Source organism: Ctenopharyngodon idella, chromosome 3 (assembly GCF_019924925.1).
Source record: "Ctenopharyngodon idella isolate HZGC_01 chromosome 3, HZGC01, whole genome shotgun sequence".
Lineage (NCBI taxonomy): Eukaryota > Metazoa > Chordata > Actinopteri > Cypriniformes > Xenocyprididae > Ctenopharyngodon > Ctenopharyngodon idella.
Window position 1 is genome coordinate 15,572,796 of NC_067222.1, and position 144,179 is coordinate 15,716,974.

General features: G+C 37.5%; 3 protein-coding genes, 1 non-coding gene and 1 pseudogene across 24 annotated transcripts in view; 3 read left to right on the plus strand and 2 right to left on the minus strand.

The window, feature by feature from the left end:
• Nucleotides 1-620: 620 nt before the first annotated feature.
• Nucleotides 621-87,479, minus strand: LOC127508103 (uncharacterized). Of its 21 annotated transcripts, XM_051885727.1 has the most exons (21): nucleotides 87,239-87,465; nucleotides 77,775-78,119; nucleotides 77,349-77,705; nucleotides 74,538-74,639; nucleotides 73,149-73,490; nucleotides 71,880-72,212; nucleotides 70,019-70,378; nucleotides 67,312-67,398; nucleotides 67,126-67,218; nucleotides 66,858-66,932; nucleotides 66,291-66,341; nucleotides 19,667-19,729; nucleotides 12,429-12,563; nucleotides 11,138-11,221; nucleotides 10,763-10,861; nucleotides 10,542-10,622; nucleotides 9,682-9,777; nucleotides 5,723-5,821; nucleotides 5,067-5,095; nucleotides 4,554-4,610; nucleotides 621-2,390 (listed from the first exon to the last, which is right to left on the minus strand). In XM_051885727.1, exons 1-21 carry the CDS (start codon nucleotides 87,303-87,305, stop codon nucleotides 2,331-2,333), a joined length of 3,015 nt encoding a protein of 1,004 aa, XP_051741687.1. In that variant the 5' UTR covers nucleotides 87,306-87,465; the 3' UTR covers nucleotides 621-2,330. The 21 variants fall into 21 exon arrangements, 17 of the variants coding, with proteins under 17 accessions (XP_051741687.1, XP_051741695.1, XP_051741696.1 ...); XM_051885735.1 differs by lacking the exons at nucleotides 5,723-5,821; nucleotides 9,682-9,777; nucleotides 10,542-10,622; ... (2 more) ...; nucleotides 12,429-12,563; nucleotides 19,667-19,729 and adding exons at nucleotides 55,147-55,245; nucleotides 58,771-58,866; nucleotides 59,554-59,634; ... (1 more) ...; nucleotides 61,167-61,250; nucleotides 61,842-61,976 and having other exon boundaries at nucleotides 66,228-66,341; nucleotides 87,239-87,471; XM_051885736.1 differs by lacking the exons at nucleotides 5,067-5,095; nucleotides 5,723-5,821; nucleotides 9,682-9,777; ... (3 more) ...; nucleotides 12,429-12,563; nucleotides 19,667-19,729 and adding exons at nucleotides 50,341-50,369; nucleotides 55,147-55,245; nucleotides 58,771-58,866; ... (2 more) ...; nucleotides 61,167-61,250; nucleotides 61,842-61,976 and having other exon boundaries at nucleotides 66,228-66,341; nucleotides 87,239-87,471.
• A 15,825-nt stretch (nucleotides 87,480-103,304) lies between these two features.
• On the minus strand, nucleotides 103,305-105,270 carry LOC127510238 (gastrula zinc finger protein XlCGF49.1-like). The gene is made up of 2 exons (XM_051889813.1): nucleotides 105,229-105,270; nucleotides 103,305-104,021 (listed from the first exon to the last, which is right to left on the minus strand). Exons 1-2 carry the CDS (start codon nucleotides 105,268-105,270, stop codon nucleotides 103,305-103,307), a joined length of 759 nt encoding a protein of 252 aa, XP_051745773.1.
• Nucleotides 105,271-123,783: 18,513 nt separating this feature from the next.
• Nucleotides 123,784-123,902, plus strand: LOC127510272 (5S ribosomal RNA). Its single transcript, XR_007929526.1, has one exon. It is a non-coding gene; the product is annotated as a 5S ribosomal RNA (ribosomal RNA).
• A 97-nt stretch (nucleotides 123,903-123,999) lies between these two features.
• Nucleotides 124,000-124,115, plus strand: LOC127510279 (uncharacterized; annotated as a pseudogene).
• Nucleotides 124,116-133,406: 9,291 nt separating this feature from the next.
• LOC127508110 (sucrase-isomaltase, intestinal-like) overlaps nucleotides 133,407-144,179 on the plus strand; it is a 15,490-nt gene continuing 4,717 nt past the window's right edge. The window contains exons 1-18 of the mRNA XM_051885760.1: nucleotides 133,407-133,604; nucleotides 134,233-134,332; nucleotides 134,499-134,599; nucleotides 134,721-134,924; nucleotides 135,168-135,322; nucleotides 137,133-137,301; nucleotides 137,813-137,909; nucleotides 138,192-138,304; nucleotides 138,468-138,593; nucleotides 138,939-139,070; nucleotides 139,225-139,344; nucleotides 139,487-139,549; nucleotides 140,414-140,530; nucleotides 140,888-140,978; nucleotides 142,158-142,296; nucleotides 142,393-142,526; nucleotides 143,166-143,200; nucleotides 143,335-143,451. Coding sequence (XP_051741720.1) covers nucleotides 134,233-134,332; nucleotides 134,499-134,599; nucleotides 134,721-134,924; nucleotides 135,168-135,322; nucleotides 137,133-137,301; nucleotides 137,813-137,909; nucleotides 138,192-138,304; nucleotides 138,468-138,593; nucleotides 138,939-139,070; nucleotides 139,225-139,344; nucleotides 139,487-139,549; nucleotides 140,414-140,530; nucleotides 140,888-140,978; nucleotides 142,158-142,296; nucleotides 142,393-142,526; nucleotides 143,166-143,200; nucleotides 143,335-143,451 — 2,013 coding nt within the window. The 5' untranslated portion in view covers nucleotides 133,407-133,604. The remainder of the gene's footprint in view (nucleotides 133,605-134,232; nucleotides 134,333-134,498; nucleotides 134,600-134,720; nucleotides 134,925-135,167; nucleotides 135,323-137,132; nucleotides 137,302-137,812; nucleotides 137,910-138,191; nucleotides 138,305-138,467; nucleotides 138,594-138,938; nucleotides 139,071-139,224; nucleotides 139,345-139,486; nucleotides 139,550-140,413; nucleotides 140,531-140,887; nucleotides 140,979-142,157; nucleotides 142,297-142,392; nucleotides 142,527-143,165; nucleotides 143,201-143,334; nucleotides 143,452-144,179) is intronic.

Here is a 144,179-nt window from a genome sequence, read left to right on the forward strand (position 1 = left end):
TGAAATGGCAGAAGCACTAACCTGTTCATCATCTACAGACTTGGGGGATTCATAACTTGCTTCTGGATTATCATGTCTCTTTAGCAGCCTGTCTACTGCAATCTGCAATGGACTTGTGGGATCATGGACCTGGTACTGGTCAAAGTTTAGTCTGGATTACAGAGGCCTCACATGGTGATTTGGTATGGGGCAGAGGGACGGGACTCTGAGATGAGGCTGTTTCAACCATTTCTATCGTATGTCTCATATCTCTAATGGTTTGATGCAGTTGCTGATTCTCTTCTCTGAGGTGCTGAATTACTGCGTGAGCATCTTTGCCTGCATATGGTTCTCCAGTAATTTCCTTCTCCTGCTCCAACTCCTGCCATCAGGTGAGGGGTGTCCCCTCTGTATTCTACCTCGTAATCCACCAAGTGACGTGTGGACCTTGGTACCCGTCTGCTGCGGAAATCAGGATCAGACTCTGTCATTTCACTGCCTCTGGACATCTTATTCCATGGCAATCACACACAATCTGGCTCGAAGGACCATGTTGAATAGTTTTTAAAGAACTGCACTGGAATTGTTGTTTTGGTTTGTGATCACCAGGGGGTGTCGGTAAGAATGCACAAAGCCAGTGGTCAGTACTCAACTGATGCTCCATTTATTATGCACGCTCTCACATACATATGGCACGTGTGTGGTGTCTAAACAAATAATGAAATATACATAATAAATAACAACTGAAATAAATACACTATACATAAGATCAACAGCAGTAAATATTTAAATAAGACGATTAGACAGAGCGCCATTATCTGACGGCGCATTACTGTGCATAAGCAGAAACGACAGTCAAAAACATGCCAAAAAATACTGACTGAAAGGGTTATACACAAGCAAAAACCCTATATGCTGGTTAACAAATATAATCTAAATAATCATAATGCAATACACAAACTTGCAGTATTAAATGTGCAAACTATAGATGGAGGGTTTCACTCTGGACTCGCTTCAACAGCTTAAAACTCAAATTCTCACACTAAAGACAAGAAACAAGATGTTAGAATCATAGAAGCATGATATAAACAACACACTTACTTCTTTCGAACGCACACCCAATGAAAGCAGCTTTATAGAGAGCAGCTGACAGAGCTGTGAGAACTAAAATGTCGTCCTTCGAATGGGTGGGCCAAACTAAACTGTCAATCACATATCAACATCAAATCAGAAAATGGTATGGAAAATACTGGGCCTTTTCAACAATTAAATTACAAATAAGTTTTTAGTGTACTCTTAAATGTGGTTTAATGCAGCCTGCTAATAAAGATTTTCATGCTCTTTTTTCCACTCAAGCACATTCCACAAACAATGCAGTCCTACTGTATGTTTACTAGCGATATAAAATATAAAATATAGAACATTTATTCACAAGACAAGCGTGCTAATCCACAAGAAACTGATTATTGTAAACTGTACTTGACTGTCATAAAACTTTGAATGGCGGGCACTGACGTTACACGATAGGCAGAGAGGTGTCGCACGTGATCCAAGTTAGCTGTTACACTTTCTCCAATGCTAAGAGATACAGACCTTCTCATTTCCCTATAAGACAATCTCTGCCATAAATGCAAACAATAGGTGGACATTTAGCCAAACCTCTCATTTTTTATTCCACATAAAGAATCCAATGTTTTGATCGCCATTTAGAAATTCCAGTACAATTTAGAGTTATAAATGTATTTATTTCTTGATCTGCTTTCCAGACTCAGTATTATGGAGGAGAATGGCTGATCATGAGCTTGTAAGACTCTGTGTTTGGGCTCATTCTGGGCTGGAAACTTTATGAGGAAAGATTTACAGAGGAAGTACAAGAGGAAGAGGAAGGAAGGTAACAAAAACTCATAGGAGTTTTGATATTACATGAAGGATCTGATCTTCCATCTGAAGGTTTGAATATTCAGTCTCAGTGTTTCTGAAGGGTGTAAGAGACCCAGAACTGAACATTTACTGACATCATGATCCTGAACTGAGACTCAAACCTCAATCGATTCTTACAATAAAAATTATAACACTGATTTTTCTCTCTGTTGATCTTGAGTCTCAGTTTCAATATACTGTTGAAGTTGGTTTACAGTTAGAATTAGTTATAAAAGCAAATCACTGTTAAATGAATACAAAGAACAAGTGTGATGACAGTTAAACATCCTGTCTCAATAACAAATGAAGAACGAGACTGAACTCTTAAATCACTGTTTCAGGAGTGTATTTCTCTGATTGTTGATCATGTTTGTGAAACCACTGAATTCAGCCGAGTCTCTTGGTTTTGTTCATTCGGTAGAGGATTCATCTCATGTGATTCTGCTGAGGTCTGATCCAGCGGCTGGAGTTTCATCAGAAGCTGCTGCATTCTGGGTTCAGAATAAGACATGTTTTAACACGTGTTTTCAACAGTTTCACAGCAGTGATTCTCAGTCCTGCTCCTGGAGTCTCCTCATATTAACAGTTTTACCACATAGAAGCATTTTCTGTTTAAGTTGAAGGAAATGTTGTTTCAAAATCACATGACCTGCTGCTGATAACTTTATTATAACTCTAGTATATAACATAGTACTTGTGGGACTGTGAGCAGATGATCAGGATGTGGTGTTACAGATATTTCAGGTATTAGAGTCAATAAGCTGCAGGAGGGGACATGTTCAGTTCACTTAGTTTTGTCGTGGCTACAAGATCATTTTTTCAAGGTAACAACATCCTCATGTCGTGGCCTTCGAGATCCTATGTTGAGAGAACGATATATTACCGTTTTAAAACGCGATGTTGCCAATAGATGGCATTCAAATGAAGTTTGTTATCATCAATACATGATAAAGGAATATATAAGATAGATTAAGATAAATTAGAGTTACAATTAAGAGATTAAGGTAAAGAGAAACTGGAAATTAAGGGGAAAATAAAGCAAATCCATTACAATGAATAAAAAAATGTAACCAATAGGCCTAATAATAATAATAATAATAATAATAATAATAATAAAATATAACAATCAGTGAATGGATTTAAAAGACTGTTGGATGGTATAGATAAAAATGTACATGGCATATTCTTTTAAGATTGACTGTAGGGAAGGAGAAATGAAGCCTCTTGAATCTTTGAAGCTTTTCTCTGATTGTTTCAGGAAAAGATTCGAAGCATCAGGAGCAGGGCCGCTGCTGACACTGTCAAAATACATAATGTAATACATAACGTAAACAATCAACTTACGTACATTATGTATTATATCAAATGCCTGCAGAGGGCGCTAGTGGCTAGGTGATTGTTGTTACATTTCTTGCTATTGTTGTTACAGCTTTTTTAGCACATTAAAATTAGCACATTAAAATATTGGAATTATAGCGATGAAAAAATTGCATTAGTATCAAATCAGGCAGATGCGTTGGTGGTGGTCAAATCCTTCACATCGTTAAACACGTTTAATTAATCTCACCCATTATCTACAATAGTCAAAAATATAAAGTTCCACGTGTTTGTGAACATACCTAAAAATGACGCACGTGATTAATCTTGTTTTCTTTTCTTTTTCGCTTCTCAGCGCCAGAGCTGTTGTCAGTGTGAGGTGGGGGCGGGGCGAAGCAGGAATGGCGTGTTGCGTGTGCTTAAGTTACTGCATTCTTTTTAATATCTGTTTAGTTTACATTTATTTTTAAGTTAATATTACTAAAAAAAATAGTAATATTACTATATTACCTACAGAATATTAGTTTATTTATATATTTAGACTTTTTTTGAGCAAAGGTGGTGCCCCCCCCGGGAGTTGGTGCCCTATGCAAACTGCGTACTCTGCGTATAAGAAGCGGCGGTACTGATCAGGAGTGTCAAACAGTCCAAATGTTCAGTTTTCTGATAATACAATTCACATATTAAAGTGTGTCAATAAATTAAATTAGTATTTATAATAATACTAATTAAGTAGTAAATAGTGCTCTAATTATTTTATGGTTTTTACACTGTTTATATGGCAGAATATATGATCATGTGATATAGGCTTACATATAAAAAAATAAATAAATAAATAAGTAAATGGACCTGAACTTCCATAAACCCGTAGAGAACTGATCTGGGTTCAAACATTATGACACAAAAGTGAAGCATTCATGTGACTGGAAAGAAAGTGAGGCTTTGTTTTTCGTTGATCACGTGTTTCTCTGAAAACGATATGCGCTCCGGCACCGAGCTTCAAGAGAAACTGCGCTGAGTACTCGATACATGCTTTAAAGCTTCAGTGTCAAATGTAAGATCACTAATTTATTGATGGACTTCATTTGAATGCTGCTATAGACACCATCGCACGCAATATGTTAATATAATCATTTCTTAATTCTGCGCTAAATATTATAATAGGCCTATGAAAGTGGTGTCCAAAATCGGTCCTGGAGGGACTGACTCTGTCCTGCAGAGTTTAGCTCCAACTAGGTTTGTGTCAAATGAAGGAAAGTGCTGATGTTCTCCAGGAGCAGGATTGAGAAACACGACATCTCTGGAGAAGTGAAATCAACCATAATTCTGACACTAACCTGAGATTCCTGATTCTGTGATCCAGCGGCTGCAGTTCGACGAGACTTTATTGCCTTCTGTGTTCACGACAAGACAGATCATTTACACACAGATCTTCACTAAATGTGTTTCTGACACTTATTTAAAGGTGCAGTCAGTAATTCTGTCCATGTTTAAAGGGAAGAATAGCATATTTGACAAATCCAGTTTAAATGATGTAGAGTCAGGAAGAAACTGTTTTATTCCACATAAGGTGTTTTCTCTCTTTGCTCATGGTGGCCATACTGAGATCACATGACCAGCTGAATACTGCTCACTTTATCTCAGAAATGCCTCAACAGAGCTGTACTAAACAAGTACTTTTTATTTATATAAATACATATTTTTACAGTGATGCTGTGTCACACTGATGTGTGTCTGTATGAAGACTTCAGTCAGAGAAACATGAACATAAATCACTGAGTGCACCTTAACATCAAGTGATACTGCAGGTGAATTAATAAAATGTAATATACATTAAATATGACACTAACCTGACATGACTCCAGACATGGTTTGATCCCTGTGAGTTCAGAGACAGAGGAGGAAAAGAGATTTACGGGATTATTCAGATTCAGAACACATCAGACTGGATAATAGATGAGTCCTGGTTTAAACAAAGAAAAATAAACCTTCAATAATAAACGGAGCAATTCCAATAGGGTCCTCACACCATTGGTGCTCGGGCCCTAAATATTAAGTCTAGATACATCTGAATGAATTTAATTGTGTATAGTGAGTGTTGAAGATCGAGGGCTTCAGTTTAAGTCAGTTTAGAATGAGTCAATATGAGTCACAATAATTATAAAAACAGCAGAAATATCTTTATGAAATGATGCCCTCAAAGACCACAATAAATAGCAGTGAAACGCTGGCTTTGAATGAGTAATATAATGAGTGTTTTTCTGCTGTGAACTGTGAGCAGCTGTCAGTGAATCAGACTGAAGATCACACTTAATAAACACACATGTAAGATTCAATCATCACAACACAAAACTGATCATTTGTTCCCTGAATGACTACATATGTGATTGGTCACATATGTAGTCATATTTTTAAATGAAAATCCCTTAAACAAATATGAGAGGCATCAAAACAGCTGAAGTGAATGTAATTAATTTAATTGTCTTTAAGTGCAGGTTATACTCACAGGGTTCAAATACCAGTAAAACCATCAGAAATAAAGTGAAGATGAATTCAGAGGAAAAGACGACGATCCTCAGATCTCCAACTGCACCTTCACCATTAACTGAGGATGAAAATAAACAACAGGATTTTATTTACAGCATGAACAGCTGATTATAAGGCTTATTATTGCTCCAAATTATTATATGTGTACGAGCGTAAGGGGAGCTCAAAGGGTTTGGTTAGACACTAGTAGAAATGGTGGTGGGAGTTTCCGGTTAGAAAAACTGGAGCGAGAGAGCGGGTACAATTTGAAGGATTTTATTTGAATTATTAGGCTGTCAGACTCAATGAGGTCATCCCATCCCATATGATTTTTCCACAGATCCTGAATGAGTATCTTGGCTTGGGTGGTGAATGGAATTAGGAACCCGAGAGGGTCATACTGTGATGCCAATACCTTGTAGATATTTCTCAAGGTTGGTTTGAGACATTCCACCTGGCGAGGCTTGTATCCTAAGGAATCACTGAGACAGTTCCATCGTAATCTAAGTGTGCCCTCTAAAAGATCTGGACTCTTTTGGGATAACCATAGCTCACTGCTTTGTGACCTTGCTTCTGAGGGAAGGTGCTCAATGACTTCTGGTCGAACCCTCCAGTAAGCAGCAATTGCCATAGACCATCTACATAAGCTCTGGCCTTTTCTGTTGATTGTGTACTTTGAAGACAATTGTCTACGTAGAATGAGTGGGTCACTGATTCGACTAGAATGGGATCGATTTCACTGTGCAGTCCTTGTTGTGCTATATATGCACTGCAACAAGTAGCCCTTGACAACGTCGTGCCGAAAGGTAGCACTTGCCACTCATAGATCTTTGGCTGCTCAGTCCTTTGCATGTTTCTCCAGAGGAAGCGCAAGATTGTCTTGTCATCTAGCACTTGGCGAACTTGGTGAAACATACCTTTCACATCTCCGCTCACAGCCACAGTGTGCTGTCTGAACCGAAGCAGAACTCCAAGAAAAGATGGACCAAGTATCGGACCAGGAATAAGGTGTTACTTAATGACTGACCCTGATATTGGAAAGAACAGTTAAACAAAATACTGTTTTTGCCATTGTGTTTCACCATATGGTGTGGAGTGTACCAAGATTCAGTGGACTTCTCAGCTTCCTGAGGGGAGATTTCTGCCACGTATCCAGCCTGTTCTAGTTTATCCATCTCGGTGCAGAATTCTTCAGAGAGGTTTGGGTCTTTGGCAAGTCTCTGTTCAGTGCTGTGGAGGGATGCCAGTACTGCTTCCTTTTGGCTTTAAGGGTGTCAGCGTTCGGTACTCTGAGCAAAGGAGTGGCATATCATAGAATGCCATCTACCTCTACCCTAGTAGTGTGGGATTGGAGTAGTGTGAGAGTGTGCTGGTCCTGTTTGGAACAAGTGGCTGTTGGTTCGTTAATGTAAGGTATCAATCTGCCAAAGACGCTCAATGTTCTTGAGAAGCTCAGCATTCTGAGTATCTATAGAGATGTTCAGACATTGTTGGTCACAAGGAGCAGGCTATACCCAACAGGGCCTTGGACAGTCCAGCCGAGTCTGGTGTGAACAGCTATGGGTGCATTAAGAGGTCCCATTCATATGGGCTGGACTGGCAAGAGTAGGTGAGCCATGTCCGACCCAATGAGTATCAAGGGTTGTTCTCGCTCAATCTGTGGCAATGGTAAGGACCGGATATGGGCATATCTGCGTTGGAGAGCAGCTACTGGATAAGAGTGTTCAGACAGTCTCAGATTCTCTGCAGTGAAGGCATGATTAATCTGGAACTTCTTAGTTTGTCTGTTTAAAGGTGACATAGAGAGGGAAACAGATGGTCCATTTAAGTGAAGTACATCCTGATGTATTGTACATAGGGTGAGTGTTTCAGGCACTGTGGTAAGGTTTAACTGTCCCACAGCCTGTGGCAGTGTGATGCTATGCTCAGAGCCATCGTCTAACACTACATACGTCTCTGTGATGGAGTAGGACCTTGACTATCCTTAGCATCACCTTTGGAGATCGCTTGGGACGATCTAAGTACACCTGGGAAGGGGGAATATTGACCAGAAGATCACTCTTTTGCGTTTGCAAGGCTGCTTCATAGAGAATGGTAAGGTGCAGCTCTTTGCAAGTCTTGCATCCTCACTTCAGATTGCAGCGGTCTGTAGCATGTGCCCTTCCACATTTCCAACACCGCTTTCCTTCCGTTATCCACTTCATTATTTGCTCTGTGGTTAGTAACTTCAATTCAGAGCAAGAGTTCAGCAAATGGTCCTTATTATTGCAATGGTTGAAACTCTAGTGTTCTGAGCATCCCTGCCAATGAATGGATGGATAGAGCAAAGTTATCAAAAGCTTCAGCATCTCCGAACTTTACAGCAGAAGCATTCAGTCACTACATCAGAATGGCAGACATTGGGAGTAAAGTTCTGGGCACTGGAGGAAGCTTTAGCTGCTAAGGCTGTGGTCGGTAACACGTGGTGCTGGAGGAGGCAATACTGATGCCTCTGAGGTAAGAAAGACAGGGTGTGGCGTAGAATGTCCCTACATTTTCTGGGCAGATGATATGAAAATATCACTAATAGCAGCTCTCTGTTGAGGTGGGCTTACTTCCGGTATTGCTTCAGGTAAATCACTGGCGATGCTAGACTGTGATCCAGATCTGCTAACATTGTGGGTGTCCTGTTTAAAGAGCGAGATGACTAACTTCGCAACCTCAAGCTCATTTTGTGCTTTCTTGAGATGCCGCCGTGTCGCAATTTGTTTAGCCAAAGCTTCTCTGGGTTTGAGAGCCTCTCTAGCTTGGTCATCAAGTCTCCAACATTCCTTATCTGCTGTAGCATCCTCTTCAATCTGATGTTGCAGTTCCTGTAGTTCAAAAGCCTTTAGTCTTTCCTCCAGCACTGCAGCTTGGACGTCAGAGAGGGCGTGTCTAGAACATCGGTTCGATGCACTGTGGCGTGATCTGTATGTAGCGTCAGAGGCAGTACCAGAAGAAACTGACTTAGAGAAATGTCTAGAATATCTCTGGGAGGAGGCGTCAGCTGCGGGGGGTGCTGAGTGCAAGTGCGCAGGAAGTTGGACTTCATAATCCTCAAGATGGGCTGGAAGATGTCACTCTCTTTGTGAGTGGATCCGAACGCGGGATCTGCTGTACTGGCAGGATCAGGGTCCATCTCTACAGAAGTACCATCCGGCTCGAAGGACCATGTGCGAGTGTAAGGGGTGCTCAAAGGGTTCGGTTAGGCACTAGTAGAAATGGTGGTGGGAGATTCTGATTAGAGAAACAGGAGCGAGAGAGCGGGTCCAATTTAAAGGATTTTATTTGAATTATAGCTGCATGTATGAAGAATTACAGGCATTCACCAATAGGGGTATGTGTGGTCTATAATGAACAGAGAAAACGAAATACAAAAGTTTGCTGATATAAACAGTATCACAAAAGGCATTAAGAAAATTAACAATATACACAGCAGTAGTAACAGTAAATAAAATTATACATATTATTCAAATTATTACTTGAACTAGTACAGTTCACAATTGACAATAACAAAATGTACAAAATATTTAAGTTGAACAGCTTAGAATGTAAAACAATAACTTACTTCTTGATTATTCACTCACAGGACCAACAAACATGCAGTAGTCCAATATCTGGCACAAAGAACAAGTCAGTTTTCCTATATACTGCCTCCTAATACTGATACAGACGTGTCTTGACTTGTCCAGACAATTACAAAAATGTATATACATAAAGAGGGGCATCATTGGGCTTTCATGCAATATGTGAATGGAAATAAGAGTAATAACTTTAAGATGAAGCTGATTTCTGCCTCACAGTGAGATTTTACCACATAGTTCAGATTAACATTCTGTATTAGTTTATAATATGTATTTACTGTAAAGTTCATGGTTTATATACAGATATATTACTGATGTTGAAATGTTCGCTCACCTGCTTTCAGTATCAGTTCAGTCATCAGAGCAACAGAGTTCAGTAAAACAACACCGACTGATCCAAACACATACACAGGAACAAGACGGAGAAAATCTGGAAGATCAAATAATACAATATCATCACCATTAGATCAAATATACAGTTAATATCATCACCATTAGATCAGATGAAACCACATTAACAACCACTACAGAAAAAAAAAAAAAAAAAATCTCCACATCTTTCTAAACCTGATTCTTAATCTGTTTGGAGTTTGAAACTAATAATAAATAATAAATTATACAAAAATATTCTGTAGAATAATAATGTTTTTCATCATTCATTCACAGTGAAATATTACAAAAAATACGTCTGCAGCGTTTCAGGATTTATGGATTTAACTTAAACTTACAGTAAAACCTGTATTTCATTAACTGGTATAATGTTAATATACCAGAACTAAAATACCATAAAACACAGGAGGTGACGAGAAAGTTCAAAGTTCATCACAAGCAGCTTCTCCACAACTGATGAAGTAAATATTAATATAGAAGTTGCAGAGCTGTCATTAACACAAACACTGAACACCATCATGATGACACACAATGAAATAATGCAGTTAACATGAACAGCACAAAATGTAACACGAAGCCCTAAAGTACATAACCGATAAGAAAAAAAGAAACAAGAAAAAAGAAAGTTTTTCACTGTATATAGTAAAGGAACTTACTGTTAACAGGTTTTAACTGTATAATTTCACAGTCTTTATGATAATTTTACAGTGTAGAGACTCAATCTCTCTTCAGAAGAGAAGAACAGAAGTGAAGAGAATAAATTAGAGCTGATAGCAGAAGATGATCAGATGATTAATACTGTACCATATTTAAATGACCATGCAAAGTCTATCACTGCCCAGAGTAACTGAAGAAATGCAATCATACAGGCCCATCCCACACGATCTGAACATGAACAAACACATCATCATCATGGTAACAGTTTCTGTAAAGTGTTCATTAACTAACAGACAGACATTTAACTTTAGTACAATTTAGCTTAAGATATACTAGAAAGATGCTTCAGATATATAATTTTATATTACCCTTTTCATTTTCCAGAGCGATGATGTAGAAATAGACCAGTACAGCATTGACCAATAACATGAGAGATAAATACACTGATCTCCTGACCGAAAGTGAACCTGAAAAACAGCTTTAATAATATTAGTTTAAAAAGAAGAGCATATCTGTGTTTGACACTGACTGAATAAAATCAAGACCATAAATATAAAACATCTCACAAATGTTCAAAAACATCTGAACACAGATTATTATGAAATCACTGGAAGTATTTCTAGTCACTCAAAATCTGTAAAGATCAAACATTCATAACGACACGAGCAAAATATTGATCTCATTATGTCATGAGTTATGTGTGTTTATATCAGGGATCAGATCATAATTCATCAATCACTTACAGCCCATTTTCTGACCACATGATTTGTCCCAATCGCATCTTGTCACGGTGAGAAACAATGGTAAAACTGCAATAATGATGAATCCTGAAAACAGAAGAGTGATTATATTAATAATGTGATTCACAGAAGAGTGATTATAATAATAATGAGATTCACACAAGAGTGATTATATTAATACTGAGATTCAAAGAAGAGTGATTATGATAATGATGAGATTCACAAAAGAGCGATTAATACTGAGATTCACAGAAGAGCGATTATATTAATACTGAGATTCACGGACAGACACATTCACAGATGAATCACTCTCATTTTACTAATGAAAGACATCAGTTTATTATATCCATCACTTATCATATTTACAGTATGTCAGATTCACTTCTGCTTGTAAGATGAAAATGGTTTTATTTTCAGCATTTTAAAACATGAGGATTAATAAAGAGAATGAGGAGCACAGCTGAATAATATAGGCTATATATGGGCAACATCACATGTGCAGCAGATGTTAGCACAGATGTGATTTAATCACAGCCCTGATGATATAGAGCTCCTGATCACGTGATGTCGCATTAAACAACAGTTCCACGGAACAACAAATAGGGAAAAACACAGAAATCGAGGTTAACCATCACACATACCCTGAACTCTCGGGTTGATTAACCCAAACCTCTCTTACTCGAGGTATGCTGTTTCTATAAACGCATCTGGGAGTAATGTAAAACAGATGCTAGTAGCTTTAAAAAAGACACCAAGTGTGAACAAAGATTTGTTTTGTTTTTTCCTTATGTTGTTTTGCACTTTTTTTTAATTGTTTTAATCTTGTTTTAACTACATTTAACTATATTTATCTGTCATTTAGTGTTTTGCAGTATGTGTAGTTTAGAAATTTACTACATATTCATAAACTAAATTAATGTCAAGTTCAAAGAGTGAGTTTTAACATTAATAGATAACATAGACATCAGTGTGAATGTAGCACATTAATTAATTGTGGTAATCAAATGAACTTGTTGAAATATATGCTACACATTTCAAAGATACTGTAATATTTAAATGGTGTGTTATAAAACCCCTTCTCTTTTTCTTCTTCCACCCTCATATAAACTGTAATTATTAATCAATATTTTTCAATATGCGTGTATGAATGAAGCAGTAACATCTCAGACGCATCTGGAACACAACTGGAAAGTTTCCACAGATTTTTCTCGATCTGATTTTAATACAGTTGAATAATGTTTTCTTGCACTATTACTCATAAATGAATGTAAATAGTTCATAAATGTAAACTCACCTCCTCTAGCAGATCCAAAGGCATAAAACAGGAGGATGAATTGTAGTGAAGGCAGAACATCAAAGCTTACATTACCCAGAACCCAGAATATATTAATGATCTGTTGACTTAAATTCCCAATTGATTTAGCCAATGCTGTATAAGGAAAAAATAAAATAAAATAAATAAATCCATCCAAATGTTTGATCTGATTTTGAATTAATACCATGATAAACAAAAAAGTACACAGAAAAATCCCAAGGGTTAAATCAACTCTGTTCAGAGAACATATGGTCCCTCTCTAAATATTGTTAAAGTAACACTGAAGCAGAGTTAAAGTTAATGAGATAATTAAGCAATTAATTAAGTGATGATTGAGCATTAATGATCAACACCTGCTGTTAACAAGCAGAATCACTGAAGAAAAGAGAAACACAACAACTACAACTGACTTCAGCCACAGTTTTAGATGAAATCAACTGATAAAAGACATTAAATCTCTCAAGATCTGATTAAAAGGTCCGATTCACTTATTACTAACCAGATTATCAGAGTATTTCTGTCACACATCTAAAGAAGTTCTTATTGAGAATTAACAGCGGTTTAGATGTTGATGTTTTGTTGGTCAAAAAATTATGCCACCATCGTGGTGGTCAGGGTTTGTTGTAGTTGGGCTCTTGACCCTTTTACGTCTTTAAAATAATTTGCGTTTGAGCAATTTCAATGGTGTTTCACAGCAAACACTTGTACATTGTTGAATTAAAAGACTGAAGGAGCAGATCAGTTTGAATTTTCTGCTTGAAATGCATTTCAAATGCACAAAGAGGTATTTTTCTCTTGGGTTTCTTGACTGAGATTCAGCATTACAAAATTGCAAAAAACAAAAAAACAAATCCATTAAACAAATGGCACCGTAATGCTTCAATGCAGAAAATGAACAACTATTACCACTCAGGCTTAGACATGAAAACATAGCATACAATCCTCAACAGTGGTGACAATAATTATTCATACTGCAGTGCATGACGGAAGTTTTGTCCTATGGCATGCATTGCAGCATAAAGCGTTTTTTAATCACCATTTTTGAGATTCATATGCTGATTCTTGATGTCTGTGTGTGTCAAAGTGATGTAGTAGTTCAAATTTTTTATGCACTACATGGTTTTAAAATTATTCAATATATCTCATGCTGTAGTTTCACAGGGTTGGTAATGCAAAACCAAAATCCAGTTGCTTTGGATGCAATCAGGCAATCTCACAATGACAATATCGTCATATAAAAGCAGCTAATATCTGCTCACTGTAGAGCACTGACCTCACTGCTTTACAACTACATATGCATTGATGCAGAGAAAAATCTAAAATAGAAAGTCAGGCGTCAAGAGCCCAACCTAAGCAAACGCTGATCTCCATGATGGTGGCGTCATTTTTCTTTTCTTTTCTTTTCTTTTCTTTTTCTTTACCAATAAAACAACATCTAAACCTCAGTAAGTACTTCTGTAGATGTGTGAAAATAAAGTCAATCTGGTTAGTTATATGTGAAGCTGGTAATGTTGTTTGTGGAGTTGTTTAATCAGATCTTCAGAGATTAAACTTTTTTTTATATTCAGTTGATTTCATCTAAGGCTGTGGCTGAAGTCAGTTGTAGTTGTTGTGTTTCCCTTTTTTCAGTGATTCTGCTTGTTAACAGCAGGTGTTCATCACTATTGCTCAATCATCACTTAATTAATTGGTTAATTATCTCATTAACTTCAACTCTGCTTCAGTGTTATTTTAACACTATTTAGAGAGGGACCAAATGTACTCTGAGCAGAGTTGATTTAACTCTGGGGACTTTGCTGTGTACAGAAGTAAACTAACTTCACTAATTAATGTTTTAATTTGGACAGACGATGTTCACACAATCATTCACTGTTTTCCCCTTGAAAACTATATAAACTTATAAATATCATATTATACTCTCAAAATCTTGAACACAAGGAAAAAAAATAACTTTTTACGGTCCTCAAAACTACTTAATATTACACACATTAAAGTCATTATGTAGACATTATGACAAAATACTGAAACTCAGTTTATCTACATTATGAAAGTAACATGTAAATACACACAAGTGAATGTAATTCAGTATGAATATAAATGTAATAAACACTGTGTCATTGTTGATCAGATTAAATGAACATGATGGTGTGTTGATTCAATCATTATTTAATGTATTATTTAACTAGTAATAAATATCACAATAATAAATCTCTGTAATTATATACTGTAATAAATAAAACACTGTAATCACAACTTAATATTTAGTGTTTTGATGAGATAACTCAAATATCCGAGTTAAGCCCCCATACTTTTGTCTCGACTGTCTATTTCCTGTACACACATTAGAAAATCTGAGCACTTTGATGTGCTTTGTGTATATATTTAATTATTTATTTCATTACTCCAGTCACTGAGCGGCTTTGTCCCGGAGAGCGTGTTGTTTTTAAAGAAACACGTGATCAATGAAAAACGAAAGCCTCACTTTCTTTCCAGTCACGTGAATGCTTCACTTTGCGTGTTGGAATATTTGAACCCAGACCACTACTTGACGAGACGAGTTTATGGAAGTCCATTTACTAACATTTTTATATACTTCCTGCTTCGCTACTGTTCAGACGCTCGTGCTTACAGTTCCTTGCTTTGCTCTATTGCTTTTATATTTTATCTCCTAATTTTAACTACAGCAAATCAGCACAGTGCTCAAACGATAAATCTTGGCACCAACAATCTTTTTAACTGGAAGATTGCTACAAAAAAGGGGGAATTTTTATCCGACCAGCCTCCCACTGACAGCAGCCATCAGCTTACATTCCGGAGAAGGGAAAACACAGCTGCCTACATTCAAAAGGATTAGAAAGAATATGCCTCTTCTGGTTGAAGAATCTACCTGCTGCACAAACTGCCACAGACTTCTACAAAGGATTGCAGTTCTTGAAACAAAGTTACTTACGGGACTACCAAACCAGACGGAACACACAACAGAGCTTCGTCATGGACGTCCTCAGCACACAGCCGGTGAGTCCCATGAATCTAATGCTCCTAAACAGGCCATACTGAGTGACGTAACTGATCAGCATACTAATCCATGGCACAAACAGGGAGCGAGACCCAAAGGCACTCGAGACATCAGATTGTCACGAGTATCACATATTGCTGCAGTAGCATCCTCTACCCCAAATACTGGTTCCCTACCACCGCCAATACATCTGGAGAACAGATTTGAAGTGTTTATGAATGTGGGTGAGGAATCTCAAGACGTGATGAATGTGGGTGAGGAATCCCCAAACATGATCGGACACAGATCAAATCAGACAGCAGCTAACACCAATGCTAACTGCCGCTCAAGGTCGAGCAGACAGCGGCACTCAGCTCATAGTGCAGCTGAGCCCAGGACTCTGATAGTGGGTGACTCCATAATCAGAAACATTAGCAGCAGGGATACAACTACATGCAACAGTTTCTGATGTAAACAGGGAACTTAAGAACATTCTGATGAAATATAAGACTGCAAATCGTCTAATCATTCATGTGGGGAAGAATGATATTCGGAAAGAGCAGTCAGAACTCCTTAAAAGGGATGTCAATAAACTTTCTGAAACGCTTAGAAAACTAAAAGTTCAGTCGATCATCAGTGGACCACTCCCAGCAAGAAGAACAAATAGATTTTCACGGTTGCTTGGGCTTAACACATGGCTGCAACAAACCTGCAACATAAAGGGACTGAATTTCATTGACAACTTTAGTCAACAAACAACATTGACAACAAACTGGGCTCAAGAGTGCTAAAGGACAATATCTACTTCTCCCTCCATCATCCTTCAGCAGTGTGCACAAACACACCTGGACAGAGTACAACTGACCACAGGACTTCATTTCAGCAGCTGAATGGACATGCGGTTGACACATCCCACAAGGACAATACACCACGTGAGAACACCACGCAGCCACAACAACCACTGCTCACAGACACAATCCCGACTGAGCCGTGCCCGCAGAGCTCACCGATAGACTGTGACGTGTTAGAACTGCTCCAAGATTCAGCACCCAAGGACGACTTTCGGGAAAACAGCCAGGGAAGCCAGGACATATTATATTACAGGGCAGAACATATTACAGCCTCTGGTAACACCAGAGCAACAGCCCCTCTCACCGGACACGTTATCCCTCTCTCCAGCATCCCCTCTTCTGTGTTTCTCAGAGAAAATGGAAGAACTGGTGTATGCTGGAACCAAACTCTCCCACTCTTTTGCTGCGAGCCCCCAAATATCAATAAAAAAGCGGCGTGCCCCGCAACCACCAAAGTCTCTGGGCCCAGCTCGCCCTCCCCTTCCTCCTGTGAGAGCTCTTCGGCCTCTGCCTCAACACCAGGGCCCACACCATCCTCCATCTGTTCTTGATGAACCAAAAACAACTCATAACAACTCTGATATGTGTCGGGTCCCCGCTATGATAACAGTGACTGATAACCCAGTGTGCGTTTTGCTTTCTCTATTTCTGTTTTATTACGTGATAGAAAGCCAAAGGCCTTCTCAAGCCGTTTGGCAAACCCATTTAATCAGCTGCCTATTACGCGTCAAACTAAGATTACTGTAGAGACAGAAAGTAAGACTGTTAAGTTAGAACTTTTAAACATCCACTCACTTAAAAATAAATCACTTCTAGTCAATGACTTAATGACCACAAACAACCTAGATTTTATGCTTCTAAACGAAACATGGCTAGAAGACAGCTGCAGTGCAACAGTCCTCAATGAAACAACCCCTCCTAACTTTACTTTTATGAGTGTCTGCAGAGCTGTTAGGAGAGCTGGAGGTGTAGCTGCTCTATTTAAAGATGTCTATCAATGAAAGCAAGTGTCATTTGGTGATTACTTGTCTTTCAAATATTTGGGTATTGTGTTAAAAGGTGCTCCTCACATTCTACTTATAGTTATTTACAGGTCTCCAAAATACTCCCCAGCCTTTGTTGAGCACTTTACTGAACTGTTATCAGCAATTTCCTCAGAGTTTGACTGTTTTGCTATTACTGGGGACTTTAACATCCACATAGATAATGCAGAATTCAATATGGCAAAAGAAATCATAACTGTTTTGAATACTTTTGATCTGACTCAGCATGTACATGGACCCACACACAATCGTGGACACACTCTAGATTTAATTATCAGTAAGGGTCTAAACATTTCATTCATTGTCATTAACCCTCTGGAGTCTGAGGCTGATTTGGGGCCCTGGAGAAGTTTTGACATGCCCTGACATTTGTGCTTTTTTTTTTTCAGTTGTTCATAAACATATTAAAAAGACACAAGCTCTACTTGTGTAAGCTCTTTCAGGGACTTACTCTTTTAAAAGTGCTGAAGCACACAGGGGAACAGCCATGGCAACACAGACAGGGATTGTGTACAGCCTGCCATGTGCACTCCTCTCTTTGAAGGTGCACACTCTTACCGGCCGTCAAAACGGCTTTTTAACGCTCAAAGCGCACCGTACCGGCCGTGAAAACAGCCCTTTTCAAGCTGAAAAAACAGCTTTTTGCTCAAAAGGCAAAAACAAACACAAACACAAAAGAGAGAAAAAGAGAGGACTCGACCCCGCTGCTGTGCTGTACACCCGCACTGAAGAGCTGACTCGTCACAGACGCTTGCAGAGAAACAGAGACATACACCGCTCAAAGCGAAAAGCTAAAGATGCAACGCACCTGCTGCTCATTATATACCTGCGCTGCGAGGAGAGCAACTGCTGCATATGATTGCATGCCAATGTGCATTGGCTCGTTTTAGTTACACTGGAAGCAGATTGGCCTCTCTAGCAAGATTCCTATTCATCGGTCTGTCCGACGTATTTCGAACGTGACCGACTGAATGGGAACAGATGTTTACATACTGTATATTCAAAAAGACAAAATAATAACTGAATGAACACAGAAGACCCAGTTCAAGAGTTCACATACTCCTGATGTGTTGATCTGGATGATCAAAACCTGCAAACATTCACTGATGCTCAACAACACAACACATCAAGAGTCAGGGGTGTACACTTTTGAACAGGAGGATTGATGGAGATTGTCATGATTTGTTTACACATATTTTTTTCCTTTACTACTGCCCTTCAGTAAGATATTTACAAGCTTCCCAGATGACAAAATAAGATCAATTTACCCCAATCATCCTGTGCAAAAGTTTACACCCCTGGACTCTTAATGACCCTTCTGGAGCATCAGTGAATGTTTGAACCTTTTTTAAAAGTTGTGTTTGAGTCACTCAGTTGTTCTCAGTGTGAAAAGATGGATCTGAACATACATACAGTCACTGCTGGAAAGGGTTCAAATATGCTGAAGAACAGAGCTCAGTTTAACTGATCAGAACAAACAAGAGACTCATGAACAACCATCACAAAACAAACTAACAGTGGTGGATCATCCAGGTAACCACACACATCCAGAATCAAGGTTATGTAAACTTCTGCTTCATTTGTGTAAATGCAGCTGAAATTTTGTCTTATGGATTATATATAAACCCTGTTATGTGAAATATCTTATTCAGGACAGTACTAAATAAAAAAATAACATGCAATTTATTATCCCTCGTACATAAAATGATAATATTTTTCAGATTTTGCAAGGCGCATGTAAACTTATAACCACAACTATATATGCAGATTATACTTGGAAAACAACAAAAACTGAAACATGCTGATAAATGCTGTGAGAGAGAGCTAAAGACACACCAGAAACTAACACAACACAGCTCTATAACTAATTTAATATTTATATATTTTTTTAAATATGGTGTGTTATCATGAATAATTGAGTGTCCTGCACAAGGAGAATCTTGTTTTTAAATCACTCGATGTCCTGAGACTGAATAAACTAAAGACTTGATAAACTAATAACTTTACCTGCTGATTCACTGCTATTATTTCAATTCACATCCTTTAAAGGGCCGTGACATTCGCTGTCACTTTGATTTATTCTATTTTCTTTTTTTTCTTCCATTTTTTCATCACTTTTATTTTTTTCTCTTTATCATGTAAAATATTCGGATTTTGTATATTATATATAAATCTGCTATATAAACACCTTGTCTAATGGAAATGCTTCAATTAACTGATAATCAGGTCTGATATTATGGTTTGTATATTTTGTAACTCAAACAGCATTAATGTGGTAAAACATGATTTCTGCTCATGTCACTGACTCTTGATGAAGGAAATACTTACAGTAAATAATAAATAAGAGGTTAGACAGAAGCACCATCACAAAGAGGACTATAATCACGACACCTTCAAATCCAGCGTAATTCAGACTTTTGTCCCAGGCAGATTTAAACAGAACTGGAATAAAGGAAGAGAAAAAAACAACAATTACTAAAATAGAAGAACAAAATATAAACACAGATCACAGGAATTACAAAAACTCTTCTCACTAAACAGATGCTTTTATACAAACATTACGACACATTCTTTAACTGTCAGTCTCTCTTCTGATACTGACCCTTGACCTTTGTGCTGATTACATGACCTCTGACCTCCTGCTTTAGTTCAGTCACTAACATGATGTCTACTGTAACAATTAATGCAATATTTCCATAATTAATAATTCATTGGTGCAGATCATAAATGTGTCGAGTCACACAGAGATTCAGTGAACATGTAGAATATGATACACTGACAGAAATACAACAGTAACACAAGACACTTCCTAGTTATTCCTCCAGTTTCACAGACAAGGCTTGAGCTAGTCTTAGACTAAAGTGCATGTTTGAGCTGTCTCAAAGTAACTTGTACTGTCATATCTTAAAATATGTCAGAGCCATTGTTTTGTCTCAAGATGCACAACAGTAATGTTTTTATAGGGTATGTTTATAAAAAGTTACTTAAATGTGCTAATTAAACTAAGGCCTAATCCTGGTTTAGGCTAAACCCTGTTTATGAAACCAGGCCATTAATGATTTCCTGCAGGATATTGGGAATATCACATAATTTAAATGTAATTATTGTTCAATTGTTAATGTGCCTTTTAATGTGTTTATGATAATGACTGTTGATTTACATCTGGATTTATTTACCTGAATAAAAAACAGCTGAGAAAACAACATATTCTGTTCTAAAACTGAACATATTAATCCATGTTTTAATATTGCCTGTAAAACAGAAAAGATGAAATAATTACATCCACAATATCATTTACAACACCAACACAATGAAACACAAATGCCAAAAAAACACTGAATAAATGTTGTTCTAAAATTCATTGGTTTATTGTCAGAATATGCACATTATAATTCATATACTAAATATATATAAATAATACCTGTGAACTCATCAGTATATGGAGCGGCCCAGAGCAACATGAGAGGCCTCAGAAAATAAAGAGCACAACAAGAGACCGACTCAAACAGAGATCCTGAAACAACACCAGATATTACTGTACATATAAACAGATATTTGAATGATAAATCATAATGCATTGATAAACCATCAGTACTGAAACACTGACCTTCAGAAACACCCCAGAGGACAAAAGACAGAAACATCAGAATATTTGGACAGAAGACGAGAAACATCTGAAGACGAAACACTGTGTCTGGAGAATAAAGACAAAATAACACATGTTCAGTCAAACGAATAAGTGATGTTTAAATTAAATATTTAATAATTATTTAAACTATCATTATCAGCCATTTAATTTTATTTAAAACACACATTTCTGTTCTTCCTGACTATTACACTTATATCTTAATGAATCAAACTCAAACTATGTTGGAAACACAAATGTAATATTATAAATAACCAAACTACTGATTAAGGATTGAAGAGTAGGTCTTTTTCTTGTCTTTTCACTTACCTAGTAGTTTCAGTACCACATTTATCTCGTTTGAAAATTGCCTGTGATTCTGAGATAATCCACTGTGAACTGTACATGTGTATTCTCCATCTTCAGCTCTCAGATTGTCCAGATGGAGAGAGAAGTTTCCATCTTTAATGTGCTCAGTAAAGAAATGAGCTCTATCTTGATAATCTTTTTTTTTTTTTTTTTTTTTTAATTAAACAGCCCTAAAAAATTGCATTAAAAGCTCAAACATTTATTAAGAGTTAAGCACAGAACCCAGCAAACATGCAATGTCAGGGAAACATTCGAATCATGTCTTTATAATGTCCGTAATTTCAGACCCACTTTTGTACGTCTGCTGGATGTGCAATACAGGTTCAATATGTGAACGTCTGAATAGGACCCCTTTTGAAAATCTATGGATGTACAAAACAGGTTCAATCTGAACGTTTGACTAGGACCCTTTATGAATGTCTGTGGACGTGCAAAACTGGTTCAATATCTGAACGTCTGAATATGGACCCTTGTGGACGTAGATATGCAGTTCAATATTTGAACGTCAGACTAGGAGTTTTCTTGGATGTCTACAAGACGTCTAATCAATTTAAACGTGCGCTCGCACGAGGGGCGTTATTGCGTTATGATGCAGGGACGTAAACGTGATGGCGCAAGCAATCGCAAAGATATTAATTATGTACATTACCAAAGACTGAAGATACCACCACAACGTTAGATCCTCTATGTAATGTATTTAATTCTGCTGTATGTTGAGGACATTTGAAAATACCTACAAAGGATAGGACCCTATATAGGAACAGCCTTTGATGCAGCCATTTCAAATTCAACGCAATTCAAATCTCTATTCATCTGCCAGACGTGGATTTTATAAGCTTTATCTGGTGTTCCTGGCGCTCATGCGATGTAAAAGGCAGCCTAAAAAATATAATTCACAAAATACTAAATTTCACTCTTTTCTGAACATAATGTTCACCACTGGGGCCAAAATGAGCATTGTAAAAGTTATATTTTTATTTATAACCATTTATATTTAAATTGTGTTTCAGGGCAGTTTGTGAAGGAATGACAGATGTTGTGATAACCTGGACAAAAGTCAGTTCCATTTCCACCTGCAGGCTCTCTATTAACACTAACCCAACTTAATCAAAATTGTCTGTCGTTACTCTGTATTTTAAGTTGTTTCTTTTATATTCATGATTTTCACTGTTTACTTCTCAATTACAAATGGAAATTACAGTGAAATAAACATGTTTTTATTTAATGCATCCTGAGAGCGTTTATTTTGTCCAGAAAGAGTATAAATGATGTCTAAATGAGACCTTATAAGACGTTGAAAATACGTCCACAATGACCACAATTAAACTAGTTTTAAACCTTATACAGAGATTCCATGAACGTCTATATTGGACGTTCAGATGTCAGAAGAAAAAGACATGATAAAAACTTTAATTCTGGCTCCTCAGTGGACGTCTTTTGAACATTCACTATTTATGTCACTTGGACGTCAATAGTGAACACTAAAAAGATGTCTAAAAAAGACGTCACAAAAACTTTCATTCTGGCTCCTCAGTGGACGTCTTTTGAATGTTCGACAAAGACGTTAAATTGACGTCTTTTGGATGTGTCTTTGCTTAGTGGGAAGGTTCAAGGTCCCCCATTACATGTTATTACAGCAAAGAGAACTGATGTTCCTCCAAACTTACTAACTGATGATCTGAAGGTGGAATGGAGAAAAAAAAGACTTAAAGGATCTGGTTCATCTGTATGAAGATGGTGAGAGTCGAGCAGAGAAACAGCAGCAGGATTATCAAGACAGAGCTCATTTCTTTACTGATCACATTAAACATGGAAACTTCTCCCTCCGTCTGGACAATCTGAGAGCTGAAGATAAAGGAGAATACACATGTACAGTTCACAGCAAGAGGGATTGTGTGTTTTCAGCCAAAACACAATTGGCTCTGAGTAAGTAAACATAAAAACAAATAAAACTCGAGTCTCAATATTTAATCAACAGTACAGTATGTACAGTACAGGTTTTCGAATGGTTTGATTATTTAGTGTTTTAGTGATACATCAATATTACATGTTTGAGTCAGGAGAACTCAAGATAATGAAGACATGTTACAGTGCTGTCAATTTATCACGTTATTCACAACTGATTACCGTAATGTTCAAAGTGTGTGTGTGTGTGAACATTTGCAATTATTTCAAACAAGATAATTACATAGTATCTGATTATATTTGTAATCCTGAATATGTAGTTATAAATCTTAAGAAATGTATTAATATATCTATATAATCAGAGCTATAACTATATAATCAGGATTAAAAATATTGAGATGTCATATATATGTCATCAAGATGTGTCTCTCTGTTCACAAACATGAGTGTCAGTTACTGTAAGAACATTTGGTCAAGAAAAATAAGTCTGCATGATATCTACAGCAGTACAGTAAATGTGATTACTGTATGTAATAGTGCAACACCATTCTTACAGTATAATTTACAGTATTTGACAGTATCAACTCTACTGTCAAAACTGCATGGCCAAAGCTTCATGAAGCACATATTTTGATAAAATATACTTTATACCCTGAAAAAATATTTTGTCAGGTGATCTAAAAATCTGCTTTATGCGGTTAAATCTAAATTAATTAATTTCATCAAATCAAATATAATATTTTGTGTGATTACTTAATATGATTGAATCAGCCTGACTACATTAGATTGATTATTTTTTATGGGTTAAATAAAGTATAGATTCTTCAGGTAAAAATTTGCACATTATCATTTTTTGCAGGATATGGAAATGACAGTTTTTTTTTCTAATGTGATACTGAAGAAGTTTTCCATTTAGCTCCAAAGCAGACAGTCAAAGCGGCGAAATTGCGGACTCGTAGGAAAACGCGAGTGTTTAGGGTGCTGTTGTGGAAATTCCCAATACTAATCTGACCTAACCACTGACAATTCGAACAACCTCCAGTCGTCAAAATAATATACAATACTACAGTACCAATATAGTACTACAGTACCTTCGAGGTAATTCCCGTCCCGAATACTATCACTACCTCAATCACACATGAGCACACAGGTCTTTAGCATCTGTACACTCTCACCGTCCTTCTCAGGTGTACGCTGGTCCGACACAGGATCATTAATACTAACTCAGAGTATTACAGCCTCACCCCGAGGGCGACTCTATAGTCTTCCAACACTATCACTGTCTCTGCTGTGGTCTTTTGAGCATAGAATCTTTAGTAGGGTACAACGGGGCTAAAGGCACACCTTAAGAAAAACTGTGCTTTTCACTACTCTCAAAGTATATGATTGCAGGAAAAATATATATGTTTGTATTGGACATTGATGGAGCAACAGATTTTGAGTGAAAAAAAAAAAATCAAAAGTGGTTAATTTTCATTTAAAAATCTTATAAATGTATGAGGTGGTGAGGAGGGCCTTTTACCCCACACATGGGGTAAAAGGCCCCCCAGCATGGGTTAAAAGGCACACAGTATTCATACAAATACTTTAGCTAATATAATATGTATTTAATAATGTCTAGGTTAATACTTGTTTTATAAGAATAACTTTAGCAAAGTTTGTACTATTTTCTGTTTATTTTGCTAAATAAAAGAATTAATTTTTGTTCAGTAAATATACTATCATTAAAATAGGCCTATGTGATATATATTTTATATATAAAATATTAAATACAGTATTTTTATAAAATAAATACAGAAATACAGAAACAAAATTATTTAAAAAAATAAAGATTCTGAAAGCACTGAAGGAGATCCCATAATATTTAATATAGATTTATAGTAGTAACAATAAATGATATTTTATTATGATATGATTAATATATTTTTAAAATATGATTATTTCATTATAAATATGGGTATTATCTCTAAGATGGATACCCAATTTGATATGATATTTGATATGATATGTGAATCTAACCATGTCATGTCAAGAAATGGAAAAGTCAGTCAGCTATTCATTATCATGTTAATTATTTTGCCTTTTGCCCCAACAGCAGGGTTTTTTACCCCAGATACCATACTTTTACATATTCTTCAGTTATTGAAAAACTGTTGCTTGAATTACTTTGAACAAAACTGAAAATTATTAAGAAGACCTTTGTCTGAAAATACAAACATTAATTTAATGGATTCCTATTTGCTACTTAAATCAACAACATTTTAAAAAACATAAAATATTAGATCAAACTACCTCAGAATCAACTTTGCGTTGCTGCCCGTGATCGCGTCAAGGATCAGACAAATTTGCACGTGCATTTTGAAAAACGGATATTTAGGAAAGTGCTGCGGCAAGTTTTTGGTTTAGAGGAAAATAAAATCAAAGGCGCCTTTAGCCCCGTTGTACCCTACTTCTATTCCTCAGCTGCGCAGCATATACCTGACATGACTTCCAAGTTGCTCTTTTAACCTGAGGATCCTTAGTCTGCATTTTCTGTACATTTCATGTTGACATAAAATATTTCTATCACAGTGCCATTTGGGACAGGGCCTAAGAGCAATTTGAAACATATCTTGAATTGTTTGCTGTAGAATTATGCTTAAAATTATAATAAATAAATAAATAAATAAATAAATAAAAAAAAAGAAAAATAATTGTATTTTGCATATTAAACCAAATTAATTAATAACAAGTTGTGGATGATGGACTAGCTGTTATGCAAGTGAGCTTTGTGCTAAAGTTGTTTTCTTTTTTTCTTTTGTATTAATAGTTATTCTACATTAAAGCATGTTTCTACTCCTTTATAGAGTTCTATATGGATGGTGATTTCATTCCTCTGGGATCTTCAGTGGTTTTGCCCTGTCAGGTTGATAAAAGCTTGTTACAGGAGAGTCTGAAGGTGGAATGGAGAAGAATAGACTCAGACACTTTAGTTCATCTGTATGAAGATGGTGAGAGTCGAGAAGAGGAACAGCACAAGGATTATCACAAAAGAGCTCAGTTCTCAAATAAGAAGATTAAAGATGGAAACTTCTCCCTCCGTCTGAAAAAACTGAGAGTTGGAGATGAAGGGGTTTACAGATGTAAAGTTTACAGTGACCAGGATTGTGTGTCTACAACTGATGCAGAGTTGAAACTGAGTAAGAGTAAAAAAAAAAAAAAAAAAAAAAACTGCTTCTGTTGTAGCCCTGATCAATATATGATTTTAATTAAGCAGTACAGCTACAATAAAAATTGTATTTCCAGATTTTTAATTACATTAGTTTGATGCATTTAAGTGATAAATATAATTGTCTGGGCTGGTCATATAATTTTATAATTTATAATTTTATGTCTTCCAACATATTACGCATCTTATGATGTAGCCTATCTTACTCATGCTGTTCACTTTTCATAATCAGCATAGATTAAATAAGAAAATATTTTTTTTGACTAATATTTAAACATAAATATGAAACTATGCTACATTTTCTTTAACCCTCTGGCCGACGAACGCGCCGGCGCCTTCATTTTTTCCTCATGACAGCGGAAACAACTTCAAATATTCTGTCATCATAAAAACTAAGGGTCTACTTTTATTTGTGTACAAAACCTTGTGTTTTTGTAAAATAAAGAAAATAAACAGGGTGCGTTTTCAGCTGTCTCTGTGAGAATCTGGTATTGTGATGTCTGGCATCAACAAAGGTTACAACATAGTACAGTACATATGCCTACATAGAAATCCCCCAGAGCGGGATTTGAGGGATTGTCGTTTTACCTGTGAGCAGTACATGGCTGGAGCGTTCACTTGGTCCGTGAGCAATATTGCTACAAATTTATTTAACAATAGCAAAAGTAAATTTCTTCCTAAATAATTTTTCATCTATGTTTTTTTGTGTTTATTTAAAATTAGACAAATATGTAAGCTCTAGCGCAAGTTCTGCCAGGAAGACTCAATGTTACGTCACCTATTAGTTTAGATTTAACCAATCATTATCTTACACTTGGAGTATAACAGATTGCTGACACATGTTTGAGTCTGCAGATGCTGACGCCAACCTTCACCTCCATCCTCCCCACCACCACCAGGATGGTCTCTGTCCATACCTCCTCAGGGGTTCGGCTACACCCCTGCCTTCATCTTCAGGCAGGAAATGCAGAGTCTGCAACGCTTTAGGATGTGAGCTACGGACGGGGCCTACGCCAAATAACTTCTTACAATACTTTGTTTGCTGATTGTCATATCATTGTCACGTTATCTTACCTCCCGAGTCTTTCTGGTAGAACTGATATTATTTTAATCTCAAATCTGTTATTTAGCAGTTTAGGTAGTTCTTTAATGCTTCACTAACTAGCAGAAGACACTAACCAGGTTTAAAGTCCAGTTGCACAGATAGGGTTCGTTGTGTTCATCAGTGATGCGTTTTGTCTTTTCACTTCTCCATTTGCTTGCGCCCACTTTGTAGTCATTTTGATATGGTGGATACCGTTCTCCTGACAAAACGTCTGAAACTGACTGGACTTGAATAGCGGTCCACAATCTGACCTGATTTTTAAGGGAAGCCTGTGCCAGCTGAAAATGTCTTTCAAACTGTCAATCACTTTTTCAGCCGTTGTGGACTTGAGGATTGCATATTCATATTACCTGCTGTAATAGTCAACAACAACCAGAATCGAATGTCTGTCAGGCAAAGGGCCCAGCAAGTCTGTGGCTATGTTTTGCCATGGCCCTTCAGGCATCACTGTGGGTGACAGTGGTTCTGGAACATCTGGTTTTGCTACCAGCTGACACCCGTGACATGTCCTCACAAATCTTTCTGCGGCCCTGTCCATTCCGGGCCACCAAACCTTTGTTCTGAGGCGTTGTTTTGTTCCTACAACACCAAGATGACCCTCCTGAGCCAACTGTAGTGACTGTGGCTAAGAAAGTCTTGTTCCTGTATTATTCGGCCAATGACACATAGCTCACCTGCAATATGTCTGTATGCAGGGCAGTCATTAAAACAACCTGTTTGAATGGCCGTTCTCAGTCTCTGTAATTCCACATCATTTGCTGATATCTGCTCGACTTCCTTGGTGACCGCACATATTCCTATAAACCGCACATATTCCTCTGCTTTATGTGTGTACATCTCACCTTTGGCTGATGGGCCCAGCAGGCATGACAGAGGATCTGCAATGTTGTGCATTCCAGGTATAAATCGTAGGGCTGTAATCTCAAGACCTACCTTTTGATTTGTGTGCATGGTTTTAAATTGAGGGCTATAGATTGCCTCCAATGTTTTCTGGTCTGTGACCAGGTCAAACTTCTGACCATAAATGTAAGAAGGGTTCACATGACCACACTAGAGCAAGCGCTTCTCGGTCTGTTTGCAAATACCTTTGTTCACACTCTGTCAAGCTCCTGCTCACATAACAGACAGGAACTGTTCCTCCTCGTTGGCCCTGCACTAGTACTGCTCCAATTCCCTTTGGTCCAGTGACTAAAAGTGGCTAAACTTTTCAATTAACTGAAAAAAAAAAAATTTGACTGAGTGACGGGCGTCTAACTTACTTTCAGATTTAACTAATGAGTGAGTCCTTGTTTCAGCATCCTCGTTGCCAATGTCATAACCTTTCTAGTTATTTCGGATTGAACCAGGCAGACACCAGATTAAACGTGCCATCCATCTTTACTCTTCAATTCTTATGTGATGACGTCACATCAATAATACACAACAGATATCTAGTTTAACTGCTATTAAAGTGCTTTGAATAAACTCTGAATATTTTTAAAAGATACTATGTCATCAACCTAACAAACTGAATCCAGTGATTTTCTTCAAAAATGCTTGATGGCGATTTTCTCAGACAGGCTGAAGAAAAAAAAAAAAAACACACCATACTGCACGCAGAATTAGATAACATTTTCTCAGGTCTTTTTAATCTGATTGGCTAACTTTGCACAACTTTCAGAAGTAAGAAAACACAGGATAAGACAATGAGTGTTCTGTGTGAGGATCAGACATGACAGGGCAAACCACTGAACCTCCAAGATTAACTTTAAGTTTGCAAGAATTTTGCACAATCAAACCTGAGAAGGAAAAGAGATTTAATTTCAAACGTGAGGTAAATGCTGAAGCCAAATAACCCCACTATCAGCCTCTGTCAGGTTGTTTTAATCACACTAAATACAGGTGCAAATATTTTGTGATCAGATTATTGGGACATTGTCAGAAACACATGACCATAATCATTTGTAAACACTAGCGGTTTGTTCATGAACCTAGAGTCAGTGAAGAATCAGAAAAAAATGACGCTGATTAATGCCTCAAATGAATTAAACTCGTCATCTATCACACTAACAAACCTTTGACTTCTTGATTTTTTCTAGTCAAGAGGTTTCAGCAGCAGCTGTTTGATTTACACACTCAAAAAACACTAATTATGATGAAGACGGTTAATTATTATTATTATTAGGTTCAGATGTATTTTGCACTGAATCACTGTAAATCAGAATATGTTCCTGATATAGTTGTACCTTTAGTAGGTGATCTGCAGTAGATCAGACAGCAGAGCAGAAGAGCAGATCCAGACGCAGAAACACAGAGAATCATCATTATTATGTGTAGAGCAGAGAAACCTGAGAAACACACACAGTTATTGGACAATGTTATTATTGTGCAAAGTTCCTTATATTGCACAAATTTGTCCCTAAGATATGATAAAGCGGGACACACACAAGCATGATGTCAATTTAACACATTTTTGCATGCATGATTTCTTTTCTGACTCAGACACAGTCACCACTGAAAGATCTGCAAAAGTGATTTCCTACATTTCTACAGTAATACTGTGCTGAAATATATTCCAAAGCTAAGAAAAGAAAATACTATCAAAACTATTAGATCAACTGCAGCTAATGCTGAACTGTAGTTGAACACTTAACCAAGTGTTAATTTTCAAAACTCTTCACACAGTGAGCACAACATCAGTTTGTTAGGTCATGGTTTTGTCTACATCATGTTTTTTTTTTTTTTTTTCGGATCTGTGTTTAATTGAGTGATGATCTCAAAACTAGTGTTCCAGAAAGATGAGTTGACTTGAGTCATGAATGAAGTGTTTTAGTGCATTTTGAATGTGAAATTAACTGCTGTGAAGCTGAAAGTTGGTCAGGAGAACTGTGTGAAGAGTTATGAATAAATGATCTGTATGGAGAAATTGTGTCCTAGCAATTGTGAAAAACAAATAAACTGTAATTTCATTACCATTTATACAAAAGAGGACATTTTATGAATAATTTCATACTGTAATGTAAACATGGACCATGTAAAATTATTTACAGTAGAGGGGTGTCAATCTCAAGGTTCGATATTGGGTCCTTTGTTATTCAGTTTGTATATTAAAGAGTTAGTTCACCCAAAAATGAAAATAATATCATTTATTACTCACCCTCATGTCGTTCCACACCTGTAACACCGTTAATCTTCGGAACACAAATTAAGATATTTTTGTTTAAATCCGATGGCTCCGTGAGGCCTACATAGGGAGCAATGACATTTCCTCTCTCAAGATCCATTAATGTACTAAAAACATATTTAAATCAGTTCATGTGAGTACAGTGGTTCAATATTAATATTATAAAGCGACGAGAATATTTTTGGTGCGCCAAAAATAAACAAAATAACGACTTATATAGTGATGGCCGATTCCAAAACACTGCTTCATGAAGCTTCGGAGCGTTATGAATCAGCGTGTTGAATCATGATTCGGATCGCGTGTCAAACCACCAAACTGCTGAAATCACGTGACTTTGGCGCTCCGAACCGCTGATTCGACACAAAAGATTCATAACGCTCCGAAGCTTCCTGAAGCAGTGTTTTGAAATCGGCCATCACTATATAAGTCGTTATTTTGTTTTTTTTTTGGTGCACCAAAAATATTCTTGTCGCTTTAAAATATTAATATTGAACCACTGTACTCACATGAACTGATTTAAATGTGTTTTTAGTACATTAATGGATCTTGAGAGAGGAAATGTCATTGCTGGCTATGCAGGCCTCACTGAGCCATCGGATTTCAACAGAAATATCTCAATTTGCGTTCCGAAGATGAACGAAGGTCTTACGGGTGTGGAACGACATGAGGGTGAGTAATAAGTGACAAGTAACATAACTCATCTATTAGAGCCATTACTAGAGGGGATTGAACAATAACAAGTGCTTTTGGGCAGTCAAGCATTTATTATAGAGCAGCACATACCTGAAATACTGTACACAGAATTAAGAAATATTACATCTTTTATTGCTTTTTCTGCATCAATAAAACAGTGGTTATTGGATAATCAAACATGTCTTCATAATTTGGAGTAGTAGCTTGTTTCTGTCTCCTTATATTTACAGTCATTTTGTGTTTGTGTTAATGTGCTCTGGTTATGGCTATGTTTACTGGAATGTGTTTTTATATGGAATGTGATTTTTTTCATGTTTTGTGAACTTATGTTAATTAAAGTGCATTGTCCCTTTCAAATACAGAATAAAGAATGTGAAATTAACTGCTGTACCATGATGAAGATAACTGTGTGAAGAGTTTTGTACTGAGTACTGAGAAATAAGTTCTAGCAACTGTATAAATAAAACTAATGACTGAAAAGATAATTGCTGAGAAAGCAAATCGTAAGCTTATTTAATATAATTAAAAATGTATATAATAAAAACCTAAACTATATACATATAAAATAATATATTGAATGTTTTTAATGTTTTTTGACAAATTGTCCTTTTTATTATTTCATGCAAGTATAATGAAAAAGGAAATTAAATATGGGATTGAAATGTATTTTGTGGGCGACTGAAGTTTCAGCTATCATGTGCCTTTTGGGTCTGTCATGAAGATCACTGTCCTGAACTGTGTGTGTGTCTATTAGCTGTGTGAAGTCATCTGATCTGTCACTCTAGTCATTTCTTTGCTGTTTAGTTATTGTCCATTACATTGGCAGTTGTATTCATTGGAATAAATAAAAATCACTTTGCTGTACAATCTGGAATTTTAATAAACTTTATATACAACTGTACATAAATGAATAACTAAATGACACTTGCGTGTTAGTTTTTCATGACTCACCCAGTCTCTCCAGCGCTACAGTTGCATTGGCTGAAGCTCCTCCAGCAATCACTTGACACATATAAACTCCTTTATCCTCAGTTCTGACACTCTTCAGTCGGACAGAGAAGTTTCCTTTGGGGATTTCAGCAGTGAAGAACTCAACTCTGTCTCTGTATCGCTCATGTGATGAATCTGATAAAACCTTATTGTTTTGGTAGAGCAGAACCAGAACTTCTTCATCTTCATCAGTTTTCTTCCATGAAACCTGTTCAAAGTCTTCAGGAGTGATGTGAGAGTCTACAGAGCAGTTCAGAGTGACGTCTTCACCCACAAACACAGATGTGGACCGATCTGATCCTGAGACCAGCAAATGCTCTGAAAGAACAAACAAAGTAAATATCACAGCAAAAATATTTCCATAGATCCATTTGAGTTCAGACTCACCAATATCTTTAATTTGAACCACAGTCTCTCCAGACTCCTGCTGATGGTGAACCGTACATGTGTATTCTCCTTCATCTTCAGCTCTCAGATTGTCCAGACGGAGGGAGAAGTTTCCATCTTTAATGTGCTCAGTAAAGAAATGAGCTCTATTTTGATAATCCTGCTGCTGTTTCTCTGCTCGACTCTCACCATCTTGAAACAGATGAACTAAAGTCCCTGAGTCTGTTCTTCTCCATTCCACCTCCAGATCCTCCATTAATAAAGGTTCATCAACATAACAGGGCAGAATCACTGCAGATCCCAGAGGAGCAACCACAGGACCAGAGGGACCGTGCACAATGAATCCTGAGACAGAGAAATTAAATAAAGTTTGTTTTGTAGTTTTACAAAGCATAATGGATCCATACTAACATAGACCAAAACTACTGACATGAACAAGTATTTATGTATAGTAGGTTCATTCAGGGGTGTCATTAGGGCTCGACCCCAAATGTTTTTTTGGTTTCTGGTTGTTTAGGCTGTTTACATTTAATGCACAATTATAGCATATTTAATCTTGAAAAACATGTAATTCAAAAGGTATTTTAGACTCAAGCTTCAGTATTTGACCATTTGTTTTACAAAAATCATAATGTGACGATAGAGGAGAGGTCAGAAACTCATGTTATGTGTAGTGTTTCATAGTGTTTGTGTGTGTGAGAGAGAGAGGGAGAGAGAGAGTAATGTTTCTTAGTGTTTATCTCATCCATTACCTCAAATATTGTTCTTTTGGATGTAAAATGTATATATAAAAGCTATTCAATCTTTTGGCCTCAGTCCAGAATGGTTTTAAATAAAATGCTCCGTGTGTGTCTTCAAAGATACAAATTCCTATGATTACAAATTTATCAATTTAAATTGTTTTTAGGGGTTCAAGCACGAAGTGTAATTGTAAAGATTTTTATTATTTTTCTTCTTCCATAAAACTGATCGGGCAGCCCAAACCATAAGGCCTAGAGACTTGAAACTTTGTCAGATGGTAGTAGTATTGCTCGCTACTCAGATACAGCGATCAAAAGCATGAAATGGCTCATAACTCCTACACAGCAAAATCCCCAGAGTTAAATAAACTCTGCTCAGAGTGTATATGGTCCTTCTCTAAATAGTGTTAAAATAACATTGAAGCAGAGTTAAATTTAATGAGATGATTAAGCAATGAATTAATGATTGCGCATTAGTGATGAACACCTGCTGTTAACAAGCAGAATCACTGAAGAAATAAGAAAAAACAAGAACTACAAGTGAGTCACAGCCTTATTAATTGCTTAATTATCTTATAACTTTAACTCTGCTTCAGTGTTACTTTAACACTATTTAGAGAGGGACCATATGTACTCTGATTTAACTCTGGGGATTTTGCTGTGTAAAAAGCGTGTTTGTCCCAGACACAAGTGTCTTATATCATGGTAATCCTTGGCTCAAGACGGACAAAATGTGTGCCAATAATGTACATATATGATGACAGGGAGTTGATAAAACAATAAAAGTTTGATCGTCAAGGTATTTTTTGTAACTGACCTAGTAAGAAATTTAATAACTTCTCCCACTCTACAAATCAATGATCTAACTGAAGAAATTAAAGTAATAGTTACATTTTTAGTGAGTGTAAAAATTCAGGCTAATATTTTCTTTAAAAAAAAATTATGTCAGCACAGTTTAGCATGTTTCACTGTGTTATCACAATTAAAACAATTGACTACAAACACAACTACACAACATGCTTATAAAATCTTTACCACACTTTTAATAATATTTGAATAAAGGGTGAATATGTCAATTTTCTTATGCCGGACATCAATTTTGGCCACTACTGTATGTCAGGTTATTGATTTTCCAACTGATCGTTAAATGGCAAAATGCGGCAAAAGCAAGCCACTTTTATGAGGAATTCAGGCTTCCCTGAAGTTGTTGGAGCCATTGATGATGGAACTCATGTTTGCATCATCGCTCCAACTGTAAATGAGGAGACATATATCAATAGAAAAGGATTCCACAGCATCATTACAAATTTGCGATAACTTTGTATAATGCTATTTATTGGGTATAATGCTATTTCATGCATTCTGACTTATTTAAACTGTTAATGAGCTGGATTCTCATGCTAAACATGGCCAAAGTTTCAAAACACGAGTTGGACGTATGACGGAGTATTTCTGTGCCAAAAATACTCTTCCAAATCGTCACAGCTTTTGGATAATTTTTTTCAAGCATCAGTCTGAGTGACGTAAACAGGGGCAGAATTTCTTGTACGGGCACTCCTCCCGGAAGGGCGCGCGTGCACACGTTGACCAGAGAGAGAGCAAGAGCATGCCTATCAATGCGCGTTTGGCTTTACGGAAGTCGTCAGCAGCGCTGCACACAGAACTACACGAAATCAACAATGTCACCAAACAAGTGTGTTTTTGGTTGTGAGGGAAAGATAACCTTGTTTCCCAAAGAACCCAGTGTTAAGTGGAGCTGAGAGTTTTGTTCTCACGCAATACATTGATGCACTCTTGACATTTGTTATTAAAATAACCATAGAAACTGATAGTTACAATCACTTTTTTATTGGTTAAAATGAATGGAGAATATCTTGTGTTTTTCCGTGGCTGTTCGGGCCCTCAGGATCGGCGCTTATGGTTTCATAAACAAGGCCCAGTTCCATGCTGGATTTACAGATCGTTTGAAACTGAAAGATGGAGCGGTCACAGTCATGAGTCGGAACAGCAGGTGGTGAGTAAAACTTCTTCAAATGTCTGTTTTGTTGGCAATAGGTGCCTAAGTGCATATAATGTAAACAACATGAATGTAGTGAATTCATAAATTCATTATTCATCATTCACTATAGGCTATATTCATTATAGTGATTCAAAAGTTATCCATTGATAATGCAATGGTGTATTGCATGTGTTTAAATATATTTGTTTAGCTGACCATTGATAGCTTGCAGATGATACTACACAAAAACTGCATGTGCACGTCCATCTTAGTGGAGGAGCACTAGAGACCTTATTCTCAAGTGATAGTGTTCAAAAAGGTTGACATGTCGATCGACTCGAACAGGTACTGAAGTACACTTAGTAGAGTATAAATTTATAGGTGTCTGGGACACCTGGATCAACTTAAGTCAGGTGAGTAGGAGAAAAGAAAATAACAAGTCAGAAAACAAAACAAGTCAGACAAAATGGAAAAGGCATAGGTATATTATATTACCAAAAGTACTGGGACACCCCTCCAAATCATTGAATTCAGGTGTTCCAATCACTTCCATGGCCACAGGTGTATAAAATCAAGCACCTAGGCATGCAGACTGCTTCTACAAACATTTGAGAAAGAATGGGTCGCTCTCAGGAGCTCAGTGAATTCAAGCGTGGTACTGTGATAGGTTGCCGCCATTCGTGAAATTTCCTCACTACTAAATATTCCACGGTCAACTGCTAGTGGTCTCATAACAAAGTGGAAGCAATTGGGAACAACAGCAACTCAGCCACGAAGTGGTAGGCCGCAGAAGTCGCCAACTTTCTGCGTCGGATGCAGTGTAAAGTGTAAAGCACGCCGCCACTGGACTCTAGAGCAGTGGAGACGTGTTCTCTGGAGTGACGAATCACGCTTCTCTGTCTGGCAATCCGATAGACGAGTCTGGGTTTGGTGGTTGCCAGGAGAACGGTACTTGCCTGACTGCATTGTGCCAAGTGTAAAGTTTGGTGGAGGACATTATGGTGTGGGGTTGTTTTTCAGGGGTTGGGCTTGACCCTTAGTTCCAGTGAAAGGAACTCTTAATGGTTCAGCATACCAAGACATTTTGGACAATTTCATGCTCCCAACTTTGTGGGATCAGTTTGGGGATGGCCCCTTCCTGCTCCAACATGACTGTGCACGTCCATTAAAACATGGATGAGCAAGTTTGGTGTGGAGGAACTTGACTGGCCTACACAGAGTCCTGACCTCAACCCGACTGAACACCTTTGGGATGAATTAGAGCGGAGACTGTGAGCCGGGCCTTCTCGCCAACATCACTGCCTGACCTCACAAATGTGCTTCTAGAAGAATGGTCAAAAATTCCCATAAACACACTCCTAAACCTTGTGGAAAGCCTTCCCAGAAGAGTTGAGGCTGTAGGTGTGTTCACGCAGCCTCGTAATTCCTGTTGTCACGAGATTCTAGCTTGTAAAGAGCATTCATGTCCTCGTAGAGCTCGTAATTACAGCTTGTAAGCAGGGAGTTTTCTGAAAGCTCCCAGGTGTACTATGTGGCCGCTGTACTACCTGACCGCTGTAGAGTCATAGGCGTTGATAGTGGTGCAATGGAAATGCATAATTCCCAGTCCAAGGACGTGAACAGCTCCGAAAATAACGTCACGTGTTGTCATCTCAAGATTCCGGTAAATACGAGGTGGCGTGAACGCAGCATGTAATAGCTGCAAAGGGTGGGCCAACTCCATATTAAACCCTACGGATTAAGAATGGGATGTCATTAAAGCTCATGTGCACATTTTGGCAATATAGTGTATATTTTGTGAATGGGATACTTAATGCTGATTGAACGAGACGTCTGTCAATCAGGACATGCAAAAAAAAAAAAAAAATCATATCTTGAGTATATCAGAGCATGAGTTGAAGCTGCTTCATCGAGCCCCTCCTCAGTGGACAGCAAGCCAAATTAGCTAACCTAATACCCTAAAGATTATATGCCCAAACGAACTCATTAAACTTTTTATATTAAATCTACCCTGTCTGGTTGGGCCAGACAAAATTACAAAACAACCCGATCTGAGACGTAGGAGGGTGGCAAAAACAGCAAGTTTAGATTTTACAGTTTTTCACAATTGCTAAGACACATTTCTTAAAACCATCACCCATTTTCACACAACGTTAAACACAAAACCACATCTTCAAACTACATTCACAAAACTGACTCAAAAAAATCAAACAATTGCCTCAAAACCATTTCACCTGTTTTCAAAATCAATCAATGAGTTCAAATGAAACACACATCAGTCAAAATATAAACACCACAGATCATTCATTAGACACTATATCAAAAATGGAGAACAACATCCAGATCATGTACTTACAGAAAAAAATGCATATTGTATACAGTAAACAAAATTTGCAATAAATCAAGTCACCTTTATTTATACAGAGCTTTTTTCTTAATTTGTCAAGAGGCACTGGTCTGATCCGAATATGTTAATTTATAATTTGCAATGTTTCCAGTCAGCCATTTGTCAGAGACTGTAAGTGGCTATTTTGATGACTTTATAGACCGCATAAAGTCTTATAAAGCAAAACAACGAAGGGCAGCCATGATTCAGGGGCTTTGAAGCCAAAAAATATATAAAATAGTTTAGAAATGGAAATAAATAAAGAACTGACTATTAAAAATAGTTTTTTTGAAGAGAGAGAGAGAGAGCGCTAATAATAGCATGTACGTACCATCAGCGATCATCAGCAGGACTGACATCAAAACACAGTTCGTCTGGTGCATCTTCAAATGCTACATTACACCAAAACGATTATGTCCTTCAGCTATAAATAATCACAAATATATATGTTCCGCTGACGGAAACTCGATCATGTTCCAGAAATGTACGCGGATCAGTTACTTTTACTTGTATTTTTTACTTTCAGTTTTAAATGGTGGTCTGCGTCGAGTCAGGTGATCAGGAAGCCTTTAGTGTAACTCATGGGCGAGGCTAGCCCCTTTTTAGGGGTGCTTCAGCACCCCTAAAAAAGAGCTCAGCACCCCTAAAACTTGGAGTAAGAAATGTGGTTATTCTAAAATTTTTGTTCGTCTTTTACAAGGTTAAATAATGACCAAAACATACTCCGTAGTTTGTGGTTTAAAATGTAAGCGTTAAGGATGAAAATGAAAACATCCCCCTTAGCAAATGGTGTCTTCCTCTTCTCTTCTTCTACTTCTCCTCTGTACCCGCACCGCTCAGCACGACCGTCAACTAGCGCGAAACACACGCAGAGTGAGAGCCCGTTATGTACAGGTGCTGGTCATATAATTAGAATATCATCAAAAAGTTGATTTATTTCACTAATTCCATTCGAAAAGTGAAACGTGTATATTATTTTCATTCATTACACACAGACTGATATATTTCAAATGTTTATTTCTTTTAATTTTGATGATTATAACTGACAACTAAGGAAAATCCCAAATTCAGTATCTCAGAAAATTAGAATATTACTTAAGACCAATACAAAGAAAGGATTTTTAGAAATCTTGGCCAACTGAAAAGTATGAACATGAAAAGTATGAGCATGTACAGCACTCAATACTTAGTTGGGGCTCCTTTTGCCTGAATTACTGCAGCAATGCGGCGTGGCATGGAGTCGATCAGTCTGTGGCACTGCTCAGGTGTTATAAGAGCCCAGGTTGCTCTGATAGTGGCCTTCAGCTCTTCTGCATTGTTGGGTCTGGCATATCGCATCTTCCTCTTCACAATACCCCATAGATTTTCTATGGGGTTAAGGTCAGGCGAGTTTGCTGGCCAATTAAGAACAGGGATACCATGGTCCTTAAACCAGGTACTGGTAGCTTTGGCACTGTGTGCAGGTGCCAAGTCCTGTTGGAAAATGAAATCTGCATCTCCATAAAGTTGGTCAGCAGCAGGAAGCATGAAGTGCTCTAAAACTTCCTGGTATACGGCTGCGTTGACCTTGGACCTCAGAAAACACAGTGGACCAACACCAGCAGATGACATGGCACCCCAAACCATCACTGACTGTGGAAACTTTACACTGGACCTCAAGCAACGTGGATTGTGTGCCTCTCCTCTCTTCCTCCAGACTCTGGGACCCTGATTTCCAAAGGAAATGCAAAATTTACTTTCATCAGAGAACATAACTTTGGACCACTCAGCAGCAGTCCAGTCCTTTTTGTCTTTAGCCCAGGCGAGACGCTTCTGACGCTGTCTGTTGTTCAAGAGTGGCTTGACACAAGGAATGCGACAGCTGAAACCCATGTCTTGCATACGTCTGTGCGTAGTGGTTCTTGAAGCACTGACTCCAGCTACAGTCCACTCTTTGTGGATCTCCCCCACATTTTTGAATGGGTTTTGTTTCACAATCCTCTCCAGGGTGCGGTTATCCCTATTGCTTGTACACTTTTTTCTACCACATCTTTTCCTTCCCTTCGCCTCTCTATTAATGTGCTTGGACACAGAGCTCTGTGAACAGCCAGCCTCTTTTGCAATGACCTTTTGTGTCTTGCCCTCCTTGTGCAAGGTGTCAGTGGTCGTCTTTTGGACAACTGTCAAGTCAGCAGTCTTCCTCATGATTGTGTAGCCTACAGAACTAGACTGAGAGACCATTTAAAGGCCTTTGCAGGTGTTTTGAGTTAATTAGCTGATTAGAGTGTGGCACCAGGTGTCTTCAATATTGAACCTTTTCACAATATTCTAATTTTCTGACATACTGAATTTGGGATTTTCCTTAGTTGTCAGTTATAATCATCAAAATTAAAAGAAATAAACATTTGAAATATATCAGTCTGTGTGTAATGAATGAATATAATATACAAGTTTCACTTTTTGAATGGAATTAGTGAAATAAATCAACTTTTTGATGATATTCTAATTATATGACCAGCACCTGTAGTGTTGTGAATCAACTAAGTTGCTCCAAAGCTGTGTCTCACACTTCTTTCCTTTTACCTAGAGTTGTTCCGATTCCGAAACCATATCGGTGAGTACTGGAGTCAGTATCCTGAATCACCATGGTACACCTTTAATAAGTGTTTATTTTCGGACTATTTTAGTCCAGCGGGTCGCCGCCGCTGTGGAGTAGCACAGGACCTGGGTGACTCGTCCATAGTCATACACGGAGAGAAGTAGCGCCGGTTACAATGTTCTTCCGCAAGACGCCTGCAGTTCTGTTTATTAACTGCTAGAGCGTGAAACAAAAATAGCAGCGCGACAAATAAACTGCGTACCCGTGTAGTGCGTACGTGTGTCTCTGTTGTTAAAGTTTATCGTTAATTTGATACTCATTTTAACAATCGGGAGTCATGTAAACATGACGTCACGTGCGTCTTTTCTGGTCAGTCGTCATGGAAACATGAAGCCCTGGCGTTTGGACCAGAGTGAAAACAAACGACATATCACTGTATACCAGCAGTATGTGTGAAAACACTCACTGTGGCTGTTTAAATGAATTGTTATGAATTGTCATTCCTAGATTTATATCTGTTATTTTTCAGTTGTGGCTGACTATCAAACTAGACAATAAAAGAAAGTTTAATGTTTTTCTTTTGCTGTATTTATTCATTCCTCACACACAGAGGATTTAACCTGAACCAGGCTTAACTCCTGAACTCCTAGCATTACTCTGTGTGTGTGTGTGTGGCCTGCCAGTGAGCAATGGACATAGGACAGTTCTTTAAAAGAAAAAAGACAGATTCAGGTGAGAGACTATGGACAGCCCATAATGACCTCTGTCTTGTTTTTTTTTTTGTTGTTGTTTGTTTGTTTTTTGTTCTTCTGAAAAGTTTTAAGCAAGCTAAAGTAACCGATAATGCAAACCAGCTGTTGTTGTATCAAATTACTTATCTAGGCAATGGTCCCCTGCTTTTATTTTTTTTATTTATTTCAAACCCACAATGGAGAATACAGCTTCTCTTGTGAAAGGAATTTGTCATTTAAAAACGTTTCTAAGCCCAATAATAATAATAATAATAATAATAAAGACATTTAAAATGACACGCCTCTGTGTGCCTTTTGATCATATCCTTAGAATCTGTAAATGGTCTCCATAACATTTTTGTGACATGACAAACTGACCTCAACTCTCCTGCCTACAATATATTTGTGTATGATTGTCAGTGCCAAGGGAAAGAGAGGGAGATGGAGAAGGAGAAAGGGAAAGGGAGAGCATGCAGGAAGAACCAGGTGAGGAAACAACAACAACAAATTGACATATAGTGAATAGTGGCAAGCAAAACAGTAACTACTCTTACTCCTATACTAACTTATTGGCGTTAAGTAGTCTATATTACATTTACTTTTTGTAACATTTTTTGTTTTTGTGTGAAAAGAGGGTGGGTGGTGGCAGTGGGGCTCATTGGGTGCTCAGCACCCCTAAAGCTCTGACCCTAGAATCGCCCCTGGTGTAACTTACTGAAATACACTGTTAATGCAGGACTAAATGTCATAGTTAATTAACAAGTGACATAATAATAATGTATCATTACTGCTTAGGTACAACATGGAAGTTGAAAATTAAAGTTAAAGCATGAAATAAGGTAGGCCTACCACGAATTAGTGAATTTGAGTTTAATGTCGGTATATTATCAGAAATAAAATGATCATTAAAAACAATAATCATATATATATATATATATATATATATATATATATATATATATATATATATATAGTAGCCTATATCAGCTATTAAAAGGCCATATACTAATGTTGTCCACTAGAGGGAGCCACAGTCAAATTTAGATATTCTGTTGGTTGTTTGTTTTTGTTTCCTGTTCTGTTTAGTTAGTCAGTTATAATTTATATGTGTATATTAATCATTTAGCAGATGCTTTTATACAAACAACTGAACAATAGAAACATTTAGACCAACAATAGGCAATATTTTGCACCTGCATTCAGTTTGTCCTTGTTGGTTAGACTATTTAAGTTTTGTTTGTTTCTCAGTCTTGCTCATGTGACCCTCTCAAGAAAAGTCTGATGTAATCTAGTTTATCTTTATCTTTATCTCTGTGTTCTCAATATTTGCAGCTCGGTCAACATGCTAAAGATCTGAGGTTTTCATAGGTTTTCAAACAACCCAAAGACATAGCTGTAAGATAATCTTATCAGCCTGACTTTTCTTTCCCTGTTTCTCCCTGTTTTCTCTCTCCTGGTCTTTAAGGCTGTTTTATAACACATCTGTTTTTAATGTACACTATGTATATGTGTGTGTGTTTCTTGGAAAGCAGCCAAGGCTAGGAAAGAGGGCCATAAGGCTGCTCTGGGAAGAATAGTTACTTGACCGGAAATTGACCATATTTAGACTTGTTTTTCTATATGTACCACATTCCTATATCATGAAAGTATAGTCTCATTGGACAGTTGCTACACCACCCCTTGAACATGTATAAAAGCCATGTACAGAAGTAAGATTTGGGAGAAGGTTTTGTGAACGGATTGGCTTCATATTCAAGACTCTTTTCCATAGGCCTATGCATTCAATTTCTTTTTATATAACAACAATTATATATATTGGTAATTATGTCCTTTTATTAATTTTATTAAATACGAACAAACGAATGGAATAGAAGTTGTTTTATCTTCGTATCACGAAATGTTTGATATATTATTTAGATAAGGTAATACAGAATGGACACGTACCCCATTTACATATTCAACTGTTCATAATCTTTACGTAACAGGCTAAAATGCTTTTATGTTATTGTTTTATGTTATAAAATAGTTTTATGTTATTGTTTTTGCTGTCTAGCCTAACGCTAGCTGCCAGAGTGGTTTACCGTGAGTGATGTCATCTGCAGGGTTATCTTTAGACTTAACATACCGCCATGCTCGAGGAGAAGTCAGCTCCTGAATCTCGGCAACTCTCGTGCCCACAAACACTTTGTATCTGCAGGATTCTGACTGAATCCACGTCAGCACTGTTTTAGAGTCACTCCATAAGGTCAGCTGCTGAATGGCCAGGGTGAGTTCTCTTTCTAGAGGCCTCGTCAACTGGGCCCCTGTAAGTGATGCACACAGTTCAAATCTCGATGTAACTGCATTTAGGTGCCACTCTAGATCTTGCTGCAATGAATGCAACCTCCACTTGGCCTTCTGTATTTTGTGTTCTGAGATATGCAAATGACCCGTATACATGATCCGAAGTATCACAAAATATGTGAATGGCTCTTGTGCAGGCTTCAGAATACAGTTGGAGGCTGCTATAACATCGTAGAATGGCAATTCTCTCAATGTCCTGCAGCTCCTACTCCCACGTGCACCAGGATTGATGAAGGTCACTAATCAGCTTGGGGTCGTCCTAGTCACGTTTTTTTTTTTTTTTTGTCCCATAATCATTATACAAGGACTTTGGCTTTTGTTGTATATGGGATCATGTAACCCAAAGGGTCATACTAACTGACTAGAACATGATAGATATATCTCATTGTGGGAACCTGTGGTTCTAGCTGCCGTGCATTGTAGCCAAGAGTGTCTGTTTGGCAAAGCCAACGTAGACCAGGGGTGGGTTCTGAGACATTCACTGCTTTTCTTTTCTTTCTACGGACAAGAATACATCTTCATCTGGTAGGGTGTGGTCACGGACATGCTTCAGTAAAGCAAAGGTTGCACAGCAGGGGCTGCAAGTAGGGTAACACTTAGCACTCCTACACATTTAATTCAATTCAATTCACATTTATTTTTATAGCGCTTTTCACAATACATATCGTTTCAAAGCAGCTTTACAGAGAATGCATGTCAACATTACAATTTGGAGAATGCAGTTAGCTAATAATGTAATAATTTAGGCAATTCATTTACAATCACATTTACAGGGTTCTCATGCTGCATATTTCTCCACAGAAATCTGAGCAGTGGCTTATCCTCTGGCAGTAGATGAATCTGATGAAACATGACTTTGATGTTGCTTGTGATAGCCATCATATACTCTCTGAAGAGGAAGCCTAGCAATGTGGAAGTGAGAGTGGGCCCTGGTAAGATATACTCAGTGAGATTGTGCCCCTCAAATGGGAAGGAGCCATTGTACACTACTCTGTTTTTACCATTATGGTGTACCATATGGTGAGGTATGTACCAAGATTCAGGGGTCTGGTCTGCAGCCTCAGGAGCTAGTTTAACTGCATAAACAGTTTGCTCCAGCCTTTCAATATCTAGGTTGTATGCTTTGGCCAAGTCTAGATCTTTACTAAGACACCTTCCTAAACCTCTGAGGTCGGGGAGGACTGCCTCTTTCGGTGCTGTCAGCTTGGGCATCTCTTTTTTGTGCAAGAGGGGTGTAGCATACCTGAGCACTCCATCTATATTACTGTCTTGGCCTCAAGCAAATCTATGGCTTCTTGATCACATCATGAGCATGTCACCACTTTCTCATTATGGTAAGGTGAAGTGTCTAACTGCCAGTCTTTCAACATGTTGCAAGAGCTCTGATGCTGGGGAGGCAACGGATGTGAAAAGACACTGCTGTGCTGGTAATTGGTACTGAACTACATTTGCAGACCCTTCTAACACCAGCTGGCCCACCTGGTGGTCCGAAGCGCACTGGCTCTATAGGGGCAATCAAGTGGTGGTGATCAGAGCCTATGAGTAACAGTGGCTGCACTTCAGAAAAGCCATGAAGAGGCAGACCTTTGAAATGCTAGAATTTCTCCTGTAGAGCTGGCACTGGATGTGAATGTTTAGCTAAGCCTAAATGTTCTGTAGTGAATGCACCTCCTATCTTGAAACAAGTCTTGAATCTGTAGGGTTTAATATGGAGTTGGCCCACCCTTTGCAGTTATAACAGCCTCAACTCTTCTGGGAAGGCTTTCTACAAGGTTTAGGAGTGTGTTCATGGGAATTTTTGACCATTCTTCTAGAAGCCAATTGTAAGGTCAGGCACTGATGTTGGAGAGAAGGCCTAGCTCGCAGTCTCCATTCTTATTCATCCCAAAGGTGTTCAATCGGGTTGAGGTCAGGACTCTGTGCAGGCCAGTCAAGTTCCTCCACTCCAAACTCACTCATCCATGTCTTTATGGACCTTGCTTTGTGCACTGGTGCGCAGTCATGCTGGAAGAGGAAGGGGCCATCCCCAAACTGTTCCCACAAAGTTGAGAGCATGAAATTGTCCAAAATGACTTGGTATGCCGAAGCATTAAGAGTTCCTTTCACTTGAACTAAGGGGCCAAGCCCAACCCCTGGAAAACAACCCCACACCATAATCCCCCCTCTACCAAAATTTAGACTTGGCACAATGCAGTCAGGCAAGTACCATTCTCCTGGCAACCACGCGTGATTGGTCACTCCAGAGAACACTTCTCCACTGCTCTAGAGTCCAGTGGCGGCGTGCTTTACACCACTGCATCCGACGCTTTGCATTGCACTTGGTGATGTAAGGCTTGGATGCAGCTGCTCGGCCATGGAAACCCATTCCATGAAGCTCTCTATGCACTGTTCTTGAGCTAATCTGAAGGCCACACAAAGTTTGGAGGACTGTAGCTACTGACACTGCAGAAAGTTGGCGACTTCTGCGCACTGGATGCCTCAGCATGCGCTGACCCTGCTCTGTGATTTTACGTGGCCTACCACTTCGTGGCTGAGTTGCTGTTGTTCCCAATTGCTTCCACTTTGTTATGATACCACTAACAGTTGACTGTTGAATATTTAGTAGTGAGGAAATTTCATGAATGGACTTATTGCACAGGTGGCAACCTATCACTGTACAACGCTTAAATTCACTGAGCTCCTGAGAGCGACCCATTCTTTCACAAATGTTTGTAGAAGCAGTTTGCATGCCTAGGTGCTTGATTTTATACACCTGTGGCCATGGAAGTGATTGGAACACCTGAATTCAATGATTTGGAGGGGTGTCCCAATGCTTTTGGCAATATAGTGTATATATATATATATATATATGCTCTCTCTAGAGGGGGTATGTGGCCATCAGGGATAAAGTCTCTGGGTGGATGATAAGGCCTTGTGGTGTAGTCTGGCTGTTCTCTAAAACTAAGAACAGGTACGATAAGGCAGCTGTTGCTGATGTGGGACATGGTTCGTATAGTATTCTGGGCTGCGTGCTGGGTACGCTGTGACTGAGAATGGCTAGGGGAAGTTGAGCGATAGGGGGCAGGCTTGTCCTCTGGTGGTGACTTGAGACTCATTCTACACAGGTCATCTGAAATGGCAGAAGCACTAACCTGTTCATCATCTACAGACTTTATAGCCTGCTTCTGGATTATCATTCTCTTTAGCAGCCTGTCTACTGCAATCTGCAATGGCCTTGTGGGATCATGGACCTGGTACGGGTCTAAGTTTAGTTTGGGTTACAGAGGCCTCACGTGGTGATTTGGTATGGGGCAGAGGGACGGGACTCTGAGATGAGGCTGTTTCAACCATTTCTATCCTATGTCTCATAATGGTTTGATGCAGTTGCTGATTCTCTTCTCTGAGGTGCTGAATCACTGTGTGAGCATCTTTGGCTGCATATGGTTCTCCAGTAATTTCCTTCTCCTGCTCCAACTCCTGCCATCGGGTGAGGGGTGTCAAATCAGCAGCTCCCTCTGACTGATAAAGTGCATCTTGCATTTCTGACTCTCTGTGGTGGTGTGCGAGTTGCAGTTTGGAAACAGGTGGGTATGTGTGCTGGAAGCTTCTGTATTCTACCTCGTAATCCACCAATTGACGTGTGGACCTTGGCACCCGTCTGCTGCGGACATCGGGATCAGACTGTCATTTCACTAGCTCTGGACATCTTATTCCATGGCAATCACACACAATCCAGCTTGAAGGACCGTGTTGAATAGTTTTTAAAGAACTGCACTGGAATTGTTGTTTTGGTTTGTGATCACCAGGGGGGGTCGGTAAGAATGCACAAAGCCAGTGGTCAGTACTCAACTGATGCTCCATTTATTATGCACGCTCTCACATACATATGGCACGTGTGTGGTGTCTAAACAAATAATGAAATATACATAATAAATAACAACTGAAATAAATACACTATACATAAGATCAACAGCAGTAAATATTTAAATAAGACGATTAGACAGAGCGCCATTATCTGACGGCACACTGACATACTGACTGAAAGGGTTATACACAGGCAAAAACCCTATATGCTGGTTAACAAATTAATATAATCTAAATAATCATAATGCAATACACAAACTTGCAGTATTAAATGTGCGAACTATAGATGGCTGGATTTGCTCTGGACTTGCTTAAACAGCTTAAAACTCAAATTCTCACACTAAAGACAAGAAACAAGATGTTAGAATCATAGAAGCATGATATAGACAACACACAATTCTTTCGAACGCACACCCAATGAAAGCAACTTTATAGAGAGCAGCTGACAGAGCTGTAAGAACTAAAATGTCGTCCTTCTAATGGGTGGGCCAAACAAAACTGTCAATCACATATCAACATCAAATCAGAAAATAGTATGGAAAATACTGGGCCTTTTCAACAATTAAATTACAAATAAGTTTTTAGTGTACTCTTAAATGTGGTTTAATGCAGCCTGCAGTGAACTTTGCAGCTAATAAAGATTTTCATGCTCTTTTTTCCACTCAAGTACATTCCACAAACAATGCAGTCCTACTGTATGTTTACTAGCGATATAACAACCAAATATAGAACATTTATTCACAAGACAAGCGCGCTAATCCACAAGAAACTGATTATTGTAAACTGTACTTGACTGTCATAAAACTTTGAATGGCGGGCACTGACGTTACACAATAGGCAGAGAGGTGCCGCACGTGATCCAAGTTAGCCGTTACACTTTCTCCAATGCTAAGAGATACAGACCTTCTCATTTCCCTATAAGACAATCTCTGCTATAAATGCAAACAATAGGTGGACATTTAGCCAAACCTCTTATTTTGTTTTCCACATAAAGAATCTAATGTTTTGATCGCCATTTAGAAATTACAGTACAATTTAGAGTTATAAATGTATTCATTTCTTGATCTGCTTTCCAGACTCAGTATTATGGAGGAGAATGGCTGATCATGAGCTTGTAAGACTCTGTGTTTGGGCTCATTCTGGGCTGGAAACTTTATGAGGAAAGATTTACAGAGGAAGTACAAGAGGAAGAGGAAGGAAGGTAACAAAAACTCATAGGAGTTTTGATATTACATGAAGGATCTGATCTTCCATCTGAAGGTTTGAATATTCAGTCTCAGTGTTTCTGAAGGGTGTAAGAGACCCAGAACTGAACATTTACTGACATCATGATCCTGAACTGAGACTCAAACCTCAATCGATTCTTACAATAAAAATTATAACACTGATTTTTCTCTCTGTTGATCTTGAAGAGTCTCAATTTCAATTTGTACTGTTGAAGTTGGTTTACAGCTAGAATTAGTTATAAAAGCAAATCACTATTACATGAATACAAAGAACAAGTGTGATGACAGTTAAACATCCTGTCTCAATAACAAATGAAGAACGAGACTGAACTCTTAAATCACTGTCTAAGGAGTGTATTTCTCTGATTGTTGATCATGTTTGTGAAACCACTGAATCCGGCTGAGTCTCTTGGTTTTGTTCATTCGGTAGAGGATTCATCTCATGTGATTCTGCTGAGGCCTGGTTCTGGTTTGATCCAGCGGCTGGAGTTTCATCAGAAGCTGCTGCATTCTGGGTTCAGAATAAGACATGTTTTAACACGTGTTTTCAACAGTTTCACAGCAGTGATTCTCAGTCCTGCTCCTGGAGTCTCCTCATATTAACAGTTTTACCACATAGAAGCATTTTCTGTTTAAGTTGAAGGAAATGTTGTTTCAAAATCACATGACCTGCTGCTGATAACTTTATTATAACTCTAGTATATAACATAGTACTTGTGGGACTGTTTGAGCAGATGATCAGGATGTGGTTTTACAGATATTTCAGGTATTAGAGTCAATAAACTGCGGGAGGGGTCATGTTCAGTTCACTCAGTTTTGTCGTGGCAACAAGATCATTTTTTCAAGGTAACAACATCCTCATGTCGTGGCCTCGAGATCCTATGTTGAGAGAACGATATATTACCGTTTTAAAATGCGATGTTGCCAATAGACGGCATTCAAATGAAGTTTATTATCATTAATAAATGATAAAGGAATAAATAAGATAGATTAAGACAGATTAGAGTAACAATTAAGGACCAGTGGTCCTGGAGGGACACTGTCCTGCAGACAACTTGCTTCAACACACCTGACTGGAAGTTTCTAGTATGCCTAATTAGATATGTTGATTAGATATTAGATATTGATTATCTGTTCAGGAGTGTTTAATTGGGGTTGGAGCTGAACTCTGCAGGATGGTGGCCCTCTAGGACCGAGTTTGGAGACCTCTGGTCTATGCATTTCTGATAATTCCAGGTTGCTATGGTAATACAGGTTGTTTACGCATTAAACTCGTGGCCATGAGAAATAGATATCGTTCCGTGGCCATAAGAAATAGTTAAGAAATAGATATTGTTCCCAATTCTGTCCACATTTAAAGTAAAGAATAGCACATTTGACAAATCCAATTTAAATGATGTAGAGTCAGGAAGAAACTGTTTTATTCCACATAAGGTGTTTTCTCTTTGCTCATGGTGGCCATACTGAGATCACATGACCAGCTGAATACTGCTCACTTTATCTCAGAAATGCCTCAACAGAGCTGTACTGAACAAGTACTTTTTATTTATATAAATACATATTTTTACAGTGATGCTGTGTCACACTCATGTGTGTCTGTATGAAGACTTCAGTCAAAACATGAACATAAAATAACTGAGTGCACCTTTAACATCAAGTGATACTGCAGGTGAATTAATAAAACGTAATATACATTAAATATGACACTAACCTGACATGACTCCAGACATGGTTTGATCCCTGTGAGTTCAGAGGAGGAAAAGAGATTTACAGGATTATTCAGATTCAGAACATGTCAGACTGGATAATAGATGAGTCCTGGTTTAAACAAAGAAAAATAAACCTTCAAATATCCAAATATCAATATTTGTTTGCTGAATCTTTAAAAGAAATTTATTTGATCATTTATTTGATCATTATTCATATTAAGGTATTTATTAAATATCTTGTTTTTGATTTTCAAAAATCATTGTTTATTTTTCCTTTCATCATTTATAAACAAACATTTTTTTTTATTATTATTTCTACATCAATTTTACACACATGGGTTAAAAATGACCAATACAGAAACCACATTTTTGCAAATGAGAACATATTTACTGCAGAAAACTATTCACCTGCCACAATTCAACATGGCTTCTTTTGTATATTTGATGCATGTAAGTCTTATTTTATTTCATACAATAGGCTATATTATATTTCATGATTTATATTTTTTGTCATAAATCAATGCTATTGGTCACCCTTTACATCTCAGTGTTCCTGAAAAGTAACAGTTTTGGACATACAAGGTTTCTGACGACAGTGACAATATATAATAAGTACATATTGATCAACGGTTTGATGTGCATTTGAAAATATTCTTGTGCCTTTGATTTTCTTTATCCAGAGTGTTAGTATGGCTGGTCCATATTAAATGGCTGAAATGGTTGTAGAGATGCTGCATACAGAACAGGATGAGGCAATTAGGGCTGATTCAGAGTCTGAAATATCTGATGCTGATGACCCAGACTATGTGCCACAGAGTCAATCTGAAAAAATCCAGCTCCACTAGATAAAGAAGACTTGTCTGATGTGTCCTCTGAAGAGGAAACTTAAACCCAGTCCAATAAATTGAGTAAGAAGGGGTCTTCCTGGATCGAGCATCCCCCCCTCAGGACAGAACAAGAAGCATCCTGAAGAGATGCCAAGGACCTGCACCTGGTTCAACACCTGTTTCACAGAAAGATGCCTGAGCATTTCATACCTGGGTATGGCATGGCTTGTGCATTTGAAGGATAGTGATACAAAAATGATTTTTATTCAAAAAGAAAGAAATGAAAAAAGAAAACAAATATTTGATCATTGAGAAATACCTGGAATAGTGAATGATGGAATTAATTTCTTGCAATATATGTGATATAGAAAATAAAAACTCAATCATGTTATTGAGTTGTGAAATGTGTGGCTATATGGAGATACAAGGTTTCCACTCGACAGTGACAATATATATGATATTTTATGTAATATAAATATAAATATAAATATGTAATATTTCAACTTGCCCTAGCTAACATTAGCTAGCTAGAATAGAATATGTCAACAGCAAGCAAGCTAATAGTATTGGACATATTTATCTCTCTCACTAGTGATGGATTTCAAGGTCAAGGTAACCATGGCCTAACATTCAAATATTATATCCAGTTATTTTTCACAATTTATCAAATATTTTCTAAGGTAAAAATAAATAAATAAATAAATAATAATAATAAGGGGGTGGTGTTCACACTGCACCACTAGGCAGATGAGCTGCTTTTGGCAGCCAACGGTTAAAGGGCGGAAGAGATCCTGGACTGATCCAATGGCCAAATGTGTGGGGGAGTAAACCTTTCAAATCAGGAGTGGAGCCCTGAAGGCGGACAGTTCCCTGTATTCACGCACTGTTCCGGCAGCTCCTGCAGCCAAGCTGGTGCCAAACGTATTGCTGTGCATTCCTTTGGACTACATAGGTGAGGCCGAGAGGGGGATCTTGACGACTGGGCATCCCAGGATCTCCATACATTTTGCCCAGGCTTGCGCCCTGGAGAGGTCACTCCAGTGCCGCTGTTCTAGCGACAACATAACACGGGAGACGGTAGTTACGAGTTATAAGCCCAGAGCGGATTGGCATAAGCTCAGGCGGTACGGGTTGTCTCCGACGGTGGGAGGGATCATCGTGTCCCACTGGTCAGCTAACGCCCGCCTTAAGCTGGGCAGCCCCCAGCCAGTAAGGTGCTGACCAGCCACAGTCTGCCTGCTTCAATGGGTGCTTGGATCTTAGAGAAATGACCGAAAAGCAGACTGCAAAACCAACACCAGGCAAAAGAAGAAGAAGAAAAAATAAACAGCCAGCCCTGCGGCTGGCAAGCTGGAATGTCAGAACCACGTGCCCTGGCCACTTAAACGACTGAACATCGACATTGCTGCCTTACAGGAGACCAAACTCCCCATCCAACGGCAGCCTCAGCGAACAGGACTATACGTTCTTTTGGCAGGGAAAGGAGCCTAAGGAGCCTCAAATTCACGGCATTGGATTTGCAGGGAGGAACTCTATGCTGTCCTCAATTGAGCCGCCTTCTGGAGGTATGCCCAGAATCCTCTCTCTCTGCCGCTCTACCTCTTCAGGCCCAGTTAACATCCTGAGCATCTATGCTCCTACACTCTGCTCCGCAGCTGAGACAAAGGACGAATTATATGAAGAGCTTGTGACCACCATCAAAGCCATCTTACCACCTGTTCCTACTCTGGAACTTCAACGCCCTGATCGGAGCCGACCACATTTCCTGGCCCCGTTGCATCAGCCACTTAGACAATAGCAAGCTTAACGAAAATGGACAGAGACTGTTAGAACTTTGTTCGTACCATGACCTGTGCATTTCAAACATGTTTTTCCTCAACCAAACCCTGCCATCGAGTGTCCTGGTGTCACCCCAGATCCCGTCACTGGCAGCAGCTGGATCTTGTCATTACCAGAAGACCCCTGCTGAACTGCGTTCTCACTACCCACAGCTACTATAGTGCCGACTGTGACACTGACCACTCACTGGTTGGAAGCAAGGTACGTTTTTACCCCAAGCAGAAAGAATGGCCACGTATCAACACAGCCCTGACATCAGTCCCAGAAGTTTGTATACGCTTTACCAGTGCCACTGAAGAGGCCCTTAAGGACTGTCCAGACAACAGTGCGGAAGAGAGATCCGTGACGCCATCTATAACTCGGCCATGGCAACCTTTGGCAAACGGGAGAAGAAAAATCCTGACTGGTTTGAAGCAGGAATAAACGAACTTGAGCCAGCCATCACAGCCAAACGTACAGCTCTGCTAGACTTCAAGCGCGAGCCTTCAGAGAAGACATTAGCTGCACTCCGGAAGGATGCCCAGCGGATTGCCAGGAAATGCGCTAATAAATTTTGGCTGAACCTCTGTCAGAGCATTCAGCTCTCCGCAGACTGTGGGAACATCTGCGCCATGTATGAGGGCATGAAGAAAGCATTTGGCCCAAGTACCATCAAGATCGCTCCCCTGAGGTCAGCTACAGGCGACGACATCACGGACCGCGGTAAGCAGATGGAGAGATAAGAACATCATCACTGACACTGTAATGGAAAGCACCACCTCCTTGCCCAAGATGGACGAACTGGATGCTTTGCCCACTGTGGACAAGCTCAGCAAGGCCATTGACATTTTAGCATGTGACAAAGCTCCAGGCAGTGACGGCATTCCCCCAGAGGTCATCAAGGCTGGCAAGAAGAGTGTTCTCCTCGACCACCTCCATGAACTCTTACTTCAGTGTTGGGAGGAGGGAACAGTTCCTCAGGACATGCGAGATGCCAACATCATTACGCTCTACAAGAACAAAGGAGACCACAGTGACTGTAACAACTATCACAGCATCTCCTTGCTGAGCATTGTGGGGAAGGTCTTCGCCAGTGTGGTGCTGAACAGACTGTGCTGGCTGAACGTGTCTATTCAGAGACAGCCACTCTACATCGCCTTTATCAACCTGACCAAGGCCTTTGACTTGGTCAGCAGCAGAAGGCCTCGTCACTCTACTGCACAGGATCGGATGTCCCCCCCAAGCTTCTGAAAATGGTCACATCCTTCCATGATGAAATGAAAGGTAACGTCCAGTACGATGGCTCATCTTCGGAACAGTTCCTGATCCGAAGCGGTGTGAAGCAAGGCTGCGTCCTCGCCTCAACACTCTTCGGCATCTTCTTCTCCCTGCTGCTGCGCCACACCTTCAGTCAGTCAGAAGATGGTATCTTCATCCGCACTAGGAGCGATGGCAACTTTTTCAACCTTGCACGTCCTGATTAGGGAGATGCTGTTTGTTGATGACGCCGCCCTGACTGCCCATACCGAGGAATTTAATATTGATGTAGAAATAATGAAAAAATCTGTTTGTTTATAAAGCAAGAAAGGAAAAAAATTATGATTTGTGGAAATCAAAAACAAGATATTTAATGAATATCTAGAATAATAAATGATAAAAAATACATTTCTTTCAAAGATTCAGCAAAGAATCACTCAGCCATGATTGAAATAACATAGGGAATGAATAGAGAATGTCATTTTAGACCCATGTTGTGCATTAGAAGGGTAGTGATACAAAAATGATTTTTATTAAAAAAGTAAGAAAGGAAAAATGAAAATAAAGATTTGTGATTATCAAAAACAAGTTCATTGAGGAATACCTGGGAATATTGAATGATTAAATTAATTTCTTGTGAAGATATAAAGTAAAAACTTTTTCTGCTGTGAACTGTGAGCAGCTGTCAGTGAATCAGACTAAAGATCACAGTCAATAAACATGCGCGTGAGATTCATCAATCATCACAACACAAAACTGATCATTTATTCCCTGAAAAGACAGATGATTGGTCTCCTATGTAGTCATATTTTAAAATAAAAATCCCTTAAACAAATATGAGAGGCATCAAAACAGCTGAAGTGAATGTAATTCATTTAATTGTCTTTAAGTGCAGGTTATACTCACAGGGTTCAAATACCAGTAAAACCATCAGAAACAAAGTGAAGATGAATTCAGAGGAAAAGACGACGATCCTCAGATCTCCAACTGCACCTTTACCATTAACTGAGGATGAAAAGAAACGTCTAGGTTACTATTGTAACCCCCGTTCCCTGAAGGAGGGAACAGAGATGTTGTGTCAATACTGATGTAATGGGGTCTCGCCTGGGAGCCCAATCACCTCCAAAGGTACAAAACAAGCCAATGGGAATTGGCCAGTGAGATTTACATGCCGGGCCACACCCCCAGCATCCGGGTATAAATAGGACCGGCATACTCACTCCATTCATATTTTGCTGAGGAGCCGAGATAGGTACCTGGCCGCTCAGCAGTGACTCAGGGCTATGGCAAGGGGACGTAACGTCTCCGTTCCCTCCTTCAGGGAACGGGGGTTACAATAGTAACCTAGACGTTCCCATTCAGTCAGTCACGTTCGACGTTACGTCGATACTGACGTAATGGGGTCCAATGGAAAGCACCATAGCAACTAAGCCATGTTACGAGCAGATGCTGGCAAGCTGTGGCGTGCCCAAATGCAGGTGCTAGCACAGACTCGTAACCCTCCAGCGCCCAGAGTAAGCCTGAGGTGTCTTCCATACCAGTGGGATGGAGAGGACAGGGCGTTACTCAGGAGATGGAGTGGAATTCTAGCACTCAGAGACAGGGCAGAGCCGCCCAGGGAAAGACACGGGTTTACCGTCAGGGAAACCGTACCGTGGACAGACACATATGGGATTACCCGAGGGGAATCACATCATATGGGCATCTAGCCCAGTACAAGGGCTGACCCACTGGGCATGTACACGAGTACTGGACCTGGCGCCGGATGCCTCCGCCGTGTCTGGCTGCCGCAGGATGCAGGAGGAACTCCACAGGGTTCACCATGTGGGGAACTGAACTGAGGAGCGGGAAAAGTGCTCGCATTCCCTCAACCGAGGAAAATGGCACAAGCAAGCAAACACCCGTGTCTATCTACGTGTAGACAGCACACGGGTGGACACCGGGTCCACTCGGAAATTATAATATCTCGCGAACGTGTTCGGTGTCGCCCAGCCTGCAGCTCTGCAAATGTCTGCTACAGAAGCGCTGTGCGCCAACGCCCAGGAGGAGGCAACACCCCTAGTGGAGTGAGCTCGCAACCCGAGGGGGCACGGCTCACCTTGGGACTGGTACGGCAAGGCGATGGCATCCACTATCCAGTGGGCCAACCTCTGTTTGGAGACAGCCAGCGTGGAGCGCTGTGGCGCATACTTTGGAGGCAGTGTGTCCCGAAGTAGAGGCTGTGAGTGGGGTGCACTCACGTGGCTCAGAGTGTCCCGTAAGGGACGGGGCAGGGTGGTGTGGGAGGCTGCATGTCCCCAGGGCGCCAAAGCCCTGCCCGTGGCGAAAGAGGTTGTGGCTGAGAGTGAGGAAGCGGTACGTCGCCCACTGTCAGCACAGACCCTGAAAAACTGCTCTTTTATTGAAAAAGTGGGTAGGGCCAGTGGTGGAACAGAAATAAAAGGAAACACAGGATTCTCCACCCGGCCCTCTCCCGGGGGAAGGAGCGGTGCCTTCACCATCTCCTGGGACAGAGCAGTCCCCTCCGTCTCTGGGCCATCCTTCTCAGGACTGCTTCTTAGACTTCTTCTTGGAGGGCTTAGCGGCCTAGGCGGGTGGCGTCGCCTTCCTGCGGGTAGCTTGGGGAGGATGGGAAGATTCCGACCTCCCGGGAGCCTGTGCAGCCACAGGGGGACACCCTCGGCGAGGAGCAGACTGGGGGCCAGCCAGTGGCGGAATGGTGGCAACATCACGGCGGGGCAAGATGTGCTTGATGGCCTCCGTCTGCTTTTGCACTGCCAAGAATTGCTGTGCGAAGTCCTCGACAGTGTCGTCGAAGAGGCCGGCCTAGGAAATAGGGGCGTCGAGAAAGCAGACTTTGTCGGCGTCCTTCATTTCGGCCAGGTCCAACCAAAGATGTCGTTCCTGGACCACCAGGGTGGACATCGTCTGACCCAGGGCCCACGGCGTGACTTTCGTCGCTCGGAGGGCGAGGTCAGTCGCCGTGCGCAGTTCTTGCAAGTGCCCTGGCTCAGAACTACCCTCGTGCAGCTCCTTGAGAGCTTTCACCTGATGAACCTGCAAGATGGCCATGGCGTGCAGGGCGGAGGCCACCTGTCCAGCGGCAGAGTAAGCCTTAGCAGCCAGAGCTGCTGTCGTCTTACTTGCCTTGGACGGGAGGCGCGGGCGATTCCGCCAGGTGGCCGCAGACTGCAGGCACAACTGCACCGCAATCACACGTTCCACCAGTGGAATGTCCACGTAACCCTTGGCGGCCCCACCATCGAGGGTAGTGAGAGTGGAGGAGGCAGAAGATCGGTTTCAGGCAGTAAAAGGTGCCTTCCACGTCTTCTGAACCTCCTCATGCACCTCCGGGAAGAAAGGCACTGGGGCGGGACATGGCTGAGAACCACGCCCTGCACCCAGAAACCAATCATCAGACGGCAAGCGCTCGGGACACGGTGGAGGGTTCCACTCGAGCCTGATGCCCGCGGCGGCCCGGGCAAGCATGGCAGTCAACTCTAAATCCGATGGCACATGGTGTTGTAGAGGAGTGGGAGGTTCGTGGGGGCGGGCCCGATGAAGAAGCTCCCACTGTAACCCTCAGATCTCCCAGAGTGCTAACCAGACCGGCAGCCTTTACAGCCGCGGGTGGCTGGGTAGCAGCAAAGGGGACTCGTGCTTCCATGTTAAAGAAGGAGAGTCGCGATCTTAATGCCAACATGGACATGTCCTCGCATTGAGGGCATGTGCCATCCACGAGCGCTGACTCAGCATGCTGTTTACCCAGACAAGTGAGACAGTAATCATGGCTGTCAGACAAGGTCAGGAAACGACCGCATCCAGAAACACACGGACAAAAAGCCATCTTGAAAAAGACGCTGGTCGCCCGTGCTCGCTCTTTTAGAATACCCACCAGCTGAAGCACACAGGGATGAGTGCAGCACCGTCCTGTGCCACCGGAACAAAAACAATAAAAGCAATAAAAGCAATAAAAATTGCTGTTTTTGGAGATGACTCCAAGCAATTAAAATTGCTGTTTTTGCTCTGTTAGAGGAAATTCACTCTGTAGAGGTGAGAGAACAATCCACAACCGATCAGCTCCGAAGCAAAAGTATGAATGGAGTGAGTATGCCGGTCCTATTTATACCTGGATGCCGGGGGTGTGGCCCGGCATATAAATCTCACTGGCCAATTCCCATTGGCTTGTTTTGTACCTTCGGAGGTGATTGGGCTCCCAGGCGAGACCCCATTACGTCAGTATCGACGTAACATCGAACGTGACTGACTGAATGGGAACAACAGGATTTTATTTACAGCATGAACAGCTGATTATAAGGCTTATTATTACTCCAAATTAATATATGTGAATGGAAATAATAATAATAACTGAGATGAAGCGGATTTCTGCCTCACAGTGAGATTTTACCACTCACTTAGTTCAGATTAAAATGCTGTATTAGTTTATATGTATTTAATGCAGAGTTAATGGTTTATATGCAGATATATTACTGTAAGCAGATGCTGTGTGATGTTGAAGTGTTCGCTCACCTGTTTTCAGTATCAGTTCAGTCATCAGAGCAACAGAGTTCAGTAAAACAACACCAACTGATCCAAACACATACACAGGAACAAGACGGAGATGAGCTGGAAGATCAAATAATACAATATCATCACCATTAGATCAGATGAAGCCACGTAACAACCACTACAGAAAAAAACAAAAATCTCCACATCTTTCTAAATCTGATTCTTAGTCTGTTTGGAGTTTGAAACTAATAATAAATAATAAATTATTCAAAAATATTCTGTAGAATAATAATGTTTTTCATCATTCATTCACAGTGAAATATTACAGTAAAATAAAAACAGCAGCTGAGGTTGTCTGAACTTCACCATAAAAATACAGCTGCAGCGTTTCAGGATTTATGGATTTAACTTAAACTTAACTGCTATAATGTTAATATACCAGAAATAAAATACCATAAAACACAGGAGGTGACAAGAAAGTTCATTGTTTATCACAAGCAGCTTCTCCACAAGCTGATGAAGTAAATATTAATATAGAAGCTGCAGAGCTGTCATTAACACAAACACTGAACACCATCATGATGACACACAATAAAATAATGCAGTTAACATGAACAGCACAAGATGTAACATGAGGCCCTAATGTAAATAACTGAGAAGAAAAAAGAATCTGTATATAGTAAAGGAACTTACTGTTAACAGGTTTTTACTGTATAATTTTACAGTCTTTATAATAATTTTACAGTGTAGAGACTCAATCTCTCTTCAGAAGAGACGAACAGAAGTGAAGAGAATAAACTGTACCATGTTTAAATGAGCCTGTGAAGTTTATCACTGTCCAGAGTAACTGAAGAAACACAATCATACAGATCCATCCCACACGATCTGAACATGAACAAACACATCATCATCGTCATGGTAACAGTTTCTGTAGGGTTAAATAACTGACAGACATTTACCTTAAGTACACTTTAGCAGAAATGTAAAATATATTAAAAATATGTTTCAGATATATAATTTTATATTATCGTACCCTTTTCATTTTTCAGAGTGGTGATGTAGAAATAGACCAGTATAGCATTGACCATTAACATGAACATTAACCACACTGATCTCATGACCGAAGATGAACCTGAAAAACATGTTTAATAATATTAGTTTAAAAAGAAGTGCATTTCTGTTTGACACTGACTGAATAAAATCAAGACCATACATTAATCATAATATATAATCATCTCACAAATGCTCAGAACAACTGAACACAGATTATTATGAAATCCCTGGAAGCATTTCTACTCTCACTCAAAATCTGTAAAGATCAGGGGTTGTATTCACAAAACATCTTAAGGCTAAAAGTAGCTCCTAAGTAGCCGATTTAGGAGAAACTCTTTAAAATAATGGGCATGTCAGTCCTAATTTTCAAGAGGACTCCTAAACCACTAAGACCAAATCACAAATGGTCCTAATCCACCCAAAGACAATGTAAACCATGAGGCAATAGCGACAGAGCCTTGGGTGCTGAACTTTTTCTTCATAAATGCAATACACTTCGATTTATAGATTTGAATCAACGATGAGACGCCAAAAATACATCTTTATCAAATAAATAAATATTATCTGATAACATGTGGCAGGTTTTCATGAGTTCACATTTATAAATGATTGAATAGAGTAAAAAAAAAAATCATAAGCGTATTTGGTGTGCTGTCCAAGGGGATCGAGGACTCCAAGCTTGGAATTTAGCCCAAACCCAAAGTTCTCTCCCGTATCCCCAGCCGAGAGTGAGGGACGGGGTGGCGGAGTGATGCAGAAAACTGTCGAAGTAACTATAGGCGAGTCGGCTCTCGTCTGTGTATATATTCCTCCTCTCGAGCTGATTAGATAGACCGAATGTGAATGTGTTCCTCCCAAACTTTGTTTATAAAACATAATTTGTCACTTGCATTTTGCATTCTCTTAAGATGCAAACATCCAAGAGGCGGTCCACAATTAACTGTATATACTAGTTTAATTAGTGACACTTAGCATTTAAAATCTTTATTTGAATATGGCAACATTTTTATTAAAAAACTACAATATTTCTATGATTAAATCGCTGACTCCTCCCCCATCAGCCAATCACTGTGTGTATACTCCATAGCAACGAGGTCAACCCCGCCCTTACTCTTAGCTTAAGACTTCTCTCTATTCCTTAGTAAAAGTTTGTCTGTGCAGCTTTGTGAATAGGTTTTAAGAGAAAACTCTTGGCTAAGAACTTTTACTGCTATTTAGAAGAACTCTTAGTAGTAAGATAAAATGTTTTGTGAATACGGCCCCAGACATTCATAATGACACGAGCAAAATATTGATCTCATTATGATGTCGTGAGTTATGTGTGTTTATATCAGGGATCAGATCATAATTCATCAAACACTTACAGCCCATTTGTTGAGCACATGTTTCGTCCCAATTGTATCTTGTCACAGTGAGAAACACTGGTACAACTGCAATAATGATGAATCCTGAAAACAGAAGAGTGATTATATTAATACTGAGATTCACAGAAGAGTGATTATAATAATACACTGACAGACTCATTCACACATGAATCACTCTCAGTGTGTAATGTGTTAATGTGATTTACTAATGAAAGACATCAGTTTATTATATCCATCACTCATCATATTTACAGTATGTCAGATTCACTTCTGCTTGTAAGATGAAAATGGTTTTATTTTCAGCATTTTAAAACTTGAGGATTAATAAAGAGAATGAGGAGCACAGCTGAATAATATTGGCTATATATGGGCAACATCACATGTGCAGCAGATGTTAGCACAGATGTGATTCAATCACAGCCTCATATTTAAAAGGTGTTTTATAAAACTCAATCTCTTTTTCTTACTCCATCCTCATATAAACTGTAATTAATTAATCAGATGGATATTTTTAATGAGTGTGTATGAATGAAGCAGTAACATCTCAGATGCATCTGGAACACAACTGGAAAGTTTCCACAGAATTTTCTTGATCTGATTTTAATACAGTTGAATAATGTTTTCTTGCACTATTACTCATAAATGAATGTAAACAGTTCATAAATGTAAACTCACCTCCTCTACCAGATCCAAAGGCGAAGAACAGGAGGATGATTTTTAGTGAAGGCAGAACATTAAAGCTTATTCTAGCCAGAGCCCTGAATATATTAATGATCTGTTTACTTAATTTCCCAATTAATCTAGCCAATGCTGTATAAGAGAAAAAACAACAACAACAAAAAAACAATTAATTAATTAATCCATCCAAGTGTTTGATCTGATTTTGAATTAATACCATGATAAACAATAAGTACTGTAGCTGAGGGGCTAAGGACTGTAAGGTGCTAGTGTCACTAATGAGGTGGAGTTGGTCCGGGTGTGTCGGTTAGAACACCAAAGTTGGAGAAAGGAATCCAGTTCAACAGATTTATTTGTACAAGTATAAGCAGAGGGGGAGCAAGGTCGTAGTGTGTTGTATTAAACAGTGTTCTCAGATCACATATAGGAGATGAGCATGAATATTGGTGCAGAGTGGTATCGTCTTATGCTTTATGTCATTAGAAGTGTGTCAGCATAACAAACAATGCTTCTTATTCACAACATCCATATACTCAAATTCATACCAACAACATAAATGGCATTACTAAGCTACTGGCTTCCCCCAAACTTAAACGCAATGTTGCATTTGTTACAAAAAACAGGATATTATGAACCGTTATAAACAGCTTACATTATTACACTTTATACTAGATGTGAACTAAAATATTGCTATACTTCAAACTAGCGTCCACTTTGTATCATCACTCTTTTAACATCTCTATTTAGTAAACAGCAATCAACTCAGCTTGAGTAATATTATGAAATGTACAATACTCACTTTCTCTCTGGACGCACACAAATTTAAACACTCAAAGGAACATAAAGATGACCATATAACTGCTGTCTGTCACGCAATCTTACGGCTCAGACAGGTGACGGCTGATGCAAAACTGAATTGCGTGCACACAGCACTGTGAAGCACTCCACAGAATGTGCTGCGTTCCATCAAAAAAAAAAAAAGTCCCCCCGATCGGGAAGAAAGCGCTCTTATGCATCCATGTCATAAATCAGTGACATTAATGAGACTTTCACACAGCCACCCCCAAATTGCATGCAATTTGCTCCTGAGAAAGGCTCACTGCTCAGCCTCTTCTGTAGGCACTCCAACGGAATCCGTTTCCCCATCTGATTCTGGGATAGCTGGGAGGATGATGAGATGGGCAACTGGTCTGGTGTAGACTTTGTCCTTGATCCGGACATCTGCTGACCTTACACGACCATCAGTGCTCTGACGTACCTTAGTCACTCTGCCGACTGGCCAGAGAGCCCTAAGAAGCTGTGGGTCCATCATCAGAACAACAAAGTCGACCACAAGATCCACTGTGGGGGTATGCTACTTCTGTCAGTGCTGTAAGGTTGGCAGGTAGTACTTTATAAACCTAGACCAGAAGTGGTCTGCCAAAACCTGACAGTACCTCCATCTTCTCCTGCTCATGTCTTCACTCCGCACCATCAAGAGGATGTTTGGAGCGATTGTATCCAGATCTGCTATGTTGGATGAGGTATATCCCAGTGTTTTTTTGTTCAATATTGCCTCGACTTCCAGCAAGACAGTACAGAGTACTTCTTCGGAGACTGACTGAACTCCTATAACTGTATACAAAGCCGATTTTTTTACCGATCTTATCTCTCGCTCCCATGCCCCACCGAAATAGGGTGCTGCTGGGGTGTTGAAGTGATGGCGGTGCAGCAAAGGGTTACATGCGTATCCCCCCTGTGGAGCGGGCTGTTGCTATGTGTATGCAGCTGTGCCCCAACTCCACCTGGCCGGGGGAGCCGTGCCTCCCTTCCTGGGCCTGTAAGCACTCGTCGGACCTTACTGGCAAGACTTACCCGGCCTGCGGGAAGCCACTTCCGCCTTGCAAGCTATGCCGTTGTTGCAGGTCCATCAGGCCAAGGCACTGAAGGACCTGCACGAGGGTGGTCACGATCCACAAGTTCTCCATGAACTTCGTACTGCAACTGACCTCGCGCTTTGCGCGACAAAGGTTACGGCAGGGTCAGTGGGTCATGCAATGTCCACTATGGTGTTCCATCTCTGGCTGTGTCTGACTGACATGAGGGATACTGACAAAGTCAGGTTCCTTAATTCCCCCGTGTCCCAGACCGGCCTCTTCAGTGACATGGTCGAGAACTTTGCCCAGCATCCATCCTGCCGTGGTGGTCTGCTGCTGCGTCCACCCATCTGCCGCCAGCAGCACCTCAGCCTGCTCATCCCTGAGGCTCCCCAGTCTGTCTCGCTACCTCATTCGGACCATCAGGCTCGGCTATGCGCTTCAATTCGCCCTGCGTCCCAGGGTTCAGGGACATCCACTTCACTTCAGTGAAAGCTGTCGATGCCCATGTCTTACGTGCGGAGATCGCGGTCCTACTGGCGAAGAACGCAATAGAGCCGGTCCTCCAGCCGATATGAGGTCAGGGTTTTACAGCCCATACTTCATTGTACCCAAAAAAAGCGGTGGGTTACAACCGATCTTGGACCTGCGAATTTTGAATCGGAGCATTCACAAGCTACCGTTCAAATGCTCACGCAGAAACGCATCTTCGAGTGCATCCGTCCCCAAGATTGGTTTGCAGCAATCGATCTGAAAGAAACTTTCATGTCTTGATTCTCCCTCAACACAGGCCGTTCCTGTGCTTTGTGTTCGAGGGTCGAGCATATCAGTACAAGGTCCTACCCTTCTGGATGGCCCTGTCTCCCCACGTCTTCACGAAATTCGTGGAGGGAGCCCTTGTTCCCATGAGAGAACAGGGTGTTCGCATCCTCAACTATCTCGACAACTGGCTTATTCTAGCTCAGCACATCATATTTCTCATAAAGATATGAAAGCAAAATCATCAGCATTATCTTACAGTGTTTGATCAGACTTGATATGATTCGTGATTCACAGGTTTTTGATTGAATTGCAGAATCTTCTAAATGATTAATAATTTTTAAAAATAAAAGGTATCATAAAAATTTCATTTTGTTTTTTTTTAGTACTGCTATTTTAAAAGAAGCTATTTCACATAACAGATTTCTCATATATTTAACAAGACAAAATAATAACTGAATGTACACAGAAGACTCAGTTCAAGAGTTCATATACTCCTGATTCATGTGTTGATCTGGACGATCAAAACCTGCAAACATTCACTGATGCTCAACACAACAGCACATCAAGAGTCTGCAGTGTACACTTATGAACAGGGGGATTGATGGAAATGGTTCTTGTTTTGTTTACATATCATATTTTTTTCCTTTACTTCTGTCCTTTAGAAGACATTTATATGTTTTCCAGATGACAAAATAAGATCAATTTACCCCAATCATCCTGTGCAAAAGTTTACACCCCTGGACTATTAATCAACCTTCTGAAGCATCAGTGAATGTTTGAACCTGTTTTAATAGTTGTGTTTGAGTCACTCAGTTATTCTCAGTGTGAAAAGACGAATCTGAAAATCATACAGTCACTGCTGGAAAGGGTTCAAATATGCTGATTATGCTGAAAAACTGAAGAATCTGCAGGACCTGGAGGATTGTGCTGAAGAACAGAGCTCAGTTTAACTGCTCAGGACAAACAAGAGACTCATGAACAACCATCACAAAACAAACTAACAGTGGTGGATCATCCAGGTAACCACACACAGTATTAAGATTTATGAGATTTATAACTTTTGAAATGCTTGTGTAAATTCAGCTGTAATTTTGTCTTATGGATTATATATAAACACTGTTGTGTGAAATATCTTATTTTATATACAGTACTAAACAAAAACATGCAATTTATTATCCCTCATACATAAAAAAGATAATATTTTTTCAGATTCTGCAAAGGAAATGTAAATTTATAACCTCAGCTATACATACAGGCTATACCTGGAAATCAACACAGACTGAAACATGCTGATAAAATATTTTACAGCTGAGCAAAACTATTCCATATTTCACTATTATGTTAATTATTTTCATGATTTTTCATGGCCTGGAAATCACAATTTGAAAATTCTCTGTTATTTCAGGGTTTTCCAGACTGTGAATCAGTGAATCAATGACATGAGGTGATCGGACGCCTCTGAAAATGTTTCAATAAGAGAGTGTGTTCAATCCTGAGGAGAAAATAATGATAAAAGTGCTGAGTATATCTGTGAGAGAGATAAACTAATAACTTTACCTGCTGATTCACTGCTATTATTTCAATTCACATCCTTATAACAGCCATAAAATCTGCTATATAAAGACCTTGTCTAATGGAAATGCTTCAATTAACTGATAATCAGGTCTGATATTATGGTTTGTATATTTTGTAACTCAAACAGCATTAATGTGGTAAAACATGATTTCTGCTCATGTCACTGACTCTTGATGAAGGAAATACTTACAGTAAATAATAAATAAGAGGTTTAGCAGAAGCACCATCGCAAACATGACTATAATCATGACACCTTCAAATCCGGCGTAATTCAGACTTTTGTCCCAGGCAGATTTAAACAGAACTGGAATAAAGGAAGAGAAAAAACAACAATTACTAAAATAGAAGAACAAAATATAAACACAGATCACAGGAATTACAAAAACTCTTCTCACTGAACAGATGCTTTTATACAAACATTACGACACATTCTTTAACTGTCAGTCTCTCTTCTGATACTGACCCTTGACCTTTGTGCTGATTATATGACCTCTGACCCTGACACAGGTTGAGATGTCATTCAGAAGTAGCTTTAGTTCAGTCACTAACATGATGTCTACTGTAACAATTAATGCAATATTTTCATAACTAACCGGTGCAGATCATAAATGTGTCGAGTCACACAGAGATTCAGTGAACATGTAGAATATGATATACTGACAGAAATACAACAGTAACACAAGACACTTCCAAGTATTAATGATTTCCTGCAGGATATTGGAAATATCACATCATTTAAATGTAATTATTGTTCAATTGTTAATGTGCATTTTAATGTGTTTATGATGATGACTGTTAATTTACATCTGGATTTATTTACCTGAATAAAAAACACCTGAGAAAACAATATATTCTGCCAAATAACTGTCAGACTGAATCCATGTTTTAATATTGCCTGTAAAACAGAAAAGATTAAATAATTACATCCACAATATCATTTTCAACACCAAAACAATGAAACAAATGCCAAAAAAAAAAAAAACATTGAAATTTCTTTGTTGTAAAATTCATTGGTTTATGTGTAAACATTATGCGTATTATAATTCATATACTATAATAATATATAAATAATAATAAATCAGTCATACCTGTGAAGTTATTAATATATGGAGCCGCCCAGAGCAACATGAGAGGCCTCAGAAAATAAAGAGCACAACAAGAGACCGACTCAAACAGAGATCCTGAAACAACACCAGATATTACTGTACATATAAACAGATATTTGAATGATAAATCATAATGCATTGATAAACCATCAGTATTGAAACACTGACCTTCAGAAACACCCCAGAGGACAAAAGACAGAAACATCAGAATATTTGGACAGAAGACGAGAAACATCTGAAGACGAAACACTGTGTCTGGAGAGAAAAGACAAAATAACACATGTTCAGTCAAATAATAAAATTATGTTTTAATGAAATATTTATTAATTATTTAAACTATCATTATCAGTCATTCAGTTTTATTTAAAACACATCTCTGTTCTTCCTGACTATTACACATATAACTTAATGAATCAAACTCAAACTGTGTTGGAAACACAAATGTAATATCATAAATGGCTATACTACGCTCAAAAAAACGTTGGTTCTTTAGCGGTTCTTTGCAGTGGTTAAGGTGATATTTAGCACCGCTACCGTATGAAGAACCTGTTAAGCCCCTGTATGGTTCTTTAAAGGTTCTCTAACTCTCTTATTCTCTTAGTTTAGTTGGGGAAAGGATTAAAAAACAACATTAAAATACAGTGTATTTTCTGAAGATAAAGTGGTTCTCAACCTTTTTGTCCCCAAGGTCCCACTACACTGTAAAAAGTGAATATGGGTGTAAGTTGTGTCCTGAAGGCCCTTATGTTTGTGGTAGTTGCATTGGATCTCAATGGAGGGACAGAAACCTCTCAGACTTCATCAAAAATATCTTAATTTGTGTTCTGAAGATGAACAAAGATCTTACGAATGTAGAGCGACATGTCTCTATCTCAATCGCTCTAGCGCAACCAACTGTCCAAATTTGCACTCACATTTATGCTAATAACTTTTTAACTGTAAGGGCTAGAAACAAAATTCCTTGGCTCAAGGCGATTTAATTGCACCACATGACGTCATTTTCTGTCATGAAAATTTTCCCTCCATTTTGAATTTTCTGAAAAAAAAAATTACTTTTTCGAACTCCATAGCCATTGTTCCGATTTTCTCAAAAAGGGGGCCGTGACATCAGTGCCTGGCAGAGTAGTTGGCGTTGGTGTTCCTAGCTTTCCCTCCAGGAGTCTGGATCTGAAGGTGCTCTCTTTAAAGACACCACCGTCACTGTCACGGCTAGCCTTTCCGCTGTGCTTGTAGGACTTCTATGAGTTTTTGTAACTTTTATGTAGGGAGCGATACGACGCAGGCCAGGAGAGGTATTACAACTCGTTGCAATGCACATGCGTCGAATGCCTGTCTACACGTACAAGTCAAATGAAGTATAGTTTGCCAGGCTGTGCATTTGACTAAGAGTATGCGCATAAAAACTGAACTATACTTTGGGCTTTAAACACAGTAATGAATGTTTAAAAAAAAAAAAAAAAAAAAAAGGTATTGGGTAAAAGCATCCCATGTTATGTTAACCTAATGATGTTATTTTGTTTAAAGGCCTACAGTTGGAAGCAGCTATTCTGCTCAAGGTGGACCCGGGTTGTTGTCTGAAGCTGAGGTGAGCCATGAACTGTTGACTACAGTGTGTGAAGCACAATCTAATCAAAGCACTACACTTACTGCACATCTTGTTATGCAAATGATTTCAATGCAAACATCCTATTAATTGAATTGAAATCTGTAGTCTTTGTAACATTAGATTAATGAGTGAGTGAAATTATTGAAAATTGCTAATACAACCACTTGCAAACAGTTATGCTCTGAAGTCCTGCAGTATCTTTCACTGTCAACAGCGCACTAACATTTTTGTAAGTCCTTCAGGATTTCAAATACAATATAGAAACTGGAACTAAAACTGGAAGAAAGAGAGCAAGAGAGAATATTGACTCTGAAAGATTGAGTTGTACACTCATTTTACAGTGACAGGAAGTCTGACTGCATCCTTCAATTTCAAAAAACACGCTCCAAAAAGGTCAGTGTCTTTTTCAGTCCTTTAGTATACTGGATTGGATTCCTAATGTAAAATATACACACAGACGGATGAGATGTCCTCGCTCTCCTCTGTGATTAACTGGCCATCCAACATGAGCACAGTGTGGTCATACTGCATGGGATGATCCTCCCCGCAGCCTTTAAGCACTATCTTATTAAAAGACTATATATTTTCCAAATAAAGTAAAGAATGTATGTAAAAACAGGACTATTGTCTTCTTCAAAAATGTACATATTTCAAGCTTGTTGCATTATTTTGTATGTGTATAAAAGGGGAGTATATTGTGATGTTGTACATGTATATTCCCTGACTTGTCAGCACTGAGGTCATTTGCTGCTGAAAGAAATACATTTAAAGGTTTTGAAAGTGTAATGTATTTTGTTTCTCAGTAAGCATTTAGTACAGGATTCTGAACCTCTAAAGTCATGATTTGGTAAGAAATTATTAATTATCATTCATCTTTTAAGTAAAAGTGTCATTTAGAAGCTTATTGACTCGTCTATAGTAGTATCTGGCATTATAATGGGCCCTGCTAGCTCATAAAACAATATATGGCACCTCTAATTTGACAAATGCTAGAAAGCTTCTTTAAGAATAGGTGCTATAGCACTAAAAAAGGTTCCCCTATGATTATGAGCCAATGAACCACTGCTGGTGCTAAATGGCACCTCTTATGCTTCTTCTACATAGCACCATATGACAAAGGTGCTGTATATCACTTTTAAAGGTGCTATATAACATTTAAAGAGGTTCCCCTATGATCCAATGAACCACTGCTGGTGCTATTTAGCACTATTTTTGTTTGTGTACTGATTAAGGATTGAAGAGTAGGTTTTTTCTTGTCTGTTGACTTACCTAGTAGTTTCAGTACCACATTTATCTCGGTTGAAAATTCCCTGTGATCCTGATATAATCCACTGTAAACATTACATGTGTATCGTCCTTCATCTTCAGCTCTCAGATTGTCCAGACGGAGGGAGAAGTTTCTGTGTTGAATCTGATCAGTAAAGAAATGAGCTCTGTCATGATAATCCTTGTGCTGTTCCTCTGCTCGACTCTCACCATCTTCATACAGATGAACTAGATCTTCTAAGTCCGTTTTTCTCCATTCCACCTTCAGACCCTCCATTAATAAAGGTTCATCATCATAACAGGGCAGAACCACTGAAGATCCCAGAGGAACAGGTGTGTGATGAGAAGGTTCCACAGTCAATCCTGAAAATTAAACATTTATGTCAAATAAGTTAAAAATAATTGAGGCATATTTTGTGTATTTTTTTTTCATTAAACAGCCCTAAAATGCATTAAAAGCCCAAACATTTATTAAGGGTTAAGCACAGAAGGTTCAAGGACCTCACTGTGTGTTATTACAGCAGAGAGAACTCACACAGGACGCCCATCGTACATTTATAAAATACAAGCACGGTTAATGCAATGCACTTTTTTTAATTAGTGCAATTCAACAAGCTTTTTATTTCAAATACATTTGGCATTAATAAACTTCCATACATTATACCACAATTATAGACTGGTGTGGAAAATAGTCATTTGGAGACTCAAGTTACAAGCAACACAAGTACAGAACAGAAAATAAGTACAGACTATTTCACATGTATAACTTATTAAGCAAATGAATCAGTTCTGGCTGTGGATATCTAGTTTAACTGCTATTAAAGTGCCTTGAACAAACTCTGATTATCTTTAAAAGATCTGACGTCATCAACCTAACAAACTTTACATGAACTGAATCCAGTGATTTTCTTCAAAAGTGCTTGATGGCGATTTTCTCTGACGGGCTGATAAAAAAACCTTACTGCACACAAAATTAGATAACATTTTCTCAAGTCTTTTGAATCTGATTGGCATTGTGTTTTTAGCGCTTGCATTTTTATAGGCTGAGATTCAACATGGTCGTATATTTAAGCTGTGAATATTTCACTTCAAAACATTTCACACTCATTTTCATTATTAAAATTTTGAAGATTCATATTCACCTTTTAGATTTCACTTCCAACATATTCATGCAGTCTATACACAGGGAAAGTAATCGTGAACACACAGCTTTTGTGTCTTTATCTATGGTGTTATTTTACTGTCTAATGTCGAGAGCGCATTATTGTGATGCGAGAGCACATCAATGTAATGCTCGCACGGATTTCCTTTGCTCTCACACAAAACTGAGTGAACTGCACATGGAATTCTTTCGACTAAAATGGATATTTATTTAAAAGAGGATTTATGTCTGCCATTATGTTGTGCACCAACACAGATTGATTAGGACTATTTACTACAGAGAGAGCATCTGCTGTAAAATATATCTATCAAACTACAAATGAACAGCCTGAGTTTGTGCTGAGAATAGACATGACTCTCACAGGCCAAAAGCACAATAACTCCTTCCACAAATTGGGATTTTTTGATATTATCTGCTAATACCTTTTATATTATAATTTCTTGATTTCTGCTCTTTAATTTATTGGGAATTTACTTTCCATAGACACTCACCTTTATAAACCCAGCTCCAGCTGATAAAGCATATAAATACATGTTCAGATGTAGTTGCTGCTCATTCAATGTATATAATTAATAATATATGACCAGCCCAGACAATTATATTTATCACTTAAATGCATCATATTTTTATTGTAACTATACTGCTTCATCAAAATCATAAATTGATCAGGGCAGTTTTTTTTTCTCTTTTTTTTACTCTTACCCAGTTCCAACTCTGCATCAGTTGAAGACACACAGTCCTGGTCCTTGTAAACTTTACATCTGTAAACCCCTTTATCTCCAACTCTCAGTTTTTTCAGACGGAGGCAGAAGTTTCCATCTTCAATCTTCTTATTTGAGAACTGAGCTCTTTTGTGATAATCTTTGTGCTGTTCCTCTGCTCGACTCTCACCATCTTCATACAGATGAACTAAAGTGTCTGAGTCTGTTCTTCTCCATTCCACCTTCAGACTCTCCTGTAACAAGCTTTTGTCAACCTGACAGGGCAAAACCACTGAACCTCCCAGAGGAATGAAATCACCATCCATATAAAACTCTATAAAGGAACAGAAACATGTTTTAGTGTTTTTTTCTTTGGAACCCAGCAGATGAGGTTAACCAACAGTGACAACAGTTTCTTTCTTTCTTTCTTTCTTTCTTTCTTTCTTTCTTTCTTTCTTTCTTTCTTCTTCCCCTCCCTTACGTTATATATCTGGGTACCTGCAATGAGTAGACCCCCCTTAATAATTGAAATAACATGCTTGCCATAATCCCAAGACATTTCTTCTGTATAAAACTCAAAACTGTCCAAAGCATCATCATATCTCATTGCCACCACTGGTCGACGGTGGGATGTGAAAGGATGACTAGAGGACAGGAAAATGGAGGAAGGAATAATAAGAACAAGAAAAGCGAGGAGCCGAGCGTGCACTCTGTGGCTTGCAGGGTGGGTGGTAAGCAGGACCCAGAGTAATGACTATAACGAACTTTAACCTCTAGAGGTTGGTGTGGCTGGTTGGGATGCTGGAATAGGAGGGAGCGGTTGCTGGTGGGCGACGGATCATAATTGGGTAGGTCTTGATAAAATATATATGACATCTCAATGTTTTTAATCCTGACTATAGTTATAGCTCTGATTATATAGATATATTAATACATTTCTTAAGATGTATAACTACATATTCAGGATTACAAATATAATAAGATACTATATAATTATCTTGTTGAAATAATTGCACAGGTTCACACACACACACACACACACACACACACACACACACTTTGAACATTACGGTAATCAGCTGTGAATAACGTGATAAATTGACAACACTGTAACATGTCTTCATTATCTTGAGTTCTCCTGACTCAAACATGTAATATTGATGTATCACTAAAACACTAAATAATCAAACCAGCTGAAAACTCTTTGTACTGTATTGTTGATTAACTATTAAGAGTCGAGTTTGATTTGTTTTTTTATCTGTTTACTTACTCAAATCCAAATTTGTTTTGGCTGAAAACACACAATCCCTCTTGCTGTAAACTGTACATGTGTATTCTCCTTTATCTTCAGCTCTCAGATTGTCCAGACGGAGGGAGAAGTTTCCATGTTCAATGTGATCAGTAAAGAAATGAGCTCTATCTTGATAATCCTGCTGCTGTTTCTCTGCTCGACTCTCACCATCTTCATACAGATGAACCAGATCCTTTAAGTCTTTTTTTCTCCATTCCACCTTCAGATCCTCAGTTAGTAAGTTTGGAGGAACATGACAGTGCAAAACCACTGAACCTCCCAGAGAGAAAAACATTTTACAATCATTTTGCACAATCAAACCTGAGAAAGAAAAGAGATTTAATTTCAAATGTGAGGTCAATGTTGAGGCAAAATAACCCCACTATCAGCCTCTGTCAGGCTGTTTTAATCACACTAAATACAGGTGCAAATATTTTGTGATCAGATTATTGGGACATTGTCAGAAACACATGACCATAATCATTCGTAAACACTAGCGGTTTGTTCATGAATCTAGAATCAGAAAAATGACACTGATTGATGCTATCAAAACCACAAAAAAACTTCACAAAAATATTCAAACAAAGAAAACAGAGTCCGTACACAACACTGATGATCAATCTGTCTATAGGTACTAGATTTTGCTAGTTTTCCTGAGTTTAGTTACTAGTTACACAAAACTTCAGGACACTTCAAATTTGATTATATAAATTCAACAATACTTCAACAGCTGCTACCAGAAATTACTTTAATGTTTTATACCTCATGATAACTCAAATGAATTAAACTCGTCTGTCACATCTGCCATTTCTCAACTCCACCACCAGAGGTCTCACTCACCTGAATTCTGAGTTGATTGTTCTCAGGTGTTCCTCATCAGCTAATCAGGATGGCCTATATAAGCTCTGACTGTTTACTCACTCAGTGCAAAGTATTGTTGGTTTCACACTGTGATTCTGAATGTTGCTTATTGTCTGTTGGATTTCTCTCTTGGTTTTTGACTCTGGACTTTGATCTTGGACTGCCTCTGTATGCTGTTTGCCTTTCTGCCTAACTGCCTTGTATATGATCATTGCCTGATGTGAACCATTCTGTGGATTTTACTTGTTGTTCCTCCTAATAAATCTCTGCACATGGATTCAGACCTTCCCTCTCAGTCTGATGCTTCACATCGCCATCTATCACATTAACAAACTTTTGTCATCTTGACTTTTTCTAAACATAATATTTCCATAGGAAAATCATCAGCAGCCGTTGGATTTACACACTCAAACACTAATTATTATGATGATGGTTATTATTATTAGGTTCAGATGTATTTTGCACTGGATCACAGTAAATCAGAGTATGTTCCTGTTATAGTTGTACCTTTAGTAGGTGATCTGCAGTAGATCAGACAGCAGAGCAGAAGTGCAGATCCAGACGCAGAAACACAGAGAATCATCATTATTATGTGTAGAGCAGAGAAACCTGAGAAACACACACAGCTATTGGACAATGATAGTATTGTGCAAAGTTCCTTATATTGCACAAATTTGTCCCTAAGATATGATAAAGCGGGACACACACAAGCATGACGTCAATTTAACACATTATTGCATGCATGATTTCTTTTCTGACTCAGACACAGTCACCACTGAAAGATCTGCAAAAGAGATTTCCTACATTTCTACAGTAATACTGAGCTGAAATATATTCCAAAGCTAAGAAAAGAAAATACTATCAAAACTATTAGATCAACTGCAGCTAATGCTGAACTGTAGTTGAACATTTAACCAAGTGTTAATTTTCAAAACTCTTCACACAGTGAGCACAACATCGGTTTGTTAGGTCATGGTTTTGTCTACATGTTTTTTTTTTGTTTTGTTTTTTTGGATTTGTGTTTTATTGAGTGATGAACTCAAAACTTTGCTAGTGTTCCAGAAAGATGAGTTGACTTGAGTCATGAATGAAGTGTTTTAGTGCATTTTGAATGTGAAATTAACTGCTGTGAAGCTGAAAGTTGGTCAGGAGAACTGTGTGAAGAGTTATGAATAAATGATCTGTATGGAGAAATTGTGTCCTAGCAATTGTGAAAAACAAACAAACTGTAATTTCATTACCATTTATACAAAAGAGGACATTTTATGAATAATTTCATACTGTAATGTAAACATGGACCATGTAAAATTATTTACAGTAGAGGGGTGTCAATCTCAAGGTTCGATATTGGGTCCTTTGTTATTCAGTTTGTATATTAAAGAGTTAGTTCACCCAAAAATGAAAATAATATCATTTATTACTCACCCTCATGTCGTTCCACACCTGTAACACCGTTAATCTTCGGAACACAAATTAAGATATTTTTGTTTAAATCCGATGGCTCCGTGAGGCCTACATAGGGAGCAATGACATTTCCTCTCTCAAGATCCATTAATGTACTAAAAACATATTTAAATCAGTTCATGTGAGTACAGTGGTTCAATATTAATATTATAAAGCGACGAGAATATTTTTGGTGCGCCAAAAATAAACAAAATAACGACTTATATAGTGATGGCCGATTCCAAAACACTGCTTCATGAAGCTTCGGAGCGTTATGAATCAGCGTGTCGAATCATGATTCGGATCGCGTGTCAAACCACCAAACTGCTGAAATCACGTGACTTTGGCGCTCCGAACCGCTGATTCGACACAAAAGATTCATAACGCTCCGAAGCTTCCTGAAGCAGTGTTTTGGAATCGGCCATCACTATATGAGTCGTTATTTTTTTTTTTTTTTGGTGCACCAAAAATATTCTTGTCGCTTTAAAATATTAATATTGAACCACTGTACTCACATGAACTGATTTAAATATGTTTTTAGTACATTAATGGATCTTGAGAGAGGAAATGTCATTGCTGGCTATGCAGGCCTCACTGAGCCATCGGATTTCAACAAAAATATCTCAATTTGCGTTCCGAAGATGAACGAAGGTCTTACGGGTGTGGAACGACATGAGGGTGAGTAATAAGTGACAGAATTTTAATTTTTGGGTGAACTAACCCTTTAATGACCTATCTACATTTTAATCAATAGAAAATTATTTGAAAATATTGCATAAAATGTCTAATTTATATCATCAGAGAGTGATGTCTAATTTATATCATCAATTTTAATATGATCTTTTAAACTGGGAAAATATGATTAGTTACATGGTATTATGATTTTACATGGTATGGCCCCACCTGCACTTATTAGAAGTCCGGTTTATTAGAAAAAACATAACTCATCTATTAGAGCCATTACTAGAGGGGATTGAACAATAACAAGCGCTTTTGGGCAGTCAAGCATTTATTATAGAGCAGCACATACCTGAAATACTGTACACAGAATTAAGAAATATTACATTTTTTATTGCTTTTTCTGCATCAATAAAACAGTGGTTATTGGATAATCAAACATGTCTTCATAATTTGGAGTAGTAGCTTGTTTCTGTCTCCTTATATTTACAGTCATTTTGTGTTTGTGCTCATGAGGGTTATGTTTACTGGAATGTGTTTTTATATGGAATGTGATTTTTTTCATGTTTTGTGAACTTATGTTAATTAAAGTGCATTGTCCCTTTCAAATACAGAATAAAGAATGTGAAATTAACTGCTGTACCATGATGAAGATAACTGTGTGAAGAGTTTTGTACTGAGTACTGAGAAATAAGTTCTGTATAAATAAAACTAATGACTGAAAAGATAATTGCTGAGAAAGCAAATCGTAAGCTTATTTAATATAATTAAAAATGTATATAATAAAAATCTAAACTATATACATATAAAATAATATATTGAATGTTTTTAATGTTTTTTGACAAATTGTCCTTTTTATTATTTCATGCAAGTATAATGAAAAAGGAAATTAAATGTGGGATTGAAATGTATTTTGTGGGCGACTGAAGTTTCAGCTATCATGTGCCTTTTGGGTCTGTCATGAAGATCACTGTCCTGAACTGTGTGTGTGTCTATTAGCTGTGTGAAGTCATCTGATCTGTCACTCTAGTCATTTCTTTGCTGTTTAGTTATTGTCCATTACATTGGCAGTTGTATTCATTGGAATAAATAAAAATCACTTTGCTGTACAATCTGGAATTTTAATAAACTTTATATACAACTGGTCATAAACGAGTAACTAAATGACACTTGTGTATTAGCTGTTTTAAGACTCACCCAGTCTCTCCAGCGCTACAGTTGCATTGGCTGAAGCTCCTCCAGCAAACACTTGACACATATAAACTCCTTTATCCTCAGTTCTGACACTCTTCAGTCGGACAGAGAAGTTTCCTCTGGGGATTTCAGCAGTGAAGAACTCAACTCTGTCTCTGTATCGCTCATGTGATGAATCTGGTAAAACCTTATTGTTTTGGTAGAGCAGAACCAGAACTTCTTCATCTTCATCAGTTTTCTTCCATGAAACCTGTTCAAAGTCTTCAGGAGTGATGTGAGAGTCTACAGAGCAGTTCAGAGTGACGTCTTCACCCACAAACACAGATATGGACCGATCTGATCCTGAGACCAGCAAACGCTCTGAAAGAACAAACAAAGTAAATATCACAGCAAAAATATCTCCATAGATCCATTTGAGTTCAGACTCACCAACATCTTTAATTTGAACCACAGTCTCTCCAGACTCCTGCTGATGGTGAACTGTACATGTGTATTCTCCTTCATCTTCAGCTCTCAGATTGTCCAGACGGAGGGAGAAGTTTCCATCTTTAATGTGCTCAGTAAAGAAATGAGCTCTATCTTGATAATCCTGCTGCTGGGACTCTGGTCGACTCTCACCATCTTGAAACAGATGAACTAAAGTCTTTGAGTCTGTTCTTCTCCATTCCACCTCCAGATCCTCCATTAATAAAGGTCCATCAACATAACAGGGCAGAATGACTGAAGATCCCAGAGGAGCAACCACAGGACCAGAGGGACCGTGCACAATGAATCCTGAGACAGAGAAATTAAATAAATTTTGTTTTGTAGTTTTTCAAAGCATAATGGATACATACTAACATAGACCAAAACTACTGACATTAACAAGTATTTGTTTTACAAAAATCATACTGTGACGATAGAGGAGAGGTCAGAAACTCATGTTATGTGTAGTGTTTCATAGTGTGTGTGTGTGTGGGAGAGAGAGAGTAACGTTTTTTTGTGTTTATCTCATCCATTACCTCAAATATTGTTCTTCTACAGCATATGTAAAAAGTATGTATAAAAAATATTCAATATTTTGGCCTCAGTCCCGAATGGTTTGTGTGTCTTCAAAGATACAAATACCTATGATTATCTCTGTCAAATTAAATACTGTTTTTTGCTTTTGCACTTCAAAATCAAACTGTTTGTGAATCTTTGACAGAGATTGTTCTTTTACTTTTATTGTTATAGAAAAAAAAGGTTGTAAACACTGGGTCAAATCAGCTAACCAATTTGTGTACACTTCAGTAAATACCCAGCAGGCACACAACATCATTAGATGTTGCAATTTGATTGAATAAAAGTTCTGACTTACAGTGACCGAAATTCAATGTCAAAACAATGTCTATTGTCAACATCAGTTTGATGTAGAATATGGTGACAGTTGATGTTGATATTGTGTTGGTTTTAAATCATGGTCTCTAGTAACCAACAGCTGACGTCTAATGAACATCATAAGATTAACATCCACAAAACGTCAAATTATAGCATAATAAGACATTGATCTTTTGTTGGTTTTAGGTCATGGTGTTGTGATGGAAATTTTAATTAATCATAACTAAAATATCATTTTCTTGCAGGATTAACATTTATATGCTTGGAAAACCAAATATCCAACACTTTGGCCAAAGTCAGTGTGTCTGAATCATGTCCAAATAACAAAGGGAAATGACACAAAAAATCTCAATATATAAAATCATGACTTTGAGTAAAAAACTGCTGTAATCAAGAAATCCAGATTTTCTTTTACCTAGTAACAGAAGGGTTTGCTGAATTATTCATATGAAGAACCAATAATAGTGGAGAAAAATTATGTAATCATGTCACCTTTGCCATGCTCCTGTTCTATAAAAACTGTTGTACTCCTTTTGTTGGTGGGATTCTCAGTGATTGATACGAGGTGCTCTGGCCGTGATTAAAGCATATTCAAAGGCAATGTCTGGAGTCGGTCTAATTATCGCTGCGCAGCAGCAATAATTTTTTTAAAGTTCAGTGATCCGTCAGATCCTGTAGGTCGGTTAGTACAGCTTACTGCTGAACAACTTATTTTGTTATTGTGAAATAACACAGAAATCGAAAATTATAGTTAGTTATATATCTTCAAACTCCCCTCGAAGCTCTGACAGTCCTCAGAGAAGCTGTCAGTCAAAACTGTCAATCATGATGACACGCCCTGTTTCTATAGCATCAAATTGCTAGATAAAATCAAACTTATCACAAAAACGAACAATTGAATATATAACAATACATTAAATGACCAAAACCATCTTTCGGAAAATTTTATTTGAAGCATAATTTATTTTTTTGTTTTCACTCATTCCCGTTCGTTTGAATGGAGAGGGCTTGAATGACCTGTAGGGTTTGAATGACCTGTAGTGCATCCAGCCACCAGGGGGCGATCAAAGAGCGAGCAGCTTCACTTTTCAGGACGTATGAGGCACACCCGGGGCACGTTCAAGCTCAAACCGGTGCGCAACGTTTTGCTACGGTTTCCGGGTTGAACGACATGTTTCCTGGAAACGATGTGCAACGGGTTTGAGATATGTTTTCTCTTGTTTGGTGGGTGTGTCAAAAATGTCAGCCAATCAGCAGCAGCATGTATATAAACCACGTGGGATTAAAGAGACAGCTCGTAAATGGATCCAAGTAAAATCGTTTACAAATGTGTTCTCTTTTATTTTGGACGGCAAGGGCATTGACTGTATCATCGAGCATATTTTGCAGTATTAAACACGTATTTATCCCAATTTCTTCAGGCTCCGAAAATTCTTCAAAAAGAACACAAAGAATGGCCTTCTCAGCTGCCATAGTTGCAACTCTTGCATCATCAGAACAGGGTGTTCAAAGCAGCAGCGTTTCCGCTTAAAAAACGTTTTGTCGGGGCTGAACGCAGCCCCGGTCTATACTACAGGGCTGTTGAATGCTCGAATCTGACCAGCGTTCTAAGGTGTGCGATTATTTTCAGGGAAACACACGGCTAAAGTAGTTCTAGCAGGTCTTGACCGCATTACAGTTCCATATCACTTCGCCAAATGATTTCAGTTATCTCAATAGGTCCTACAGCCTAAAACCGCAAAAGAAACAAAACCCACAACGACACCGACCAAGCTAATAAATATAGTAAACGACAAATTATTGTCATGGTTTTTGCCACAAAATACGATTTATTATATCCTGAAATGTCATAATCTCTTTCTCCCGCTTTCTCTCTAGTACAGACACACACTTGCACAGAAATGTGTTGTCCGCGCTTCTCTGATAATCAGTAAAATAATTAAGCAATTTAAAAGCTACTTGACATTTCTCACCAGTGAGGTAATAACTGCGGTTCTTGAGGTAGATAAACTTACAGTTTCGCTATTAGTAGGCTCAGGTAGGCTAATTCACAGATATATGCCTATTCTCTCTCTCTCTCTCTCTCTTTCTCTCTCTAACTGCGTTAATAACTGTATCAACTGTATTATTCTGCTGTCAATGGCTCAAGCCTCTGTTACTAGCTCTAAAATGACTTTTTGGAATTAGCAACGGAGGCTTGGGATGAGATGCGTAAGAAATTAGTCCCAAACACAAGAGTGCTTTAAGCACAAAAACCTGACAAATATCTTGAACATCAGAACAGTGTCTTGAGGTGTGGCAACTGTAGTATAAGCGGAATAATTGACTCCACATTGTTGAATTATTAGAAAATAATTCACACTTCGCTTCACATCGTGGCAGCATTACCACCTTGGGTGTGCATTATTTTCTAATAATTCAACGGCCCGGACTCAATTATTCCTTATGTGACTAACTATGGAAAAAAACTTTTTATATGAAATCTACCCTGTCTGGTTGGGCCAGACAAAATTACAAAACCCCGATCTGAGATGTGGGAGAGTGGCGTAAACAGCAAGCTTAGTTTTACAGTTTTTCACAATTGCTAAGACACATTTTTTGGAAACCATCACCCATTTTCTCACAACATTAAACACAAAACCACATCTTCAAACTACATTAACAAAACCCCTGACTCTGGCAAAAATCAAACCATTTCACCTGTTCTCAAAATCAAACAATGCTTTCAGATTAAACACACATCAGTCAATAATTTAAGCACTACAGATCATTCATTAGGCACTATATAAAAAAAAAATGGAGAACAGCATTCAGATCATGTAGTTACAGAAAAAAAGCATATTGTATACAGCAAACAAAATTTGCAACAAGTCAGTCACCTTTATTTATACAGCGCTTTTTTCTTAATTTGTCTAGAGGCACTGGTCTGATCTGAATATGTTAATTTATATTTTGCAATGTCAGCGACTGTAAGTGGCCACTTGGGGGATCCACTGTATAGAGCAATACTCTATAAAGAACTGAGCATTAAAATTGTTTTGTTGAAGAGAGAGAGAGAGAGAGAGAGAGAGAGAGAGAGAGAGAGAGAGAGAGAGAGAGAGAGAGAGAGAGAGAGAGAGAGAGAGAGAGAGAGAAAGGACTTCCTCCAAATTAAAGGAAAAGCTCAGCTGAACAAGATCAGCCCTAATACACTGAAACAGGCAGAAGACACCTCCACCTCCACCTCCACCCATCAATCCACAAATGAGCAGTCCAGGGATGACAGTGAGGAGATCTCCCTTCTACACAGCATCATCAACGACATGAAAGAGAAGTTCAGAGAGATGGAACTGGAACTGGTGCAGCTAAGAGAGGAGGTGCATGGAGTAGCGCAGGAGACTGATCAAACAGAAAGAAAAGAGGATTACAGGAAAGAAATAGCAATGCTAAAGAAAGACATTCAGGAACTGAAAAAACAGAGAGAAGAATACAACAAACAAGTGTCTGTAATGAGAGAAGAGATAAGAGGACTGAGAGAGGACAGAGAGTCCTACAGAAAACAACTGCAAGCTTTGGAGAAGCAGCTGACACAGAGAGGAGAACAGCAGAACTTAGAGGAGACCCCTTCTCCTTCTCCTCCCACCACAGCCATCAACCCCAGCAGCCCTCCTCCATCTGACTCCTACAGTCAAACACAGTCTCAGATTGTACTCCTCATGGACTCGAATGGCAAGTTTGTCGATGAAAATAAACTGTTCCCGAGAAGAAATGTCAAGAAAATATGGTGCCCAAACACACAGAAAGCCCTGGAGCTCTTGTGTGAAGAACAGCTGGGTTCCCCCAGCCATATTATCATCCACACTGGCACCAATGACCTGAGAGCTCAACAAGAGAGAGTAGCTACAGCTCTCATAAATGTAACAGAGAAGGCATCCTCCAACTTCCCCAACTCCAAAATTATCCTCCCCACCCTGTTACTGCGCTCTGATTTCCACCCAGACACCATCAGGCATATAAATGCAAGAGTATCCAGAGACTGTGCCCTAAAGCCCAACGTATACCTGGCTCAGCACCCCACTCTGAATCTCAGCAGTCTTTACGACCATGTCCATCTCCACAGAAGGGCAGTCCCCATCTTTACAAAGACCCTGAAGGACATCACACTGAACCGCAACTCCAACACACAACAGCGATCACATGGACACCCCATAGAGCCACTACAGGGACACCCTTCAAATCACCGCCCCCTCCACCACTTCAACTCTGAGCAGAGAATCCCAATGAGAGGCTCTATGTTTCCCCCTGGAAAACCTCACATGACCAGGCCTACAGCCTCCTCGCCTTCTCATTCACATGAACATCAGCAGGAACAGCACTCGGACAGCCAGAGCTACGCTGAAGCAGTCAGCCGATCACTGATCCACTCCAACACCAGCACAGTCGACAGCCAGCAGGCCTCATCTTCATCTAGAGACCTCAGAAACATCCAGCACATGCTGACTCTGTTGTGCTCTCACCTCATGGGTTAGTGACTCAGAAGAGGAAGAAAAAAAAAAAAAGAAAGAAAGAAAGAAATGTACTCTGTGTGTGTGTGTGTGTGTGTGTGCGTGCGTGTGTGCGTGCGTGCGTGTGTGTGTGCATTATATTTCTTTTATTTATATATTTATTTTAAAAGGGATTCTTAGAAATCTCATTTTATTTAATATATTCTTGGGAAAAATATAATAAGAATATGATTTTTATTTTATGTATTTTACTTTCATTCTCAATTTGTTTTAAATATATTCTTAGATGCATCATAATATTTAATATATTCTTCTTGATATGTCAATTCAACAATATACTGATGTTTGTCTTGTTTTGAAATAACAAAAACAGTTAAATAATGGACTCGTATTCCTTAAAAATCACATGTTGGAATATTCAAGGACTAAGGTCCTCCATTTTTTGTATTAAGAGCCAACATTCAGACTTCAAAAAAGAAATCCAGAACTCTGACATTATAATACTACAAGAAACATGGAATATAAAAGATTTGTCCACTGGCTGCCCAACTGGATTTAGAGAAATAGTCCTACCATCATCCAAACTAAAAGGGGTCACTCAGGGCAGAGACTCGGGGGGAATGCTGATATGGTACCGAACAGAACTCATAGACTCAATCAAATCTATAAAAACCGGACAATTTTACATTTGGTTAAAAATCCAAAAAGACACTGTCTCCACAGACCGTCACATATTCTTGTGTGCTACATATTTACCCCCGACTGAATCTCCCTATTACAATGAAGAAACCTTCTCCATTCTACAAGATGAGATCTGCCATTTCCAGACAAAAGGAAATGTGTTAATATGTGGCGATTTAAATGCTAGAACTGGAATTGAACCAGACTTTGTCAACACACAGGGAGACAAATATATTACAAACTCCAGCCACCCTCTGCCCTCATACCACCTCAGAAATAACTATGACAAATTCACAAACAAAAGTGGAAAAAGCCTACTAGAACTCTGTCAATCACTGGGTCTATATATAATAAACGGTCGCATTCGGGGAGACTCTTTTGGCTGTTATACCTTTAATTCATTTCTGGGCAACAGTACTGTAGATTATTTCATTACAGACATTGACCCAGTGCATCTCAGAGCATTCACAGTCAGCCCTCAAACACCTCTGTCAGACCACTGTAAAATTACATTATATCTAAAACGAACTCAAACTAATGAATCACACAGACAGCCTTCTCATTTACTAAAGCTGAAACAATCATACAAGTGGACAAAAAACAGCACAGAAAATTATCAAAGTGCAATAGAAAGTCAAACTATCAAATTATTATTGGACAAATTTATAATTAACACATATCCACAAAATAAAATAGGCATAAATCTGGCACTACATGACATCACCAACATATTCCACCAATCAGCATCCATGTGCAATTTGAAAAAATCATCAAAAATTAAACCAAAAAACACCAACGAAAAGTGGTTTGACAGTGAGTGTAAAAGTATTAGAACAACAGTACGAAATCTTTCCAATCGAAAACACAGAGACCCAGACAATCAAGAACTCCGCCATCAATATCATGAAGCTCTTAAAGTCTACAAACAAACTCTAAGAGCAAAAAAGGAAGAGCATACAGAACAATTATTTCAAGCAATGGAGGAGTCAATAAATACCAGTAACTTCTGGAACAATTGGAACACTCTCTATAGACCACAACAGGAAGAATTGGCCATTCAAAACGGGAACATATGGAGGACACACTTTGAAAATCTGTACAAAACAACCAAAACAAATCCTGCTCAAAATGAAATAAAAACCAAATTAGAAATCCTGAAAGAAAAAATTAAAGACAATCAGAATCCCCTGGACTTCCCAATTACAATAAACGAGCTAACAGATAGACTACATGCATTAAAACCCAACAAGGCATGTGGCATTGATGGAATATTAAATGAAATGATCAAATACACCAATGACAAATTCAAGACTGCAATAATCAAATTATTCAACAATGTTTTGAGTGTAGGATATTTCCCCGACACCTGGAATCAAGGCCTGATTACACCAATCCTTAAACAAGGAGACAAATTTGAGCCAAACAATTACAGAGGCATATGTGTCAATAGCAACCTGGGGAAAATATTCTGTTCGATTATTAATATGAGATTGCAGAACTTTCTCAAAACCCACAAAATCCTGGATAAAAGTCAAATTGGATTCCTGCCCAAGCACAGAACATCTGACCATATTTACACCCTCCACACGATCATTAATAAACATGTATACCAAAACAAAACCAAAGTCTTTGCTTGCTTTGTTGACTTTGAAAAGGCTTTCGATTCAATCTGGCATGAAGGACTCTTCCTAAAACTACTGGAAAATGGGATTGGAGGGAAAACATTTGATTTGATCAGCACCATGTATAAAAACAATACATGTGCTGTAAAAATAGGGAATAAACGGACAGAATTTTTCTCCCAACAACGAGGAGTCCGTCAAGGTTGCCCATTGAGCCCCACACTATTTAACATTTATATAAATGAATTAGCCAAAGCATTAAATAATTCGACTGCCCCCGGCCCAAACCTGACTGAATCAGAAATCAAATGTCTCCTCTTTGCAGATGATTTAGTCATTCTGTCAAAAACAAAAGAGGGACTACAACAACTCCTCGACATCATAGAGACATTCAGTCAAACATGGGCTCTTAAAATTAACCTAGTAAAGACAAAAATAATGATTTTTCAAAACAGATCCAGGTGTAGGGAAAATAGATACACCTTTAGAGTAGGAAACCAGGTCCTCCAACACGCCTATGAATACACCTATCTGGGACTAAAACTGAGTTCAACAGGGAATTTCAATCTGGCTGTGAAAGAGCTGAGAGCAAAAGCAATGAGAGTCTTCTACATGATTAAAAATACAATTCGACATGAAATTCCAATCCAAACCTGGCTGAAAATCCTAAAAGCAATAATTGAACCAATTGCTCTATATGGCAGTGAGGTATGGGGACCCCAAAAAACCCAAGATTTCTCAAAATGGGAAAAAGAAGAAATTGAAACTCTGCATACTCAAATTTGTAAAAGCATATTAAAAGTAAATAGAGCGACACCAAACAACTCATGCAGAGCTGAATTAGGACAATACCCTTTATTGATAACCATCCAAAAAAGAGCTCTAAAATTCTACCAACACCTTAAATACAGTGATCCAAACTCATACCAGGCAGAAGCTCTACAGTGTCAGGAGCAAAACCTGATCATGAGCGCCTTATCACAGCTGGTGCTGAAACTACAGCCAAACCTACACAGCACAATCCGGCCCAAACAAATTGTTCAATTGCAAAAACAAAATTACATCAACTATTGGAAAGATGCCACTAAATTACAAAAAAAGATGGAACTCTATTTACAACTAAAAAGAGACTACAAACCAGCAGAATATCTTAGCTGTGTTAAAGAACATAAAGTTAGAAAGACCCTAACCAGATACAGGCTGAGTGATCATAGCCTAGCTATAGAGAGAGGACGGCACAGGCAGAGATGGCAGCCGCGAGAGCAGAGACTGTGTTCACTGTGCTCTCAGAGAGGTGGAGACGGAGGAACACTTCCTGCTGCACTGTGACCACTATCTCAGTATTCGATCAGACTATTTCACTAAATTCCAGCTACTAGAAACAAAATTTATGGCATCTTCAAATACAGAAAAAATAAATTATATTCTAGGAGAAAACAGCAAATTGATTGCAACAGCAGCAAAATACGTAACAGCTTGCCACAATCTAAGAGAGACAGCAACCAGTGGACAAAACTAGAATCAGAAATATTCTTAATGTTTGTACAGTTTTTTTTTTTTTTTTTGTTATTGTTGTTATTTCTTGTATGTATATTTACATGTTTATGCATTATATAATCATTATTTGTTCATTATTTGTTCAATGGCCACTGCTTTGGCAATACTGTGTAAGTCATGCCAATAAAGCGAATTTGAATTTGAAAAAAAAAATTTGAGAGAGAGAGCTAATAATAGCCTCTGTACATACCATCAGCGATCATTAGCAGGACTGACATCAAAACACAGTTCGTCTGGTGCATATTCAAATGCTGCATTAAACCAAAAAGCTATAAATTACCACAAATATAGATGTTCCGCCGACGGAAGCTCGATCATGTTCGTGAAATGTCCGCGGTTCAGTTTTACTTAAAGATTTAAAAGGTCGTCCGACTGTCCGGCTGCGTCCAGTCAAGTGATCAGGAAGTATTCAGGGCTGGAAATGGGGCGTCACGCGGGGGGACGGCGTCCGGGGAGGGAATTTCGAGGGGGGACGGCGTTCCAGTTCAAATTCAGCACAAAAACATAGCGCAATAAAATTGCATGATTAATCACAAAAAGATCGCGAAAGATGTTGAACAATTACAAGAACTACTTTTTCATTGGCCAACTACAAGTTAGAATCAAGAGCTTAACCTTCTTGAATTATTGACTAAATATTGGTTTTCCCCATGTGTAAAATGTGTTTGCTAATATGACAGATATGCCCATTAGGAAACACCTGTATGTATTCCAAGAATTAACATCTTAATTCTGAATTAACGTTCAGTATAAGAACATTTTAAGTAAAGATAGTTTGACTTCCCATGGCACTTTGTAAACAAGTAGTTGTTAACTATAGGCTGTTACTTTATTGCAGTTATGTTATCAACCAACTTTGCATGTGTGGGACATTTTGCAAAAATAAAGCAACAAACAAATAAATAAACCTCACGGAGGAGGAGGGAGCAACCGAGGGAGACAACCAGTCCCCCATCCCAAACGGAAGTGAACAAAATAGAGTAAAACACCTTTTGAAAGTAACTTGATTAACTTCAAGTCAAGTGAAGTCACCTTTATTTATATAGCGCTTTTTACAATGCACATTGTGTCAAAGCAGCTTTACATTGATAACAGGTAAATAATTTTGGCTGCACAGCAGCTCTTAAAGAAAATGGTGTTATTGTCCAGCTTAAGTAAATTCAGTATTGATTCATTCCATTGTAAAAATCAATAGTTTTTAATGTAGTTCGCATACAATGGTGTCAATGCAGGCAGATCAAAAACATTGTTGGATATCAAGTGTCCCCAACTAAGCAAGCCAGAGGCGACAGCGGCAAGAAACCCAAACTCCAACAGGTGACATCCGGTGACAAACAGGTGACAAACAAATCTTAACATCTAGAGTCCCCCCAGTGAATCTCAGCCATTTCCAGCCCTGGAAGTATTAGTCTAACTTACTGAAATACAGGCAGTGCAAACAAACTGAATCACACTGTTAATGCAGGACCGAATGTAATTGTTAAATAACAAGTGATATAATAATGTATAATTAGGCTACTGCTTAGCTACAAAATGGAAGTTGAAAATTCAACTAATTGTTAAAGCATGAAATAAGGTAGGCTACCACGAATTAGTAAATTTGAGTTTAATCATATATATATATATATATATATATATATATATATATATATATATATAAAGGCTTGGGAGGGTTACTATAAAAATGTATTCCGTTACAGTTACAAATTACTTCATAAAAAAAGTATTCAGTAACGTAATCCAAGTACCACAATGTAAAAGTAATGTAATCTGATTACTTTTGGATTACTTCAAGGTCACATAGGCCTAAAGAAAGTAAGAACTAGATAAATTGCATTTTTAAATTTAATTTTAATTATTTCTTCTCAATTTCTGCAAGTTTTTAAACGTCACATGTTCCATACTTTTGAATGGGTCTCAACAATAAAAGTATGTTTAGAGCTTAAAAATATAAAAATGACATCAGATCATAACCAAACTGAACAAGCTCAGATCAAACATTTCTGTTCATATTTTTTCTGCTTTAATTTTAATGTTTAGCATTTTGATTACTTTTAAAACCTATTAAAACTAAGCAATCATGTCTTATTTCCACAACTTGGGAATACACAGCCCTGAAAAAATATATATATAGTATATAAAGGGCTATACAGACATCTAGTGGCTACATTATGGTATTACAGAATATTTTTTAGTCCTTTGATAAAGAAAGTGTTTTCGTAGCTGGAAGGCAGAGTTTGCACTGTACGACCATGTTGTTTGCATTTTCTTCTTTGAAAACAAAATAGCAGCGAAATTTCCATGAATTGAAAGCGTTTATCCCCGCGGGAAGCATCGTTTACACTAGCAGCAGCAATTATCTGCGTCTGAGGAGATTGTAGACAGGTGTTATTTGCGCATGCACCAGCGGGTGGCTCACGTGAGTCATCACTGGCAACAGAACCAGGAAATACTGTATAATCAAGCAGCGATTAATATAGTGTTATTATGGCAAAATAGGCCACGTACACACTGTAAATCTGGAGTGATAACCGCATTTAAATGCGGGACTGAATCCCCTAAATTATCATTACATGTGTGTACGGAAAACGACTCATTCTCGAAAATTCGATGATTGACAGCTTGGAAACCATAGCGACGTTCTGGCGTCTCTAGTGTTTGGTATCCATTATTGTGACCAAAGTAATATTACAGTGATAAAACACTCGTTATTTTCAGCAATTTAACTAAACACACTAACACAGTCGACGGAGGCGTCGTGTGTTGTTGCTTGTACAGCCTGTTTCACACAGAGCGCGCTCTTTCTGTGTTGCCATGATCACTCATTATAAGCATTTTCGGGCTTGTTGTTTAAGCTCGTCTCATGAAGCTAACGGGTTTATGGAGTTATTAAAGTGTGCAGACATGAATCGTGATATTTTGGTGTTATTTTCAACATAAAGCATTTGGATTTATTTCGGTTTATTATGGGCTTATTCTTGTTCGCTGATTTTTCCAGCAAGATCTGGCAACTCGAATGAGTCAGGGCTCATGCTTTCCATGTGATTCACCGCGCATAGAGAGACACATCTCCGATATGAACGTTAAACGTCATTAACAACTAGTTGTTCGGTTCGGTTTCCGTACACACTGCGTGGAATTTCTGAAAATGCGGTTGTCACTACCTGTATTTTTCGGGAGTTAATTCAGTTGTAGAATGCGGTTGTCACTCCCGTATTTTACTGAACTGTGTGTGTACAGAACACGATTAAGCACTAAAAGGTGAACTGACAACCTAATTTAGCTGCAGTGTGTACGTGGCCTTAATGATTTATTTAGTTTTAAATGAAAACATTGTAATCAAAACGTAACTGTAATCTGATTACTACGTTTTTGACGTAACTGTAACGAATTACAGTTACCGGAATACATGTAACGCCGTTACATGTATTCTGTTACTCCCCAACCCTGTATATATATACAGATGCTGGTCATATAATTAGAATATCATCAAAAGTTGATTTATTTCACTAATTCCATTCAAAAAGTGAAACTTGTATATTATATTCATTCATTACACACAGACTGATATATTTCAAATGTTTATTTCTTTTAATTTTGATGATTATAACTGACAACTAAGGAAAATCCCAAATTCAGTATGTCAGAAAATTAGAATATTACTTAAGACCAATACAAAGAAAGAATTTTTAGAAATCTTGGCCAACTGAAAAGTATGAACATGAAAAGTATGAGCATGTACAGCACTCAATACTTAGTTGGGGCTCCTTTTGTCTGAATTACTGCAGCAATGCGGCGTGGCATGGAGTCGATTAGTCTGTGGCACTGCTCAGGTGTTATAAGAGCCCAGGTTGCTCTGATAGTGGCCTTCAGCTCTTCTGCATTGTTGGGTCTGGCATATCGCATCTTCCTCTTCACAATACCCCATAGATTTTCTATGGGGTTAAGGTCAGGTGAGTTTGCTGGCCAATTAAGAACAGGGATACCATGGTCCTTAAACCAGGTACTGGTAGCTTTGGCACTGTGTGCAGGTGCCAAGTCCTGTTGGAAAATGAAATCTGCATCTCCATAAAGTTGGTCAGCAGCAGGAAGCATGAAGTGCTCTAAAACTTCCTGGTATACGGCTGCGTTGACCTTGGACCTCAGAAAACACAGTGGACCAACACCAGCAGATGACATGGCACCCCAAACCATCACTGACTGTGGAACTTTACACTGGACCTCAAGCAACGTGGATTGTGTGCCTCTCCTCTCTTCCTCCAGACTCTGGGACCCAGATTTCCAAAGGAAATGCAAAATTTACTTTCATCAGAGAACATAACTTTGGACCACTCAGCAGCAGTCCAGTCCTTTTTGTCTTTAGCCCAGGCGAGACGCTTCTGACGCTGTCTGTTGTTCAAGAGTGGCTTGACACAAGGAATGTGACAGCTGAAACCCATGTCTTGCATACGTCTGTGCGTAGTGGTTCTTGAAGCACTGACTCCAGCTACAGTCCACTCTTTGTAAATCTCCCCCACATTTTTGAATGGGTTTTGTTTCACAATCCTCTCCAGGGTGCGGTTATCCCTATTGCTTGTACACTTTTTTCTACCACATCTTTTCCTTCCCTTCGCCTCTCTATTAATGTGCTTGGACACAGAGCTCTGTGAACAGCCAGCCTCTTTTGCAATGACTTTTTGTGTCTTGCCCTCCTTGTGCAAGGTGTCAATGGTCGTCTTTTGGACAACTGTCAAGTCAGCAGTCTTCCCCATGATTGTGTAGCCTACAGAACTAGACTGAGAGACCATTTAAAGGCCTTTGCAGGTGTTTTGAGTTAATTAGCTGATTAGAGTGTGGCACCAGGTGTCTTCAATATTGAACCTTTTCACAATATTCTAATTTTCTGAGATACTAAATTTGGGATTTTCCTTAGTTGTCAGTTATAATCATCAAAATTAAAAGATATAAACATTTGAAATATATCAGTCTGTGTGTAATGAATGAATATAATATACAAGTTTCACTTTTTGAATGGAATTAGTGAAATAAATCAACTTTTTGATGATATTCTAATTATATGACCAGCACCTGTATATATAATTGAAAGCCACAATACTAATGTTGTCCACTAGAGGGAGCCACTGTCAAATATATTTTGTTGTTTGTTTTTGTTTCCTGTTAGTTAGTCAGTAGTAATTTACATTTACATTTAATCATTTAGCAGATGCTTTTATCCAAAGCAACTTACAAATGAGGAGAACAATAGAAGCATTCAGATCAACAATAGGCAATAATTTTCACCTGCATTTAGTTTGTCCTTGTTGGTTAGACTATTTCAGTTTTGTTTGCTTCTCAGTCTTGTTCATGTGACTCTCTCAAGAAAAGCCTGATGTAATCGCCTTTACCACACTGTTGGCAAGACGCTTAATTCTTTTTCATTGGATAAAACCTGAGCCCCCAACACATAGCAGATGGGTTAAACATGTAATGTATTATATTCGGCTGGAAAAAATCAAATTCACTGTCTGAGGTTCTAAAAGCAAGTTTTTTTTAAACGTGGTCTCCTTTCTTTCATCAATTTTGATGAATTGCAATTTTCAGAGGGAGGGCTCTCTTAAACACCTGACCACATGTGCACCTACAGATTTTATATTATTCTTTTCTTTATATTTGTTCGTGAGGTGATTTTATGATTTTTTTTTTTTTTTTTTTCTGATGATATGTTACTTTTTGTTTTAAAACTGGGCAGTTTGAGGCAGGTATAAGGTCATTGAGTCCTTTCATTTATTAATTGAGTTGTTCATTTATTTATTTACTTTTTTAATTATTTTTATTATTGCTATACCTTTTATAATGTATGTACTTTATACCTTGTAAATGCACAGTGCTGCTACACATCTGTTGTGTTGAATGTCTGATGTCTTTGTACTGTTAGCTGTGTGTTCCTGTTGTTAAGCCGCGCAATGGGAAGTGGGAAGTATTGTGGAATGTTATGTTTATTTTTGTTGGTTTTCTTTGTATACTATGACATAAATACCTATAAATAAATAGTTTATTGATTCTTTATCTCTGTGTTCTCAATATCTGCAGTTTGTTCCACATGATAAAGATTTGTGAGGTTTTCATAGGTTTTCAAACAACCCAAAGACATGCTACATAGCATTTACTAATAATGGACAGATATGACACATTGTGATTGCTATTGAAAGCATGAATCTCTGTTTATTCCAGAGACTTTTGCGAAATCTAAAGATTGATTTCAGACTGACCTACAGTGATCAAAACAATCCTTCTGGTTTCAACAGAGAGAAATCTATTCTCAAATAATTCACAAACCTAAGTGTAATTGCAAAACTATACTGTCAGTTTACTGTCTTCAAGCTGAAAAGAACTATAAATGCAGAGTATCTTTCACATAACATAAAGAAATTATGTCCAACAATGTAACTGTTGACACGGATGTTACTGTTTCTTTCATTACCCCATAAGCAGAACAGTGCATCATGGGAATAGTTTCTCCATACTCATTTATGACAACACACCTAATATATTATATGAGTATTTTCTCTTTGTTTGATGAGCTTCGGTTTAGATATTTCTAGCCTGACGTCTCATTCAATCAAGTTAATATATCTGATCACATGACTCGACCCTCATGGCAGTTTAAAGGTGACGGTTAGAAATCAAAGTAAAAATTACCATCTTTTATAGCAGACGACTATTTTTTATTTATTTATTTTTATTTACATTTGAAGATGTATCTAATTGTTTTGATCTCAGTACTGCTGATGATTGCTGATAGGCTAGGCTATGACGTAGACTTTATGTCTTTATTGCCCTCTTCTGTCTTTCCTTTTATTTATTAAAAGTTACATTTTTTATTATTATTATTATTGTGTAAAGCTTGTATGTATGAAATGGCCTCTTAGGGAATCTCTGATCACTAATAAAGGTAAGCATTATGTCTACGTGTTATAAGAAAAGCTACTGGGGACATTAATAAAATAAAAATAAATGACATGTATTCCTCACATTAATACCTCAACAGAGTAATTAAGTAAAAACAAAAAGTTCTGTTTTATAGCTTCCTAATGCAATAGGACCCTTAAAACTCTTAAAAAAAGAACAATTAAAAAATATTTTACTTTAATCGGAGACTACATATTTAGGTGTTGACATGTCTTTCTCATTTACTCTAAATCAGCATTGATTCTGCCCTTTACCATTAAAGGAACAGAAAATCTGTTTTCAGATCAGTGATAAACTTTGCAACCTGAGTGGATTTGTTTAAATTTCTTTGTTCTTTTGCTCAATAAAACTGTAGATATTTCACAGATCCAACCATTTCTGTATCTTATGTTGAACTACCTATAGTGTTTTTTATTGAATGAATAATGTTTATTAAACACCCAGAAATGATCATTCTGCCTTATTTTACTCACCCATGTTGTTTTAAAATCCTTATGACTTTCTTTCATCAAACGATCAAATGGATTTAAAACAACATGGGTGAGTAAAATATGAATTATATTTGTTGGGTGAACTAACCCTTTAATGTTTTAGGTTTCACATTGCACGGCCCCTCTGGTTGCTCCTCTGGGATCTTCAGTGATTCTGCCCTGTTATGTTGATGGACCTTTACTAACGGAGGATCTGGAGGTGGAATGGAGAAGAACAGACTCAGAGACTTCAGTTCTGGTTCTGCTCTAAAAAAATGAGGTTTTTCCAGATTCAACAGACGAGCGATACAAAGTCGAGTTCCTCACTGCTGAAACCCCCAAAGGAAACTTCTCTGACCGACTGAAGAGTCTCAGAACTGATGATAAAGGAGTTTATATGTGTCAAGTGATTGCTGGAGGAGCTTCAGCCAATGCAACTGTAGCGCTGGAGAGACTGGGTGAGTCATAATTTAAATAAAAAATATACAACCATTTGACCTAAACTTTAATTTATAGGTGCAATATGTAAGATTTCTGTCGGCTAGAGGTCACTAGAGGCCTATTCAAAACAAAGGCGTAGCTTGATGATGGCAAATTTGAGCGCGGAATCTTGAGTGTGTTTGGTTAAAATTGCAATTTTTTCATGATTTACAAATAGTTGGAAACATTTGGGATATTGTAAGTACTCAAGTGAACAAAATATATAACACTGGCCTAGTGGTTTTTGGATATTTTACTGCAAAACTCTTACATATTGCACCTTTATCTGTGTAGTAACATATTTTTGCATAGAGTCAGTTAAGCTTCCAGTTCCCTTTCTGTCACTCACTCGGCGTTGTGTGTCAAATAAGTGAGGAGCAGATTTGCTGTGTTTGACTGTGTTCAGTGTGAAAACTGACTGCAGTATTATTGGCACTAGATATTCTCTGTGTTTCTCAGGTTTCACACATAATGATGTTGATTATCTGTATTTCTGCATCTGGATCTGCACTTCTGCTCTGCTGTTTCATCTACTGCAGATCACAAAATCATGGTGTGTTTTTCAAATTTATTTTTACATTAAGGTCTTTTGATACTGTTTTATTGTGTATTAATGATTATTATATTTATATAAGTGATGATCATGTGACTTATTCTGAGGTCACTTCCTCCGATAAAAAGCCAGTAAAATCGGTGGATGTGAGTAGATACCAGCACTTTCCCTTGTTCTTCATCACTGTCCACTGACCAGTCCTATTCAGAGAAAATCACTCATCTTCTCTCATCTATATGCTGCTGAAATGAGTTTGACTCTCAGATAAATGAAGCTTGTGCTCTAATAATAATAATAATCAATATTAATGGACAGAATCTGTTCTTTCAGGATTATATTGATACAGTGACTTATGCTGCCATCAGAGGAACAGAAGATGAACCGCAGAAGACCTTCACAAATAAACATTAATGACACAGGTCATGAGCTCATCATATCAGGAGCAGACGGCACGTTTTCACATCTCTGGTTTTTGGAGGAATTAAGAGAATGAACAGAACTGTTAATTCAGATATTTGTTGAATGAACAATCAAACAATTCAAAAGCAAAGTACGGTAATGTTTCCTACCACAGCCTTGCTAAAGAAGCTGAGGGTAAAGGTGATGGACTGGCCAAGCATGTCTCCAGACCTAAACCCTATTGAGCACAAGACCTTCCACAACTTCCTCCAGATTTCCTGTTCATTATTAGCTCAATGATATCACCTGTGCCTGGCTTGTTAGTGTGTGTGTGTGTGGGCATATATAATACCTGCATTTGTTTGTATCTTTGCTCAGTCTTGAAGTTCTTTTGCTCAGACAGATCTTTTGGCCCATGTTTGGATTACTTTGAGAGACTGTTTACTCAGATCTTTGACCTGCTTGTTTGGAAGCTTTGCTTTATGTTTTTGGACATTTTTGCCTGGATCTGTACCTTCTTCAGCCCTGCTTTTGATGCTTAATTTTTGAGTTTATTCAAGAAGGACATTAAGTAAAGAGTGTTTGTTTTTCTCCAATCCTGCCTCTTGTGATTCTCTGCAGTTTGGGTCTACACTGCTCCTTGGTGTAGTGGTTAGAGCTCTGGGCTACCAGCAGCACATTCTGGGTTCTAGCCCCGGTTGTGACACATCCACCAGCTCTGTGATGCTGTCATGGAGGAGTGGAAGAGGACTCCAGTGGCAACCTGTGAAGCTCTGGTGAACTCCATGCCCAAGAGGGTTAAGGCAGTGCTGGAAAATAATGGTGGCCACACAAAATATTGACACTTTGGGCCCAGTTTGGACATTTTCACTTAGGGGTGTACTCACTTTTGTGGCCAGCGGTTTAGACATTACACAAGCTGTACACTCACTACTTTACATTGTAGCAAAGTGTCATTTCTTCAGTGTTGTCACATGAAAAGATATAATTAAATATTTACAAAAATGTGAGGGGTGTACTCACTTCTGTGAGATACTGTAACTGCATGTTAATGGTGCCTTTAAACAGTACTGTGACATGAAATAAGGAGGATTCAATAGTGAATGCAGAAAATTTCAGTTTATTAAGAAAAATAGCAGCAGGAAAGGTAGGGTCAGACGTCGTGAGTGCAGATGGCAAAGTATTTCTTGGTAGCGCAGAGACTGCAATGGGCAAACCAGTTCTCCGACAAGAGTCCAACAGGTAATCACAGAATGGAGCGCAGCTGGAAGAAAACAAATCTAAAAGTTCAGTCAGGACTACTTAAGTCAAAAATGACTATAGACAAAATTTTTAGTCAATTTTTTTATTGGCATATTTTGCTGAAGTTACATTTGGCGTTGTGGCTCTGTTCCAAATTCCCCGTCCTTTTCATGAGCTCCATGAAAGCTAAGACAGGGAACAGCAGCAGCTTCTGAGGACAACCTCCCATTTTTTAACTAGGAAAGCAGCACAAAATCCCCCAATAGAGAACAGAGCTGCATCAGTGACAACAGAATGACACTGATTAAGTTCAACACAAGTTTAAGGAAGAGGTGGGTTGCAAGCAGCGTGCAGTGGAAGCAGCCAAGCAGGCAGACGGAAACTGCGTTGAAATAACACGCCCTATAGAGAGTTGCCAATTGAGTCCATAGGAATCGGATAGGCTGATATTAACATTGTGTATGCATTTAAGTGCAGGAATTCAAGGATCTGTCTTTAGGGGAAACAAGACAGCCACTTTATGGACGCATGGCTCAGCACAGACGAGCTCTTCAGGGCAGGACTCCGCAGTTTACATCACTAACACCAAAGGAAACACAGCTTTCACAACCATGAGGTGAGGATTCTGGACAGAGAAAACTAACGAGGCGTAAAGGAGGCGATTCATGTGAAGGTGGAGCGTCCCTCATTGAATAGTGGAGGGGTTTTGAGACATCATCTGTCCCACGTATATAATGCTGTCTTAGAAACGATGCCACGGCGCTGTATGGACGGGTCAGTGTGCTCCACTTTGGAAGGAAAAGGGGCACTACCATGAGCGCCAAGGACCATCTACTCTGGCAAGCATACTATGTAGTTAAACTAAATCATGTTACTTCTACTTGTGTGCTGATCATGTAACTTTAGCAGGGCTGCATTCAGCCCCGACAAAACGTTGCAAAACATTTTTTAAACAGAAACAGTGGTGTGTTGAACACCCTTTTCTGATGACGCAAGAGTTGCAACTATGGCAGCTAAGAAGGCCATTATTTGTGTTCTTTTTGAGGAACTGATATGCTATATTTTTACCATAAAACTCTTACGACAAACATGTCTCCTAATATCTTCAATTGTTGCGTATACCGAGCTGCAGCGGACACATTTTTAAATGACTTTACTTGGACCCATTGTGCGAGCTGTCTCTTTAATACCGCGTGGTTTATATACATGTTGCTGCTGATTGGGCATTTTGACACACCCACCAAACAAGAGAGAAGGTATCTCAAACCCTGTTGCACACCGTTGCCAGAAAACATGTCATTTAACCCAGAAACCGTAGCAAAACGTTGCGCACCGGTCTGAGCTTGAACATGCCCCAGGTGTATATTTGCCAGAGTCACTTCCTGTATTTTTACAACTTTGGTTGGTGTTAGGATGAACACCGAAACGTCTTGTCATCTTGTTTTTATTTAGTCCAGTGACTTTTAATAAAGAGTTTGCTTGAACACTAATAATTTGATGATTTGATTTCTAGAATTTAACTGCATGCAGGAAATTAAAAAAATAAAGAAATTAAATTAACAGTAATGTTCTCATGTGGACAAGTACAGTCTGTAGATTGTGTTCAATCTGAAGCGTTCAGATCAGATGTGTTGTGACACTTCCATCAAAGAGAAAACATTTTTCAATTAATGTTTTGATGATTATTTATTTGTTTATATTTTTGGTAAACTATTTGTATGTAAACCATTTTCTGTGGGGGCAGGGGATTTGTTACATTGAATGGGAATGTGTTATGGAAGGAAGGACTCTTAGTGTAAAAAGCCTCTGGGTAAGGAAGTCAAAGGGTGGCCATTTTGAGGGAAGTTGTAGCTTATGGGGTGTCATGCTTGAAAGACAGGCCAACAAAGGTGCTGGAAAATGGCAGGCTCTCACCTGTGCGAGTGCAATGGACTAAGTTTGATCTGGCACACTGACTGAAAGATTGGCTGGTGATTTTTGAGGCCTGTTACCAGTGGATTATCACGTTTTCTCCTTCTGGGATCATTTGAGGATTATTTTTTCCTCTTCAGTGGCATTGCCTTATAAGAATCCAGAAATCCCTGAGAAGTTAATGTGGGTGAGACTGTTGTTTTTTTTGTTTTTTGTTTGTTTTGTTTTTTTGACTTTTTCTCTTTGACTTTTTCTCTTTGACTTTTTGACATTTTATTTTTTTTGCTGGGATTATCTTGTTTTTTGGACTGCTTTTTTGGACTGCTTTTTTTGTTCTGGGCCCGTATGTATAAAACTTCTCAGAAATGCTCTTAAGAATAGTCTTAAGTTTTGACTTAAGTGTCAAAAAAATCTTAGTAAAGAGTAGGACTTTTCTAAGAGTAAGAGACTTTTATAAAGAAGTTAAAAACAACTTTAAGTTTATATCATTTTATCAACTCCATGTCATCCTATAACTTCAACACATCATATCTTCATTGGAAAGCATGTAATTCCTCCTCTTTGCTGCCATCTTGTTACACTTAAGTAGGTTAGAAGACCTCTCCAGCTCTCTTAAATAATTTAGGAGCTAAGACCTAGTCTTGACACTTAGGAACCTTTATGAATCACACTTATTCTTCAGTCTAAGAATAAGAATAAAATTACATCATTCTTAGTATTTTGACACAATGAAGACTAAAATTTACTCTGAGCGGCTTTATACATACGGGCCCTGGACTCTGATTGCTGGTATTTGGTTCTATGGGACTTTATAGGTCTCATTCAAGGAACCTTTTGATTCATGGGCTCAATTCATTTTATTCTTTGAGTTATGAGGGTTGTATGTGTTTTGAATGATGTTTGTTATGTATTGATCAATGAGAGTCTTATGCTTTGTACGTGCTTTATTAAGTTGTGGCATAAAGACTGAGCGGCAGCATTGGTTTTCAGCGTGAATGCCGCGAAAAACACATAAAACACATCCAAAACGGGAAAGAGCTTTATGATTGACTGTACAAATAGCTTTGACACAAAACCTGAGGTATATATTTACAGACTGCTGAAAGTTACAGAAAAAAGAAGCAAATAGGTCGCTGCAATTCACAGAAACAGCTGGACTCCAGGCAAAGAAACATGGATTTGCAGTTATCATTTTGTGTCAAATTGTTGGATTTTGAGGTAAAATCATAGCGTATATATTGTATTGTTATATATTGTGTTGACAACTCATCAATTAAATATTTACCATATATTCTGCATAATTGGGTGTTTTTAACTATAAAACTACAAGTTTTAGGGCTGCATGGACAATATGACGATATATATAACTATATATAAGTGATTACTCGGATTTAAACCTACCTATATAGTAGTTATATAAACTATTCACAGGCAGATTTGCTTTATGTATTTCCCCGGTGTCGAAATCAGGCACATATAAATGTCAGGAAACACGACTCCTGGCTGCATATCAATATCCATGGATTAGGTTTCTTTGACATGTCATAAGGAACACTTTCAAGCCCAACCTTTAGAGTAATTGTTTGTTTTACTCACGTTTTCGCAGTTTCCTCTATTAAATCCAGTCATCCTGCAGGTTCTTTTGCCACTCAGTCCAGCTGAGGGAGCGCGTTCCGGCGGGAAAGTGACGTCTATGCATACCCTCTATAATAGCATTTTAGGACTTCTGGTTCCATCGCCCTAAAGTCTATGGGGTTTTTTTTTTTTATGGGTTTTTGCTAAATCACCTGAAATAAGGTCTGTGGTTAACAAAGCCTATAAATATTTTCACGTTTTGATCTATGACATAAAACACACCAGTTGTACAATTGCACTGTTTCAAAACTTTTGATAGATACTGTATTTTCTGTTTCTACATTGTATAAATTCCATGAGGAGGACTTAATGCACAAGTGTTTGTAGTACATAAACCAATCATAGAATTGTCATAAAATATAGGGAAAAATATTATATTGGTTATTGTTCCAGTGTATTTGATTTCTTATTAAAAGCAAATTGATTTCAATTTGTAATAATAAAATAAAATCTATCAATTAGAAAAAGGTCGCATAAAAATTGGTATTACACCCAAAATTTATGTCACCCTCACTTCTGAAATGATGGCTACGCCCCTGATTTCAGTTACTATGTGCATGAAGAACAATTCATAGTGCTCTCTACTCCAGTGCGGTGATCTAACAGACACCGGGAGAAAGATGACGTGATTTAGAAACAGAAATAAGGGTTTGAACTAATTGTTATATACTTGCACTAGTATATTGTATATGACAATTTAGTTCAAACTTTGACCTGAGGAGGGCAGTAATACACTTAGCAGTGTCTACACTGCCGGAATTCTAATAGAGAAGAAGAAGAAGAAGAAGAAGAAGAAGAAGAAGAGAGCTAGTTCAAGATGAGCATTTATGGTTAAAATGTATAATTTTTTTTTTTTTTTTTTTTTTTTTTAGAAAATGGAGCGATGGTTTCTCTAGATAAGACCCTTATTTCTCGTCTGGGATCATGTAGAACGCTTTGAAGCTGCACTGAAACTGTAATTTTTTCCTTCAACTGTTTGGAGGCCACTAAAGTCCACTATAAGAAGAATAATCCTGGAATGTTTTCATCAAAAACTGTAATTTCTTTTCAACTGAAGAAAGAAAGACATGAACATCTTGGATGACATGGGGGTGAGTAAATTATCAGGAAATTTTAAATTGAAAGTGAACTAATCCTTTAACTATGCAATGCATTTCAAATTTCCCCTTTGGAAAGTGTTCTGACTGTAATCCAGAGATATCTTCACCATGCACCACAGCTCAAACTTCCCCTTTGGAAAGTGCCCCAACCAACGTGTTTTGATTTCTGGAATGTGTTAATCATGTTGCCTTTGCAAGTGATCGCAATTCCCCTTAGAAACCCCTTCCACGTACCGCAGAGTCAGATAGCCCAACCATCATGGTTTGTCCCCTTATCCAAATTTACCAAATTTTAACCTAATCACAAATGCTTTCTTCCTAATTCTCCCAGCTCTTTCAACCAGACAGCAAGATTTAAAATGCATTAAAAGTCAGAAATAACAAGATGATACATAAAAGATATAAAATACATTAAAAATGAAATAAAAACAGAAAAAGGAATTAAAAGAATAAACAGATAATGCGTATAAAATAAGATGCAAACAGTTCGAACATAGCACAGTGCTCAATCAGCAAATGCATAGATAAAAAGAAGTGTTTTGAGTCTGGATTTGAATGTGGCTACTGTTGGAGCACATCTGATCTCTTCTGGAAGCTGGTTCAGCTGCGGCTGTCGTAACAGCTAAAAGCAGACTCCTTGCTTTGAGTGAACCCTTGGTATTTCTAAGTGACTTGATCCTGATGATCTGAATGATCTGTTAGGTTTATATTCTATGAGCATATCTGCAATGTATTGTAGGGATGTAAGAAGGATCAGTTTCAAAGCTACATGACAGTGTATATCTTGCATCGGTTTTCTAAATACATCATAAGAGGAAGAACAACTAGTTGTTTTAAAAACAACAGTTAAGAACAAATTAAAAATAAATCTCAATCTGTATTAAGTGTTCAGCCTCTTCTTCAGCTTCCTGAACAAGAACGGTCTGTAAAAAGCTTCTACATTTCTTCATAAAACAGTGAGCAAACTACAAGTGATCCATATGCATAATAAGTATAATTATAATTATAATTTAATGTTACCAAGTCATTTTAAAAATTTGACGATACCAGCATTTCCTTCTAGAATTTCGAGCGCTGTTGAGCGGATTCTTAAACATCTCTGATTGGGTTGACTCACTATGTCTCTGATCTGCAGGTCCCTAATACATCCCCTGATAGACAAATCTGCTGATAGATACCAGGTATAAGACAACTGAACATAATATGACATAAGAAAGCACAATGATATCATTTATATCATGAAGCAAAATTATATACAAGAATAAAACTTCTTGATATTGCTCTTTGGAGAGGAACGCCATCTTAAAGTTGAATGTTTGAATGTCACAGTTGAATCTGCTGGTTTTGAAGATGAATTTTATTCAATGTGAAAACTTTAGATAATGTTTCTTTGTCATGTTGGGTATAATCGCTGGTTAGGACAGATTTATCCAGATGATATTTTATTGCTTGATGAATTATTGTTGCATTTGGTGAGGATGTGGCATCAAACCTGAAAGTGCTGGATCTGAAGAGGATCTACTTACTGTGATTGTTTTTTGTTTGCTTGTGTAGAGAAGATGAATGTTTGAAATGCTTCCCACGTGCAGTGGTCTGATGTGATTTTTCTCCAGTGTGGATCCTCTCATGTGTTTTCAGATTTGCTGACTGACTGAATCTCTTGTCACAGTGTGAACACTTGTAAGGTTTTTCTCCAGTGTGAATCCTCTGGTGCACTTTTAAATCACTGGCTCTTGTAAAAGTCTTCTCACACTCAAAGCACATGTACTCTCTCACACCAGTATGAATTTTCTGATGTATTTTTAAATATCCTAGACGTGAAAAACTCTTTCCACATAAATAACATGAATATGGCTTTTCTTTTGTGTGAAATTTCAGGTGCATCTTCAGGACTGAAGACCACAAAAATGTTTTTCCGCATTGATCACATGTGTAAGGCTTCCCTCCAGTGTGGATGTTCATGTGTTCCTTAAGGTGTGCTGATTGTGCAAAACTCTTTCCACACTGATCACAAGTGAACGGTTTCTGTCCAGTATGAACTCTCATGTGAACATCAAGAAAACATTTGTATGTGAAACTCTTCCCACACTGAGTGCATATGAAAGATGTATTGGCTCTTTTTTTCTTTAAAATTTTATGTTTGGTCTGAGAGCAACTCAAAGGATTTTCTCCAGTTTTGACATGATTTTTCTCCTCAAATTTAATTAGTTCTTTATTCTCATTTTCTTCAGTCAACTTTGAAATAAAAACGGTTCATTTTCAGTAAAAAAAAAAAAAAAAAAAAAAACAGAAATGTGAAGGACATGAAAAGTAAACCCTGATGTAACAGTGGAAAATGGACAATTGCAATATATAATATTGATCTTTTTGATGCATTTTTATTAATTGTACATGAATGAGGTACATTGATCTTCAAATTATTATTTTTAAAACATTATAGGCACAAATCCTAAAATACATTTGATCAACCACACAATTTTCTAACATACATTTTTGTTGAAAAAAAATGTACCCAGTTCATAGAAAGCGTCCCTTATTATTTGATGCTTCAGTTATATTATTTCACAGCTCCAACGAAAACAAATCTAAATTCAAAACTGCTTTAAGCTTTATTAATGAAGAATAAACACCAACCTCTTTGTTCTTCAGTGTGTTTCATTCTGCAGGGTTCTGGATCACTCATGTTCTCACTGTCCTCTTTAATAAACTTTGGCTCCTTTCAGCTCCTCCTGATGCTCGTCTGATGGGAATATTCCAACATTTATTGAGAAATCACTGAAGGCAGGATTGTTGTGGAAGGAGCTTCACTGAACATGTACTTCTGTGTGGAAGATTAGCCAAAATCAATGCTCAATTACCGTTTTATTTATTTATTTTACTAATTTACACATTTAAGCATTTATGTAAGTGAAGCAGATGTCCTCTAAATTCTATCAATGAAGATAACATAGCCTCACAAATATAAAGTGTTGCCTCTGTAAATCATTATATCACTATATGAAAAGTAACAGCATCGACGCAAAGTGCACTTCAATTTAAAATGCTCATTCAGTAACACTGCACTCCCATAGAATGTGTGAATTTCCACATATGTATTTCTGTTTTGCCTGTCATTCCATTTTTAACATTTTTATCCTTTTTTTTCCGTTCTGCTCCCTTATATTACCATATAAGAAGACATCTGTCTAGAAATATAGAAAAGAAACAATATAATGTAAACTAATGAAAAAATTAAAGCATAAACAGAAATTTGATGACACCCATCTTCATTAACATCAAACTACACAGAGCACATCATATCTAATATGGTTTGGTTCCCTAATAACTACAATCAGAAAAATAAAGTAATGAAATGATTAACATGATGTAGTTTTACATGTGCAGAAACTGACAGAGAAAAAAAATTCTTTAAACAGAAAATCTTATTTAAACAGAAACTTACCACAAAAGGGAAAATGTTTCCAATGTCTATGATTTTGTTCATATTTACATGTAGCTTTTAAATGTCCCACATGGCTCGTCAGTATTAAGTAATCAGCAGTATCTGTTTCTAATGTTACCGCTGATTCATAACGCTCCGAAGCTTCATGAAGCTGTGTTTTGAAATCGGCCATCACTATATAAGTCATTATTTTGTTTTGTTTTTTGGCGCACCAAAAATATTCTTGTCGCTTTATAATATTAATATTGAACCACTGTACTCACATGAACTGATTTAAATATGTTTTTAGTACATTAATGGATCTTGAGAGAGGAAATGTCATTGCTCCTTATGTAGGCCTCACTGAGTCATCGGATTTCATAAAAAATATCTCAATTTGCGTTCCGAAGATTAACGAAGGTCTTACGGGTGTCAAACGGCATGAGGGTGAGTAATAAATGACAGAATTTTCATTTTTGGGTGAACTAACCCTTTAAGAATAGGGCATAATAAATTAAATAGTACTTTTCATATTATGGGGAAACATCCAACTGTTTTGTGGCCAGTGCCAAATACCTGAGACTGTAGAACATATGCTTATTAATTGTTCAGAGGATAGATATGATAAAAGACAAGGAAAAATAGGACTAACAGGACGTGGAGTAAAGAATATAATGGACTGCAGTAGTGAACAAGGAATGAAATATTTGATTTGCTTTCTCATTAAAACGGGACTAATGACAAGAATATGATGACTAAAGTATATGGGAAATAACCAGAACCAGAAGATGGCAGTAATGCAGCGTCAAGGATGCAAGCTGCTGTTAAAACCCAAAGAAGAAGAAGAGCTGTCAGCGTCTTTTTTTCCTGGTGTTGTGACCGATAGTGCTCAGTGTTTTTGGATACTTTAAAATGGTCCTCTCTTTGTTTCTTTTCCCCATAATTCTTGCCGATGTGTATTAATCAGTACTGTGATCTTCCCTTTAAACTCTGCCTTGCTTAGTGGTTTATGAATCAACTTCAGGAAGTTCAGTTGCTTGTTTTTCTGGTTAGTCAAATCTCGCACTCTGTAAAAAATTTAAAAGTTGCCGCCTGAAGACGCAACAGGACAGCTCATTGGCTCTCGCCTGCGTCAACACCCGAGGGTTTCTGTTTGAATAACAAGCGCCTTCACGATTGGGAAGCAGGTTCCTTGATTATTTCTCCAGATCTACTGGATTCAGATCTGAATAAAGAGAAGCTGGAGATGATGAAAGAGCAGCTGGTCACTCGATCTTCTGTAGGTCTCAAACGAGCAAGAGATCCTGGATTATATGAAGCGTTTATTGGATTTACATCACGATTCTGTGAACAGAAACATGAACTGAGATCTGGATAAACCACACGGCACTGATGAACGTGGAAAGTTTCACTGTTTCAGTATAAGGTCCAAGAACTATGCAGAAGATTGAAGGAAACAGTGGAATGGTGGGAAATTTATCATGTAACACATGAAAAGGAGTGACAGCTGAGCAGGGACACACATTTAAGATTGTAAGTTGTTTTGTTGTCATAAACCTATTGCAGTTTGCTCGCTAAAAGCTGTTTGCAGTTAGCTGTTTGCTATTTTGCTGTTGGAAAGTGTTAAATCGATCAGGCAAAGGACCTAGAAATCATACTGCAAAAATCTCTAAAGTATGCTCTTTTAATGTTTAAATATAAACTGCTGTGTTGCCAGCTTGTTTCATAATTAGCAAGAACAATAAATGTATGAATTAGACTCGCTAACACAGTTGCATTTCTGTGCATCATTTTATTACATCATCCATGTTACAGATAAATGAGTCATTCTACGAAACGGGTGACATTTCCACTTTGCATTTTTTCAAAATTTTCATTAAGAACAAACTTTTTTTTTTAAAACAAACCTTCAACTTGAAAGATATGTTAATCCTCCAAAAAACACATTTTCCCACCTCAGGCACAAAATCTTTATTAATATTATCCTTTTTATTCAGGCAAGGAAGCCATTCTTGTACCACCCACTGGAGTAGTAAAACAAGATTTTTAAAATCTAATGTTTTCCTAATAGTAAAATGTCCCTTTTTTGGAAACCATCAATAGAAAGTTTGTATTTTATTTTATTTTATTTTTTTTTTTTTAATTCTTAGATATATAAAAAAAAAAAAAAAAAAAAAAACACAACAACAACGTTTTACACATGATGTCACTCTGGCTTTGTGATGTCATTTAAAGGAACAGTGCATCATTTATAGATGAAACAAGTTAGTGTGACGGGGTGCTAAGTCAAACCAGCCTGGTCTCATTGTTAATAGGTAGGTATTAATACGTAACTTTCAAAGACACAAAACGTACATTTTTGTACGTTTAGAAAGGTGCTAAAACGTACAATATTGACGTAATTATGGCACTAAAACGTAAAAATACTTACATTTTTTACAGCGAAAAAACGTAAAATATTTACGTATCTTTCATGTCATAAAGATATATGTATAATTTCCATTTTATCGTTTTGTAGATAAATGTAAGATCCCTAAACCCCATCCCGAACCTAAACCTACCCATTTTATACAGAATGTTAAAAGAATAAAACATAAAGAACAGAAATGTGTAGGAAAATGACAATTTTAGTAAAAAATATAACATTAAAACGATATTTTGAGCCACTAATCCTACACCTACCCCTAAACCTACCCATAACCATTTCTTTAAACTACCTACTAATATAAATAAAAGAATAACAGACAAACACGCGTAATCACAATAATTTATTTTTTTGCGAAAATGTCAAAAGTGGTACCAAAAGTAGTTCAAATGATGAGGAGTTCCAGTCACAGTCCTCTCTGGCGGTAATAGTTTTTTATAGGGTACAGAGCAGAATTTAATTTATTAATCCATGAAAATATGATGAATCCGGCTTCTCTCCGTGAAGGCGCGCACTCATTTCAAATGTCAATCCACTGAAACACGGCATGTCGCAATCTGTGATGAAAGTGAGAACCAATGAGCGTTCGATATCAGTGCCGTAAACCATGTCGTAACGCTTCTCGAGGGTGGCGCTACTTTCAAATTTGAATCATAACGAGCGCGAGCTTTGACTGTGACGGTCGCTGTTGCTGAGAATGAAGATCGATGGATAAAGGGCTGAATTTGGATCTGTTCCTTACAAACATATGGATTCTAAAGATTGGGAGTACAGCGAACAAATAAAATTGATGTGATTTGTGAATTTATGTTGTGTTTTGGTGTATCTTATGGTTGTATTGTCAGTCGCTGTATAGGAGAAAACGCCTTCTGTGTCGCACAGCAAACAAACTAAATATTACAAAATGGTTAAACAATTACAGAAATTTTATTCATAAGGTTTTAAATTGTAGTCTTGTTTAACATTATGTAATCCTCCGAAACGAGCAGCACAAGTCACGAACAGAAATGTTATTTCATATTAAGTAGATGAGTAAACTGCTTTCAATAAATTCGACTAAAAACATCGTTAAATCATTAAAGCCAAGATTTTAATATTAATACATGGGAATTCATATACATTCACACTTTACGTTACATGATTTACGGTTTTTTTTGCTGTTAATACAAAAAAAACGTATTTTTACGTTTTAATCCTCTAAATACGTCAATGTACGTTTTTGTGTGTATGAAAACGTAAGTAAATGTACGTGTGGTAGAACCACAATTTACGTAAAAATACACACGTTTTCTCATGAGATCACGTTGGTCAAACTGAGGGACGCGCACAAATCAAAATATTTACAAAAAAAAAATAAGGCTTATTGTGAATAAATATATCTTATGTAAACAGGGACACATATAATCCTGAAAATAGTATATGTTTGAAAAATATATAACTTATTTGGTGATATTTTAGATGCAAATGTCATGTTGGTTAACACGGGCATGTGAAATTGGCTATATAATAATGAAAAATGATTAATAATAGTATGTAAATCTTAATTTTATCATATATCATGTTAAAAAGAACACTTGAATTAATAACTTTGAGCTTTGGAAACAGACTTTGGGACATTTTTTTGTGCCTTATGCATCTGATCAAACGTTGCGGACCCAAATGGCACCCGTTAGAATGACTCATTTGTATCTCCAGTACAAGTCGCCCCGTTGTTGGTATACATTCATTGAAAAATTGACACAACAGACTTTTGGGGAACATTTATTTGTCCATCTTCCAATTATCATTGATTTGCAAAAAAATTGCATATGAGCTATAAAAGCCTGATGTATAAATATGATGCTCAAAAACAACAAAAACATGCACATATATTTATATACAAGTTTGTATATTTTTCACACACACACACACACGCACACATCTGGTTCGCTCCACTCTCCATAATGATTTTTATACTGTACAAACTGTATATTCTATCCTCTCACACCGGGATAGATATATGCAAATCAGTGATAATTGAGAAATGGACAAATAAAAGTTTTCCCAAAAGGCTGTTGTCATATTTTATATTTACATTAACATGAAAACAATGTAATTTTTTTTTTTTTTTTTTTTTTTTTTTTTTTTTTGCATAAAAAATTAGGCATGAATAATCAAGTAAAACAAAGTTGCTTCATTCCAGAAAATGTTTATCTTTCATTTACTTTATAAAAAATATTAAAGATTTGAGTAAAAAAAAAAAGTTACTTGAAAAAACATTATGAACTACCAATCAGAGGACAGAAGGCATGAAGTAGATTGTGTACGACAGGTTTTTCAGCAAAGTGTTGGTGATATTGATAAATTATAGACCCTATAGAAATCTGCATATTAAATATGATAAAGTAGGTTAATATATTCATAAATAGGCATTATACTTACTGTTCAACAGAATTTTACAAAGAGTGTTTGCTTTAAGTTATGAGAGAATAAATGTTTTAAAAATCTGGCTATAATGTTTTAATACGCATTGCCAAACAAGCTGATTTATGCCCCCAAACTGGCGACGTATCCTGTGGGATACAAACATTTACACACAAATTATGAAAAATGTAAAAATTAAATTAAAAAAAAATAGTCCCCTCCAAATATTGTAAAAAAAAAAATTATGTGAAAATATATCAACTTTTATCAGAAGGTTAGTATTTCCCACTACAGGTGGTCATGTTGTTTTTAAGTGCTGCCCTTGAGCTAAACAAAACATTTATGAATAAATTCAATATATCTAAATATTCACATCAAACACCCTTTCAACATGAAACCAAGAAATGAGACCTAAACTTCCCCTGACTCCCCACAGCGGGGTTTTCTTCTAAGAGTGTGGACCTTTCGCTGAAACTACAACAGAAATATCAAATCACTAATAAAAACTCAATAAATCTCAATGGATTCTTCTCTTAATGTGTATAATGTGATTGGTTGAATGACCCTTATATTGTTTTGTTATGGCTCATTAGTATCTATGCCCTTCTGAACGGAATACCTTATGCACAAATCTCAAATGTGCACGCGCGCTAGTGTTGAGCTGCGCGGCTCCGTGATTGAGGCGCGTTAGGTGTTTGTCCAGTCCAACACAACCTCACAGTAATTTGTAACTTTTTTATTTTATTTTATTTATTTATTTTATGTTTAGGCGAATTCGTATAAATTCGTACGATTTAGAAAACTCGATTTACTACGATTCACTACCAAGTTTACACTCTCCAGTTTTTGCATGTTTTAATAAAATGTTATTTAATAATATTTTTTGACAAGAATTGCGTTTATTTAGACGTAGAATAACAGTCTCTTCGCAACCACAACACAGTTTCACAACTTCGCCTCAAATCACAAATCGACATAAGAAATTTGAGCACTGTGCATTTGTAATGGGCGACAATTTTGCGAAAATGGATCACATTTAAATGTGCACAAAAAACGAGACTGAAAAAACGAGAGAATTAAATATTTGCTATATTGTGCACACAATTTACTTAAAACGAGGGGACACATCATTATATAGTTCTCACATTTAGTTAAAACGGGAACGAATTATTAGCTTATGTCGTGTGCATGATTTAGCCTACTTAAAAGGACAGAATGAAATATTGTATCGTGCACATGCACGGTTTGTGCTACTTAAAATGAGGGAACAAATTATATCGTGCATGCGCACTTTTACTTAAAACGGGAACGAATTATTAGTCTTTATCGTGCACATCATTTACTTAAAACGGGAACGAATTATATTGTGGGCATGATTTACTTAATATGAGAAAACGAAATTGTGTAGAATATTTTATTTTGTGCACGATTTACTTAAAACAAGGGAAGAAATTTTGTTGAGCACAATTTACTTAAAATGAGAGAACAAAATATTATATCATGCGCACAAATTATTTAAAACGAGGAAACGAATTATGTTATGGACATTTTTTTTTTCTTCTGGGGCTTGTGCAATTTAGAACTGTGGCGATTAATTTATTTTGACAACTAATAGAATGTGAAACATTCAATGTTTACTTTTTCAGTTACAAAATTTTGTAAAAAGATCTTACTCTAAGTAAGAATTGTCGAAGAATTAATTATATAAAATTTAACAAAGGTTGACTAATATTTGAACTAAGGTTGCAGTAATGGAGAACAAGCTCTTTCCTATTAACCCTAAAACTGGCGACTGTGGGATACAAACATTTGAGAGGCTGTAAAGGGTTCTATCAGGCGCTTCATATTTGGAACCCCTAAAAGATTCCGTATGGAACCCTTTGTAAGGGTTGAATCAAAAGAACACTTTAGGATTATTTGTAGCCAGGAAAAAGGTTATATATAGAACCTTTTAGAGGTTCCTATCATGGGATAATTTTATGGTTTTTAATTTTTGTATTATTTTAATTAATTGATTTAATTAAACAGCTAAAAACTGAATTAACCGTAGGCATAACACAACAAAGTATTATATATAATGGGGTTACACAGACAGGGCTTAGCCTAAGCCAGTATTAAGCCTTAGTTCAATTAGGACATTTAAGTAGCTTTTATAAACGTTCACTGAAAATTACTGGTGCATCCTGAGAAAAAACACTGACATATTTTGAGATCTGTCAAGTTACTTTCACGTTTTATTAAACCCCCATACCGCCATCATCTGTCAGACATAATTATATGTGGATTGCTATAATAAATCAAATAATGAACAAATGATTGAAAAAATGACTAAAGAAATAAATTGTTTTAAAAGTAAAATTATAATATGAAAAAGTCACCAAATTAATGACATTCTAATTGCGCATCTCACCAGCCTCCTGGACAACACAGTAAACCACCTCTCTGTTGTTTGTTTATTAAAAGAAACGCGTAGGCTAAGTAAAAAAAAAAGTTAGACAAAAGCAATTAAAATAAGTTTTTCATTTACCATGTAACCGTCGTTCTCTCTAGCCATCACGCGCTTTGTAATCACTCGCGCGAGAGGCGCGCGGCTGAAATGCGCGGCACTTTGCAAACGGGATAAAACTGATCAGCGCACAGATAAACCTTCAAGTTGTTTGCTGTATATGTCGAATTCATCTGTTTGGTGGGCTGAGTCATAAGAATAGATTTTCAGAATCTAAATGAAACACTGAAACTTCATACGATATGATGTTGCTCGTCAATATAAGAGATACGTTTTGACATGGCAAGTTCCGCAGAAATTGCAATCATGTTAATGTTTAGATTAAATAGCAATCTCTTTAAATCGACAGGTTTATCTAGGCTATTTTTTTTAAACTCGGTACACGCTATAGTCTGCTATTACACTGCTACACAATTGATATTTCTACCTGATTGGGATAGTAGCCTATATATTTAATGCATTTATGTTGATTCAGCGATAGCTAATAAATAATAGTCCTATTTTAGGCTTCGATAAAAGTTCATTTTTCCCCCAGTGCAGGATCATGTGGCAATTATTATTTTGGAATAGAGCTATTAATTAAACTTGAGAGAAGTAGCCTACATCTATTATTTTCTTCAGAATGAAAGATGTGCCAAAGTAAACACTTTAATATAATGTACAATATTGTAATAATTTTAAATTATGTAAATATGCCGTAAGGAACCCCAGTGAGATTTGTCAGATTCCTGAGAGGAAAGATCTGGGCCCTCATTTATCAACAGTGCGTAGAAAAGGTTCTATATTTTGTCCTACGAATAAAATTTAGAATGTGCCTAAGTACGAGAAAATCCGTATTTATCAAATGTGCGCACACAGTTCTTACGCACATTAGTAAGCAATCATTGTTGATAAATTCCACATGTGCGTAAGTACCTGTGGGATTTCATTAGCATTCGGAAACGCCTCCAATTAACCATATATGGTGACAACACTTCCCTTTAAAAATCACGTGATTGTATTTTTTTCTCACCGCAATAATGACAGAGAGGACTCTGTGCTCTCGCCGAGCAGGAAAATGCGCTCTCTGCCAGGTCTTCCAATAACGCAAGATAAGCCATTGCACTGGGACAAACATTTTTCACAGCTGTCTTTTATAGGTTTTGACACCAATTACGCATCATGTTTAAAACTAGACAAATTATAAATTGAGTGTTTTATTATTAAAGGAAACACAGGACATATATAGGTGTGCTTATATTTACACACATTTCTACGTATAAGTACAAGTTGTTGAATCCCACACTGTTCTTACGCACTCATTACGCACAAATCTGTCCGTACGCACCGTTGATAAATGAGGGCCCTGGGGCCTCATGTATAAAGCTTTATGTAGATTTCATCGTAAATGTGTGCGTATGAACAAAATTATGCTTATGCACAAAAGTTTTCAGCTTTTTAAAACCATGCGTACGCCAGAACAGAAATATTTGTGCAGTTTTTAAAAAGAAGAATGATCATGCGCCTAACTCCTCGATGTCATTAAAACATTAAAACACTGCATGCCACAGGAAAAGTGTTCAAAAGCATTTACATTCATATCATTTTTGTTTAACTTCTGTATGATGGATTTATGTAATTTCAGTGCTTTTCTCCACTAATGAGAGTGGCATATTTAATTTAAATGTGTATATCAAATGTAAAAGAGAGCTTAAATTATTCTGTTAATTACTTCTCTCACTCCAGTAAAAGTGTGTAGAGTGTCCGCATGGTGCGCACATATTTGCGCCTAGTTTGTTTATTTATTTATTTTATAAATTCCGATATGTAAATTGCGTACGCACATTTCTATGCCCAACGTTTATATATCAGGCCCCAGATCAGGATGGGAAAAACTAGAGCGGGAAAAGTGCTTCTGGAAACACCATCCGCAGCAGAAATATTGTGGTGAGGAAGAGTAAGGGCCCTTTATAGATGATCGATGGAGATGAAGTTGGAACTTTGGAGAAAATATGTGTGTAATTCAGTGAGTAAAATAATTAATAATACTACTGAAAATGTCAGCTTATAAACATGAAAACATGATTTATATATATATATATATATATATATATATATATATATAATATACACACACTCCATGTTAGAATCAATTGCACAATTGAAACACTCCAAATACTGGAATACAGTAAACTCATGTAAACTATCCCTGTTTGAAGGATATGCTTTTAAAATGAATTAATAAATGAGCTGTATATTTTCTGACTCTGAGTACTGAGCATCACAAACTTTTCATCACCCATGGAGATATCAGCAGAAATAAAAAACAAATAAATTGTAGCCACTCAAACCAGTGTTTTAGACTATGACTACTTAAAATTAAACTAGAAAGAAGTGGTTGTTTCATTCTGCTTACAGGAAGAATAAAGTAACTGAAGTTTGGTCAAGAATTTCATGATGTTTATTAGGTGCAGAATTATGTGTTTAATGACAGTCGATGTGATGACCTATTTCACGAGAGATTTATAAGCAGTTGTGTTTGTGACCACTTATACGTGTTGACGTGAGTGTGAAAATAACACAGTGAAATGCCCTGGATTTCTTAGAATCTCAAGTACACGGACTACAGGAAACCCGCTGCTGGTAAACCCCTAGTTTTCCGGGTAATGTGTTTAATTATACATTTTAAATGTATGCATTTGGTAAGGCCTTTGTTCATCTCCAGAACTCAAATGACATTTTTGATGAAATCCAATGGCTCAGTGAGGCCTCCATTGACAGCAGTCACCTAACCTCTCAAGATCCAGAAATTCATATAATATTCTCTCTCTTTTTTATTTACAGCACCCCTGCTCTGCTGCATTTGAGCTTACAGCTTTGAGAGCAAAAGAATTTACTGCGGGATTTCCTCCATGCAAACCACACGTCATTTAAAGTCTAATTTAAACCTGAAAAACAACAAGCTTTTAGGATTTTGACAAGTTTAAATAGGCTAGGCCTATATGAAAAATTTCTTCAGAAATCGTTAAGATCTTTAATTGAATAAGCAAGATTAGGCTATGATTGTTACTGGTATATAACACTCATTGATTCAAGTATGAAATTTGTCTTTTTTTCTGTATTCTTCAAAAATCTTGCCTCGATTATGTTCATCTGAAAGAAGAAAGTCATGGCTTGAGGGTGAGTAAAGCTTGGGCTTATTTTCATTTGAAAGTGAACTAATCCTTTAAAGCCAGAAACTGCACTTGTTAGCATAAATGCTAAAAGCTGAAATCATGATTAAAGGACTTTTAAACAATCCATTGTGTGATCAGTGATAAATTCTGTTTTCCTTTTGATATTATGGTAACAATTTTGACATTTTACAAAATAACATGGAAGAACTTTTTTTAGATTAAAATAGGCTATTTTCTCAGAGAGAGCACACATACCTGTTCAGATCAGATACACACACATGCTTCAGATCTTATCAGAGAGGGAAAGTACCATATTTATCTTTGTGTGGGATAAGTTATCTTTAAACAGTTTAATGTTGTAGAATTAGGGCAGTTATTATTTAGGGCTTTTACACTGATAAAAAAAAAAAAATCTGCTTGATTTACTTAAAAAAAGTGATGATTTTCTTTTTGCATAATTTTATTAAGTAGATCAAACAAGATTAGTCTTTGTACAAACTACTTATTTTTTCTCTGTTGAAAAAAAAATCGCACAAAGTAAACTTAATTTTAGTATTTCTCTAATCCTGTGTGTGTGTGTGTGTGTGTGTGTGTGTGTGTGTGTGTGTGTGTGTGTGTGTGTGTGTGTGTAGTTGAAGTTTCCTTTGCACTACTTTTTACAATATAACACTGAATTAAACCATGCTTTAAAGTGTATGTTTTAGAAACATCTAAGTAAATGATACAATAAATAATGTGTAGACATTGTCTACATATTAGAAGTAACATGGCACCTGAACACAGAGACCTCAATACACATTCAATGGGTCGTTTTTGAGTATGAATGTGCCGTTTTGAGTAGAAAATGAACTCCAAATGTCACAAAATGGCAAATTACTAAACCTAACAACAAAAGCAATGATAAAACAGTGTAATTACAGCGAAAATTCAACCTCATTAATTATTCAAGACCCAGTGCATGATGGGAACACCAGTATCAGAAAATCTGAATAAGTTTTACTTAATTTTATAATGTTGATAAGCTTGAATTGAGTACTAACATAGAATTTACTTTTTTATTATTATTATTGCCTTAACTATTTCATGTAGCAATTAGGCTACATTTGTTTTTTTCTGTAGTATTTACTTCACCACAGAATCAATTTTATCAGAAAAATAAATTAAATATTACCAAAAGAATTGTAAAATAGAATATTTAGATTACACAACATGATGCATGGAAGAAATACACTGACTAATTCAGACAACAAGAAATCATGATTTTCAGCTACATAAGGCACTTTTTACAGAAAATATTATATTGTTATGTCCTGTAACTCTTGTGATTTATGACAATGAGTAACAAATTACTAAAATAATTTAAAAAAAAATAACAATTTGAAAAAGCACCACAATGAACAAAATGTAGCCTATCTTCAATCATAGAATCACCTATAGGTGTTTTGTGAGCAAAAGTGTTTTGTAATGAGTAACGCCTTAGACCGCAAATATCAAGACTCATGTCACTGCTATTGATGTGTCTTTCGCGAACAAGGAACGATTTATTTATTTATTTATTTATTTTAATTTTATTTATAGTTATCTTTTACATTTAACATAAGACAGAATGATAGGATGATCTTTTCTCCATGCCGATAGGGCACGCGCGCAATCCATGCACTGACTGAGGTGCCGTTTACACGTAGAGTTATGTAACTACATCGAGCAGGGTGTGTAATAATGTTTGATGTTTTTATATTATTTAAGGATTTTAGTGGCCGATCAAAAAATAATGTGAAATTATGGTATTCTGGGAATCATTTTGGAAATAGGCAAGCTTTGTTTCCAAATGCCCCAAGTAAAGATATCCTGTCAATTTTGTAAACTTTTATAAACCCAGTCAGTATAATCACAATAATAAAAAAAAAAATAAAAATAAATATATATATATATATATGTGTGTGTGTGTGTGTGTGTGTGTGTGTGTGTGTGTGTGTGTGTATTAGGGCTGTCAATAGATTATTATTATTATTATTATTATTATTAATCGCGATTAATCGATTAATCGATCGCGATTGTGAATTTCACAAAACTGTATTTTTCAAGTTAAATTTAGATGTCTTTCCAAAAAAGGACACCAAATATCCAAATGATATGATTTAATATAATTCATACATTTATAAGCACCCATAAAAAAAAAAATCAACAATGCTTTACAGGTTTTTCAACTATCTAACAATAGTTTTCAGATACAGAAATTGAACAAAGTAATCAATATAAAATAACTGCATAAAAACGAATTTGAATAATTAAATAAAGATTAAACATTAAGTTACAATAGCTATTCAGTCAGGAGTGATTTCTTCGTCTTTTGTCTTTTGATTAACATTAAACACAGAAAGCAGGAATATTAGACTGCTGTCCTTTTAAGACATAATTCAAAGATCCAGTACACTGAGACTGATACACATGCGTCGTCTGTCTCGTTTTTCTCCTAAGACATAACCTACTATGTTTGTTAGGATACTCGCTAAGATGGGCATGTTGACATCATTTTTGTGTGAATTTGTCCGTTTAGGTGCAAGACTTGAAAGAGAATTTGCGCGAGAGTATTTGCGCGCTGTGAAGCGCTTCGGATGAGCGCACACACAAATCTCCTCACAGAGCGCGCGAGCTCTCTTTCGCGTGTTACGGATGAATGTTTAACTTGTCATGGTTTTAATGAGTTTAGTTTAAACACAGATAGCAACGTGAGATAATTTCGCAAAATTAAAAAGAATAATTTTGTAAAAAATACAGGAAAACTGTAAACACATTTACAGAACAAAATGTACATTTTACAGTATAAAACTGTATTTTAAGAAAATTTGAATGTAAACCAATAAATTCAACAATGCACACTACTACTAAAATCAGTTTTTTTACCTTTAACATATACTGACAACCACCATAATAATGCAGGTGGTAAAAGAGAAAGCCACATGAAGAATCAGAGTTCATCACAAGTAGCTTTTCCACGAGCTGAAATATAGACTAATATAAGAAGGTGCACAGAGTCATTCATGCAAACGTAAAACATCATCATGGTAATCCACAATACTTAAATAATGCAATAAACATTCATTAAACAACAGAAGATGTAACATAAAACCCTAATGTACATAACTGATAACAAAAACTATTAAGAAACATGATTATTTAAACAAAATACTTTCAAATGTGGAGTGTCACACAGGGAATTGTGGGAATATCAGTTTACAGATTTTGACTGTAAATTATACATTGATTTTGTTTGTTTTTTACGTAAGTAAATTGTAAAATTTACAGCATTTTACTGTGAAAATTGCATAAATGTCTGGTTAGAGCTTTTACAGTTTTTCACTGTATATAATACGGGAACTTAAGGTTAACCTATTTACAATTTTTTTCTGTAGCGTTTTTACAATATTTTACCGTTAAAATCACATTCATTTTTTACAGTGTAGCCACGCTTGTAGCACAAAATTACAATTCAATCACAATTCGTTATCGATGAACCTGCAGTTAGTGAAAGTGGGATAGGCGGAATAGCGCTTAATGGCTCACAACAGAAGTGTGAGAACATCTCTCTCTTGCGCGCGCACGATCAGTTCTCCTCGCGCCTAAATAGTCAAATATATATACACACAGATGTCAAAATGTTCATCGTGTGGAGTATCTCATGTGGATACAGTCGGTTATGGCTTAAGTGGATGTAAACAGGTGGGTAAAAACTGGATCTGTGTCAGTATATTACGTCCATGCATTCATCAGCCCAATTAAATACTGTCTGTCATTAATGTTAATCAAATAGTTAAATAAATGTATACATATTAAATAAACCTACTGTATCTGAAAAAAAAAAAAAAGGTTTATTTAGTTTACTATTGTATTGGTAATTTGCTATTTTTTTTATTCATTTTGTATAGCCTGACAAAAATAACTTTATAAAATTATAAAATTTCTCATATTATAGTCATATTGCCCACCCATACATACCAGCTGATATGCCATGTATTTTTGATTTAGGTGGTCAATCTGCATCTGAAAGATTGAAAACGTTTTAAATCTAGCTAAATCAAGTAAAATGACTCAAAATCAAGTAATTTTTAGCATGAAGTCAACTTTAATCATATAAAATGTAATTTCCCAATCAGCAAAATTGTGGCCAGTGAAAGTGCTGAGTGGCTACTTTTTTTGGAAAACCACTAGCCACAGTGGCTGGTGAACGAAAAAGTTAATGTCAAGCCCTGTATATATGTGTGTGTGTGTGTGTGTGTGTACAAAACGTCCAGTGTGTAAACATATGATTTACACACTAAATCCACCATAAACTCCAGCACTACCTGCATATTTTAAATGCTCAAGACAGACGTCACTGCCTGAACCTCACAGAGATTGGCTACACGCGTTTTACATCCATAGCTCCAAATATGGTCAGTGCGGTCTTCCGGTGTGTGAAGGCTGGGCTATATAAACAACAGAGCGAGAACGTGCTTCAGTCCAGAAGAAACTGTCTCTACTTGCATCACTTATTTTGATTAAGGATCCGCTTAAGGTATGGAATGCTTTTAAATAGCCGATAGTTAGTCATATACGACCGTTTTTATGATAAGCAGGTTCATAAAATGAATGAGCTAGATACATTAGATTATGTTCGTGTGCGCGCGAGCGAATGAACGTGCGCAAGAGCGGTTCCTTGTTGACTCAGACATATATCTGTCTTTTCTTTGTGCTCCTGTCATAAACTTTTCATTTTCACCATCTTTCGCACTAAAAGCGATATGATAAAAAAGAAAAAAATTGCAGACGAATGATAGACTGAAGGAAAAGCTAGAAAACTCCTTGATGCAGTAAAAACCACACCTTTCAGTCTCTGAATATAGCCTAGCTATGGAAACCATCCTAAAAACAGCAGTTTAGCGATTCTTTTTTTGGTATCAGCGCCATAGGAAAACGTATGCGACATACACATTTATTTTACATTTTAAATGCGAAGTAATCTATTCCTCCCGCTTTTTTAATTTGTTTGTAAACCTCGATCTTCCTCCCGCGGGGCCTGAACCTCTGTCTTTGACTTTTAATAATAAATCTGTAAAAAGAGTGAAATATTTAAAAAACGTCTTAGAGCTATTCCACTGAATGGGTGCCATTTCTGTCCCCAGGACATTTTATGTATAAATATGAATGAAAATGAACTCTAAAATACATTTTATTATTAAGCAAAGTGTCCTGAACATTAATCTAACTGCAAATTTAAAATATATAATTTAAAACATTAAAAACTACTGAGAACACTAAAAAAAAAAAAATAACATTTGTTACATGTCCCTGCTATCTAATGCTTAACTTTATCATGAAATATAATCATTAAAATCTTTCAGAAATCTTATTATTTTTGCATTGTTGTGTTACTCCATATACCATCTATGCTAAACAAAAAGAAATTTCGTAAGAAATCCATAATATGTTATATAAAATACACATATTAGTCATGTCCCCAGGTTTTCACTCAGTCCTGTTACCCTCACACATTTCCCCCTCTGAAAAATTTGAAACATGCCACAAGACACATTTTCAACAGGAAGTTGCTTCATCTGGATCTTATGCAGGCCGAGAGAAGACTAAAAGTAAGTCCTCTCATTTTAATTTCTGTATATTTAATGAAATTGTAACTATGAATGAGAGGGTCAATCTCAACGTTACCTAAATTATTTCTTAGATGTTATTTGTTTATTTTAAAAATATTAAATTTAGGTAAGTCACTAGAAGTTGCTCAGTATCCTCATGCTATTAGCAAATATGTATTTGATCATTATTTGCTTAAAAACTCAATCCTGTTACTTTCAGTCCTGTTACTCATATAAAAATAACAGGAGTGAGTTAAGAGTAACAGGAGTGAGTAGAGTCCTCTGTTTTGTTGATTTAAAGGGTTAGTTCACCCAAAAATGAAAATTCTGTCATTTATTACTCACCCTCATGCCGTTCCACACCTGTAAGACCTTCGTTAATCTTCGGAACGCAAATTGAGATATTTTTGTTTAAATCCGATGGCTCCATGAGGCCTTCATAGGGAGCAATGACATTTCCTCTCTCAAGATCCATTAATGTACTAAAAACATATTTAAATCAGTTCATGTGAGTACAGTGGTTCAATATTAATATTATAAAGCCACGAGAATATTTTTGGTGCACCAAAAAAAACCCAAAATAACGAATTATTTAGTGATGGCCGATTTCAAAACACTGCTTCAGGAAGCTTCGGAGCGTTATGAATCAGCGTGTCGAATCCGCAGTTCGGAGCGCCAAAGTCACGTGATTTCAGCAGTTTGGCGATTTGACACACGATTCGAATCATGATTCGACACGCTGATTCATAACGCTCCGAATATTCCTGAAGCAGAAGTCGTTATTTTTTTATTTTTTTTTGGCGCACCAAACTGATTTAAATATGTTTTTAGTACCTTTATGGATCTTGAGAGAGGAAATGTCATTGCTGGCTATGCAGGCCTCACGGAGCCATCGGATTTCAACAAAAATATCTTAATTTGTGTTCCGAAGATCAACGAAGGTCTTACGGGTGTAAAACGGCATGAGGGTGAGTAATTAATGACAGAATTTTCATTTTTGGGTGAACTAACCCTTTAATAGTGTGAATATTAGTTGATATAATACTATTCACCTGTATCATGAGTTTTACAGTTGGAATTGCTTAAATTGTAGACTTTTAGGATTAGTTTTACAGTGTGAATGCCATACTTGAAGGGAGCCAGTCCACCATGACGTGACTTCATCTTTTTGTCTTTGTCTTTCTTATCTTTTGTAAAAGATGGAGAGAAACCATACTATGCAGTTGCCAGAAACACACACCCATGGCATGCTGCAAGGGAAGGAGTGAAACACAACTGCAACCCTCTCTTCCCCCCCTTTTTTTGTCTTTCCTTCCCTCCCTCTCCCCCCTCTCTCTTCTCCTCTCTCTCCTTCTTTCTCTTTCCACCTCCTTCGCTGTGATGTACTAGTAGTACACAGCACATCCTTTCAACACAGAAATCTCTCTTTCTCACACACATACGGACACTCATTCCTGTTACTCAGTTATCCTTCCTGTTACAAAGTGTTCATTCCTGTTACTAAATTTATTTATTTTTCTAAAAAAATCAAGTTAAACCACTGTTTTTATCAGTTTTGTTTGATCCATCATTTACACAATAGTTAAATAAATTAAATTATTTAAAAAAAATAATTCATTCTTTAAAATGAAAATGTGTTTTTTATTAAAATACACCTTGCCTTAATATAAAGTGCTTTTTCTGTCACAAATATGAATTATTTGAACAAATAACCAACCATTTCTTTAAAATAAACACTTTCTTGAGGTGAATACAAAGGAATTAATTGACATGCTCTTATGCTTTTTAAATGGCACATGAGTTTTGGGAACAGGACTGGGAATAGTTGTGTTTCACTCCTTCCCTTGCAGCATGCCATGGGTGTGTGTTTCTGGCAACTGCATAGTATGGTTTCTCTCCATCTTTTACAAAAGATAAGAAAGACAAAGACAAAAATATGAAGTCACGTCGTGGTGGACTGGCTCCCTGCAAGTATGGCATTCACACTGTAAAACTAATCCTAAAAGTCTACAATTTAAGTAATTCCAACTGTAAAACTCATGATACAGGTGAATAGTATTATATCAACTAATATTCACACTATTAAAGGGTTAGTTCACCCAAAAATGAAATTTCTGTCATTAATTACTCACCCTCAGGAATGAGTGACTTACCTAAATTTAATATTTTTAAAATAAACAAATAACATCTAAGAAATAATTTAGGTAATGTTGAGATTGACCCTCTCATTCATAGTTACAATTTCATTAAATATACAGAAATTAAAATGAGAGGACTTACTTTTAGTCTTCTCTCGGCCTGCATAAGATCCAGATGATGCCGAGAGAGAAAGGCTCTCCCATGTGCTTTCTCTGTTTTATTTGTTTGTTTATTGGAGTTTTAAACTCCAAGCAGTTTATCACATTATACAAGATCTGTTGTTCTAACATTTTAAATAGGCCACTCTTGGCTGTAAATTTCGCTTACGGCCATACCACTCTGAGCACGCCCAATCTCCTCTGATCTCGGAAGCTAAGCAGAGTCGGGACTGGTTAGTACTTGGATGGGAGACCGCCTGGGAATACCAGGTGCTGTAAGCGTTTTGTGTTTTCAAAAAAAAAAAAAAAAAAAAAAAAAGTCTAAAATTCTAAAAAGTCTATGAAAGTCTAAAATTGCCAACTCTAGGCAGCAGATTTCGCTTACGGCCATACCACTCTGAGTACGCCCCATCTCGTCTGATCTCGGAAGCTAAGCAGGGTCGGGCCTGGTTAGTACTTGAATGGGAGACCGTCTCGGAATACCAGGTGTAAGCTTTTTGTTTTACTTCACTATTGTTCTAACATTTTAAATAGGCCACTCTTGGCTGCAGATTTCGCTTACGGCCATACCACTCTGAGCACGCCCATTCTGTGAAATGGCCCCTTAATCTAAATTTCCGTTGCAGCTTAAAACATTTTTTATTCGCTCCGCGCGAGTCAATTCATTTCACGTTTATTTGTAGGCTATAAAGCGCTTATCATAATAAATATTGTTTCAAAGCAGCTTCACAGAAAATGCATGTCAACATTATATTTTAGACTAATCTTATCTGTGTCCAAGTAATGTCCATATTTCAGAAATGTAGCCTACAGTTTAAATATAATACGATTATGCAGTTAGCTAACATCATATATTAATTTAGGCAGAAACAATGATCTCGTTTAAATCTAAGTGTAACGGAGCCAGTGCGTGTAAACCTCACTCCCCTGGCCTCAGATATCTGCAGCGTCCTTGTTAGCGCGCCGCTCGGAGCGGGTCGAGTTGGACCAATTCGTACTTATTTTACGAGGTTTATGGGTGGGGTTAGGGGTAGGTCATTCGTATGAAATGATACGAATTTGGCAACTCGTAAAATACGTACAAATTGCCGTGAGATCGGGAGGATATCTAGTTAACCTAATAATTCCGGTTGCTATTTGGTAGACCTCATTTGCAAATGCGCTTTGGGAAGATACATTTCTACAAATCAGTTCTTTCATGTCCATTTCAATAAATGAATCAGCAGTTTACATTAATTCGTGTTTTAGTCAACACAGTCTTGCAGCAGTTCATAAGAATATTTTGCCGGCTCATTCGTACGATCTCATTCATACGTTTTCTTACGAACTGATGAAATAGTTACATTTTCTCATAAGATCGGGTTGGTTTTAGTATATAGGCCTATTGTGTTGGCAGATATTCTTGTTGGTTAGGCCAATATATTACTCTGTACGAAAAATATAATATAAAATATTATATTAAAAAATAAAAAAAAAGTGCTTTGGCCTACTATAATGTAACAGAATAGTTCCAAAGTTTGTCTTCTGTAATGTGATAGATTTGAAATTAAAATAGATTTTTTTTTTAAGAATAATTGAATAGAAAAGAAATTAATTATAGAAGACGCTCTTAACTTTAACATTTTAATGCACATCAATGCAACTTTTCCTCAAAAATGTTATTCTTAGAAAACAGTAATATGTCAACATTTGTCCTGTGATTTGTCCAGCTCCCTCATATGAAATATGCCTGACATCAATGTGACGTGTGCGGAGATTCAGACCGCAGATGGGTTCGAGTTCAAACTTCCCTCTGATTTACTGAATCAAACACTCGATGGAGACTGTGAACAGAGCTGGAACTTAAAGGTGAGTGTGTGTTTCTGTCCTCAAACTACACCATTATTCACACTCAAACATATTACATGATTCTCTTCTGATCCATTTGTTCAGGACGGGCGTCTGTTAGCAGATCCATCAGATCCTCACAGACTGTTAGACCCTGCGACATCTGTCTCATCTGATCATCTCACCATGTCTCAGTGTGTGGATGAACTTCATCATGAGATCATCTGTGATGCTTCACGAGTAAATCAGCTCACTCTCTCAACACATCATTCATCTGTTTTCACATTGAACAGGATCTACAATCTAAAATATGATTATGAACTTTAGTGTTTAATATATGAATCAGTTCAACATAAACAAACTCTCACAGCATCAATCAATGAAACATTCATGAACACTATAAATACTGCTTCTTTCTTTCATTTCAGCTCAGATTCGAGACCATGTTCAGAGGTGAGAGACACGTCAACACTCATCATGATGTTTATGATGGACAGATGATCCTTAAAGAGACACTTCACACTGAAATATAAATTATGACAGTTCACCAAAAAACGTCTCTTATATTCCAGATATGATTTTCTTTCTTCTGTTTTTTTTAAGTACAATGAAAGTAATTTCGGGAATGACACAAGGGGGTGTCTGTCACATGACGAGTAAATGATGACAGAAGTTCATCTGAATACTGTATGAAACACAGTCATCATGAGAATCTACCTGAAAGTTGTTTGTGTTGAATTGAAACTTCAGTGGTTGAAGTGAATCATGATGATTGTGAATGTGTTTTCAGCCTGTAACTGCACAGACTCCAGCAGCGGATCCACACAAACCCGTGAGTTCAGCTGATCACTGACACTAAAAATCAAAACACACGCCGAGTCCAAAATGGATTGTTCATTAATTTCATTAAAGTATCATTTAAAATAATCAATTGCATCAGATGATTGTATTGTGTTGTTTTATTGTATAGATCAGTTGTTGTGGTCTTTGGCTCTTGTCATGATGGTTCTTCTCATGATGGTCTTGATCTGTTTCATGCTGCGGAAAAGGAAACTCAGGTGAGTCACGAGGGTTTATAAAAATGAAATTTGAAATTATCGTGATTTTATTTTTGTTAGAAACATTTGCACGCAATTTCATTATGTTCAGTTCATCTAAATTTGTAAAATGGATGTTGAATGAGCTGAAACTGGAGAGTGGATGCAGATGCACAGTGTTTTGTGAATGTGTGGCTAGAGCGTGTTGTTGAGGATGTTGTTGTCTACTGCTGAAGTTGTTTCACTAAATGAGTCAGCTATAAGGGCAATAACAACACATTTCTTGTTTCCTGCATTTGCATGGTGAAAAAACATTATATTTAGCCTGTGAATATGTGTAGGAGTGGACCGAGAATTAAAAGAAACTACTTTCTGTCACAAAAGACAAAACACATGTACAGAGTGATATTACACCGTTCAATAAACATAAATATAGCACAATAAATAGGTAAAATAAGAAATTCTTTGATGAAAATAATAGTTTTCAATCTTGTTGTCAGTTGTCTGAGGGCAGTGCCGTGTGTCAATGAAAATAGGTGAGTGAATCAAACCGAGAGAAAGAATTGAGTTTTACTGCATCACTTTAACATTCACTGCTGTTCAGAAATGAATGTGTTTCTCTCAGGGATCCTGAAGCTGGAGTCAGATCTGATGATCCTCATTCACTGCAGCTCAACAGCTCTGTGTCCAGAGGATGATCTTCGTCATCATCATCACAGCTCATTTTCACATCAAACTCAGAGCTGAACGTCACTGTGATCTTTGACATGATGAAGGAGTTTCAGTTCATTCTGAGCTTCTGGACACTTTCATTCCTGCATCTGTCTGTTTCCAGACGTGTGACCACATCTTATAGACTCAATCCGTGTTTCTGTCCATCGGTCAGTCTCCTGAATTCTGCCTCTAAAAACAAATCTCCCTTTTTAAATGGTGAATTCAGATGTTTAGACAGAGTTTCATCACCAGTAAATGAAGCTGCTGATCATGTATTTAATGTAATGTATCAATCCAGATTCACGTGCGATGAGCTAAAGTCCAAGCTAAAACTTGCCGTCCAGATCAACACTGAATGCATTACTTCTGTTACTCCTATCATATCGTATTATTATTATTATTATATGAACATTATTTTGATGTCTCTAAGACATTAAAGCATAATTTCTGTGAAGCTACTGACACTGACACACACGGATCTCTGTAAAGCTGCTTTGAAATGATATGTGTCGTGAAAACAACAATATATACATGATCTGTAAATAAGTATACCTTCTTATCTCTTCACATTCACACTGTTTTAAATCATTAACCTGTCCAGGCTTTACTTCATCCAGACAAGACAGTATTCCACTAGTTTGCTGTTTCTGTATTCCGTGTAAATACACTGTTGCTGAAATAAAAAGTAAATGAAAAGTAAAAAATAAGAAGTAAATGAAGAGTTAAAATAAAAGAGATGCGCTGAGGGTCCGGCAGGAGGCGCCAGATCTGCAGTCAAACTCTCACTGATGACCAAAACACTGTCAGAGTAAATCTATCTGACCCGACATCATGTCTGAAAACATTAAATATTACTCATTAATACTTCACACGTGTTTTGTGTGAGTGGCACTAAGGCTGATTTAGTTTGATCAACTTTGCGTTTTGTTCTTAAATTCCCTTATGAAAAATCACCATTGTTTTATTATAGTAAAAGTGTAGTAGCATGTTATTTTTACAGATTGATAACCATTATTATAACCACAGTTTTACTACAAATACCGTGGTAAAACTATGGTTAGTGCAGCAAAACCATAATTAATTTGTGCTTACTATGGTTTAACTACAATAACCATGTTTTTTTGTTGTTTTTTGGGGGGGTAGTAAAACCATGGTTGAACTTCATAAGGGTTTATATGTGAGAATGAGAGACAACTGAGATATTCTAGATGGACTGATAAGTGAAAAAAAAATTACTTTCAGCTGGGATGTTAAAGGGTTAGTTCACACAAAAATGAAAGTTCTGTCATTTATTACTCACCCTCATGTCGTTCCACACCTGTAAGACCTTCGTTCATCTTCAGAACACAATGATGAAATGAATTCCTCCTGATAACAAAGAGCATTTAAATATCAGATTGAGACTGATTGAGAGAAGCTGTAAGGCAGTAAACAGCGGTAGATTGCAGTAGAGCTTCTGCAGGGTTTCTCAATTCATGCCTGTTCTTGTAAGATCTCTCTTCATGGCTCTTCTTTTGATGGATCAAGACTTCCTCTTCCTCTGGACAGAGATCAGGACCATAAGTACCATTTTGCATTCTAATTACCTGCCGTTATCTGTTCTTGTGTCTTAATCCTGACTATTGCAACCACTTTCTGTGAATGTTCACCTATACAAAGACATGTTGTGTCCTGATTACTTATGGTTTCTGAAATTAAACCACAGGTTCTTCATGGCGATGTTTTCTGCAGTGGTTGAGTCTCACCAAATTGTGTGCAAGTCTTCTGAAACCCAACGAGAGTCTCACAATGACCATTTCTCTGCTTGATGACAAAAATGATTCAGAAACTGCAGCTGGTAGTTCAAGGGAGGTTCTTCAAAATGACAGATGAGAGGTAAGTCATGTTCAGAGCTTTTCTTTGACCTTCATCCAAACGGACAAACCCATCTACAATCCTGGACAAACGGCTGAGCTACAGATGACCGTTGGATGAACACTAGGAAGTCCAGTGCTCTACAAGTTCAGATTCATGTGCCTAGCGTAATGAATGTGTTACTGAATTTCCCTCCTTTTGTAGTGAATTTCATTTCAAAATGAATTGTAAGGATAAGAGGGTGGAAATTATTATCAATTAGAATCATGATAATTTTGTATATTTTAGTGGAAACTGCAGCACTTTTCCCCAGGATTCTTTGATGAATAAAAATAAATAGAAATCTTATTTCTTATTTGAAATGGCAATCTTTTGCAACATTATAAATGTATTTACTCTCTCATATGATCAATGTAATCCATCCTTGTTGTATGAAAAGTATTAATTTCTTAAAAAAAAAAAAAAAACTATACTGACCCCAAACGTACTTTTGTGTGTATTTCCTGTCATTTTTCTCGTCTTATTGGCATCATGCTCATGTGATTGCTCATAAATAATATATCTGTTCATGTGCAGAGTCCAGTATTGATGACTTCTGCCATCTGAGAGTGACATGATCCAGCCTGATCATTATTAAAGCCCAAATCTACCAGATTACTTCATTTCCCTCATAAAGGACTGTGAATAAGATCAAACTTTTGAAAGTGGCTTGTCTGTGATTTTATTGTATTATATTACACACGTCGTACTATTTTACACACTCACATTATTGTTGTAGCGTGAGCAGATAAGGAAGGTTTTGTGTGTTCATGCAGGTACAATTAAGATTAGCAGCTGATAACAACATATCAGTCAAGTTCAGGTCAGAAAATCCTAGAGGACTGTATGCAAGATTCCTGCTGAAAACTGAATTAATTAAATTTTGGATGCTAACATAACACAAAACAAAAATCAGATCTTCCAGAACAAAACATTTCTAGTAGGATTAATGTGATTTTATTATAATAAAATGGTGTTTTAGGACATCAAAAGGAATGTAAAGAAAATCTTGTATAGGACTTTAAAATTACAGTAACAGTTTTCTGATAAGATGATTAGGATTATGCAAAAAAACTGTTAATTGTTAATTATTAAATTAAAAATTATATTATTAAAATAAGTACTAAAACATTTGTAGGAATGACAAATTAATTTCACTGCATTCCTTTATGGATTCAGTTGCTTTCAGTTGATTTTTGTGTGACCAAGGTGCTTGAAGATTCATTTAATAATAATAACAGCAATAATAATAAAGGTAATAATAATAGTTCCTTGATTAAATTATATAATCCTTACATAGTTTAACTGAATAATTGATTCAATTAAAATGCATAAAGATTATTCAATTCAATTTGATGGAATTTTACTATTAATTAAAATGCATAGATCTTAGGCTTAATTTTTAAAAAATAAAAAATATATATTTTTTAATTTTATGTTTTAAATGTAATATTAAATAACTGAATCTGTGTTGTTGTTGTTGTTAGTACTCAACACAGTTTGGCTGGACTAGTGAATTTTAGCGCAGCTCTCTGTTTCACTTTTTGTTTCCGCATCCATTTTCCCACTAAAGCTCTGCATGGGCTTCAAATCTATCCCGAGCCCGGCCCTGACCCTGTCCCGAGACACTCAGGCCCGAGCCCGGCCCGTGTCCGACAGCTTATCAGAATTCTGGCCCAGTCCGACTGGAGGCCATGTTTTTTTTTTTTTCCTCCCCATTACGCAGCCATTAAAATAGTTTTGTTTTTAATGGCAAAGTGGTTAAAACTCTTTTCATTTCTTTATTAAGTTAATTTAGAAAAATGCTTGGAGCATTTTTTGTTTGTTACTGTCATGACTTCGGTCTGATTTGCCATGTTTTGTTGTCTTGTCTCTGTGTCTGCGTGCCCTGTTGTCTTTAAGCTCATCAGTTTTGTTTTGACAGCTCTCCATGTGCTCTGCTGTCAGTGTGGCGTTTTCCCCTCCCACTCGTTATCCTCATCCTTAATTGTGATCTGTCTCACCTGTTGCCACTTATCCCTCGTCTGCTTTCCCCTATTTTAGATCCCCTTGTGCTCAGTCTTTTGTCCGACCGTTGTTGTATGTTTGTGCTAACGCTTCGCTTGTGACCTTCTCTTCTTGTTGCCTAGTCTTGCCGTGTTGTGTCTTTTAGGCTCCAAGTGTTGTCTGTTTTGTTTCTTTTGTTTTTGAACAGTTCTTTCTCATTCCGCCAGACTTTTTGTTCTCTTCCCTGCCCTGGCTATCTTTGTGTCCTTTGAGACTTGGATGCATCGCTCCAGCCCCTCTCTGCATTCTCAACGCTCTCACCTGGAGCTTGGTGAGACTTCAACGCTGCGTCATGGACAGCGCTCTAGGCAGAGTGACTTCTACGCTGCGTCACAAGCGACGCTAGGACTTTATTTTGGACGTTCTCTCTTGTGTTCCTGTTGTTTTTTTTCCCCCTGTGCTCAGTGAGAGCAAAATAAAACTTTTCTGTTACCTGCAACTGAATCCGAGTTTTTCCCTGACAGTTACATTAAAGTTTATATGTTTTAAAGTGATGACCAAGTGGCCGACAGTGAGTTAACCTTGTGTTTGATAAATTTAGCCTCTCAAATCAACACTTGACTTGCCTACAATAAAATCCATAGATCTAAAACACCTCAAGCGTATCTCAAAATTTTAGTTTAAACGTTTAGTATCACCACTACAATAAAAAGGCATTTTTTGATAAAGACATGCCGGTTGTCTTACCTTACACCTATAGGATGTGCATCAACAACAGAACATGGCCATTCTCACTATTTACAAGAGTTTCCAACAGTTAGACTAATAAAAAAAAAGGTCCAATCCTAAAGGAAAAACGAGACCGCCTCCTAACATGACTACAGATCAGACCTACCTGTCTGTTGGGATGAAATTGGATTATTCAGAAACAAGATCCATTACTTCAGCCTCTATGGGAATCAGTTAAGTTACCTGAAACAAACTCTACCCACATTCATTATGCATTCAAAATGATAGTTTATTTCGATGTGTGCCCAATAAACATCAAGGTGAAAATGTGCAGCTAATTATATCATTGGCTTCAAAGGAGAAGTTCTTGCAATTTGCCCATTCCAGTCCCTTGAGTGGACATCTGAGACGGATGAAAACTCTGAGACGTTTACTCAATGTTATCTACTATCAAACCTGTCAGACCTACAAGCCGAGAATCTCACATTGTGATGGTGGACTGCTTTTGAATCCTCTGAATCCAGCTGTTTGACTACTGATTATTGGTGTAATGTTGAATTTGTGTGTTTTGTATAACTTTGTGTAATACACATGACTCATGAGTAAAATTAGTCTGGTTCGTCCCTTATTTCATGTAACATTTAAACAAAAGTCTAAGGGATAGATGTTACAGTATAATGTATTAAATCATTAGACATAATATAGGCTATTATTAAAAAAAAAAAAATAGCCCACTGGCAGATTTTTTTGTCCCCTTGTTTTAATCATAAAGTCACTTAATGAAGCAAGACTTAATAACTTAAGTAATTTTGCTTCTAAAGTAAATGTATCTTGATATTTGTACTTGAAAATAAGAACAATACTGAGGAAGAAAATCACTTTTGCAGTGCATCTGTCGAAAAACGGATGTTCAAAACAACTTCAAAAAGTCCATTTTTTGTCATTCACTCACACATCCTTTTGGGTCAAAGGTCAATCCTCAAATCATAAAACAATCCAGCTTAATAAAGTCTCATATGCCCATAAATGGCACATTAAAATGTTCTTATTCGTCTGCGAATAGTTTTATGTCCCTAAGCTCTCATTCAACACATCACTGAAAGGAAATTGCATTTATCTGAATGTCTTGTGAAACGGTCTTAACTAATTGCTTCTTTGAAGCATTTTGAAAGAGTTCATGCAATATTTTTGAGAAAATATCTTGCGAAATGATTTATACTCAACACAGATGTGGAGCCAAAGACTTCCCGCTACAGCTCTGTTTTTTGACAGCTAATGGGGGACTGTAAAATATCCTGATAAACAAATGATGAAGTGGCCAATAATATCATTTCAGGTGCATAAGATCATGCTTACATCATGAACACAGAAGAAAATGCTTGCTCATGCCTTACAGACAAACAGCATCTGTTTAAGCCATCATCTGTGAACGGACACAGACTCTTGTCTCACGGCCATGACCTTTGTGACCTGTCAAAAAACTGAGCTGTTTGTTTATGTAAGGCATGACCAAGCATTTTTTTTCTTTTCTTTTAAGCATGATCTTATCCATCTGAAATTATATTAATGGCCACTTTATCACAGCATTGTTTATTAGGATATTTTACAATCCCCCACGCTGGATTTAGCATCACGCATTGAAGTTCTGCTTGTGAAGCTGTAAAACACACCCTCAGGAGTTTACTTTCACTGCTTTACTATAAAAACAGATGCTGCAGCTCAATCTGCACTTCAGCTTTCACACAGGACTGAAGAAAGAAGGAATCAACAACTGAATTTCCATCTAACAACACTGAAGGTAGGACAAATCAATACATATATATATATATATATATATATATATATATATTAATGCTTCTATTTGGGACTTTTTATTTTATTTGTAAAAACATGTTATAAAAGTCATAATTATAAAGGCCATTTGCTGCACAAGTTGAGAAAGCAGAAAAAAAACCACACACTAGACAATTAACATTTTGCAGAATCAAGTGAAACAATGACTGTTTTGTTATTTTATATTTGTTGATATTGTTGGATGTTTCATGCCTTTAACTCTTTCATGAAATGCATAAAAAAAAACTGTATTACAGAAAGGGTTAAACTCAGACAGTGAAACAAAATATGGCAAAAGTGAAAAAGCTTTTGAGCGTTAGTCTGTGCGTTTCATACACAAACGCTATTCATACACAAAATCACATGTACTGTGAATGTCAAAGACGAATGAATTATAAGATGCTTACACTATGTGTACTTGACATTTGATATTCAACAGTGCTTTGCATCTGCCTGCATTGACAACATTTTCTTTAAGAGCTGAAAAATTATATGCCAGTTATCACTGTAAAGCTGCTTTGACACAATCTGCATTGTAAAAAGCGCTATATAAATAAAGGTGACTTGACTTGACTTGTGTGTGTGTTGATCAGATGGGGAAGCGGCTCTTATCGGGGTCGGATGTGACCCTGATGCTGTTGTTTGCACTGGTCAGTTTACTGTCTGCTGGGGAAGCAGAGATGATCAGAGAAGGTAGGTGACGAGACGCCAGTATAACACACACTCATATACAGAGACACAAACATGTTTGGTAATACCCTGGTAATACCAATATGCTATGAAAATAGAAGTTCAAAAATAGAAGAATAGAAGAAAAACACTGCAAAAATGATTTTCTTACTGTGTGTTTTTGTCACAGTCAATGGGGAGGCCAAATCCTCAAACTCTAGTCGCATCGATTGTCACCCTGAAGCAGGTTCCGATCAGGCCAAATGTGAAGCCCGCGGCTGCATCTGGAAGGTCAGAGAGAGAAGATCTTCAATATTCAACCCTGTTGTTTTCAAAGACTCTGTTTGATCTGAAGTGTGTCTTTCCTGTGATTCAACACATCTGCTCCACATGTTTTTATCCTCTTTCATAGCCTTCAGATGTTCCCAAAGAGCCCTTGTGTTATTACCCTGAGACCCATGGTTACATCATCAGCAACATTGTTGAAAAACCAAGTGGCATCACTGTAGATATAGTGCGCAATACCGATTTCCCAATTCAACGTTCTCAATCTCAAGACATCAACAAGCTCCGTGTGGAAATCACATACCTGAGTGGACAAAGCCTGCGGTGGAAGGTATGCTTTTCTAAATTTAGGATTAAGACCAAGACAATGACTAAATATACCATTTACATTCATGCATTTGGCAGACGCTTTTATCTGAAGTGACTTACATTGCATTTAATGTATACTTTTTGTTAATGCCATAACCTTGGCATTACTAGTGCCATGCTCTATTGTTGAGCTTTTTTATCTTAAGAATTACGAATTAAGAAAATAAAGAATAGGATAGGACTGATTTTGGTCCTGTTGATCTAGATCTTTGACCCAGCCAATGCTCGCTACGAGGTCCCTGTTCCCCTCGACCTGCCCGCCGCACCAGAGACAGAGGAAAACAACAGACTGTACAGGGTTCAGATCCAGCACAAGCCATTCGGGATCCAAGTAATCAGAAAGGGCTCAGAAGAAATCATGTGAGTAATACACCTCAATTACTCTGTTAACATGGAGTCCAGAGAGCTTCTTTTAGCAAACATGTGGTAGTTTTACTGCAGTTTTCACTGTTAACCCTCTGGTATTGTTCATTTGGGAGTCACACTTGTGTTGTTCACGGTCAAAAGTGACCGAACACCTGAAATGTAACTTTTTTTTATTTTCAGTAAAATCAGTGTGTTTTTTTCATTTTGTTTTGTTTTGTTTTTTGTTCAATAACATTTTTTCCTTTTATATTTTGAGAGAATTTCATGGTACTAATGAATATTTATGCAACAACTATGATCATTTTTTTTCCCATTGAAAATAATACAATTTTTTTTCTATTTTTAATTGCTTTTCAATTAAAAAAGTAAAAATTAAAATAGAGACAATGCCTTTACAATCCAAGTTTTGAAGGCAGGTTAGTGCCATCTGGTGGGAGTAAAAAAAGAAAAACATCTGTAATGTCATGGTGTAACCACTAGATTCCCATATAGCTCTATATAAAAATGATAATAAATTATCTAGTTGTTTTTAGACATAAATACTTATTTTTAGTCATACTTATTTTATATGGATATATTTAAACATTCTCAAAGACAACTTTTTATAAAGGTTTAGATTTTTTATTTTTTTATTTTTTTTTGAAATTTTGATTTTAAGTGTCAGTTTTTGCATTAATTTTACTAGTCAAACCTGAACAGAGAAAGACATTTTGTTAGACATTTTGCACCCCTTCATTACTGTGCACTTTTTTACTACATTGTAGATGATTTGTAGATTTTACACACAAAAAATTCTCTGTATTTTCGTATTTTTGCCCATTTCCCATTAATTTTCTATGGTGGTCATTTTTGACCATGAACAAAACAAGTGTGACTATTTTTTTTTTTTATGAATATTTAGCTTTTTCGAATCAAGTTTGAAACACTTTTTTCAAACACTTTTTTTTTTTTTTTTGGGGGGGGGGGGTGCAAAACTTGGGTATGTTCATTTATATTCATACCATTTGTACATTTTGGTTACCATTTGTAATCACCTTATAAAATACATTTATATTTATACATATAGCATTTAGATTCATGCATTTGGTAGACGCATTACATTCAAGGTATATGTAAAGAGGATGCAGAGTCCGAAGTAGAATACATTTGCAGAGGGTTTATTGAGCAGCAACAGGAACAGACAAATATCGTAGACAGGCAATGGTTCAATACCAGTATATCAGTCCAATCCGAGAACATACACAAGGGAGAATCCAAAGGCAGAGTGGCAGGCAGGCAAAAGGTCCAAACACAGATATCAGTCCAATCAGGCAACCAAATCAGAAAGGGATAATCCAGACAATCAAAGATAAACAGGCAGAATCATACACGTGGTCAGGAAACAAGGAAACAAGGAAACAAGGAAACCGCTCGGTAAGGCAGTGCAACTGGCAATACTTCACAAAGCATGGATGTAGCTTCTTTGGCTAAATAGTCACCAAACAGGAAGTCAAGGTAGAAGCAGCAGAGGGAGTAGATCTCAGTCAGTATTCAGGGGATGGCTCCCTCTGCTGGTATGGTGTTACAGTATACCAATCAATTGAATCTAATGTGAGTTAAAATGAATGAATGTTTTACATATTTTTTAATGTATTAAATAAAATGCATAAAATAAAAAAAAATAAAATACTCAGAATGGCAGTGCTGATGGAGCACTTCTAGGGTTTTCTGACTTTTATGACTATAAGAGCACAGTTTGCCTTCTTAATAAAAGGAGGTTATTTTTCAGTGTTCTCAATGTTTTGTTAAATCTCTTTTTCTCTAGATGGGACTCTGCCGTGCCAGGGTTCACATTCTCCGATCAGTTCCTTCAGATCTCCACACGCCTCCCCTCAAACTACATATATGGTATTGGTGAAACGGAGCACCCCAGTTACAGTCATGACCTCAACTTTCACACATACGGCCTGTTTGCCAAAGACCAGCCTCCAGGGGTGAGTGTCAGAAACAAGCCTTCCTGCGTGAAACTGTATGTCATCTGCACTTCACATCACATCACATTACAGCTGCCGGCCCTAGTGTGTAGTTTGACCAATCAGAGCAGTGATCACTGTGACAGTCGGTTCACAGTCAGAAGTATGCTTAGAGTTGCCTTGAAGAAGTTGCTTATAAGTGCCTTGAACTGGTCTGAGTAAGTAGAGTTGAGAAAATCTTTTTGATTTGGTTTGATGCTCTTGCACCTCTGGACTGAGGCCTACTAACCGTCCTGTGATTGGCTGTTGGTTGTCCTTATTCTCTGACTCACTTCATGACACAATGCCCAGAGAAAGAGAAGCAAAAGCAGAGCTACATGAAATAAGAGTAACAAGGTTAAGTAAAACAGATTGCAGGGTTCTTTAAGCCAAATAAAAATCTTTCATTAACACTTAATTGTCTGTTTAACACTGAGGACAGCTGACATCACGTCACAAACTCAAACTCTCATCTCTTTCTCCTCATCTGTAGAATAAACTGAACAGTTATGGACTCCATCCCTTCTACATGGGTCTGGAGAAATCAAGAAACGCTCACGGCGTCCTCCTGCTCAACAGCAATGCCATGGGTGAGTTCAAACACACACTAAACATGTGCGTTTGACTCGGACACACCGGCCACAACCTGTGCTAAATGGGCTAAAACCAACCTAAATACATCCAGTGGTGGACAGTAGTGAAGTATTTTTACTTCGTCACTGTACTTAAATAGTATCTGTCATTTATCAGAGTTTTTTTACCTTTTACTTTTACTTCACTACATTCCATATTGGACTGTGGTGTATTGAAGCAAAAGAAAAGAGCTCGTCTAAAAGCAAAAAGATGTCTTCATTTCCTCTTTTTGCTCTTAGATGTGACCTTCCTGCCTGATCCAGCTCTGACCTACCGCACCATTGGAGGAATCCTCGACTTCTACATGGTGATGGGTCCCTCTCCAGAAGCTGTGGTTCAGCAGTACACTGAGGTGTGTGTGTGTGTGTATAACGTCGGAAAACTCACATGCATGAAATCCATAAATATCTATCTAACATTCGATTCTGTTAATCCACTTGAATATTTATGTTCTAAAATGTATTTGCATACTGTGTCAAATATTTTTCTCTGGGTTTGTGTGTTTTGTTTGACAGATGATCGGCCGCCCGGTTCTTCCAGCCTATTGGTCGCTTGGATTCCAGCTTTGTCGCTACGGCTACGCCAATGATACGGAAATCGCAGATCTTTACAAGGACATGAAAGCTGCTGAAATTCCTTATGTAAGTGATCTCATCCTTCAGTGTGTGCATGTGTGTCTTTCAGTCAGTGATGTAACTTTCACCAACCTTCAGATCTTGCTCTAGAACTTCAGGAATATTGCATTTCTCACTGTAAATGTAAGTTATTCTGCAGTGATGTGATGAAAACACGAAGTTCTGTGGCCGTTTTTAGAGTAACCGAATCATAAAGTTCATTTTTTCATAAAAATGCCATTATAGTCCTTTTATTAACAGTTCTTTTAAAGACAAGTATCACTAGCAATGTTCCCTCTGAACTGTGCGCACTTCTGATGTCATAGTCATTAAGTTTAATGATCCTAATATTTGACCTTTGACCCCTCAAAGGATGTTCAGTATGCAGACATTGACTACATGGAGAGGCAGAAGGACTTTACGTTGGACAAAGTAAACTTCAAGGGACTGCCTGCTCTGGTGGACCAAATGAGGGCCGAGGGGATGCGCTTCATCTTCATTTTGGTACCAACATTTCTCAATTACTGGAAAGTTGTTTCCATAAAATGGTAAAGGATGTTGTAATGAGAACAGAGCTTTTGTAGTCTGACATCAGTATGACCAGAAATATGCAGTGAAATGTATTCTGTAGCAAAACCTCATGCTTTATTTGTTACAGGACCCGGCTATAGCGGCCAATGAGACTGAAGGCTCCTACCCTGCGTTTGATACCGGGATTGAAAAAGACGTTTTCATCAAATGGCCTCCTGAGCTCAGCAATGACATTGTGTGGGGAAAGGTATGACAAACGCAGAGAGGAAGAGGAACATATCTTGATGTATTCTGAGTCAGTACCTAATAGTTTTGTTGACGTGGACATGTACTGAAAGCAGGAATGATCCTGAACCACTGATTTTAGCTGTTGTTTCTGTCTGTCATAGGTGTGGCCTGATTATCCCAATGTTACTGTGGACAATTCTTTGGACTGGGATACTCAAATAAAGGTATCTTTTATCTCTATAAATTGCTTTCTTTCTTTCTTTAATCAGAGAATTGGACATCTTTTATCTTGTTCCTCCATATTCAAGTCTATTCATCAGTACAATGGGCTATAATTGCAAATGTAGTTAAGAGAGATGAGTGACATTATAGATACTATCAGCCAATCAGCATGTAGAAGACACACCATCAGCAAATGAGCACACACTAGGGCTGGGTTCCAGGTCGTTTTTTTTATGCCCTTCCCTTGCTTACGTTGCATGAGTGCCCACTACTGGCAGAACCCTTGCAATGGGCTGAACTGGAATGTCCTAAGCCCTTGATCACTTGGAATCTGCTATGGATTTGATTTATTATTTGCGTTTTTTCCTTACGAAACTGTTTAATGTAGCATTCTATATTTATATAGGTGTGTTTGGGTTGTTTTAGATATTTAAAAAAATAATTAATATATCATAGAGTTGTTTGTGGTGGGGTAAATTAAACGTGGTATGAGGTGACATCACAATCGTGTTGCATTGTGGTATATGGAGTGTACATATGAAGTAGACTCGCTCCCTCGGTCAAAATCGAGGGAGCAAGGGTCTGTTCCCTCATCCACTTCACGAAGTGGAGCACACTTCAAAATGGCGGCAGGGATTCCCCCGAGGGGAAGTGCTTAGGGAAGTTTGCGAGTGCGCGTCTAAAAGTGGAGTGGAACGCAGTCTAGTACTATGCTGTAGTAAACAAACTCAAACTCAGCCAATCAGAACAGATAAGAAGTCAATCAGCACATTATTATTTAAACAAATTAGCAAATATCCAATCAGTATGTAGTGATGGTTAAAGCACCTTGTCCAACTTAACGTTTCTTTCATTTAAACTTTCAGCTCTTCAGATCTTTCGTGGCGTTCCCTGATTTTTTGAAGAACAGTACAGCGGAGTGGTGGGGAGAGCAGATTAAAGACTTTTACAACAACGTCATGAAGTTTGACGGACTTTGGATCGTAAGTGCTTTGTTTTTGTCATTTTTCATGTTGGAATGAAAAGTAAAGCAATTTCATTCATTAAAAGTGTACAAGATCTGTGCCATTACACACCATTGTTGCTCTTATCACAACACATCTAACTCTAACTGTAAGAATGAAATATCTCTAAATTTGAGGAAGTTGACTCATAAAAGAATGTTAAGGATTTTGATTCAGGATTACATCTTATTTGACAAAGTCATGGGGAGCCGTGCAAGAACATGTGAAGGTTTATCATAGCCACGCCCCATTTCTACGCTCATTTGCATGTCATCACTGTTTTCTCCTTTGGATTCATTGCATGATAACACTGTCATTGTGTTGTGTTTTCTGAAGGACATGAATGAGCCGGCCAATTTTGTGCATGGCACTGCCGGAGAAAAGTGTCTAGGGGATCAAACTCTGGAAAATCCTCCATACATGCCCCGTAAGTTCTTATCAGCACATCCTGGCATGTGGACTTTACAACACTATGGTCAACATTTACTAGGCTTGCCTCCGACTAAAGATTTTTTGGTAGTTGTTTAGTTAAGCCATTAGTTGACTAATCGCATGTTTGTATTAATTTAATTACTTAAATATATATGGGGAGAGAAAATAATGAGCATTAAATATATAGCCTTCTCTAGGTTCAAGCACACACATAAAACATGACGCAAAGCACTGGCAAAAGTAATGATTATGAATGTGTCAGAAAAAATAGCAAGGAGACATTTTAATTATTAATAAACTAGTGTTTTCTTAGTCAGTTTCGGCTGCAAAGATGAAGTTGATGATGCCGACTCGCCATCTCCGCAGTGAACGTGCCTTTAGAAAGAAATGCACATTTCATACGGATTACAAAAGCAGAAAGTATTTGTTTTGTATTGGTTCTTTTAAAAGTAGATATTTCAAGCTTTCTATAGATATAATTCTATGACTGTGAGGCAAGTAACCTATACGCTGAGTTTCATTTTTGTGACATGCTCCAAAAAGAAGTTCATGGAGACTGAGACGGCAGAAAACACATCCTGTTTGTTTTCTTTATTCTACAAAGGCACACACATTTTCTCGTTATTGTGAGTTTACATAAATAAAAGTAGATCCTTTACAGTTTCGAATGATGTATTAATCTGTCTGTATGACCAAAAATGCCAGAGTATTTTAAGTTGTTTCCGCCGTTATCAGGAAAAAATGCCAGTGATCGCACCAGCACCTCCATGTCTTGCAGTAAGCATGCTATATTTCAGCTTCGACAGAAACACTTGAATATGCAGCTAATAATAGTGCACAGTTAGAGCGAGCGGTCATGTAAAGTTGCTAATGATAACATGTTTCAAATGATAAGTAATATTTGAGGTCGATGAATGATAGGCAAATGTTTGTATTTCCTGCCCGACATACTGTAATTACCACATGGACCACCGTTAACCATCTGTCCATCACAGACTGTGTGACTTCCTGTGGAGTTTCTTTTTTTATTTCTGCAACTAACAAACAAATAAATTGTGGTCGCCTAAGCCTCTTCTCATTGACTAATGTTTAGTCGACTATTAAGGGGGCACCTGAATTTAGCACTTTCTTTCCTAAATGAATCTGCCCTATGTATGTGTGTGATCTTTCCCAGCTCTGGAGTCCATGCACAGAGGTCTGAACCATAAGACTATATGCATGAACAGCGAGCAGATCCTTGCTGATGGCACACGTGTCAAGCATTATGATGTCCACAACTTGTACGGCTGGTCTCACACCAAACCCACTCACGAGTGAGTTTTCTATTCCTCCATATTCAATACTAGATTTATTTCTCGTTGATTTGGAAGGAGTTTTAATTGCTGTGTGTGTTGGTGTGTATTTAACAGTGCTTTGCTTAGTACCACTGGAAAGAGAGGTGTGATAATTACCCGTTCAACATACCCGTCTAGTGGTCGCTGGGCAGGACATTGGCTGGGAGACAACTACTCCAGCTGGGACCAGCTTCTGAAGTCCATCATAGGTGTGATGATGGGGATTATTATTGGGAAGCACAGCTAGCATAGCTAGTGCTCATATTTACTATACGCTATTGTTCAAAAGTTTGGGGTCAGTACGTTTTTTGTTTGTTTGTGCGGCAAATCAGCATATTAGAATGATTTCTGAAGGATCATGTGACACTGATGACTAGAGTAATGATGCTGAAAATTCAGCTTTGATCACAGGAATAAATTACATTTTACTATATATTCACATAGAAAACAGCTGTTTTACACTGTAATAATATTTCACAATTTTTACTGTATTTTTGATCAAATAAATGCAGCCTTGGTGAGCAGAAAGAACTATCAACCAATCAGCATGTAGAAGACACACCATCAGCTCAATGAGGACATACTATAATAAACTGCATTGACCCCAAACTTTTGAATAGTATCATATACTAAAGGGGGTCTTCAATACTTGTCTGAGTATTATAGAAACTTCTTGAATCAGGCCAGTAACTAACCGCCCTAGCAACCAGCCAGAACACCCTAGCAACATATTTTGCATGGGCAATCAACACATTAGTTTTATATAAAAATCTAGTTCATCCTTGTCCTTTAGTTTTTGACCCATGTGGTGTTTTTTGTTGGACATGTGGTGTCTTTCTGTCTTTCAGGCATGATGAAATTCAGCATATTTGGCATCTCTTATGTAAGTGCCTCTCTCTCCTCCTGCCGCAGCACTTGTGCTTTATTTCCTATCAAATAAAGACTGTATTTATTCATGTCCTTCTCTCTATGTCTCTTTTCCCTTCTCACTCTCCCTTATTTCCGCTCATGTTCCAGACCGGCGCTGATATCTGTGGCTTCTTTAACACTGCCGAATACGAGATGTGCCTGCGTTGGATGCAGCTCGGAGCTTTCTACCCATTCTCTAGAAACCACAACACCATAAACATGCCAGTAAGATCATGCATTCAAAAATATTTCAGTCTAAATTGAAGTTTTATGTAATTGAATTATATTCAAATTTTCCATCCATTAGGATTACATAGTTTTAACATAAACAAACTAATAAACTTAATGTGATTCATATTTGTCAGTCATACATAAATGAAATTGGTAAGATGTAATAGTATGCAGAAAAATGCCCAGGTTAATTAACACTGCTTAGTGTTCATGTGTGTGCGCACTACTGAGTTAAAGTACCATTGAAGCAGTGTCAGAGTTAATGAGATAATTAAGTGATGATTGAGCATTAATGATGAACACCTGCTGTTAACAAGCAGAATCACTGAAGGAAAGATAAACACAAAAACTACAACTGACTTCAGTCACAGCCTTAGATGAAATCAATTGAAGATAAAAGACATTTACCCCCAGTTTCACAGACAAGGCTTAAGCTAGTCCTAGACTAAAATGTATGTTTAAGCTGTTGTAACTGAAAGTAACTTGTACTGACAGATCTTAAAATATGTCAGTGCCATTGTTTTGTCTCAAGATGCACACCAGTAATGTTTTTTTCTAGTGAACAATTATAAAAGCTATTTAAATGTCCTAATTGAACTAAGGCTTAATCCTGGCTTAGGCTAAGCCCTGTCTGTGAAACCGGGCCTTAATCTCTCAAGATCTGATTAAACAACTCTACAAAACATTACCAGCTTCACTCATTACTAACTAGACTGACTTTA

Excerpts from the sequence above, each read along its gene's own strand:
- LOC127510238 (XM_051889813.1), bottom strand. The coding sequence starts at position 105,270 with ATGAACAAAATCATAGACATTGGAAACATTTTCCCTTTTGTG. Across the intron at positions 104,022-105,228 it reads GAAACATTTTCCCTTTTGTG|TTGACTGAAGAAAATGAGAA; the intron begins GTAAGTTTCTGT and ends TTTATTTCAAAG.
- LOC127508103 (XM_051885725.1), bottom strand. The coding sequence starts at position 87,305 with ATGCAGCATTTGAATATGCACCAGACGAACTGTGTTTTGATGTCAGTC. Across the intron at positions 70,379-71,879 it reads TGATGCAGAGTTGGAACTGG|GATTGACTGTGGAACCTTCT; the intron begins GTAAGAGTAAAA and ends TTTAATTTTCAG. Across the intron at positions 61,251-61,841 it reads CTTTGGATCTGGTAGAGGAG|GATTCATCATTATTGCAGTT; the intron begins GTGAGTTTACAT and ends TTCTGTTTTCAG.